The 144,179-nt window shown below is 44.3% G+C and overlaps 1 long non-coding RNA gene across 1 annotated transcript; it reads right to left on the bottom strand.

Annotated features, from left to right (window-relative positions):
• Nucleotides 1-44,375: 44,375 nt before the first annotated feature.
• On the bottom strand, nucleotides 44,376-113,901 carry LOC115093469. The gene is made up of 4 exons (XR_003857323.1): nucleotides 113,785-113,901; nucleotides 46,784-46,898; nucleotides 46,567-46,673; nucleotides 44,376-44,771 (listed from the first exon to the last, which is right to left on the bottom strand). It is a non-coding gene; the product is annotated as an uncharacterized LOC115093469 (long non-coding RNA).
• Between the last annotated feature and the right edge of the window lie 30,278 nt (nucleotides 113,902-144,179).

The following is a 144,179-nucleotide window of genomic DNA, read 5'->3' as shown; positions in this document are numbered from 1 at the left end:
ACTGAAGATCAAGTACAGTGTGATGTATTGAAGTTGGAATGGAAACTGGGCAGGCTAATTTGGCCTTGCAGTCATCATATTCTGTTTTTCTATATTTGTTGATTTTTTTTTTTCCTTTTCAAACTATTTCTTTAGATTCGCAAATAAATCAAAACTTGCCCCAAGTATAGCTTTGGAAATGTCATGCTGGGTCTGACCAAGGTCGTCCGTGCCCAACATCCTGTCTCCGACAGTGGCCAATTCAGGACACAAGTACCCAGCAGATCCATAAAGTAGATGTGTTTCCTATTACTCACCCCCAGGGATGGCAATAGCTTTCTTTAGTGTACCTGGCTAATAATGTTGTGTAGAGTTTTCCTTCAGGAACCTGTCCAAACTTCATTTAAACCCCGCTACGCTGTCCTAGTCACCTTCATCACATCCTCTGGCAACAGATTCCATAGTTTGATTGAGAGTGAAAAGGCACTTTCTAATGATTTGTTTTAAACCTGCTGGTTGTTAGTTTCATGGAGTGTTCCCTTGTTTTAGTATTTGAAAGGGTAAAAATAATCCTTTATTTACCTGTTCTACTTTACTTATGATTTTATAAACTTCTATCATATCGCCTCTCAGCTGTCTCTTTTCTAAGATGAAGAACCTTGACCTGGATGCTTTCTCTCTCTAGGGCAGTTATTGCAGTGACAGTCCTTTGGAACCCTTGTGTATCATTAAGGTGGATTTTCTCCTAAAAAAATATTCTGTTTTTGTCAGAGTAGCACTGAAGTATGCTTAGAAGCTCTTGCAGAATTTTAAAAAAGTTTGCAAACTTTTAGATTTGGTACTGGTAAAGGGCTGTTTCTGCTCATTTTTGTCCTGCAGTGGTCACACACACTCACTGTGCCAGAAAGTGAGGCAGTGCACGCTGCTGATTTTTATTTTTCTCTTCACTGGGAGAGAGACAGGGTGGCGATATCAATTGCAGCAGTTCTAGTGATTTTATCTCTCTCTGCCAGTACACCAGTGAGATCAGTGGTGCACACTCAGAGACTGAAGAGTCAGAAGAGTCTTACCAGGCTAGTTTAAAAGCTGCTCTATCTCCTTTTTGAAAGTTAGTGCCAGCAGCTTGGTTCCACTCTGGTTAAGGTGGAGCCCATCCTTTCGGAAAAGTCTCCCCTTTCCCCAAAAGTTTCCCCAGTTCCTTACAAAGCTGAATCCCTCTTACCTGCACCATCGTCTCATCCACGCATTGAAACTCCGGAGCTCTGCCTGCCTCTGGGGACCTGCACGTGGAACAGGAAGCATTTCAGATAATGCCACCCTGGAGGTTCTGGATTTTAGCTTCCTACCTAAAATCCTAAATTTGGCTTCCAGAACCTCTCTCCCACATTTTCATATGTCGTTGGTGCCCACATGTATCACGACAGCCGGCTCCTCCCCAGCACTGTCTATAATCCTATCTAGGTGACGCGTGAGGTCTGCCACCTTCGCACCAGACAGGCAAGTTACCAGGCGGTCCTCACGTCCACCAGCCACCCTGCTATCTACATTTCTAATAATCCAATCACCAACTATGATGGCCGGCCTAACCCCTCTCTCTTTCCTTTTCTATTTTTGTAATTTTTTCTTTATTGAATTTTCAATTATACAACACAAAGAGAATAAAGAAGCAACAAAATATGGAGTACAAAGGAAAATAATCACAATAATAAACTTTAGCAAAGTCTGACTACATACTTAGACCCAATAATATGGGGGAGAGATTGAAATATGAAGGGAAAGAAGTCAAATTCAAAACTAAAAGTCCTAATTTCTTTATGTTACTAAAGAAGAGCTCTCTTGATAGTTTTATCAAGTAAAAATGTCTCAACAGACTACAAGGATTGCCCATTTTCAACTGTGAAAATTGTGAATACTGGGACTACCCTACCACTGAATAACATAATTTTGTGGGATAATATTTTTGGTCAGAATAACAATGTCCAGAGAGTGAAAATTACCATATGTTACTGAGCAGTATATCAGCATATACTGAGCAGTATATCAGGATAATTTCTTAATTCATATAGTTCATGTCTAATGCATTACTCACTTATTTTGATATTCTGTACTTTTTCCCCAAACTAATAATACTCTTGAAAATGGGATACATTATCCTGTTCTAACTGATTATATTCTGTTTTAATGCAATATTATCTTTCATGACTACTTACCTATACAGAAAAATTGGAATAATTATACTGTGAAGACACACTTTATTTGACTAGTGATATGGCTGCCTTGGACCTCATACTACAGGGTTTTAGCTAACTCCGTGGTACAATTCGTGCCTCCTTTTGGTACTGTATATAATGTGTGATTAAGATTTCTTCTCTTACTGCATTGTGTGTGCTTCTTTAGTGTGTGTGTGTGATGTTATTTGAGCAGTTTAGATGGTATTTTACTAAAAATCTCTCTTATAATTGAGCTGTGACCGATGTGCCACAAATGCGCAGTAGAGAGCAGCTCTGACCGACGTGCCACGCATGCGCAGACCACAGAGCTCTGACCGACGTGCCACGAAACAAAACTCTTGCCCATTTCACGCTGGTGTGGCAACACAATGTGAGGATGGACCAGGCCCCTCCGGTGTCCTGGCTGGGTTTTCACCCTCTATTTGCAGAGCAAAAACTTGCAGGAAAAACAGGGAGTGGAGGAGGGCTGAGGGAGAGGGAAGGGGTTGTGGATGAGATGAGAGGGGAAGGAAAAGGGGGATGGAAGGAAAAGGGAAGTGAATATGAGTGAGTAAGTGGGAAGTGTAAGACGTTGTGGAGAAGAGAGCGACTCTGACCATCTTGCCCATTTGAACGGGCCTAGTGGCTTGTAAATAAATAAATGGAAACTATACACTATTTAATTCATCTAGATGTAGGTTTTAGAATGAGTATTTTGAAAATGCAATATCTGTGATTTTTATATAGGAAAATAAGGAATGCTTATTAATGTTTTTAGTGACAAGCATGACAAATATAATCAATAAATGTATCAAGTTAATTGAAAATAATTAAAGGAGATTATATATCTATTTTATAATATAGTGTTTTGTACTGCCAATTTCTTATTAAGGAGCTCCTGCAAGAAAATCATCATAAATCATAATGAAATAAGCACCGTCTGTTTTCCTGAAACGTTAATGCTATTCAACATACATACCTATACTATACACTCACACATACAAGAGCACAAGGAACCTCATAACACTGCATAGTTATCAGAAAACCAGTTTTTCCTTTGATCATAAGTAAACAGGAAGTATTTGTATATACAAGAGAGTACAGATATCACTGTGTAGATGTAGGTAGGTGCCACAAAAAAGAAAAGTGGAAGAAAACTGGAAGAAATTCTCCAAATTGATGTCACCTACCTGCAGAGAAACTCAGCTGCATCCACTCTTTCTGACACTGTCAGGTATGCCAGAAATTGCTGATTCCCTGCTTCCTCTGTCTCCTCAGTTTTTGCCTCTTTCTTCTGCTCTGCTTCATCACTACCATCTCCCATCCCAAGCTTCTCTCCCTCCTTCAGGTCTGCTTGTATCCTCTGGGCAGGGCCGCCATCAGGGCAGTATTCTTGGGCCTGCAGTATGGGGCCCCAGGATCTACTGCCACATATGGGGGCCCGCCGCAGCCGCCAGGCGGCAGGTGCGCTTGGGGGATGTATTAGTTCATGGCAAAGAGGCCCACTGAGGCTCTCTCCGACAGTCTGTCGCCCAGGGGCCTACTGAAACCTGGAGCCGGCCCTGGGTGCGGGCCCCAGAGAAGGGAGAGAATCAATGCTATGCGTGTCTTTTAGACACACATAGCATTGATTTACAGAGCACCGCAGACAGAGACTCGTCCGCGCGCTCTGTCCTGCCAGCGTTCACTGTCTGACGCGGCTGTGACGTCACCGCCGCGTCAGACAGTATGCGCCAGCAAAGCGCGCGGGCCGTCGCTGTCTGCTTGCTGTATGGGGCCTCAAAATTCCTGATGGCGGCCCTGCCTCTGGGTCCCAGTCTTTCCTCCAGGCATTATTGAAACACAGAATATGACAGGAGATAGGGACGTTAAGAACAATTGAGTCTGCTCAATTTCATTCTGTTACAGTGCCATAGACTCCAGTTGATTTTTTTGCTTTCCTCTCACTTCTTTAAAACCAAGAACGTCTTGAATTTTGTCTCTATTTCTGCCTCCACCACCTTCCCTAGAAAGCTACTCTATCCATCTGCCACTCTTTCCTCTAAGAAATGTTTACTAATGTTGCTCCAGAATCTACCCCACTAGAGCCTTATTTATGATCTTTTCTTCTCGAGCACTGGTATTGACTCTCAGCCCTTGAAGGCTGCAAAAAAGGTCAGGTTTTTCAGGAAATCCATAATGAACATGCATGAAATAGATGTGCTTAAAATGGAGGTAGTGTGCTTGCAAATCTATCTCTTGTATATTCATTAGGAGTATTACGAAAACCTGAGCTGTTTGCAGCTCTGGGAATTAATACTATTGTTCTAGATCATTCTTTCCTCTATTAAAGATTTGTTTCTCGTGCATTACTGTTATCCATGAAGTATTTGAATGTCTACTGTTACATTTGCTGGCTTGCAGGCTGCCCCCAAGAGCTGGCTCACTTACCCAGTGCTGCCAGCGGCTCTCTCTTTTCAGCCAGGCACCACCCTAATTGACCTCAAGGGCCTCTCTCTAGTGCTCCAACCTAAGAAGACCCCGCAATGGGAGCTGCACTTGCTGGAGCCCTCAGATGACATCACACAGCCAGGTATTTAAACCCCAGTCATGCAACACAGTGGTGCCTCGGCAACAGTTTGACTATCTTCTGAGTAGGGAGAGTTACTGCCTCGTCCAGCCCTGCCTACATCTCTTCAGCCTTGCCCAACCTTGTCTTCACCTTTCTAACCTTGCCTTCATCTGTCTAGCCTCATCGTCTTCCACATTCCTACCCTTGGATGGATTACTTGTAATTGACCTTAGCCTAGACTTTTGATATTCCTGCCTGCCGCCTGTCACCTACCATAGCCTGGACTCTCAATAGACTTGCCTGCCAGCCTGACCCCAGATCTACTCTTCTGCCTGCTTCCCATAGAGTTCCACCTAAGACCTGCCAGCCCCTGGAACCCAAAAGCTCAACACGAGGGGAAAGGGCTTGGTATAAGCAAAAGTTCAGTTCAGTGGCTGCATCATCTGTCCGCCAGTTGGTGGTAAGGCCTTCAGAACCTTCCCTGTAGGTTATGTCAACCTCACCCAACACAGGGGTCCACAATCCTAACATCTTTATCATATCCAAATCCCCAATTTCCCACTGTCCTCTCAAGAGTATGCATAAGAATATAAGATAGGCCATGCTTGGTTAGACCAAGATACATTGAGTCCAGCATCCTGTCTCTGATAGTGGCTACTGCAGGTCACAAGTACCTTGCACATCCCAAAAAAAGAGATACATTTCTTGCTATTCAATCCCCAGGATAGGAATAGCTATCCCTGGCTAAAAATGGTCTATAGACTTTTAATTCAGGAACTTGTCCAAACCTCTCTTAAACCACGTTATGCTAATCATCTTGACTATGTCTTCTAGAATAGATTCCATAACTTGATTGTGTGTTGAGTGAAAAATTACTTTCTACAATTCATTTTAATCTGCTGGTTGTAAATTTCACGGACTATCCCCAAGTTTTAATATTATTTAAAGGGTAACATAACCATCCATTATGTAACTGTCCTACCCTATTCAAGATTTTATAAACTTCTATCATGTCCACTTTCAGACATCTCTTTCAAGCTGAAGAGCCCTAAACTGTGTAGCCTCCCATCACAGGGGAACCATACCCTCCATTGCCTCAGGTACAAACTTAGATTGTAAGCCCTCTGGGGATAGGGAAATACCTACAGTACCTGAATGTAATCCTGCTCCGGGCAGGCGTTAATTTCTGATAGCAAAAATGTGCGTCCTGGACGCACATTTTTTTCTTGCATCAGGAGTGAATAGCTAATAGGCTCATTCACATGTATTTGCATGTGATGACCGCTATTAGTTTGTTTCACTCCGCGTTGGACACACCTTGTAGAGGCGCTAATCCCCTTATTGCTTAAGGGGATTAGTTAACACCTCTACAACCTGAGTCCAGCTCCAGGTTAACAATGCGCTTGGCTGAGCGCACTGTATTACATCGGCCCTCATATATGATTACCCTTCCCTGATTGCCCACTTGTGGAACCTGTCTGAGACAGGGGCTGGCAGAAGCTTTATGTGGACAGAGAATCAGAGTGAAGATGAAGAAATGTTTCCACTGCTTGTATCCCTTTGCCCCTGTAGGATGCCTTAGGTTATTCATGCTACTTTTGGTGCCAGTTTGCCACAGTCTAGGTGCCCTGTAGTTTTTTCTCTCTTCTGATGATGTCTTTCCACAAATTTCATTAAAATTGATGAGGACCCCAATTTCAGAGCCCAAAATAGGCTGCAGTGCTTCCCCCATTGACTTTAATGGTAAACAAATAAATGAATACACAAATAAAGAGATTTTTTTTTTCATTTGAAATGAACCAGACAAATGTAGGCAGCCTACAAAATAAATACACCAAAATGAAAATGTTGTCTCTGAGCATCTCTTACTTCTAATATGGAACACAGCCTGCCTACTGGCCGGATAATCTGTTGAGGTCATAATTACCATGACAAACACTGCTAGCAAGGGGCAGATTTTGTGGTCCCCTTACACCCACCCCTCTCAAAACAAAACAATTTTAGGGTTACAATGTGTGCACAAAAAATTTTTTAAGTGCAGTGGATGAACAACTGTACATTACAATGGCCAGTAAATAACAATATACATTTCTGTAGGAAAGCAATGCCCATTTCTGTCAAGGTTGGCACTAAAACCAACATATGTCCTGTATCTGATACATGCTCTCCATTGTACCAGCTTACATCTCTATCCTGTAAAGAGGAAATGGTTAAGCATACTGTAACAAAACATATGTTGTACCATCTTTCAGAAAAAAAAAAAATATATATATATATGAAGAACCTTTATAAGCCATTCAACATTTATTAGGGCTACAGCAGTCTGCCAAGCATGGATCAATAACATATATTACTGTATTAATCTTGCAGGGAGAGGATATTACATCCTATAGGATACCTCCATTTCACTGTGAAACCAAACCCTTATGGTACCACCATACCACTTTTCCTGGGTGCAGTTCCTGAAGTTGAACACAAAGAACTTGAATGTAAAATGACATAAGTAGAAACCGAGAAAAGTACTCTCACGGCTGGTTACTGTTGTCTCTCTCACACAGCCCAGGTGCTACGGATCCTCTCATTATCCTTCTTCCTGTAAGAACCCAGGTGTTAAAAACTGAGGTAAATGCATATATAAACACATACTACTATTTTGTGTACCACAACATTACATTAGGAAATCACCATTCTAACTGTTATAAACACGTATCATCCCTCCAGTCTCTTCTTTCACTTCTCCTGCAAGGGAAAAAGCATTCTTCTCTATTTAAATTGGAACATGGACATAGACAAGGATAGCCAGCTATATTCAATAGTGCAGATACACTATTGAATATACCTCCAAAGTTAGCCAGATAAATTTATCCGGCTAACTTTGTTATCCGGACTGACTCTGAATATGGACTTTGTTGTTTTTTCACTTTGACTTAAACACCCTCCTCTCTCCCACCAGAAAACTTTCATTTTAATCCAGCTAAAAGTGCAAATGTTGTAAAATCCCATGCATACCTTTAGCGCTGAGGATGACATTTTTCAACTAGAGCAAACTAACTGTATGTATATATATATTTAGTTATCTGGTTAAGACCCTTTGAAAATTGTCCTCATAAAGCATAAGAGGCAACATTTGTAGAGTGCATATAAACTGGGTTCATGTCTTCTTACATCTTCTAACCATGGAGAATTTGATCCATCTTTCACTAACAGCACGTGCTGCAAACTCAGACCTATCTTAAACACAATAAACTGTACTGTGGTTGACTTACAATGAAGTCCTCATTTAATCTCCCAAAATATGTTACATATGTATTCCATTTAAGTTTCAAAGACATTTATTCATCCATGCCTGAAGCTCAAAAAGAATGCATTGCAACACTTAAAACTCTCCCTTAAAGTATTGCAATACATTCTTTTTGAGCTTCAAGCATGGTTGAATAAATGTCTTTGAAACTTAAATGGAATACATATGTAACATATGTTGGGAGATTAAATGAGGACTGCATTGTAAACCAATATGCCACGGTATAGTTTATTGTGTTTAAGGTACTGTAGGTCTAATTTTGCAACATGTGCTGACTTTTTTTGGTTAATACAATAGTTACTCCTCCCCTCCCCACCTACATCCATGTCCTTCTCTAGGAATTGCTGAGTCCTGACACACTCACTGCACACTAGCTGCAACCCTAGGCTCATTCCAAATAGATGAAAAGCAAGACTTCAGGGTCCTCGACCACTGCAATATCACCAATGGTGTAGCCAGAACTGATATTTAGGCAGAGTCCAAGGTTAACATGGCTGGACTCTAGGCATGTGAGCATGCTAATTATACTGTTATTGACAAACTGTTCTCTCCCCACAGCAATCTTTCTGTCTCAGCACCCCCCTTGCCCTATGAAATGAAAGAAAGAGCGAGAGACTGGACTGTTGGGGATGAGGAAATGAGAGAGACACTCTGGGGACATGTTGGGCAATAAGATGACTCTCATCCCAAAACACCTCACCTTGTCCCCAGCAATCTCTCTCTCTCTCTCTCTCTCTCTCAAGTCTTCTCCATGCCCCAGTAATCTCTCCCCAACCTCCTCTCCCTCAAGGATCCACCCCAGCCCCAGCAGTTTCTCGTGCAAACCCCCTTCCAATCTCACTTCTCTCTTAAATGATCACACTACTCCCAGAGGAATAACTTGCAATTTAGCAGACTCAGGGCTTGGATCAAAAGGTCCCCCACTGAAATTTTGTTGCAGTGGAACCAATTGTGATCCCCCTTTCTTCCCTTTGAGCATCATCCTTAAAAACACATAATTGGACATCATGAACCTGATATTCAAAGTGCATTCAACGCTCGATAATCAGATAAGTAGGACTTAGGAGGCTATCTTAGCTGTCCGCTGAATATCCAGTTATATTCAGCAGCGGATATCTTTTACCAGGAGAAAAAGTGGGCAGGCAATGAGTGGATCGGGGCAGCACTACTGAGCCGGATAAGTTATTCGGCTAAGTAGCCATCTTCAGCCTTAGACAGATAACCTATCTGGCTAAGTTATACCATCTCAATAGCAGGCATAAACTTAGAAGGGTAAGACGTATCTGCCTAAGTTGCGATCTATAAGGGTATATTCAGCAGCATTGTCATGCTGCTTAGTATCCCATCTAAGTTGTCCGGATATGTCTATCCAGCTAACTTAGATACCCATCTAACTTCTCAATATCTACCCCATACTTTTAAATATAAAATTTTAAATGAATATTCAAATTCTGGTGTCACTTCAGTAACAGCAATACAAACTCTCTCCACTGTCAGGAACATTGTGAAGAAATAAAAAACCATCACTCAGAATCTATAGATCAAATCTACTATACCATAACAGCACTAACTCTCAGAACTCATACAACAAGGACCCAAGGCCAGTGCTACCTCTTTTGCTTGCCCTGTGCAAGCTATTACTAGGTTTTCTCCCATCCAACTCTCTGCTTAGTCTTCTGAATTAGAACATAAGAACATGCCTATACTGAGTCAGACCAAGGGTCCATCAAGCCCAGCATCCTGTTTCCAACAGTGGCCAATCGAGGACATAAGTACCTGGCAAGTACCCAAAAACTAAGTCTAAGTCTAAGTCGCCCCTTCTACCCAGTCCTCCTCATCTATCCTATTTGTTCCCCCTGTAAAAGTCACTGTAAGTAGTTAAATCTGTTTCATTTTATTTTTATGTTTATTTATCTTCAAATCACTTGTTAAATGTTATCATCTTGAAGTTATTCCCAGGCCAATACAGCACAGTGCGCTCCAACGGAGCGCACTGTTAACCTGCCCTTGGACGCACATTTTCCCTTACCCCTTATTCAGTAAGGGGAGGAAAATGAGCGTCCAACCCGCGGCACCTAATAGCACCCTCAACATGCAAATGCATGTTGATGGCCCTATTAGGTATGCCCGCGCGATACAGTAAGTAAAATGTGCAGCCAAGCCGCACATTTTACTTTAAGAAATTAGCGCCTACCCAAAGGTAGGCACTAGTTTCTGCCAGCACCGGGAAAGTGCACAGAAAAGCAGTAAAAACTGCTTTTCTGTGCACCCTCCGACTTAATATCATGGCGATATTAAGTCGGAAGTCCCGAAGTGTAAAAAAAGTTTAAAAAAAAAAGAAAAAACAAATTTAAAATGGGTCGGTGGCTGTCGGGCCGAAAACCGGATGCTCAATTTTGCCGGCGTCCGGTTTCCGAGCCCGTGGCTGTCAGCAAACTCGAGAACCGATGCCGGCAAAATTGAGCGTCTGCTCCGGGTTAAAAGGAGGCGCTATGGAAGCGCTAGTGTCCCTAGCGCCTCCTTTTGCCTGTTTCTACTGCACCACCTTATTTAAATACTGAATCGCGTGCACCGGCCACTCGCCGGTGCGCGTGCCAGGAGAGCAGGCGTTCGTCCACTCTCCCGCGGACTTTACTGAATCGGCCTGTATATAAGTTAACCTTCCTAAATTCTTACATGAGTTACAATGTAAAATAAGCAACCAATGTCTTATTTATGTTCAGTTACATGTGAACCGATGTGATATCTCAATCGAATGTCGGTATACAAAAACAAACAAACAAATAAGTAAATAAAATATTCCATGATACTGTTGCTAGTAATAGCAGTGGCTATTTTCTAAGTCAACTTAATTAATAGCAGGTAATGAATTTCTCCTCCAAGAACTTATCCAATCCTTTTTTAAACATAGCTACACTAAGTGCACTAACCACATCCTCTGGCAACAAATTCCAGAGTTTAATTGTGCATTGAGTGAAAAAGAACTTTCTCCGGTTAGTTTTAAATGTGCAACATGCTAACTTCATGGAGTGTATCCTGGTCCTTCTATTATCCGAAAGAGTAAATAACTGATTCACATTAACCCGTTCTAGACCTCTCATGATTTGAAATACCTCTATCATATCCCCCCTCAGCCGTCTCTTCTCATTTCTGGATGTTGCTTGCTGGAGGCCGGTGCAGTGGGGTTAGAGTAAGGCCATTAGATTTCTGATGAACGAATCTGGAATAATTGTTTCGTGTAGTATCAGCAGTGAGCAAGTAGTTCAATTGGGATTCTAGGAGGGCGCATGGAGGAGAGGGTTGTCCAATGGACTTTCCCCAAGGAAAATTGCAGTAAGCTACCATTTAAATATACCTAAAAGCACATTCTTTACATTTTGATGCCACTAAATATTTTGAACCCAATAAAAAAAGCATTAGGGTTTCAGGGTATGTCCTGCATACAAGAGAAATAATGATGCACCAGTCATAGTTAAATCAGCCCAAAATATCTTGTTGTTCCCAGCATGTAAATTTTGTATGGAAGAGACATTCAGGTCAGAGACTTCAAACTGGATCTCAGGATATTTTACATTGATGACTTAATATTTTACGGCCATGTTCCAGGCTACTCTTACTTCACCAGCAGGCTCACTTGTGTACCACCACACCATGTAAAGGAATGGTGCAGGCTGTCCAAAGACCAAACCCACCCCCCACCCCCCTCCGAAAAAGGCAGCACAGTAAATATTGCTATGGACCTTATGACAAGAGCACACCTTCTATTGATCTATTGGGAAACAATGGGCTTAGAACATCAATACACCTCTGTGAAGGACAACTTAAAGGACTAGCCATAGCTATCTGGTCCAGTTTTCTTTAACACCCAAGTCAAAATGGGATTCTGGGCCCAGGGAAGATTCTTGCAGCCTAGCATAAGAAGGCAGGGCCCAGAAGGGTTGAAACGGCCCCAGGGAAAAGGCAGGAAGGTAGTCTATGCCCAAACTGCTTATATTTAAGTGTTTGACTGCTAAAGTAAGCGGTAGGGATGTGCATTCGTTTTCAATGAATGTGCAGTCCACAACGAATAGGTCCCTGTTCGTTTGATTCGTGGGTTTGCGAAACCCATGGCAATGCCCCATGAATGAAACATATCATATTAGTTTAATTCGTTTGCTTTGCAGTGCTTTCTTAGCAGCCATTTGAAATAGGAAAAGGCCATGTGGGAGTATCCATAGCAACAACCAGCCCTTTCCTGTGAATCATAAGTGACCTCACAGCCCTGTCATAGAGCAGGTATGGGGAAAGGCACTAGGTACCTGGAACTCGCAGAGGGAAGGGTGCTCTGCTGGATGGTTCCGCGTCCTGTGCGGTGGGGTGGGGAGGAAGGTGGCGCCTGCCTGCTAATTTCCCTGCCCCGGGGACTTCGATCCATCCTGGGCGCCGGGTGACCCACCTGCCCTCTTTCTCTCTTTTGGGGAAGCCGGCGTTCCCTCTGCTCCCGGCTCCCAGGCAGGATGAGAAAAGGAGGAGGTGGGCCCGCCGGTCGAACCCGCCACGCTCTGGAGGTGCACGGTAGTCACCAGCGCGGGTTCGTCCCAGCGCCGCGGAAACACGAGGACAGCGGACTCCCTCTGTCGCGCCCCACACTCACGGTGGGTGGCGTTGAGGCAAGGTCTTGTGGTGTTCTTGCTACTATCATGGTTCCTCAGTGTTTTGGTGCTAGTCTTTCTGCTGCTTAGTCCCTTGTGGTTTTTTCTTTCTGCTTGCTATGTTTCTCCCTTCATTGTGCTGTAGGATGTTGATGCCACATGTCTTGCCACTTTGCCTATCGTGCTGCCTTCGAGGGTTCATGCAACTGTTATCGGTGCTCTCTTTTGAAGCTGTGGTGTGTTTTTGACACTCTTGCTGCTGCTTTGCATCTCTGTTAAAGCACTCTTGCCACTCCTGGTACCCCTTTGCCCCTTTACAGTGCCTTAGGCTATTCATGCCACTTTGGTGCCACTTTGCCACAGTCTAAGTACCTTGGAGCTCTTTTCTCATTCTGATGATTGCTCCCCAGAAGTTTCATCAGAATTGATAAGAAAACCCAAATTCTGCAGCCAAAAATAGGCTGCAAATACTTCCCCCATTGACTTTAATGGCAAGCGAAAAGCGAATGAAACTAATGAACACATAGTTTTTTTCCCTATGAAACCAATGAAATGAATTTGGGTCCCGGCAAAACGAAAAACGAAACAAAACAAATGTTTTCCTTCTGCACATCCCTAGTAAGCGGCTTTTTGGCTGTATTTTTATTTTGCCTGTAAATAAACTGTGTGGAATCAGCCAGAGTTTGACCTCCTTTTTTTTTATATTCCTGGCTGTTTCCCAACCCGTGGCCACTCCCAAGTGACCATATATGATGGAAATGTAGGATTTCCTGGTCTAAGTGGGTAGCACAGACCTGAGACCACTGCACAGAAAAAAAATTGCAGAATGTTTTTTTCCTCCTGAAGTCTGGCTGCAAGGACTAGGGATGTGAATCATTTTTGAACGATTAAAATTATCGTCAGATAATTTTAAAATCGTCTAAAATCGTTAGAGTGCATGATACAATACAAATGCCCCCGATTTATCGTATTTGTATTGTATCGTTAAATAGGGGGCGGGAAAACCGGCACACCAAAAAAACCCTAAAACCCACCCGAACCTTTAAAACAAATCCCCCACCCTCCCGAACCCCCCCAAAATGTTTTAAATTACCTGGGGTCCAGTGGGGGGGTCCCGGCGCGATCTCCCACTCTCGGGCCACGGCTGCGTTAAAAGAAATGGCGCCGGTGGCCCTTTGCCCTTACCATATGACAGGGCAAAGGTAGCGTCGGCGCCATTTTGGTCCCTGTCACCTGACGTCACGAGTGCAGGAGATCGCTCCTGGACCCCCGCTGGACCCCCAGGGACTTTTGGCCAGCTTGGGGGGGGGCCTCCTGACCCCCACAAGACTTGCCAAAAGTCCAGTGGGAGTCCGGGAGCGACCTCCTGCACGCGGGCCGTATTGCCAATCTTCAAAATGGCGCCGGCACTACCTTTGCCCTCACTATGTCATACGGGCGATGGTCACCACCTGCTACCACATGGCGATTCTGCCATCTTCGTGACAGGACTGCCGCTGCTGCCACTGCCATCAGCATGAAGCCGCTGCCACCACTGTCCTCCTTTGCGGCCAGGAGCCGCCACCACCGGTTCTCATCTTTGCAGCCTGGATTGCCTCCGCCAATGTATTTCCCAAGCGGCGCCTTCCCTAGTCACACACTTGTGTCGCTGCTCTCCATTTAAAGGGCCAGTTGTGGGAAAAGCCCCGCGTACCTTTCTGATGACATCCTGCCTCATCATTTCTGCAGCCCTATAAAAGGGTTCTTTGCCAGTTCCTCGGGGCCTTTGTAAGGGATCGTCATGGTCATCCATGGTCTCTTCATCCTGCAAGGTCTTCCATGATCATTTTCCAGTTTTGATGGTTTTCATGTTCCTTGTTGGATATTCCTGCTTTCCTTGTTCTTCGTTGGAGCTTCTTCATGTTGCCTGTTCCATATTCCTGGTCTCTTGTCAGTTCCTCATCCAAGTCTTTTGAGGCTTTGTCTTGTCCTAGTCTTTTGAAACTTCAATCAAATTCCTAATGTTCCTGTCTTCATTCCAAGGTCTGCCTTCTAGAACCTCTCTCATCCCTCCTCCAGGAGTGCCAGTGATGTGGTCTGCAACCAGCCCATGGGGGGCTGTGTAGGGCACTTCCTGGCATAAGGCCTGTCTCCAAGTCCACCTTCACTGGATCAAGTCCTTGGAGTCCACCCTTGTTTTTAGTTCCAAGTTCCAAATCAAGTTTTGAGTTTCTAGTCATGTTCCTAGTTCCAGGGTTTGTGGAGCTTGTCCAGCCAAAGGATCTCCATGTTCCTTGTTCCAAGCCATGTTCCTCATCCAAGGGATATCTTGGCTCCCATCCTCATTTGAGTCTCAATCCAGAGCCTGTCTTGCTCCCAGCGTAGTCCGTGACCAACCTGTGGCAGGTTGTGTAGGGCACGCAGCGTGACAGTATGGTCCACGACCAGCCCATGGAAGCTGTGTAGGGCTAGTTGAGGTGCAGTACCATGGAAATTGAACTCTTACCTGAACCAGAGCTTTTGACCATGTTCCTCACCTCCAGAGCCTTCATCCATGTTCTTCATCTGCTGTGCCTTCGTCCAAGTTTTCGTCCAAGTTCCAAACCTTCAGTGTCTTCCTCCATACTCCTCGTCATGCTATGTTTTGTCCTCAGCTTTCTTCTGTCCTGAAGCACTTGCCATTCCAAGTGGCAGGTCCGAAAGAGCTATGGCTGGAGGGCTACTCTAGAGACCAGCATTGCGTTGTTGGATCTCACTCTGTGTGTACAGTTTTAGCGGAGTTCTGTTCCAAGTCCAAGGTATTTTTCAAGTCCAGCTCATGCCTGGATACGTTCGCCTCCCACGGTGCCTACCTTGAGGTTGTGCCATGATCTAAGGGCTCACTCTCTCTCAAGCAAGCGACCACACCTCGCACTTGCAGCAGTTACAGGTGTACAATTTTTCATTCATCAAGATAAGAGATGGATTATTCACCCACAGGTTAATCATAATTCACTCTAAAAATAAATGCACTTTTCTCCACTCTGGGCTATAAGATTTGGGTTGGTTAGCCTTAATATGAAAGCTTCTTTGCTATTATTAGTAGGGATTTGTACAATTTTTTTTCGGTTCGTTTTCATTTTCAGGTTCGGGGTGGACCATTTCGGTCCACTCCCTGAACCCAGAAACTTTTTTCATTTTGTTTTTGGAAACGACCCAAAATAAAAACCCAACCCCAACCCTTCAAATTTACTTAATTACAAACCCCCACCATCCCGATCCCCCCCCCCCCCCCAAAGACTTACTAAAAGCCCTGGTGGTCCAGCGGGGTCCCAGGAGCAATCTCTCCCTCTCGGGCCGTCGGCTGCCACTAATCAAAATGGCGCCGGTGGCGCTTTGCCCTTACCATGTGACAGGGGCAACCAGTGCCACTGGTTGGCCCCTGTCACATGGAAGGAGCAATGGATGGCCAATGCCATTTTCTAAGATGGCGCCAGCCGTCCATTGCTCCTACATGTGACAGAGGCAGACCAATGGCATCGGTAGTCCCTGTCACATGGTAATGGCAAAGGGCCACCGGCGCCATTTTGATTCCTGGCAGGCCCAATGGCCCAAGAGTGGAAGATCGCTCCCGCGACACCCGCTGGACCACCAGGGCTTTCAGTAAGTTTTGGGGGGGATTGGAATTAAGTAAATTTGAAGGGTTGGATTGGGTTTTGGTTTTTTTTTCTAATAAATGGGCCCCCCCCCCCCGCGCTAACCTGAAAAACAAATTTTTCACAAATTTCGGGAAAAATCTGTTTCAGGATTCAGGTCTTTCGAACCAGGACGAATTTGGCAATTTCAACTAAATTGCCTAATTCATTCTAAACAAATGCACATCCCTAATTATTAGCTTTGCTCCTAATAGATTCTCACTTCAGACATATGCAGTAGAATTCTTTAAGTAGGTAGTTATTCTCTACTGCACCAGGTCTCCATTCATGAAATCGCCCATCTCATTCCATCTTCATGCCTTCTCTAGATAATTCTTCAGTCAATGCACAAAAGATTGCCCTTTTTGATGGGCAGAAACTTCTTCTCTGACAATTATGCAACCCTTGGTTGAAATAGATACTTTAATTGGCACCCAGGATTACATAGCTCGAAAATAGATGGACCCTTTTTGTATAACTACTTCATTGTCTCTATGAAACTCCTTTCCTCCCACCAGATAGTTTTACTTTACATCCAAGGGTTCCATGGTGAGGGTCGAACAGTAGCTCTTATTCCTTGCTTCTTTGCAACCAAGCCCTGTCTCAGTCCTTTAGTTCACCGTACTGCCAATTTATACTGTCTTTACATCCAATAAACACATAGAAAAATAGTGTTTATCAGCTTCTTTACTAACAGTTTGATTAGATGACTGAATAATATTTGCATTTCTCTTATTCAATTGATTAGCTGCAATAAATAATATTATAACAGAATAAACTTGTGACTTCACATCTTCTAGCAAAGTCTCTTAATGACTTTGAAAGCACTCCTTTTAACACTGAAATGTCTTCTTTTCCCACTTACTCAATTTCCTCAGATTATGAAGATTGAAGTTGGTTGAGTCCTCCTTTATCTCCTAATTTAATTCTTAAATTTTCCCACTGAAAGTGGTTAGAAAATATACAATCCCAATATTTAATCAGAATTTAGTCCCAGATCCTTTAGTTCCTCAGATAACACCAGAAGGGTACCTCACTCTATCTCTCTCAGGAAAAATACAGTTATGCCACTAATTCTGGGGCTATTGGGGAGGAGGGGTCAGATGAAGGAGAGCTACCTATCCAGAATAACTAGGGATGTGAATCGGGTGATCGATCGTCTTAACGATCGATTTTGGCTTGGGGGGGAGGGAAATCTGATCGTCATGGTTTTTGTTTTTTTTAAATCGTAAAAAATCGTAAATCGGGGGAGGGCAGGAAAACCGGCACCCTAAAACCCACCCCGACCCTTTAAAATAAATCCCCCACCCTCCCGAAGCCCCCCAAAATATTTTAAATTACCTGGGGTCCAGTGGGGGGGTCCCGGCGCGATCTCCCACTCTCGGGCCACGGCTGCGTTAAAAGAAATGGCGCCGGTGGCCCTTTGCCCTTACCATATGACAGGGCAAAGGTAGCGTCGGCGCCATTTTGGTCCCTGTCACCTGACGTCACGAGTGCAGGAGATCGCTCCTGGACCCCCGCTGGACCCCCAGGGACTTTTGGCCAGCTTGGGGGGGGGCCTCCTGACCCCCACAAGACTTGCCAAAAGTCCAGTGGGAGTCCGGGAGCGACCTCCTGCACGCGGGCCGTATTGCCAATCTTCAAAATGGCGCCGGCACTACCTTTGCCCTCACTATGTCATACGGGCGATGGTCACCACCTGCTACCACATGGCGATTCTGCCATCTTCGTGACAGGACTGCCGCTGCTGCCACTGCCATCAGCATGAAGCCGCTGCCACCACTGTCCTCCTTTGCGGCCAGGAGCCGCCACCACCGGTTCTCATCTTTGCAGCCTGGATTGCCTCCGCCAATGTATTTCCCAAGCGGCGCCTTCCCTAGTCACACACTTGTGTCGCTGCTCTCCATTTAAAGGGCCAGTTGTGGGAAAAGCCCCGCGTACCTTTCTGATGACATCCTGCCTCATCATTTCTGCAGCCCTATAAAAGGGTTCTTTGCCAGTTCCTCGGGGCCTTTGTAAGGGATCGTCATGGTCATCCATGGTCTCTTCATCCTGCAAGGTCTTCCATGATCATTTTCCAGTTTTGATGGTTTTCATGTTCCTTGTTGGATATTCCTGCTTTCCTTGTTCTTCGTTGGAGCTTCTTCATGTTGCCTGTTCCATATTCCTGGTCTCTTGTCAGTTCCTCATCCAAGTCTTTTGAGGCTTTGTCTTGTCCTAGTCTTTTGAAACTTCAATCAAATTCCTAATGTTCCTGTCTTCATTCCAAGGTCTGCCTTCTAGAACCTCTCTCATCCCTCCTCCAGGAGTGCCAGTGATGTGGTCTGCAACCAGCCCATGGGGGGCTGTGTAGGGCACTTCCTGGCATAAGGCCTGTCTCCAAGTCCACCTTCACTGGATCAAGTCCTTGGAGTCCACCCTTGTTTTTAGTTCCAAGTTCCAAATCAAGTTTTGAGTTTCTAGTCATGTTCCTAGTTCCAGGGTTTGTGGAGCTTGTCCAGCCAAAGGATCTCCATGTTCCTTGTTCCAAGCCATGTTCCTCATCCAAGGGATATCTTGGCTCCCATCCTCATTTGAGTCTCAATCCAGAGCCTGTCTTGCTCCCAGCGTAGTCCGTGACCAACCTGTGGCAGGTTGTGTAGGGCACGCAGCGTGACAGTATGGTCCACGACCAGCCCATGGAAGCTGTGTAGGGCTAGTTGAGGTGCAGTACCATGGAAATTGAACTCTTACCTGAACCAGAGCTTTTGACCATGTTCCTCACCTCCAGAGCCTTCATCCATGTTCTTCATCTGCTGTGCCTTCGTCCAAGTTTTCGTCCAAGTTCCAAACCTTCAGTGTCTTCCTCCATACTCCTCGTCATGCTATGTTTTGTCCTCAGCTTTCTTCTGTCCTGAAGCACTTGCCATTCCAAGTGGCAGGTCCGAAAGAGCTATGGCTGGAGGGCTACTCTAGAGACCAGCATTGCGTTGTTGGATCTCACTCTGTGTGTACAGTTTTAGCGGAGTTCTGTTCCAAGTCCAAGGTATTTTTCAAGTCCAGCTCATGCCTGGATACGTTCGCCTCCCACGGTGCCTACCTTGAGGTTGTGCCATGATCTAAGGGCTCACTCTCTCTCAAGCAAGCGACCACACCTCGCACTTGCAGCAGTTACAGGTGTACAATTTTTCATTCATCAAGATAAGAGATGGATTATTCACCCACAGGTTAATCATAATTCACTCTAAAAATAAATGCACTTTTCTCCACTCTGGGCTATAAGATTTGGGTTGGTTAGCCTTAATATGAAAGCTTCTTTGCTATTATTAGTAGGGATTTGTACAATTTTTTTTCGGTTCGTTTTCATTTTCAGGTTCGGGGTGGACCATTTCGGTCCACTCCCTGAACCCAGAAACTTTTTTCATTTTGTTTTTGGAAACGACCCAAAATAAAAACCCAACCCCAACCCTTCAAATTTACTTAATTACAAACCCCCACCATCCCGATCCCCCCCCCCCCCCAAAGACTTACTAAAAGCCCTGGTGGTCCAGCGGGGTCCCAGGAGCAATCTCTCCCTCTCGGGCCGTCGGCTGCCACTAATCAAAATGGCGCCGGTGGCGCTTTGCCCTTACCATGTGACAGGGGCAACCAGTGCCACTGGTTGGCCCCTGTCACATGGAAGGAGCAATGGATGGCCAATGCCATTTTCTAAGATGGCGCCAGCCGTCCATTGCTCCTACATGTGACAGAGGCAGACCAATGGCATCGGTAGTCCCTGTCACATGGTAATGGCAAAGGGCCACCGGCGCCATTTTGATTCCTGGCAGGCCCAATGGCCCAAGAGTGGAAGATCGCTCCCGCGACACCCGCTGGACCACCAGGGCTTTCAGTAAGTTTTGGGGGGGATTGGAATTAAGTAAATTTGAAGGGTTGGATTGGGTTTTGGTTTTTTTTTTCTAATAAATGGGCCCCCCCCCCCCCGCGCTAACCTGAAAAACAAATTTTTCACAAATTTCGGGAAAAATCTGTTTCAGGATTCAGGTCTTTCGAACCAGGACGAATTTGGCAATTTCAACTAAATTGCCTAATTCATTCTAAACAAATGCACATCCCTAATTATTAGCTTTGCTCCTAATAGATTCTCACTTCAGACATATGCAGTAGAATTCTTTAAGTAGGTAGTTATTCTCTACTGCACCAGGTCTCCATTCATGAAATCGCCCATCTCATTCCATCTTCATGCCTTCTCTAGATAATTCTTCAGTCAATGCACAAAAGATTGCCCTTTTTGATGGGCAGAAACTTCTTCTCTGACAATTATGCAACCCTTGGTTGAAATAGATACTTTAATTGGCACCCAGGATTACATAGCTCGAAAATAGATGGACCCTTTTTGTATAACTACTTCATTGTCTCTATGAAACTCCTTTCCTCCCACCAGATAGTTTTACTTTACATCCAAGGGTTCCATGGTGAGGGTCGAACAGTAGCTCTTATTCCTTGCTTCTTTGCAACCAAGCCCTGTCTCAGTCCTTTAGTTCACCGTACTGCCAATTTATACTGTCTTTACATCCAATAAACACATAGAAAAATAGTGTTTATCAGCTTCTTTACTAACAGTTTGATTAGATGACTGAATAATATTTGCATTTCTCTTATTCAATTGATTAGCTGCAATAAATAATATTATAACAGAATAAACTTGTGACTTCACATCTTCTAGCAAAGTCTCTTAATGACTTTGAAAGCACTCCTTTTAACACTGAAATGTCTTCTTTTCCCACTTACTCAATTTCCTCAGATTATGAAGATTGAAGTTGGTTGAGTCCTCCTTTATCTCCTAATTTAATTCTTAAATTTTCCCACTGAAAGTGGTTAGAAAATATACAATCCCAATATTTAATCAGAATTTAGTCCCAGATCCTTTAGTTCCTCAGATAACACCAGAAGGGTACCTCACTCTATCTCTCTCAGGAAAAATACAGTTATGCCACTAATTCTGGGGCTATTGGGGAGGAGGGGTCAGATGAAGGAGAGCTACCTATCCAGAATAGCACACCTAACTAGGGATGTGAATCGGGTGATCGATCGTCTTAACGATCGATTTTGGCTTGGGGGGGAGGGAAATCTGATCGTCATGGTTTTTGTTTTTTTTAAATCGTAAAAAATCGTAAATCGGGGGAGGGCAGGAAAACCGGCACCCTAAAACCCACCCCGACCCTTTAAAATAAATCCCCCACCCTCCCGAAGCCCCCCAAAATATTTTAAATTACCTGGGGTCCAGTGGGGGGGTCCCGGCGCGATCTCCCACTCTCGGGCCACGGCTGCGTTAAAAGAAATGGCGCCGGTGGCCCTTTGCCCTTACCATATGACAGGGCAAAGGTAGCGTCGGCGCCATTTTGGTCCCTGTCACCTGACGTCACGAGTGCAGGAGATCGCTCCTGGACCCCCGCTGGACCCCCAGGGACTTTTGGCCAGCTTGGGGGGGGGCCTCCTGACCCCCACAAGACTTGCCAAAAGTCCAGTGGGAGTCCGGGAGCGACCTCCTGCACGCGGGCCGTATTGCCAATATTCAAAATGGTGCCGGCGCTACTTTTGCCCTCACTATGTCGACATAGTGAGGGAAAAAGTCAAAATGGCGCCGGCGCTACTTTTGCCCTCCAGTGCTCCTACCATGTGACAGGAGCCGGCCAATGGCACAGATACCCTGTCATATGGTAAGGGCAAAGGGCCATTGGCGCCATCTTTATGAGTGGCAGCCGATGGCCTGAGAACGGGAGATCGCTCCCGGGACCACCACTAGACCAAGGTATGTTTTGGGGGGCTCGGGAGGGTGGGGAAGCTAAGGGGTTGTTTTTAAAGGGTCGGGTGGGGGTTTTTTTTATTGGGCCATCGGCGCCATTTTTGAGTGGCAGCCAAAATAGCGCCGATGGCCCGAGAGCGGGAGATTGATCCCCGTGCCCCCACTGGACCACCGGGTAATTGTAAAAAGTTTTGGGGGGGTTCGGGAGGGTGGGGGAAGGTAAGGGGTTAATTTTAAAGGGTTGGGCCTCACTACAAAAAAAAAAATAACGATGTGAATTGGAACCAATTCCGATTCACATCACCCACGATCAGATTTTTTCCCTCCTCTAGCCGAACCCGATCGTTAAGACGATCGGGCCCACGATTCACATCTCTACAAATAAGTACCATAATAAAAGTCCCTAAACCCAGTTAAATTAGTTCTCCATTTTACCAAGTTTGCAAAGAGTAAAGCAGAGAAGGAGGTATTACATCCAAAGCTCTCCAAATCTTCTTGGGTTGCCAGATCAAAGCCGATAATGGCATATGACCTACAGCTGCCTGCTCCAAAATCACCCACTGTTTCTGCTCACCTAATTTGTGCCAATCTACAATTGCCCTAAAGTGTAAAACAGCATAGTAGCATACCATATTGGGAACACTCCATGTCACTCTAGGGGGGTTTCTCTGTCATATAAAATGCCTAATCCATCTCTGCCATTGTTCCAGCATGGCATCAGGCATCCCTATAGGCAGAGTTTGGAATGAATAACTGAGTCTGGGAAGGATATTCATTTTTATCGCAACTATTCTGCCCAGCCACGATATATGATATCTATCCCATTCTTCCAGGTCTTAATATATGCGAGCAAGTAAAGGGGGATAGTTTAGCTGAAACAAATCTTCTACTCTGTGACCTAGAAAGACACCTAAATATTTTATTTTGTTGCTAGCCCATTTAAAGGGATATTTAGTCTTTAACAGTCTCTCTTACACCTAGGGAACGGTCACATTTAATAACTTAAACCCAGGAACTAGACTGAATTTTTCTATTTCTGCCTCTGTCTCTATTTAGGATTCATATGGATTCGCTAAAGTAAAAAGTACATTATCTGTGAACAAGGATAATTTAAAGGAGTATTCCCCTACATTAATTCCTGTAATTTTTGAATTAGCTTAAATTTTAGTTGCAAATGGTTCCAGAAATATGGCAAAAAGTAGAGGGGATAAAGGGCAAACCTCATGCCCCGACCAACAGGAAAGATATCTGAATAACCCCCATTAACTTTGATATAGGCTTTGGGCATGTCATACAGTTGCAAATCCATTAAATAAAGAAAATCTCAAACTGCATCTTCTCTGGCATTTTAAATAGAAATGTCCAATGTACCATATCAAACTCTTTTTCAGCATCTACCGTAAGGAACAAGGTCAAGATCTCCTTCTTTCTCACCCACCACATAATATCCACAATTTTACGAACATTATAAGAAGCCAAATGGCCCGGAATGAATCCTCACTGATCTGAATATATTACAGAGAATAAAAAGCTATTCAACCTGTTCACCAGGATCTTTGCCAGAATTTTCAAATCTAAATTAATAAGTGAAATAGGATGCAATCCTGCTGTGGGGTTGCATCCCAGCTTAGCCAAAATAGTTATGCCTGCTAAGTTAGAATTTCCTCCCTGAGAAAATTAAACATCTTTGCCAATGGGGCAGTTTAAGATTTTGAATATTTCTGATAGAATCGGGCCACATAAACCCGTAAATACCTAAGGATTTGAGGGTTTCAATTTCTTAATAATCACCAACACTTCCAATTGTGATATCTCTTTGTCAAGACTGCTCCGCTGATCAGTCAATATGATTGGCAAAGAGATATCACTTAGATGCTTGTCTATCTCCCTTTTATCTATAGCTCCATCTGAGCTATATAGTTCTGAGAAGACCTGAAGAAACTGTAGCCTAATATCCTTATTCGCTATCAGCAAATTCCCCGACTTGTCTTTAATTTTAACCACATTATTTTGGACAGATCTTTTTAATTTATTAGCTAACAGCCTCCCAGCTTTATTTCCGCCCTCGAAGAATGCTTGTTGCACAAGTTCTAAAGTATGTGCTATAGTGGCAGAATCCATCTCTAATAACCTAGCCCTACATTCTTTCAGCTAATGCAGAACTGACTGAGATAATATGAGAATACTCTAAACACAGGATCTGGCATAAAAGTGCCTTCCTATTGCTTTCTTTCTCTTTCTTTTTGTAGGAAGCTCTGGAAATCAACTTCCCTCGAATCACTGCCTTCAAACAATCCCAGACCACTACCAGAGACATATCTGTGTTTTCATTTAGATCTAAGTACTCTTGAATTTCAGCATGTAATTGTGTGACAAATTCCTCATCCTCCAATAAAGTATCATTCAGCCTCCAGCCCTTTATCATAATTCTGGAATGATAAGGTTAACCATATGGGGGCATGATCTGATCATGTTATCAGTTCAATGTCTACAGTTGTCACTCTGTTAACAATCCCCCTATCAGCTAGTAATAAATCAATTCTCGAGTATGATTTATGAGGGCGGGGGAAAAAAAGTGAAATTCCTGGATCTGGGATTACAAGACCTCCATATATCAATAACATTGCCCTTATTCATAAAGGCCCTTAGCCTTAGGTTTGCTGTGATTCTGAACTGTGACCAGAGGAGTTATCTATAGCAAGATTTTGAGTAAAATTAAAATCTCCCCCTGTAATTAAATGATCTAATGCTTTCTCTATTAAGATCTCCCCCAAAGCAACAAAAAGCTCTCCTTGATTTGTATTTGGAGCATAAACATTAAATAATGTATATGTTTCTCCCCCCACAAATATCACTAAGCTAAGATATCTACCACCAGGATTCTTATAACAAGATTTATATTCAAAGATAAAATCTTTCCCGAGTAGAATGCTCACACCAGCATATTTTGCAGCTTTAGAACTTGCAGCCCAATACCTAGAGGGATCTCATTAGATACTCATATCTACTTTTCAAATGTGTTTCTTGCAGCATCACTATTGCTGCCTGCATTCTATCCAGATCTTTATATAATAATTGTTTTTTCCGATAGGCCCTTTACATTCAAAAACAAAAGCTTAAATAGCACTATTATGAAAAAACAATATCAAATAGCATAATATATATCACTTCTGAACTTGCTCCCAAGTTCCAATATACATACAAACAGCCCATCTCACCCCCACCACTATACCGCTTCTTTCTTCTGTACCCATAACCAGGCCTCCACCTATTTCTTTTTGGTTAATATCCCCCCCCCCCCCCCCCCCCCCAACACCCACCACCACCTAGGATTTCCTCCTGCCTCCCAATCCAAAGCAACCAATAGCAAATTTGGATTCTTCTCCCCTCCACCCCCATCCTAAACCCCACAATGATCTGCAATCTCTCCCTAACACATTCACCATAACTTCCGGAGGAAGCAGTGGCCTGTGGTCGGTGGCATGTTATGGTAACCCATCCAAGCCCCTTTACTTAGGCTTATGGGAAAACAGTTGATAACATTTCTTTTTTTTTTTTTTCATTCTTTATTTATCAATTTTAAATTTTTACAAACCTTGATTTGCAAATATGAAAAACAAGGAGATCTAAACATCAATTTCCTGAGCGATGCATAAAAATCATTGATCAGACCAAAAGAAAAAGAAATACAGGAATTAACATATGGACTCCAATATCCATAAATCAATATAGTAACCAAATATTTGAAGATCCGATATAAAGGGAGTGACCCAATGCAAATAAATAATAGAAATAACTGCACTACTAAGCTTCCAAATATCTCTAAGTTATGGGAGATGAAGTAGTGGGGGATTTAGTTTGAAGAAATTCTTTCACTTGTTCAACAGTAAAGAAAACATTCATTTCTGCCCCCCTCTTCAACACACACTTACATGGAAACTTTAACATGAAATTGTAACCAAGGGTAACTATCTCAGGGTGTAGAGCTAGAAATTTCCTACGCCGCTCTTGTGTTATTGGTGAGAGGTCAGGAAAAATCTTTATATTTGCATTCATAAAAGTAATTGGAAATTTCCTAAAATACACTCTCATGATACTTTGCATATCTGCTGAAGTTAACAAAGAGACTAGAAGGGTGGCTCTATCTAACTCTAAATCTGAACTCTCTAAGATTTCTGTTAGATTTTCTTGCAAGTTTAACCTATTAGGATTTACAGATGTTTTAGGTAAAAAATAACATTTGTTAACTTCAGGTAAACTACCTTCCTCAAATCCTAGGACTTCTTGCAAAAACCTTTTAAAGGAAACATATGGGATTTCTCCCAATATACGTGGAAAATTTAAGACCCTTATATTTAAATGTCTATTAGAGTTTTCAAGTGCTTCCACTCTTCTAGTGAGATATTGTCTGTCTTTCGCAACTGCAGCCTTAAAAGCAAAATTTTCATGCTCTTTCTGTTGTAATTCCGAAACTTGTTTAGTTAGTACATCAACTTTCTGTTGAATTTCATTTGAATTATGACTGTTTTGAGAAGCGAGATATTCAACCTTAGAATTTAAATTGTTCAAAGTTGTCACTACCCCCACCATCAAGTCCCATAGAGCCACCATTGTAACAACCTCCAGGCGTTCAGGAATCCTTAGGGGCTTAACTTCGGGGTTTGTCTCTGTCAGTAATTGCAGGCTATTACCAGTCGGACTTACTCCTACTGCCCCTACTGCTGCTGTGGCATTTGATGTCTCCGCATCATTCAGCACTCCCGATGCAAACTCTTGCTCAGCGGCAACCCGAGGAGCTGGAGATTCAGATGGCTTCACTGCCAGCAAACCGGGAGGGAGTTCCTCTTTTTTCGCGCCGTGTAGAAACATCAGCCCGGAGCATTGTTGAGGGACTGACCTGAGTTCTGGGCTCAGCGTTGTCTCCTCTGGAGCCGGAGCTTCTCCCTCAGTTCCATGCTCCAAGGGTTCCTCGACCGCTGGTTCTGTTGAAGCTTGCGAGGTAAGGAACCAAATTATTTCCTGCTGCATAACCGAAGATGGTGGGGGTGTTGAGGGATAAACCCTTGTCTTCCCCTTCCTTTTTGGGGGCATGAGAAATTGATTGAAGGAAAAATAAATTCTCGAAAAAGCAGGACCTGTCTCGGCTCCTACACTCTCTGTGCAGCCATCTTGGATCTCCTCTCCCGTGGAATACCGAAGACCATAACATTTCTTAATCAGTATTGGGGTATTAAGGTTCTCCACTGGCTCCCATGACCTCTCCTTGGGGGTATAATCTTTCCAATTGATCTGGTAATAAAGTCAGTTTCTCACCACTTTGGAGTTGATTATTTCTTTAATCTCAAATTCTGGGTCTGGGACTAACAAAACTGGAGTGGGAGCCAGCGTTTTCCTGGAATATCTGTTGAGAATCAGCGGCTTAAGTAGAGGTATGTGGAATGAGTTAGGGATATGGAGATTCCTGAACTTGTAGATCACGGGGTTCATTTGCCTTATAATTTGGTAGGGTCTGATAAATCTTGATGCAAATTTAATGGAGGATGAATCGAATATTTTTTGTGCTGAGTCAAACCATCTCCTGAGGTGAATTGAGATGTGGGTTCACATCTTCAGTCCTCACATTTTTTGTACAGGTCAATTGCTTTCCTAAGGAGAATCTGAGTTATCTGCCAAATCTCTTGCTAATTGGAGAGCAGCTCTGCTGCTGGAATTCAGGTAGTAATTTGGAGGGGTATTGGCATCTTAGGATGTCTGCCATATCCAGAGCAAAATGGAAAGGACCCACATGATTTGTTGACTTGGTTTTTATAACAAAACTTGCCCCATGGTAGAAGCTGCATCCAGACATCCTGTTTGGCCAATATGTAGGCTCTTAGGAAGTTCTCTAGGATCTGATTGGCCCTCTCCATTTTCCCATTACAATGGGGATGATAGGCTAATGAGAAATCTATGGTCACATCCAACTTGTTATAGAAGGCATGCCAAAATATTAACTTGAACCGTGCTCATGGTAACTGATGATGTCTTCAGAAGCCCATGTAAGCAAAATATGTGCCAGAAGAAGTGGGTAAGAGGCTTATGAAAGTATGTAGGGTAGCCAGAGGAACAAAGTGGGCCATCTTGGAAAATCAATCTACAATGACCTAGAAACAGTGTGCTCCCAGGAGAGTAATGAAATCCATGGATATGTGAGTCCAGAGTTTCTGGGATATCAGAGGGTTGAATAAGCCTAGCGGTTGCAGGTAAGAGATATTTTGTACACAATTAGTGCAGGCTGATACATACTAACACACATCCTTGGCTAAGTTAGGCCACTAGTAGTTGTGGGAGATAAGGTCTAAGATCTTGTGGATACCTTAGTGACCAGCCAATTTAAAATTGTGCACCCATTTCAGGGTTTTCTGTTAATGAATCATGGGCACAAACATCTTTCCTGGAGGGATTTCATCTGGTGCCACATGGGTGGCTGTGATGATTTCAGCCAGGTAGACGAGATACTGGGAGTCCTTGGAGATTTCCAGGGTCAAAAGATCTAGATAGAGCATCCAGTTTAATGTTTTTGTCAGCTGGTCAGTAGATTAGGCAGAAGTTAAACCTAGAAAAAAACAAGGACCATCTTGCTTGTTGTGGGTTGAGTCTTGAAGCTGATTGGAAGTATAAGAAGTTCTTATGATCAGTAAAAATGGTGAAGAGATGAAAGGCACCCTCCAAAAGGTGAAACCACCCTTTTTAATTAAACAGCACAGCATAACAACTTGCCAGTATGGTCGGACTGCGAAGGATGGTGCCTGCCCCTACAGAGGAAACATCACCCTCCAGAAAGAACAGTCATGTAGTGTCTGGCCTTTGCAACAGGTGCAGAGAGGAAGGCATATTTCAAGAAGGCAAAGGCTTGGGTGGCTTTGGGTGACCAATCCTTTGAATTAATTCCCATTTTTATAAGGGCAGTAATAGAAGCAATAATAGTAGAGTAATGGTGGATGAACTGTCTGTAATAGTTGGTGAATCTTAGAAAGTGTTGGATCACCTTGAAGCCCACCGGCTAATGCCAATTCATAATGGTCAACAACTTGGAGGGATCCATCCAAAGACTTTGTGCCGATATGGTTCAACATGTACTTCTACAACTTGGCATATAAGGAGTGGCTTCTTAGCCACTGGAGTACCATCTTGACATGAGAATGGTGTGACTGGAGGTTGTATGAGAAGAACGTGAGAGAGATTGAATGGCCAGTTCATAAACTGGAAGGGGGTGTTGAGGTTGCTTTGAAAGGTTCTTCTCTTTTAAGGCAAGACTAGTTAAGTAGAAAATCATTACTGCACTGTGAAATTGCACAGATCAGATTTGAAAACTATTCAAGGTTGCTGACATGCCAGAATATGCTGAAATGTAGATTGTGTATCAAAGTTCAGCCTTAAGCTTTGTTTCTGCCTTCTGGGCTCAAGTTACATGACTTATAAGAATCCCAGTCTCATTGACATATATGAGATAACATTATAATGTCAACCAATTGTGAAAATGTTATGCAATCAAACAAACTAGCTTATTGGTGTGAACATTGGAAGTGGTAACCTATTTAATCTATTGTGTCAACAATGCTATCTGAGACTGCTTCTGAATTGCTTTGCTGGTGATCTTTCACTCTCCTGGAATATTACATATTTTATCTATTTTGATTGCATTCAACAGGGGAACGTAGCGGAATGTACCAAGATTCGATACTAGGCCCAGTAGTATTCAGTTTGTTTATATATGATCTAGAGGATGGAGTACTGTGTGAGTTTCTGAAATTTGCAAACTGTACCAAACTATATATGTTCATAAATGCACACATGTTATACAATATCCTAGGCACGCATATATGTATGCCTAATTTTAAGATTGTGCATGCCCAGCAGCATGCACAATCTTACAGATAGATGTGCAACTTACAGATTACAGATAGATGTGCAACTGCCTGTATTTTAAAATAGATGTGCTCCTAGCTGAGGACAGGGATGGATTTAAGATTTTTCCATACCTAGGCATTGTGCTATACTCCCCCTCCTCTCTCAGGGAAAAGGTCTAAAGCACAGATCCAGAGCTTTTTGCAGCAGCTCAGGAGTAGATTCTGTAGCAAAAATGTGAAAATTCTGAGATACACTGATAGGCATTTCCATCTTTTACATTGCATTATAAACCTTGCTTATGTTGATATAATTTATTTTCCTTTTAGGATCTCAAGTATCTATACAGGGAAAACGATCTCAGGGATGAGGAGAGGAGAAGAAGGTGAGAGGTCCATGGATGGGGAAAGGAAGGGAGGAAGACCAGAGATGGGGGAAAAGTGAAGTGAGATGGTGAGATTCGGAATCTGGAATGGAAGAAAAACAGGGAAAGGGACAGAAGTTCTGGGATTGAGGAAGAAGAGGGGCTGTATAAGGAAGCTGAGAGCTGATCTTTGCTAAATGAGGTTCAGCACAGCTAGAAGGCAGGAAATCTTCAGCCATACTGTTTTGCTCCCCCCCCCCTCAATTTTTGCCACCCTAGGCACAAGACTAATGTGCCTATTGACAAATCCAGACATGGCTGAGGACCAATATCACCTATTCATCTGTCAGTTTGCACAGTGTTCTTCTATGTCCTCCCAAACCCTCTGATTATGCAGTCTATACTCCCTCCACTTACCCCAAATCCTTCAAACCCATCACAGATGCCTGAATTTTAACTTACCCTTCTTCCATAGCAGAAGTAAAGTTATGCAGCACTAGATCTGAGTGCATGCCCAGGTGTACATGTGCACACATATACATGGACCCGCCCCGAACGCCCACACCTTGCCCTTTTTTCTTCCAATGTGAGATGTGCGTGCATTGGCACTTGTGCGTGCATCTGCCCACTTTATAAAATAGAGTGAATGCACTCTAGTGCTAGATGTGCGCCCGTCTCCTGATTTCTGCGCATGTTCAGCTTTTAAAATCCACCTCTAATTGTTTAAAACTGCACAAGGATCTAGAAAGATTGGGAACTTGGGCTTCCAAGTGGCAAATTGAATATATTATAGACAAGTGCAATGTGAGGAACATGGGAGAAAAATGCCAAACTTTCAGTGAACATAGCTATCAAGAGATTCGAATTACTGTGGACAATAACCTGAAACCATCAGATTAAGTCCAGCAGTGACCAAAGAAGACAACTGTATGTTAGGAAAAATTTGGAAAGGTGTCAATGACAAATCTGAAGATATTATCATGCCTCTGTATAAAGCTCTGGTATGACTATACCTGGAATACTAGGTACAGTTCTGGTCACCCCTTCTCCAAAAGGATGCATCAAAGCTTGAGAAGGAACAGAGAGGGGCAATGAGAATGGTGAGAGGACTGGAGCATCTCTCATATAAAAATAAAGTTGGGGCTTTTGAGCTTGGAAAAGAGAAGACTGATGACTGGAAAATAAACTACAAACAAGCTACTGTTTAGCCTGTCCAAAAATACCAGGACTGGCTGGAAGCCAATGAACTTGTATGTTAGCACTTTTAAGATGAATGCAAGGAAAGATTTCTTTAATCAGTGGGTAGTTAAATTGGGTAATCTGCTGCTAAGGATACAGTCACAGAAAGCAGCATAACAGGGTTCAAGAAAGGTCTGGATGCAAGACCATAAATATATCTTAGAACTTGGTTGGAGCCCAGGTTGCTATACAATTCTACATCTACAATGAACACTTAGATAAACTCTGGTTTAGATCTGTTGGGTATTACTAATAATGTTGGGGCCATTGTCAGAGACAGAATACTGGGCTAGATGGACCAGTAGCCTGATCCTGCTTGGCCATTCTTATGTTCATTTCTTTTATCTTTATCAAAATCTGTTAATCACTTAAAACCACGGACAGTAACTGTTAAACAGGTGTGCAGATGCATATGTGCATGCGTAGGTCAGGCATGCAGCCAGACATGCAGCCATTTTATAACATACATGCATATATGCACACGTTATAAAAGAGCCTAACTGTGTGCACATGTACGTGCAATTTTAAGTGGACACGTGCCTTTGCGCACAAATACCACTTCTACTGTATAAGTGGAGTGGGATTTTAGAAGACATGCACTCTGATGCCATTCCCAGTTTATCCAGTTTGCTCCCAGTTTACCCAGGTAAGGAATAGGACTTCCAAACCCCCTAGTTTAATAGCCTCCCTTCTCCCCTGTTAGCTCTGACCCTTAAAACCCTGCCAATCTATCTACTTGTCTTTATTTTATTACTTACACATCATCCATAGCAGAAGTAAAGTTCCACCTGTACATGTAAGTATTTATGCACACATTTCAATGTGAAATCCAGGAATGCCCATGCCCTGCCTATGCCCTGCCCAGACCATGCCCCTTTTTTGGAACTTTTCATTTGTGCACATAGCAGCAAGTACGCACATACACAGGCAGCTTTTAAAATCTGCTCAACACGTGCTAGCCCAGCTCATGCAAATATTTCCCATTTTTGGTGCGTGCCAGGTTTTTAAAATTCACCTTCAAGCGATTTCCATATGGTAATATACTCAATTCAAAATACAAATACGCGACACAACTCATAAAACATCATATAAAATACCATTACTTAAAATATAATTTAGTAAAAGAAAAATAAGCAACTAGAAAGGGTAAAAGTAACAAATCTTATTGACTCCCTAATTATACATAAGCCTGTTTGTATAAAAATGTTTTTAGCAGCGATTTAAAGGAATTAATGTTTTCTCATAAGCGAATCTCCTCAGTGAGCATAGCACATTCCACAAAGATGGGCAGCCACCGAAAAGGCCCACTTTCTCGTCACTGCAAAACGTCCATGTTTAACAGAAGGCATATCTAATAGACTACGATGAGAAGATCACAGTGAATGAGTCAGTTGATAAATTCTCAAAAGGGCAACAGCATTAATCAGTTTAAAAACCATAGTAGCAATTATATATTCAATACATTGTGGCATAGATAACTAGTGAAGCTCCATGAGTATAGGTGTAACGTGATCATTATCACATGTACCTGATATTAAATGAACTGCAAAATTTAACAACAACTGCAATGCCATTAATAAGTAGGCAGGTAAGCATGTTCTTATATTCTATCCCAAGAGAAGTAGAATAGAGAATGAAGCTTCCTACATGGCAAATGTCTGATATATTGTTTGTGAAGGAAATGCTTTTCTTGATGCCCTATGCTGCTCATAAAGCAGTCAAAACACAGCAAAATATTTAATAAGATATTTTATTAGACTTTTTTTCCTTTACATGTGTGTGTTGTAACTTTTGTAGAGCATTCTCTGCACACTCAGCATAAATATAAAAGTCTTTATTCTGACATAAACTGGAAAATTCTATTTTTTTTCTATTTCCTTTCATTCTCATGTATTCCTGTGCCACTGGGGTATAATCGTGTTGTTGTTGTTATTTATTGAAGAAATTCACAATGAGGCTGTGCTATAGGCAAGTGATTTTTGCTTTGTGACCTCATATTGCACTGAACTCACAGTTGGAGCATGATGAATGGGTTCCTGTGCTCAGTTCAGGGGTTTATGGTATCATGAAGCTAATCCAATCCTGCAGATCCCAAAAGGGATAATTGTCTTGTGTATTGAAGTGAAGTTGATAATTTTATTTTATTTAGAAACATTTATAACTTCCATAGTTCGAGGCAAGATGCAGCAGTATGCTCATTTTATAATATTAATTCATTATGTGATGCAGAGCAAGGACCAGAATAAACAGCTGAATACTGTAGGTTTAATTTTTTTTTTCTGAGATATGCATGGCCTTTTAACTTTGGTGGTGGTGGTGGGGGAGAGAATTTTGTAACATAATGCTTTTATTTTTCCTTGCTACACTCACTGAAGAACTTTCAATTGCAAATGCCTTCTTCATTCAAAGTTTGGGGCCAATCAATACCTGAATGAAATCCATAGAGGTGTGTGGGGGGGGGGGGGGGGGGGGGAAGCAGACATAGAAGGCAGGATAAAAAAAAAACAACTATTTTCAAAGTAATGATTAAGAGTAGTCCAGAGTACAGTAAGGACAGAAGCATTTTTTTTTCCCTTTAAGCTCAGGTTCCTTTTCCAAACTCACAGTAAGGAGGGGATTATCTTGACAAGCTGTAGCATGGCATTTCTGCTGTTTATATGGTGTGGCAGCTGCTATCGATCTTAAACAAGAGTACACTCTGCATGCCCAGCAATTTGGTTTCTCTACAGCAAGTGCTTTGACTCTAGAGTACTAGGATGAGTTCAAGTGCAATCAGTCAAAAGAGTGAACTGGAGAAGTACAAGGAATAGTGAAATACCCTCAGCACCATGGGTACAATGAAAGCAGGGGGATCGAAGGGGGGCTCAAACTATTATTTTTGTAACAAAATTTCTCTCTGTTGAACAGGCTGTGATAGTGAAGTTTGTAAGTGTCTCTTCTCTAGTTATATTTTACTCTGAGGCTGGGGATTAATTAAGAAATAAAAACCTTAGGAGTGAATTTTCAAAGAGTTATGTACAAAAAAAAAATTAGCACACTCACCTGTAAGTAAGTTGCCTTGCATAAGACATTTTATAAAAGTCAAAATACTTGCATAGTTTGTTTCGTACGCACATATATATGCAGAAAAATGGGGCAATCTAGGGGTGTTCTGGGACAGGGCCCAAAACACGCAAGTTTCTATTTTAAAAGACACCCACTTACATTTGGCAATTTACTCGCATAATTTTATGCCTGCTAATTATCTGGTCTAAATGATATCAGACTCGTTTATTGTGTTTTACTGGCGGAGTAGGAGGTTTGGCTGAACTGGGGGGGAGTTCAGGCTGAAGAACCAGGAGGGTCTCGATGGCTTGGAGGACTGGGCGAACTGGTGGAGTAATTGGTAAACTGATCATTTCAATTCCATGCGTATGTTTTAAAATATACCGACGTGCATGCATAAATCAGGTTTCACACAAGTCCTACTTTATTTTTGTGTGTAAAATAAATGCATGTATATTTTTTAAATAGGTAGGAAAAGCACCCATGTTCAATGCATTGCATGTATTCACATGTAAACATACATACACGCCATTTGGTGATATGCACAGGTTATAAAATACCATCATAGACATACGAGTGGTGATATTAGCACCTATATGCCACTGTACAAAGTTCTTTGTACTCTCTTGTTTTAAGCATGGCAGTATCGTTAATTTATTGCCTGGTTCACTGTAAGTGGAGCACATTAATTCCAGTGACAGCAATACCTGGAGCTCAGGTAGTTTCGAAGCTGGGACTATACTACTGTGCAGAACACTAAATTCACTGAATATGAAGCACAGCAGTCTTGAGTTTTTCCATGAAGATAATAAACAAGCACAATCAAACTGTTATTCTCAGAGCCACGTCTCCTTTCACCATACCAGTATGAAGACAGGCTGGTTCTTTCTTCCAGAGAAAATGAAAATATTAATTTAGTCTAGCTACTGAAGAACCAGTGACTGAGCAGACATACATGAAACACTTACAGTACTACAAAGGTAATAAATTTGTTATAGCATGTAAATTGTCTCCCTAATGTTTAGCTGTGAATGGTAAGAATCACACTGAGCTTTATATTCCAATCCCTCTATTTATTTGTCATTAGTCATTTGAGTTATTTTGTAAGATCCCACATAAGAGAGCTGGCAAATACATGCTCAGGTTACACCTGTTTTCAAAGCAAATTTATACATGTATGGTATGTTCGATTTGACAAGAATCCCACCGAAAGTACCCCCACTATTAGACCTACTAGCTTGTGCTCAGGAGATTTTCAGGAAAATGTATGTGCATACTTTAGAAAATCCAAAAAGTACATACTTAAGCCCAAACCCCTCTCCAATTCCATCCCCAGGAATAGTCTGGGTAAACTTGCAAGGCCCTTACCTTTTTGCTGTCCGTGCCATCATCGCAGAGTCGGCCCCGGTGACGCCACGACTCCTCCTCTTCCGGGGCCAACTCTGCACCGATGTAGATAGCTAGTGAATGTAGCACATGCCTGCGCTATCGCAGGCTTGCGCTGTTAGCGCAAGCCTGTGATAGCCTTGGAAAATAAGGTCCTATGTCTCTCGACTTAGGGGAAGCTGACAATATTATTTTTCCAGAAAGTTCTGATCATAGTGTTTGCTGCTCATAATCATCTGTCAGACACTCTGAAATGCTGTGATATTGTGCAATCAATGTAGATGGGGCTGAGTTTCTCCTTTATGGCCAGACATGCTATGGGTTTTCTTCTACTTTGTGTTTATGGGGAAAATACTTGGTACATCTGGCCATTCATGTGTGTCCAAGCTGATGATCAGATGGCATTCTCCAAAAGAGTTTGTCACAGCAAGTTGAAGTTGGTTCCAGCTGTAGCCTTGATTAACATCATATGCCAGTTCCTTAGCAACAGGACAAGAGCTCATAAATTATGGGACTCAAATGTACATTTTTGGCAATACTGACAAAGACAAGAAGGAAATCCAAAAGTCACTTTAATTAAATATAAGACACAGAAAGAACCAATAGCATACTAGATAGAAAGACTTATTCTCCTGAGAGCTGGACAACAGGCCTCAAAAGGCAAAAATCAGCAATGAGAAACTGGAAGGGAAGATTATGCTAAATGGCTGGTTTCAAAAGCTTTACCTTATTTGTTTGAAACGTGCTGGTTTTGTTTGCTTGTTAAACAGTTCTGATCCTAAATCTAGAAAATGCTCATAGTAAAAAAATAAAATAAAATAAAAACGTATTGCTGGATAAATATAAAAAAAAAAATGAAGGGATCAAATGTTTACCTAGATACTTTGAAAAAAAAAAGACATACAGTATTTTCAACCATGACATTTGTTATTTATAAGGCAGGAGTTTATTTCATCCAACAATGCTGAACTATAACTACTGAATGAAAATGAAAACAGAGATAATTTTAAAAAAGCTTTATTTTCCTGATTGTAAGGGATGCTAACTGTTCCTGTTTGTTGCTTCTTTTTATTTCATTAAATTTGTGACATATCATATTGTGCTTTAGCACAGGTCAGCAACTTGCAACTCAGAGACAATGGTTTTGGCTCTAATTTTTGTTGAAGTTGCTGACCGTGGTGCTTCTTTGTACAATCCACTTTAAAAAGACTTCATAGAAGTGATGCACTGTACCATTTTAGAAGGTTATGCTTTTTTTTTTTTTGGGGGGGGGAGGGGGGACCCAAACATTTATAAACTGAGAATTTTAATTCAGAAATAAGCCATGAACCTTTGGCAAAGGATGGGACACATCTAGGAAGACTGAGTATTTTCCCAAAGCAAGGAGAGATGCAATGAGGCTATAGTATAAACAAATGACCCTTCTTCAAAGCCAAATCTGTAAGGTGAGATTCAGATTGACTTTACCTTTTAAAATGAGCATTTCCTGGAGGGGGTATTTTTCCAAATTGTCTGCATTAGAACAAAGACTGATTGTACTTTTTACACCAATTCTACAGGCAAGAGTGTTGCACATCCTGTCACTTAGCAAATAACCATGGGGTAGAAAATACAGGCGGTTGCTTGCAGCTACTCTTTGTGCAGGTAGAAATGTTGCTTGAAAAGTCCGGGTGAATATTGGAAAATGCTATCTATATAGGGACTTTCCTTTCCTTGACCTAAATACACCCCTGGAAATGCCTCCTCTCAATGTGGCTAGAAGCAAGTGGACTTTTTGCCATGTTGAGGCTGGGCAGCTTTCAGATAGGTGATTTATTCAAGGAAGACGCTTTTATAAAATTACTTTGAAAAATGGTTTCCCCCATGTACTTTCTTTCCTGAGGAAAGAAATCATGAATCAGTGCCTGCCCATTTTCTCAAAAGAGCTCCCGCTTCAGAACATTTAAGCTAGTCGCATGCAAACTGTTTGCCATGCAAGGTGAAACAGGCGCATTTTACAGGGAATTCAAGCCCATCTGCATTTTTTACATTTCAAAGGGTTCAGAGGAGATTTTCATGCAATTTTAGAGGCAAATTTTCTAGCAGAAATTGGCTAAAATTTCAATAAGCAGCTTTCCAATGGAGGTGGTGCAAAGACAGTATCTGAATTCAAGAAAGCAATATTTGACAAGCACAGGAGATTGTAGAGCTGAGCAATTGTGTGGAAGGGTAGACTAGTTAGGCCATACATTCCTTTTCTACCATCATATCTCTCTGTTTCTATTTATTTATTGACACACTTTTATACCTTGCAATTCCAAAGATAATTGAATTGTGTGGTATCCAATATCACAGCCATACAATTCATCAGATCAAAAACAAAATATAACACATACAATAAAGAACAGAATATAAACTATCTAAACAAAATAGGGACAGAGGCATCACTATCAAACTCAAATGAGAGCTGGTGGCAATGGAAAGGTGTAGCAAGTAATCGTAGAACTCTGGACACAAAGAGTCTTTAGTGTAGACGTCCATAGCAATGGTCAGGGCACAGAGAGAAGGCAATCATAGTCAGGCATAGCAATGGTCAAGGCATGGAGAAGGCAGGTGTGGTCAGGCGTAGCAATGGTCAAGGCATGGAGAAGGCAGGCGTAGTCGGACGTAGCAGAGGTCAGGCTTGGAGAAGGCAGGTGAGGTTGGACGTAGCAGAGGTCAGGCTTGGAGAAGGCAGGCGGGGTCGGATGTAGCAGAGGTCAGCACCAGGAGATCAGTCGAAATACAGATGAGACAGATGAAGACATAGGAACTGGAAGCAACTCAGGAACACGGAACAAGGAAGCACGGAGGCAACGAGTACTCAGAACCAAACAGGGAACTGAGGAGACCTGTTGCAAAGGCAAAGCTTCAGTGCAGGACTTGAGCTTAAATATGCTGAAGGATCTGACGTCAGCATCCGGGTCTGCGGCCATGTTCCAGCTGCGGGCCCTTTAAAGGTTTTACTGATGCGTGCGTGCATGCCTAGGGAGGGGCGCGGCACTGCTGACGGCATCTCTCCGTAAACCCCGCGGAGAGGCCAAACGGATGGAGGCATCCTGGCTGGTAGTCCCGGTAAGTGGAGCAGGGCCGGAGGCGCTGGCAGGAGCCCGAGGTCAGAGCTGGTGGCCCACTCCCCCTAGCGAAGGGGAGCAGGAGCCTGGAAGTTGCTTGGAAAGGTGAGAGGGCTGCACCGCGGGGCTGCTGTGGGCGGCGAGCATAACAGTGGTTGCACCTGAGATGGTTGAGATTAAAAACGATTACTGATACTGTGAATCCCTGAGGGACTCCAGTTATGAGTAACTTGTAGGCTGATCATTTATATGTGGGTACCTTAACCTGTTGCATCCTATTAGTTAAAGCCCTCAGCTGAGAAATAAATAGTTCATGTGATATTGTATCAAATGCTTAGGATATAACGAGTTGAATTAACAAAACTGGTACACTGCTAAGAAGTGCAGATATATATATATTATATATACACAGGCTAATTTTAAAATGAACACGTGTGCCCGTGCATCAAGAGCAGCAGTAAAGTTACGCGGCTAACAAGCCATCATGTGCTTCAGTCTCAGGTTTTAAAACACAGTATTATGTGCATAACAATTGGCCCCACTCCAGAATGCCATGTCCTTTTCCACCCCACCCCACCCCCCTTCTTTTCTGCTCATGCACCCGCATATATGCACATACATCATGGCTTTTGAAAATCCACTTTGCTTGGGCATATTTGGGCATTTTAGCATGAGTACCGCTTTTAGAATCGACCCCACAGGGTGCAATAATCCAAAGGAGCTGTTCGCGATAGACAGATATGAACGGACTGGGAGTTAGACCTCAGGGTGACAGTGTCTGATGACTGAAGGTAGCAAAGCAATGTGACAAGGTGATGGCTAAGGCCAGAGGGATGCTGGGCTACACATTTGCACGCATTCGATTTAAAATACGCCTACCATGAATAAGTATGCTTCTAATTTTAAGAGATTACTCAAGCAAACCTACTTTATGTACCTTCCATAGGACTTTGCCAGCTTTAACATGCATGTGTAAGCGGATTTTAAAACATGCTCACACGAGGGACAGTCCCAGTTTCTCAAATTAGTCTACCAGTTTGCCCAGTCAATCTCAAGGTCATCCAGACCCCTCTGGTTCTTCATACTGCATGCCCACCAGTTAACTTGGACCCCTCACCCTGTCGTGTAAGACCAAAAATGGGAGATCTGCAGACCTGCTGCTCATGAGGAGCAGCAGTAAAATTACTCGGCTAACAAGCCACCATGCACTGTGGCCTCCAGTTTTAGAATATGGAGTTGCACACATAAGATTTGGCCCCACCCCAGCCCTAGAACATACATGCCCCACTTCCAACTCCACCCCTTTTCTGCCCTTTTTCTGCTACTCATGCACATGTATATATGTGCGTAACTTAACCGATTTTAAAATATGAATTGCTCTTGTGCGGCCCATATACTCACATATATGGGCTTTTTAGAACAAGCAATACTTTTCAAATTTAGTCCGTATATTTTATATGCAAAAATATATAATATGTACACATATTATGCACAGAGACAGGTAGATTTTAAAATATACGCGCATTCTTGAAATTACAAGTTTACCGATACCTCCACCAGTTCACCCAGTCCAGTTCACCAAGACTCTCTTTGTACTTCATTCCGAAATCCCTTAGTCAACCCAGAACTCCCACCCAAAAATAATAGACAATAGTTGAGTCTGATATCAAGTGTGCTAGTTAATTAGCAGATGTATAACTGTGCAAATAAGTTGCCTAATATATTTAAGTAAATCTCTTATAAAATAGCAATTTCTGCACATACCTCTTGGTCTTGCCACAGAGCACCCCTAAACTGCCCCTTTTTGCACAGGTAAATGTGTGTGCAAAACCAAAAATATGCAAATATGTTTATGTTTATAAATAGGATATATGCAAATATAAGTGACTTACGATTATATATGCTAATTGCCCATGTGTAACCCTTTGAAAATTTACTCAGTATTGATTGGGATCCAAAATTTTTTCCTCTTCAATATAGTCCTCTAGTTGATGAGCCATTAATTTATTCAATGAGGACGTTAGAAATCAATCTAAAATCTGTAAATTATACAATAAATAAATCAGGATTCTTTTTAACAGGATAAACTGCTGCTCTTTTCAACAAATCTGGCATTTGTCCCTTCTTAAGAGAGATACTAATAATATTTAACAAACCATTAGAAACATGTCTATAATCCTCACATAATCCAAAATGGACAAGGATCAAGGGTTCCATTATTTGTGTTTACTTATGCCATTAATTTTAGTAATTCTAGTTCATGCAGCATTGAAAAATGTGCCCAGCCTGCTACCCAATCTATCACACCTACTTCATCTGTGTCAACTACACAAGCTGGGAGGGTGGTCCAGCTTGTCCATTTGGTCTATTCCAATTCATCACAGCAGCTGAGTTTGGTCACCAGCTTCTACTTTACCTGACAATCTCTTCACTGTCATGAATACTCTCTTGGCTGGCTTAAGGAATTCTTAATTTGGGTTCATAAATAGTTTATTTTAACTTCATGTACCAATGCTTGATAATTTTTCGTAGCAATCAGATATGCCACTTTATCCTCATACAATTTCATTATTCACTAGATACACACCTTCTTAACATTTAATTTATGAGTAAACTATGAAGCATGGGATCAAATAGTCCTACTTTGCTTCATCTTCATAGGAGGAACTTGGTCATGTACTTTGAATATTACTGCATACAGTAATATTTAGGTACCCCTGGTCAAATTGTATGTTTCAATGAACCTCTCAGTGAACAGAAGATGACCAACCACTTCATGCACTGAATGTTAAGTTGTTAATCTATACATGGAATGACGATCTATAAAATGTATAAATAAATAAATAAATAAATAAATAATCATTTCATGTGATTATTTTTCAACATTAAGTGTTGCCCTTCTTGACACAGACTTAGAAACACAAGTTCCAAGTCCATGGACTGCAGCATTTGTGATAATATTTTGAGCATATACCATCAATAAACTTTCATTTATTTGATTCATTTGTTGGATAGCCCTTTTTCTTTTTTACTACACCTCTTATTTTCTGACAATCACAAAATCTTTCTTCAATTTTAATACAAAATTACTATTTATTTGCTGATTTTAACAGTGAATATAAAATGCAAAAGTTGGACACCATTCCAGCTGATTCATTACTACTTTTGTAAAAAAAAATACAATTGATTTATTAGGCCTTAAGTTAGTCAGACAAAGACAGTTCCATGGTTGCACAAATACTTTGACCATTCTAACCTTCCAGGTTGTGATTGCTGTTTTGCCTACTTTCAATATCCATGGGCTCCTCTTAGCAACAGCTGTCTGAGCATTTGAAAATGAAGATAATTCACTCTTTCAAAGCAGGGGAAGGCTATGAAACATATTAAAATGCTTCCTGCTAGCAATTTCAACTGTCAGAAACATTGTTAACAAATGGATGTTACATGCAACTGTTGAAGTCAAGGCAAGATCTGGAAGATCAAGAAAAATCTCCAATAGAATTGGCCAAAACCTGGATGGATTTGCAAAACAGAACCCACAGAGCTTTGCAAACTACCTGCTATAAAGTTTAGCTGACACTGGAGTAATTGTCCACAAATCCACAGTACAATGATCTACATGGGAGAGTTGTCAGAAGGAAACCTTTCTATCTCTAAAACCATCATCTAAAGAATCAGTGCCTTCCCCTTCTTTGTATGAATGAATTATCTTCATTTTCACATGCTCTGACAACTGCTGCTTATTTATTTATTTATTTATTTTTATATACTGGTGTTCAATTTTACATATCACATTGGTTTACATTCCAACAAAAAATGCAGGAAATCAAGCTTTTCCTTTGTCAATAATTGAACAATAATAAACATGGAAACTGTTAACAAGGAAGATAAAATCAAGGGAATGGTTAACACTAAAGGTTGCATGAAGGGGTGCACAAAGGGGAGTGCCCCTTTGTCGCGCCCTTTCGGCGCGCGATGCGCAGCACCTGCTGGCTTGGCGCCTTTCAACGGTCTGGCTCCGATTGCTATGACGTCGGGGGAGGGGGCGGTTCTCACAATCATGGCTTTCCCCACAGTATTCTCTTCTCAGTTTCAAAGGCAGTTTTTTCAATTTTCTTTTTCTTTTCTACCTTGGATGTTAGATGCTTATGAGCCCATGATTGGTTAGACAAGAGGTTAGAAGGGTCAGAATATTTGCCCAGTGATGGAATTGTCTTCAACTAACTAATAAATCAATCAACATTTTAAGCCTTATTAACAACTTTTTAAAGAAAGTAGTAATGAATCAACTGGAAGGGTGACCAGACTTTTGCACATGATATATTTACAGTTTATTACTTTCAATCTGTTAAAATCAGCAAATAAATAGTAATTTAACATTATAAATTGTAGAAATATGTTGTGTTTAACTTTGTACTATGTAGAGGTTGTGTCAGCTTCTGTTCATTTAAAGATTCATTGAAACATACCATTTGATCACGAGTGCCAAAACCTTTGTACACAACTATACCAATTTTCAAACAACTCAACTGAATTATCAGCTTCTAATTGGTCAGCTACTTGTGCCAATGCTTTTTTAAATTGCTCTGAATCCACTTTTTGTCTATAAACTTTATCTCCCTTTCTTTGAGTGGGGCTACCTACAATATTTGATAACATAAACAATAGTAAGCAGTGATCAGCCCAAGGGATCTCTAAATTCTGCAATTATTAAATGTTACCTGATCTAATCAATGTTTCTGGACAAAATATGAGATTTAATATGTATCCAGGTTCAAGAAAAAATACTTGAATTATTTGCTTCATTCCAACCACAGTCATGGCCCCCATAAACTCCTGTGCACTACTTGCAGTATTTATGTCCACTTGAAGATTAAAAATCTCTGACTATATAATAATATTACTGATACTGAAATGCAAATGCCACATAGCAAATATTTCAGTCAACTGCATAATATCCTTGGTTGGTAGTCCAGAAGGCCAATATATCAAACAGATTACCCAATCTTAAACCTTAAATAACAATTCTTCTACACCAGCTGTTAAAGATAACAGCAATTTATGTTTCTGTGTTTAAATCCATGCTGACTCTTCTCCATTAAACCATGTTTATCTCTGTGCCCTATAATTCTGTTCTCAGCAATCATTTCCACCATTTTGCCCGGCACTGACATTAGGCTCGCTAGTCTGTAGTTTCCAGGATCATTCCATGAACCCTTTATTTATTTATATTTTTTTTACAAAAAATTGGCATTCTATTGGCCACCCTCCAATCCTCAGGTATAATGAGAAAATTGTAGTGATAGGTTACACATTGCCAGTAGCAAGTCTGCAGTATAATACAGGAGTTCCTTTAGAACTCAGGGGTGAATAATATCTGATATTCTGTGCCATATAATTAAAGGCTAAACTTGCTGTGTATTCAGCACACAGATTTGGAAAATGAAGGTTCACTGGGAATCCTATTATTATTGTATATGATTTTGAGTCATTCATTCCACCACCACCCCCATCCCATGAATAACTAGTTTTCTTTCTTTCTTTCTTTCTTTTTTTTTTTCCATTACTTTTCCTTTGCAATCAACTTCTTTTGCACCGTGTCCTTTATACCAAACCACAGCTCCATTACTTTCCTTTCAATCACCTTCAGCCTGGGAGGAAAAATAAAGGAATCAGATTTTAGTTAAGGAAACAAAGACATTTTCCTGCAAAACTCATTTTTAAGCATGCCTAAATCTTACTTTTTGTGTTAACCTGCCATTTTCTTAAAATAACCTCATGATAGTTTAACAAGTTTCTTCTGACAAAATGTGTATTTCTCAGGCATTTTTTCTCACTACAGCTTGCCATTGCATTAATTAAACCTTTTCTCATGCCAGTAGATGTCATCTTGATCTGCTTCTGAGTGCCTCCCAAAGGAAGTACTTCAAACAGTGCTGAAGGAATCCAAGGGCATGAATATAGTTCTGCCACATTACCGGGTCCTGTTGCATAGAGATCTGGTCTAACTCAACAGCTTGAAAAACACTTCCTACAAAAATATTTATTGAAAAGCCCAGAAAATGAAACGGATAGCAATAACAATCTTGATTTGTTGTGTGTGTGTGTGTATGTGCTTTTTTCTCATCATTTTATTAGAGTATGATGTGCATTTTCCTGGCATTCTAATCAATGACAGCATTTCACTGGCACACATATCTTTTCTGGAGCCCTGAATTTCTAGTATGGCTATACATATGGTACACTATTCATTTTGTCTGTATTTTAGCAACTAAATTCAATTGTGTGTTACAAACTATTGACTAAAATGTAGAAAAACCATAGTCTTGAAAGAGAATTGACCATATCAGAGAAATTTAACAGCATTTCCCTACCAATCTCCATGCAGTGACTATTTTTTCTCTTCTTAGGTTTCCCACTCTCTTTATGGAGTCAAAGCAAATGTTTCAACATCTCTTTATTAAACAGCAGATCTCAGCTACTGAGGGGCTAAGCTACTTTCTCAAACCAGCTTTGGAAGCTTATCCCTTCTGATCCACTCCATCTGCCATCTTTTCTCTTTATATCCCCCATCAACCACCAGCTGCCATGGCTCCTTGGCCTTCTCCACCCTCACCCCTTACCACCGATCCTCTGGGTCTCAATTTCCCAATCAGGTGTAACCAAGAGTCACTCTATGGTTACCAGTATGCCCAGGGAAGCAATAGGTAGAATAGGTTTGTGGATGGGATGAGGACCCATTCAAATTCAGTCCGTCCTTTTGAGGGGCCTGAGAATGGCATTCCCCCTAGGATGCTTTATAACAGCTCTCTCCTGAGAGTCTAGAAGCAGTCGCGTATACTTTTTGGAGAGTTAGGAGTTGGTAAGCGCTTACATTTTGTTGCATTTTCAGGCTCAGTCTGAGGGAATAGGCTATCCCAGTCTGAGATTCCTAATCAGGGTCAGGCGGGGAGGTTCTTGCCAGTCTACACCCTGGCAGGTTTGGATACCTCTCTGGGTTATTTTCGGGATTTAGAGCTTTTCGTAGTAGAAGCCTCAGGGACACCTGTGCCTTTCTTGGATTCAGGGCATGGGGAACCCTGTGTTTGGCACACCCAGGGATAGGGAAGACCTGCCCTCAGAGTTGGTGATCTTTTGTGAGGAGTTACTCTGGCGTTAGATTCGGTTAAGGCAAAAGGACATTAAGGTAAGACATCAAGGAGGAAGATTTTTGACTGCCCCTTCCTACCTGCAGTGGAGAAGGGTAAGAGAACCTGTTTCCAGAGATCCCTACCATAAGGGATCCAGAGGAGAATCAGAGACTGAGATAAATACCAAGAGAGGAAGAGCTTGCAAACCTTGAATACAAGAACTACAAATAGGTTAGAGGACACCAATCCAGAGTCTTCAGCTCCCTGGGGAGAGACAAGAGATTACTCTCTGTGCAAGGACAGGAATTTTGCCCACCTGTGGAAGGGGTTTTCCTGTCCAGCTTAAAGGTTGCCCTGCCCATTGAGACCTCCATGTCAGCTAACCCAGGAGGGTGGTAGGATCCCTTGCCCTGTGAAAGACTCCTGCACAGATAGATGAGAGAGTTATAATCGAGAAAAGACTGTGGTGCTGAAAGCATATTTATTGTGCTACCTACAACTACCTTATTAAGTAAATAAGTTTGGACACTAACCCAATGCATCCAGCAACTTTTTTTGGGCACACAGCACTCACAGCGAAGGATGTCAGCCACCCTTATACTGCGACTCGAAAGAAGCCTTTTCCTTCCAAGCCAAAGGATCCACACCCTAGAGAAAGGAGAACAGAAAAGAGCTAGTCAGGGTTCCTGCCCCCAAGAACTTACAAATGAGTTTCTGGCCCCACCCGTGCAGGATACTCACACCAGGGTAGGGTTACACAGTAACACACACACACATGCACACACTTCCTGCTCTGCCTTCCTTTGGTCTCAGTCACTTACAAGCTTTGGTACTCAGATAGCCCAAGTTTGAATTGTGAATTTTTGGAAGTCAGCGTGAGAGGGGTATGTTACAATATTCCCTACCTCCCCCTCAAAAAAATAGCAAAAAGTCAAATTACCATTTATTCAGTATTAAAAGATATATAGCTAACAAGAGTGAAGCGCTGCTATAGGTCAACTGCCAATGTCAATTGTAGTTTAAGGAGGCTGTGAGATCTTTGAAAGTACCAACCAAAAAAAACTTTTGTAGTTTGTGAATTTTCAAGACCACAAAGGGCTGGTAATTCACAAAGGGCTAGTAACTCATGTGCTTTTTGTTAGCACTGTATCCTCTATCATATTCATAACCCCAGTTCTCATTATGATCAACATACTGTTGCGCACCCCGTCCGTGCCCGGCCCGCGTACGGGCCAGCTCACCTCGCTAGCTCCTCTGCAGGTCATGGGTTGGCCTCCCCAGCGGCAGCCGGAAGCTCCTCTAGGCCTCGGCGTCCCGCAGCGACGGTCGCGGGGCCTTCCACTGTGCACCAGTCCTCACGCCGGACTTCGGGGTCTCCAGTGGCGTTGGCCACACCCCTGCACGCGCGCGGACCGCCCAGCCTCATGTAGGACCAAGGGCGGATCCTAGCTCCGTGGCACGCCCTGATTGATGGAATGATATAAGGAAGTCCCTGCCTGCACTTCCTTGCCTTGGCAATCAGGTCGGCATTGTAAGTATACTAGTTTGCCTCAGCGTTCACAGTCTTGTTCCAGTCTTGTTCCTGCCTTTTTCCAGCGTCCTATTGTTCCTGCGTCTGTCTGTCCATCCTCCCAGGTAGTACCCTCAGACTGTCTCTCTGGTACTGACCTCGGCCTGATCCTTGACCTTCCTGTCCGCTGTCTGCATCTTGACCTCTGCCTGCCTTGTGACCTCGTCTGACCTCCAGAACCTGACCTCTGCCTCATTGACTACTGCTCGGACAGATCCTCGATTCTGACCTCGGCTGCCATTGACCACGTCTTCTGATTCTGGCTCTGTCCCTTGCCTTATCATCGCCTATGCCTCTCCAGGCCAACAGCGTGAAATCTGACCGCGCTCCCTTGCTGATCGTGGGCACGCATGTCTACTACCTCTCTGGGAGACCCTGCGAGGCCCACCTAAGTCCAAGCGGCCCGGGTCCCTACGGGCTTCACCCAGGGGGACCTTGGGCTTCCAGTGGTGAAGCTCATCCTAGCCTCTGTCTCCTCCTGTGCTCCGCCCCCTGGCGGCAGGTGCTTCCTGGTCCCTATCAGGGAGCCGTTCTCCACTGCTCCAGGAGAAGGGTCCACCTCCAAGCGCAACAGGTTGCCAAGGCCATGGACTTGGCAAAGTCTCCCACCACCAGGGCCCTACTGGGTTTGGCCACCACAATCCAGGAACATCGCAAGGCTTTGAAATTGCAAGCCTCTTCAGTGGAAGAGCTTCATTCCCAGCTGCGAGATACAGCTCGGGCCAATCCCATGGGCCTATTGGCCTCTATGCTACCCAAAGCATCGTTGGCACTCCCTGAACCTCCCCGATACAACAGGGACCCACGCTCCTGTCACGGCTTCCTCAATCAGTGCTTCATGCAATTTGTACTGCAACCATCCTTGTTCATGAAGGAATCAACCAAAGTGACCTTCAGTCTTTCCCGCCTGGAAGGGAACACTCTGGCATGGGCCTCTCCCTTATGGGAACAATCTGATCCTATGCTTTCCAAGCTACCTGAGTTTATTGCTCTCTTCAAGCAGACCTTCGGAGACCCAGGCCACCAAGCTGTAGCCAGCCACAGTCTACTCCATCTCCGTCAAGGGTCTCGGACCCTCTCTGAGTATACGGTAGAGTTTAGGACCCTGGCTACTGAACTCAGGTGGCAAGAAGATTGTCTGCAAGCCATCTTCCTAGATGGACTCTCCAGCGCTCTCAAAGATGAACTCTCCATCCGTGAGACTCCGTCTCCAGAGTGCCTGATTTCCCTCACCGGGAAGATTGACCATCATCTCCGGCAAAGGCGCCTAGAAGTAAAGGCTTCCCACTCTCCTACACCACGTCCCACGCGTGTCCAGAATCTTCCAGCCAAGATTCCAGCACCACCACTTTCTCCCATGGAGGAACCCTTGGAGGTGAACCATGGGTGATTGACTCTGACTAAATGTTTCTGTCGGAGGAAGGAGGGTCTTTGCCTTTACTGTGGCACTTCCGGACATCTTCGGCACTTTTGTCTGGCCAGTCCAGAAAATTGCAACGCCTGAGCCTGCGGGGGTCCCAAGCTTAGGCACTACTGTCACTGGCCCCCAACTCCTGCTTCCAGTCTCTCTGGGCATACAGGCCCACTCCTTTGCCACCACTGCTCTGGTCAATACAGGAGCAAGTGGCAGCTTCATCATGGATGACATCGTCAAGCTTCTGAATATTCCTCTTCAGCCATTAGATGTGAGCCTCTGCATCGCCTCCATTCAAGGAGAACATCTTCCAGGGCTCATCACCCATCGAGCAGTGGCTGTCCGTCTTACCGTGGGCACTCTCCATGAGGAGGAAGTGTCCTATGTGTTTAAACATTCCACACATCCAGTCATCCTGGGGCTGCCTTGACTCCAGATCCATGAACCCCAGTTCGATTGGCATTCCCTGCAGTTGGTGCAGTGGGGTTCCAAATGCCAGAATACATGCCTACGTCAAGTATCCCCAGCAGTCTCTGTCATGAAGTCTACCACTCTATCTGGTTTGCCTACTCAATATGTTGAGTTCGAAGACGTCTTCTCAAAGCAGAAGGTGGATACCTTGCCTCCGTTACGCAAATTCAATTTCTCCTTAGAGCTTCTGCTGGACACGACGCCTCCCAAGGGCAGAACTTACCCATTGTCTCACCCAGAAACCCTAGCCATGTCTGAGTATATCAAAGATAACCTAGAAAAAGGGTTCATTCGTCCCTCTGATTCTCCTGTTGGAGCGGGCTTTTTCTTCGTTAAGAAGAAGGACAGCGGTCTACACCCTTGTATAGATTACAGAGGGCTCAATGCCATAACCTGCAAAGACCATTACACTCTGTCCCTTATCAGTTAGCTGTTTGACCGCCTTTATGGGGCACGGATCCTCACCAAGTTGGATCTGAGGGGTGGGTACAATCTGGTACATATCCAACCCGAAGATATCTGGAAACCCACATTCAATATGAGGGATGGTCACTATGAATATACAGTGATGCCCTTTGGGCTATGAAATGCCCCAGTGGTCTTTCAACTCCTTATAAACAAAATCCTCCGAGACCTCTTGTACTCATTCGTAGTCGTATATCTTGACAACATCTTGATCTTTTCCAAGGACCTCGAATCCCATCGTCTAAGAGAAAATCATCTATATGCCAAGTTAGAAAAATGCCTCTTCAAGCGAAATCGCTTACCCTTCCTAGGGTACATCATATCCGATCAAGGTTTTTCCATGGATCCAGAGAAAGTCCAAGGGATCTAAGATTGGCTCCAGCCAGTAGGCCTACGGGCCTTACAACATTTCCTTGGTTTCACCAATTATTACCGGAGCTTCATTACCAACTATTCTACCCTAGCTGCTCCGCTCACCGCCATGACCAAGAAAAGGGCTTACACTCATGTGTGGACACCCAAAGCATAAGCCGCCTTTCAAGACATTAAAAGAGGTCTGTTCTGGTCCTTGTCTTCAGCATTCAGACCCAAGATGTCCATTCGTCATGGAAGTCGACACCTCCGCAATTGGAGCAGGAGCCGTCTTAAGTCAGTTTTCTCCAAAGGGTAAATTAATACCTTGTTCATTCTACTCCCACAAGTTCTCTCCCACAGAGCAGCACTACACCGTGGGTTATCGAGAACTTCTCGCCATCCAGTTGACACTCCAAGAGTGGCGCCTCTGGTTGGAAAGGGTGCAACATAAATTTACCATTTTCACGGACCATAAGAATCTTGAGCACCTGAAAGAAGCTCAGCTCTTGAATCCTAGACAAGCCCAATGGGCGCTTTTCTTTGACCGATTCAATTTTGTCCTACGCTATCGCCCAGGTCCCAAGAACCTCTGTGCTGATGCACTGCTGAGATCCTTTGAACCAGAGGATGTTCCTGATGTTCCCAGACACATCATAGATCCTGCCTACAAATCCCTTTCCATGACCACCACAGCTCCAGTGGGGAAAACTGTCGTTCCACGAAGATTACGTGAATGAGTTCTGAAATGGGCCCAACATGGTGCAAGACTCTCGTATCTATGTGGATTCATGTCCCATCTGCACCCAACAGAAGCCACCTACCGGAAGGCCTTGGGGCCTACTCCAGCCACTTCCAGCACCTACCAAGCCATGGTCCAGCATCTCAACGGACTTCATCACAGACCTGCCTCTGTCTCAGAACAATACTGTAATTTGGGTCATCATCGACCGTTTTTCTCAAATGGGTCACTTTATTCCCTTGCCGGGCCTCCCATCAGCCCCAGAACTAGCCAAGTTGTTCCTAAAACACATTTTTCATCTCCATGGACTCCCAAAAGAGATAATATCTGACCGAGGACCACAGTTTGCTGCCAGATACTGGCGCTCCTTATGCAAGAAATGTAATATTACCTTGAATTTTACATCGGCCTATCATCCACAGGCCAATCGTCAAGCTGAAAGGACCAATCAGACCTTGAAAACATTCCTCCGTTCCTACATGAATGACCAGCAGGACAACTGGTCTGATTTGCTACCCTGGGCTGAGTTGTCGCATAATACCCACGTTGCTGCCGCCACCAATGTATCCCCGTTCTCTGTGGTATTTGGATGACAATCTCAGATGCCACTTCCAGTTCCTCTGACTGTTCCTTCCCCAGCAGCACAGTTCATGGCCCACACCATTCGACAGGTGTGGAATCAAGTCAAAGAGCGCTTACCCATGCCACTGAATGCTCCAAGCGTACTTACATAGAAACATAGAAATGACGGCAGAAGGGGAGCTGACTGAGGAGAGACGCGCTTTGAGATACCGAGCGCGTGGAGACTTACCCGGCTGAGAGGGACGCTGTGCCGGAGAGAGGGAGACCAGCCCCGCCTAGCCAGTGACGTCATCTAAAGCGCCGCTGTCCCCTATTTAAACCTGAGGACAGCGGAGAAAGGTGGGAGCTGACTGAGGAGAGACGCGCTTTGAGATACCGAGCGCGTGGAGACTTACCCGGCTGAGAGGGACGCTGTGCCGGAGAGAGGGAGACCAGCCCCGCCTAGCCAGTGACGTCATCTAAAGCGCCGCTGTCCCCTATTTAAACCTGAGGACAGCGGCGCACAGCCGCCGGCGCGCCGAAGCCGCGCGCCAAAGGGGCGCGCCCCTGGGAGAGCTTCTTGGCTGTTAATTCCCTGAAGTGAGACTTGTCTCTTTATGTGAAGATCTGAATGGGAAAGAAAAGGAAGGCCAAGATGGCGGCTTCAACGCCTACGAGGGCAGAGGTAACAGGTCCGATGGATCAGCACCTCGTTAGAAGGGTAAGCCAAACTGTAAGAGACGTCATCCCTGACATCTCTTTCTCCTCGGGTTCCTCCGGTAGCCCTGCCGAAAAACAGTTACCCGTAGTAACCTTAGGGGAGGAAGGAGCCATTGGAGATTCAGGCTCCCAAATACTGGCAATAGCATCGCCAGACCCAAGGGTTCAATTGTCAGGGACACAAGATGGGCTATTACCTATTAATGAACTACCTAATCAATTTGAAATACCTGATGACTTAGTCCCACCAGATAACATCTCTCTGACTGATGTGTGGAAGGTGGTCACCAAAATGGAAAGGATGTTATCCTTTACCATAGCCCAATCCACCACCTTGACTGTTGAAACCAGGAAAACTTTGGAGGATCACAGTAAAAAGTTTGTTCACTTGGAAACTCAGATTGAGTCATAATTCGGTCAGATAGCAACGTTACAAGCGACTAGTGTTGTATCCATAAAGGACTCTTTAATTATGCATAAAAAAATGGAGAGTTTTGAAAATGCTTTAAGAAAAAAAAATCTAAGACTTTTAAATTTTCCATGTTTTAGATTGTTATCAGCCGTAGAACTATTTAACAAATATGTTAGAGAAATCCTGGGCATAGTGAAGGAATTAACTATATCTAAGATGTATTATTTGCCTGTTAAAAAAAGAGATACATCAACCCCTGAAGGTGGGATTGATGTCTTAGTCTCAGAAAGTCCTAATTTAACTGTGTTTTTAGAGTCTTCTATGGATGACATTCAAACGAGAGCCACCTTGTTAGTGGTATTCAGTCTGGAGAATGAAAAAGATTTGGTTCTTCAAAATTACTTCAGAAATAAAGATAGTATATTCTGTGGTCAAAAAATCCAAATCTTTCCGGACGTTTCAAGAGAAACGCAGATGAGACGGAAGCATTTTTTAAATTTGAGGCAGAGAGTGTTGTCCCTAGGGGCAACTTTTTACCTCAAATTTCCGTGTAAGTGCATAGTCACATTTCAGAGAAATAAATTTATATTTTTGGATCCGCCACATCTAGAATCTTTTCTTGTAGATAAGGGTGGATAGGCTAGATGACCACCCTCCTTTACGGGATATAACTGGATAAATAATAGTTTTCTCCTAGCGTTTCATAAGTGTTATGAAAAATTTTCCTTTTATAATTTCCTGTTAATAGCTCCCCTTTAAGTGGACTGGATATTAAGTTTACATGATGAATGAGGGGAAATGATTTTTCTGATTATATTATTGATGATGTGAATTAATATTTTCTTGCTTTCATTTACATTTGTATGAATGTTGAAAAACATAATAAATTATAAATTAAAAAAAAAAAAAAAAAAAAAGAAATGACGGCAGAAGAAGACCAAACGGCCCATCCAGTCTGCCCAGCAAGCTTCACACATTTTTTCTCTCATACTTATCTGTTTCTCTTAGCTCTTGGTTCTATTTCCCTTCCTCCCCCACCATTAATGTAGAGAGCAGTGATGGAGCTGCATCCAAGTGAAATATCTAGCTTGATTAGTTAGGGGTAGTAATCGCCGCAATAAGCAAGCTACACCCATGCTCATTTGTTTTTTCCCAGACTATGTTATACAGCCCTTATTGGTTGTTTTTCTTCTCCCCTGCCGTTGAAGCAGAGAGCTATGCTGGATATGCATCGAAAGTGAAGTATCAGGCATATTTGGTTTGGGGTAGTAACCGCCGTAACAAGCCAGCTACTCCCCGCTTTGTGAGTGCGAACCCTTTTTTTTCTTCTCCCCTGCCGTTGAAGCGGAGAGCTCTGCTGGATGTGTGAAGTATCAGTTTTTCTTCTCCCCTGCTGTTGAAGCAGAGAACTATGCTGGATATGCATTGAAAGTGAAGTATCAGGCTTATTTGGTTTGGGGTAGTAACCGCCGTAACAAGCCAGCTACTCCCGTCTTTGTGAGTGCAAATCCTTTTTTCCACATTTCCTCTTGCTGTTGAAGCTTAGAGCGATGTTGGAGTCACAGTAACCATGTGTATGTTTATTGAATAAAGGTATTGTCTCCAGGCAGTAGCCATCATTCTGGCGAGTCACCCACTCTTCATTGGCGGCCTCTTGACTTTATGGATCCACAGTGTTTATCCCACGCCCCTTTGAAGTCCTTCACAGTTCTGGTCTTCACCACTTCCTCCGGAAGGGCATTCCAGGCATCCACCACCCTCTCCGTGAAGAAATACTTCCTGACATTGGTTCTGAATCTTCCTCCCTGGAGCTTCAAATTGTGACCCCTGGTTCTGCTGATTTTTTTCTTATGGTAAAGGTTTGTCGTTGCCTTTGGATCATTAAAACCTTTCAAGTATCTGAAAGTCTGTATCATATCACCTCTGCTCCTCCTTTCCTCCAGGGTGTACATATTTAGATTCTTCAATCTCTCCTCGTACGTCCCACAGACATTCCGCTCCATTCTTCTGTCCTGGTCAGAAGGTATGGTTAAGTACTTGACACATAAGCTTGAGACTTCCTTCTCATCGCCTGGCTCCCAAGTACATTGGTTCGTTTCCGGTGCTTCAAAGAGTGGGAGCAGTATTGTATCAGCAACAGCTACCATGTGCCATGGGCATCCATAACACGTTCCATGTCTTGCAGTTGAAGCCTCTGATCCTTTCCTGAGCCTCTCATAGAGATCCTTCACCTCCATGGATCTCCACTGAACCAGAATCATCTCTTCAGGTAAGGGAGGTCCTCAACGTCCATCGGCGTTGAGGTAGATGGGAATACCTCCTAGCCTGGGAGGGTTATGGGGCCTAGAATTCATGGGAACCTTCCCATAACATTCTCGACTAAGAACTCCTTAAAGCCTTCCATAGAACCCATCCTGACAAGCCACAGCCATGTAAAGGGAGGCCTAGAAGGGGGGGAACTGTTGTGCGCCCCGTCTGTGCCTGGCCCACGCATGGGCCTGCTCACCTCGCTAGCTCCTCTGCAGGTCACGGGTTGGCCTCCCCAGCGGCAGCCGCAAGCTCCTCTAGGCCTCAGCGCCCCACAGTGGCAGTTGCTGGGCCTTCCACTGCGCATCAGGCCTCATGCCGGAGTTCGGCGTCTCCAGTGGCATTGGTGATGCCCCTACACGTGCGGACTGCCCGGCCTCTTGTAGGGCCAGGGGCGGGTCCTAGCTCTGCGGTGCGCTCTGATTGATGGAATGATATAAGGAAGTCCCTGCCTGCACTTCCTTGCCTTGGCAATCGGGTCAGCACTGTAAATGTACTAGTTTGCTCAGCATTCCCAGTCTTGTTCCAGTCTTGTTCCAGTCTTGTTCCAGCGTCCTTCTGTTCCAGCGTCCTTTGGTTCCAGCGCCTGTCTGTCCATCCTCCCAGGTAGTACCCTCGGACTGTCTCTCTGGTACTGACTGCGGCCTGTTCCTTGACCTTCCTGTCCGCTGCCTGCATCTTGACCTCTGCCTGCCTTGTGACTTCGTCTGAACCCAGAACCTGACCTCTGCCTCGTTGACTACTCCTCGGACTGATTCTCGGATTCTGACCTTGGCTGCCATTGACCACGTCTTCTGATTCTGGCTCTGTCCCTTGCCTTATCATCGCCCACACTGTTTGGGCCTTCCTTGCCTCTCCAGGCCAACAGCGTGAAGTCCAACCACGCTCCCTTGCTGATCGTGGGCATGCCTCTCTACTACCTCTCCGGGAGACCCTGTGAGTCCCACCTAAGTCCAAGCGGCCCGGGTCCCTACGGGCTCCACCCAGGGGGACCTCAGGCTTCCAGTGGTGAAGCTCATCTTAGCCTCTGTCTCCTCCTGTGCTCCACCCCCTGGAGGCAGGTGCTTCCTGGTCCTTACCGGGGAGCTGCTCCAGGACAAGGGTCCACCTCCAAGCGCAACACATACCTGTGAGACGTACATTACCCTTAAAAATTCTTGAAAATTTTCCAAAGCTGTAAACTCAGATATATAAGTTAAAAATAAATGCATTTACCTTTTGTATTTTTATATATCATTCTATTATTTCTCCTCTTCATGGGTCCTTTCTTTCCATTTTTCTTTTCCATCTATTCATCTCCTTTCTCCTCCCATCCCTTCATCTGTATGACATTCCTCTTTCATGTCACTTCTCTCCACTGCTGTTCCTTCAAATCTCTGCCAATTCTGAATCTCATTAATCTATTACTTTTCTCTCATCTATTCTCCATCTTGTTCCCTTGCCTCTCTGTCTCAGCATCATTGTCTTTTCTAGCCTTCATCTGCCCATCTTTTCCTTGCCTACCCTTCCATACAAGTCTTTCAACCATTCCAGCCCTGTCTCTGCAGTTTAGCTCACCAATTCCCATTCTCTTGTCCCACCCAACAGTCAGGTCCCTCTGGTGTTGATAGGGGCAAGACAGGCAGGCACAGTGGAGGTAGACAGGACCCTCTGGTGCTGATAGGTTCTTTTGTGCAACATTTTATAAACTGAGTTCACATATGTGTGTTTAGTTCCCAGGTGGCATCTTCTCCCATAGTCCACCTTGTAACCTTGGGAACACAAAAGTTACAGTGGAAAGAGAGCCAATGGGATGGAGCAGCAAACTACTTTTATTGATCTGGTTTTAAGATGACTGACTGTAACATTTTAGAGTGCACTATTTCCATTAAGTGTGCACTATTTGCAATATTGTACACAAAAATAAATAGTGTGTACGATGAAAAAAATCTAAAATAAATTGGTGGTGGTTTTTCTTTCGTTTCATTTTAGAAACGATATGTAACGATATAGCCAATGTTGTCTCTGCCGATAAAAATGATAGCACATCCTTACTGTCCACCCCTCTGTCCCTCTGTCCTTTTGTCCCTTTCTATCCCTCTGTTACCACTTGTGCCAAACCCCAGTCTCCATTCCATGCCCCTTCCTAGCTCTCTGTCCCTCACCCTTTTCAAGCCTTCTGTGCCTTTCACTCACTATCTCAGCTCTCAGTCCCGACATTTCTTACTACCTTGCCATCTCCCAGTCCTCTATCACCCTGTGAGAGCAATTTTCAGAGATTCTCCCTGGGGAAATGAGTGTTTACCAGTGGAAAAGACTCCTTTGAGAACTGCCATGGGAAAAGGGGAAGTGCCAGACTTGGATTGTTATGAACTCCCTGCCCGCGGGCTTCCCCGCGAGCAGGCTCACTCACCATGCTGCTCCTGTTTCACCCGACGTGGCCGGACGCCATCATCAGGCCTTCCCACATGGCTGGAGCTGCAGTCTCGCCTGGCTTATATGGCCTGGAGGCCGTCCCGGATGCCCTCTTCCCTGTGGCCGGTGCCGCGGACTTCTCCACCGTCCAACGCAGCTTGGGATGCTGCCAAAGTTACCGGCATCTTCGCGGCACTAGGCCGCAAGCCCCGCTTCTATCCGGCGGCTGGAGCTGCCCCCGGGGCTCCCCGCTGCGGCTGGAGCCGCTGCCAACGTCAGGGCCTGCTCCTCAGACCCAGCCTGCGTCTGTACGTACAGACGCTGTGCAGGCTGCTGTCCACAGTCCTGCACAACCCTGCTTCCTGCTCCTTAGGCACCGGCGCGCGCCTCTCTTCATGATTTAAAGGGCCAGGCACAGGAAGTGTGCTGGCCCCACCTAGAGAGTGGACTTCCTGCTTTAGCCCTATAAAGGGCTGCTCTGTCAGTCTGTTCGTTGCCTTGCATTGGAGTGTTATCCCCTCTGGAGGCTCCTGCCTGCCAGAGCCTTGTAAGGTCTTCTTTTCTTCGTGGAGCTTCTCGTCTCGTCTGCCTTCGTACCATGTCTTCCTGTCTTGGTGTCTTGCCTGAGGTCCCGGTCCATATCCTGATGTCTCATCATGATCTTCCACATCCTGATGTGCCTGCCTGTCCGGATGTTCTTCCCTGCGTTTTCGTCTGGTGCTCCTGAGTCTTCTGTTCCTGTAAAGCTGTGGTTCTCAGACGATGTGTGCCCGAGAATGGAGTGGCCTGCAGGTGGGATTGTCCCTGTGCTCCTGAGCCTCTGTTCCCGCCAGCCATAGATGGAGCTTCGGGTGACATCGATTCCATCATTGGAGTTCCTCCTTGCCTGGGTCTTCCCTGCGCTTGTCCCGCTCTCCTCGTGGTCCATGACCAACCTCTTGGGGCTGTGTAGGGCGCGCAGTGGGACAGGGTGGTCCGTGACTCAGTCCCGTGGGTGGGCTGAGTAGGGCGCCCTGAGAGACAGTGCCAATGTCCTCCTGCCTTACGTCTTGTCTTGTTTGGATCAAGCTCCTCGTCATGCTTGTGATGCCGTCGCATCAACCCAGTCTTGTCAGAGATGCCGTCGCATCAATCATAGTCCTGTCTACGTGTCAAGGCCTCCGTCTGCCCTCATCCTCAGGCCGGCCTGCTGCTCCTTGCCGATTCAAGTGGCAGGTCCGAATGGGCTCGGAACAGTCGGAGGACCGTTCCCCTACCAACATCTTCTGTTGTTGGCTCTGGGAGCTTGCAGGCCCGGCAGAGGGTCAGCCCGTCAGCCATGCTGAACCACGTCAACCCTCAGTTCGGCCCTGGACACGTCTGGGGCCGGGCTGAGGCCCAAGGGCACACTAAACCACCCTCTTCGCAACATGGATTTACGGCTGATCAGCAGAAGTAGTCACAGAGTTTTTCATTTCGAAATCACCATTGATTGTTTAACCTGCATAATTTGTGCCTCTAAAGTATGTGGAGGTAAAAGCAAGATTCATGTGCTACCAGCCATCACAGGATTTTCAAAGAAAAATTCAGCTTGCAGGCCCCATGGGTACAAAGTACCCAAAAACCCACCAGCATATTGAGGGTTGGAGAAGGAGCTAAAAACTGGGCTTCCCATCTCTCACTCCTTCCCTTTCTCTATCACAAGTGAAATGAATTGCAAGGCAGAAATTGAGATCAGGAGGATATATCCCTTATGTTGTGGAGGTAGACCCCTTGGCCCGAGGTGGTGTTGTCACTACCCGTGGAGAACCCCCCCCCCGGGTCCCCACTGTCAGAAGGCGGGGCCGAACGGGAAGCAGAGGCCGACTGGAGCTTCGCCAATACCAGCCCTCGTTCCCCACAGGTTTGAGTCCTTGGGTACCGGGGCCGGCTGTTCTTAGGCGGGCCTCCTCATGGTTGATCCTGGAGAGAGTGTCCAAGGGAGGATGCCAGGAAGCAGCGGAGATGCAGGGTCCGAAGTAGCAAAGTCGAAGGCAAGACCAGGTTCCAGAAGCCCAGACATACTGAAGCAGGCAAGCAATTAGGAACAAAGTGAGTAGGGAGGAGCCTAAAAGAAGGCCAGTTCCTAAGACGATCAGCAGGAGACGAGATTAGGTTCAAGCTGGAGTCAGGGCAAGCGGCTGAAGACAAGGTCAGGTTCAAGCTGAAGTCAGGGCAGGCGGCTGAAGACAAGGTCAGGTTCAAGCTGAAGTCAGGGCAGGTGGCTGAAGACAAGGTGAGGTATAAGCGAGGGTCAAAACCAAGGAATCCGTCCAGAGGGTAGCGGGAACAGGAAGCTGGAACTGGAACACGAACACTGGAACAGGAACAGGTACTGGAACAGGAACACGAATGAGCAGCAACTAAGCACACGACAGGAAGCATGGAGACCTGTTGCCAAGGCGAAGACTGAATGCCGGAGCCTGCCTTATATAGTAAGGCTGAGAGACGTCATCATCCAGGACCCTGGGAGGGTTTCCCGCCGCAGCCCCTTTAAAGTCAGCGAAGGTGCGCATGCGCGCGCTTAAGGTGGACAGGTCAGAAATAGGAGATGGCAGCGTCTCCCCTCGACACATGTGGGGAGACATGACCGGGAACGGAGGAGGCTGCGGAGCTGCTGGAGAGGCCTGGGAGCGTGGCAGGAGTGCAAGCACGTAGACGACTGCCTATAGCTGCCAAGGAGGAAGTGTCAGGTCCAGGTCCTGGGCGTCGGGGGTGAGTAGAGCCGGCTGCGGGCCTGCCGCAGCCGGGAAATGCAACACCTTATTCCTCCTCCCCCCGTCCTCCTCAGTCTGCAGCAGAAAAAAAGGAAGTAGTATGCATCTCTCCCTGCGGTAACCCCCCCTCTTGGAGACAGGTTATGTAGGCCTAGAAGTAGGCAGGGACAACATTCCCTCTAGAACAGCATATTTCTAAGATGCCAAATACCCAGGCTGAAGGGAAGCCTGCTTCTGCTTGCTTTAGGGACGTATACCAGTGCCATTTTAGGGAAGCACTGCAGTGGAACACTGCTCCCCCCCCCCCCCCCCCCCCCCCACACACACACACATGCTCATATACACTCTCCAGTCATGCCTGTAGCTGCCAAATGGGCCCTTGGGGCAAGGATAAGCATAGGAGAGCTGCAAAAGTACACGAGCAGTCAGATTACGGCTTTGTTTTCTGCTGGGCATTTCCTGTGTCCCTGCTGTTCATCTTATCTACCCCTTCGCCTCCAAGTTTCATGTTGCAGGAAGCGCCATGGAAGGGAAATGTAAAGAGGGACACTCTTATTGGGAGAGGAGAGATGGACAGCAAGGGGCACAGAGCAGCTCTCTAAACATTCTGCCTCCAACCACAGTAGCAGGGATTAGATTTAAAATGCTGCATCAGCATACTGGAAAATTTCCCAGTTTCCACTGCAGTAGTCCAACACTGGCAGTATCATCACCAAATATTTATTTAAAAGAAAAATAACAAGGCTGCTTACAGAGTTTATATTTTTATTAGTACAAGTGCTTTAAGAAGCAAACCTATGGGTTCACTAAAGTCCTTTCTTCAAGGCCCGAGGAAGGAATTTGATCACCTAGTAAAGGTATCTTCTGTACCCAACTACTTGGTTTTCTTTTAATAAAATGTTTTTGTTAGCCTTAGAAATTAATAAAGCACATGTTATGCCATCTTGTTTCCAAATTGAAAATACTAGTATATTTTCATTGATAAACTGGGTTGTCTTTCTGCCCCATTGAAAAGAAAAATGGGACAAAACTTTTCAGTTCATTTGGCGTAATGATTATTTTTGGAGCCTGTTGATTCAACTTCAGCCTAATTAACTAATTTTAACAACTGTCTGTTGACCTCTATGCTTGTCTTGATTAGACTGGAAGCTCAATTGAGCAGGGAATATCTTGTGTTGTTGTTTATACAGTGCTGTGTAGGTCAAGTAGCACTATAGATATGTTAAGTAGTAGTGGTAGAAGGAGTCAAATACATTGTCTTATCATGTCATTTCTATCCATTAAAGTCAATGAGCAACACAATGCATATTAATTTGAACTCACAAACTGAGGCTTTCTATTCAAGTTTAAATAAAATTTAAGGGAGACATCAATAGCAGAAGGAAGAGCACTCCAAGATACCAAGAGAGGGGCAAAAGCATTAGGGATTTTTATTCTTGCAATAAATATAGTATACTCTTTTTCTATTCACATCAGTACTATGTCATGTGGAGAGTGGAACACCTACAGACACACAGCCAGCACAACAGATGGCAAACACAGTCTGTTAAAATCCATGCCATAAACTATCTGCTTGCTGACTATGTAGACTTCCACTCAGAAATGACACAGCTTCTGGGAAAAAAAAATCACACTGATTATAGTTACTGTATAATAGTGGTGTGCATACATTTTTTTTTTCATTGCTGTTTCATTTTTGGGTCTGGGGTGGGCCATTTCAGTCCACTCCCCAGATTGGAAAACTTTTTTCATCCCAATTTCATGTAAAAAAAAAAACAAAACAAAAAAAACCCACCCCAACCCTTCAAATTTAATTAAATACAACCTCTCCCAAGACTTGTCAAAAGTCCCTGATGGCCAGCGAGGGTACCAGGAACAAGCTCCTGCTCTCAGGCAGTTGAGTGCCAGTAATCAAAACAGTGCTGGTGGCCCTTTGCCCTTACCATGTGACGGGGCTGCTGGTGCCATTGGTCAGCCCCAGTCACATGGTAGGAGCAATGGACAGCCGGCACCATCTTAAAACATGGACAGCTGGTGCCATTTTGATTACTGGCAGCTTATGGCCTGAGAATGGGAGATCACTGCTGGGACCCCCACTGGACCACTGGGGACTATTGGCAAGTCTTGGGGAGGTCGGGAGGGTGGGAGGCCATATTTAATGAAACTTGAAGGATTAGGGTAGGTTTGGGGGTTTGTTTGTTTTTTAGTATATGTGCCCTTCCTCCTCCCAAAAAAATGATAGGAAAACTAAATGAAATTTCATGGATTTTCCTTTCATTTTTTTTGCTTCCTGAAATGCAATGAAATAGGAAATATCGTCTTTATTTCCTATTTCATTGCAAATGATTGCACACCACTAGTGTATAAAAAAAAAAAAAAAGAAAGACTGGTGTTCTATTTGGTCAGTGCTGTGGTCACTGGTCATAGACACTACAGCTATTAAAACAAAAACAGATCTCTTTGAAGTCTGCACAGCATACAGAAGCCGATGTTTAACCCAGAGTTGATGTGGGTTGTGTAAGCACTACCTAATCCCCTTATGCAATAATGGATTAGCACCTCCACAACACACAACTGATAGTGCTCATCACATGCAAATGCATGTTGATGAGGTTATTAGTTAATCACCTGAAATGCAAAAAAAAAAAAAAAAAAAAGTGCATCTAAAACACACAGTTTTGTGCTCAGAAATTAACGCCTGCCTAGAGCAGGCGTTAATTTCTGAGCACTCCCAAAAGTTGTAATTCTGCTTTTCTGTACGTCCTCCTACTTAATATCGTTGCGATATCAAGAAGAAGGAAGGCAAACTTTTAAAAAGTTTAAAAAATAGTGCCGGCAGACAGGTTCAGGAAATGGACACTCAGTTAACAAGCATCCATTCCCCTAACCCGTGGCTGTGCGCCAATTAGGAAAACAGACACCGATAAATTCAGCATCTGTTTTCCTAACCAGCGGACGACCGCTGACAGCCGCCCACTTGCGGGCTCCCACTATCAAGGAGGTGCCAGGGGCACACGATCGACCTTAGCACCTCCTTGACAATGCGACCCCTAATTTAAATATTGCACGGCACCCCCAGGAGAAGTGCCTGGAGGCACACTAGGAAAGCGGGCGCTGAATACCCCACAGAGGGGCCGATGCAATAAGATGTGCTGAAGCTGCCGCGGGTTTGTGCGCACATGTGTGCGCGCTTATACATCCGTTTTCCCGTGCAAAGCCCTATATGAGTATGTAATAAGGGTTTGGTATGCGGGGAAAAAAGCATGTACAAACGTGTTTACTGACCCGCGGTTTTTTCCTGCACGAATGCATGCAAGTGGCATACCATGCAGCAGAGGCAATTACCTAATCATAGGCACTGCAGAGTGCCACGCTAATGTTAGTGCAGGTTTTTTACCCCCATGGTCAGGGCATGAGTTAAGTGACAGCGCCGACTCAGGGGCCATTTTATTCCATTGCTTGCATTGGTGTGGTGTGGTGTGGTGTGGTTTTGTGTGCCGTACAGCTCTCGTGTGATTTTGATGATGGAGATTTCTGATTGTGTCCATCTATTCCTGATGCTGTGGTGTATATCCTGTGGGCTTGCCAAAGGATGACAGCGGCAGAAGAAGGTTTGGCAGGTGTCAGAGGTCATGGCAGAAGAGAGAGGATCCGGAGGAAGCAGGTGGAGAGAAGGGATCATGAGGAGCAGGCCTTTCCAGCTGGAACAGGCCACAGAAGGGTACACCTCAGGATCACACTCATTGGGGGTGCTGGAGTTGAATGTTGTGAGGACCCTACAGACCGAGCATTTCACACAGGCGATCATGGGCCTGTGTGAAATGCTCAGAGAGGGCATTGATCCCCTCACAGAATGAGGACATGCCATCTCAGGCCTGGTGAAGCTGCTCAGAGCCCTTCATTTTCTGAACACTGGCTCTTTGCAAAACACAGTGGCTGTGGTGGCTGGCATGGAGCAATCCACCTTCCCCCCATCACTTCACCCAGGTACTGAGGGCCTCGCTGACCCACAGCAGCTTTGGGAGTGGCAACAAATGAAGAGTGTTTTTCGACATACCCGTTATGCCAAATGTGATGGGAGCTATCGACAGTATCCATGTGGCTCTCACCCTTCCTCATGGAAGAGAGATGGCATACCGGAATCAAAAATATTACCACTTCCTCAATGTGCCAGTGGTGTGTAATACTGACTAGAGGATTCTCAGCCGATGCAAAAAAAGTGTGCTGAAAGCTGAGTGTTCAGTAGGGATGTGCTTCGTTTTTTTCTGCCAGGTCGGGCTACGGGTTGAGCAATCCATGCAAAACTTCGTTTTCCAACGAGTCGTGTTTTTTTTCTCAACAATTTTTGCTGAAAAAAAAACCCCACCCCCAACCCTTCAAATTTAGTTAATTACAACCCCTCCTGACCCCCCCCCCCCTCCCATTGGACGGGGCTACCGGTGCCATGGTTGGCCCCTGTCACATGGAAGGAGCAATTGATGGCCCGCGCCATTTTCTAAGATGGCTCCATTCTACCATGTGACATGGTAAGGGCAAAGGGCCACTGGCGCCATTTTGTTTACTGGCAGCCGATGGCCCGAGAGCGGGAGATCACTCCTGGGACCCCCACTGGAACACCAGGGACTTTAGGCAAGTTTTGAAGGGTCGGGAGGGTGAGGGAGTTGTAATTAACTAAATTTGAAGGATTGGGTGGGGGGTTTTTGTTTGTTTTTTTTTTAATAAATGTGCCCCACCCCCCCCCCCCCCCCCCCGCACTAACCCGAACAATGAATTTTCCCCGAAGTTCAGGGAAAATCCTTCTCGGGATTCAGGTCCTCCAACCCAGGTCAAATTGGACTATTTCTTTGAAATTTTCCAATTCAGCAAAAACGATTGCACATCCCTATTGTTCAGCACTTGCTTTCCTAACACGCCCCCAGGCACCTCTCCTGGGGGCACGATGCAATATTTAAATTAGGGCTCGCATTGTCAAGGAGGCGCTATGATATTTTCAATCATATTTTCAATCGTATGATATTTTCAATCGTCTGAAGCCCGATTCACATCCCTATAGAGCATGCTACCACACTATCTGCTACTTTTCAGGTGAGTATTGGAGAGCCCCTCCTGAGCGGTCCAGGCGCCATCTTTAAAAATGGCACGGGCCATCCAGTGCTCCTACCATGTGACAGAGGCAGGCCAATGGCACGGATACCCTGTCACGTGGTAAGGGCAAAGGCCATCGGTGCAATTTTTATTAGTGGCAGCCGACGGCCCGAGAGCGGGAGATGGCTCCCGGGACCCCCACTGGATCACCAGGTACTTGTAAAACGTTTTTTGGGGGGGTCAGTAGGGTGGGGGAAGGAGGGGGGAGTCAGGAGGGGGGGTCAGGAGGGTGGGGGAAGCTAAGGGATTAGTTTTAAAGGGTCGGTGGGTTTTTTGTTTATCGGCTCAGGCGCAGCCAATAAACAAAACCGCGATCGGGCCTGACGAAAAAAAAAACACGATGTGAATCGGAACCAGAACCGATTCCGGTTCCGATTCACATCTCTAATGCTGTATGCTCCACAATATAGCCCTTCAGCATGGCATCGAGCAGGAACTGAAACCAGACCTTGAAACAGAGCCAGAGATGTGCACTCCATCCCCAGAAAGCAACAACACAGCGAGGAGGAATGAAATAAGACAATAGATGTTAACAGACTATTTTGGCTGAGCAGCACCATTCCTTCTTGTTCTGTGCCAGAAAGTTCTGGAAATGTGTTTAAAACTCTGATATCTGTTCTTGTAAATTATTTTTATTGTATTGATAATAAATCTTTATTTCTTTAAGAATTATATTTTTTAAATATTCTCCACTGCATTGGATCCTGTCCTTGGTATGGAGTGGTCTTTGGGTTTGCCAGCCTAGTGTTCAGGGTCTACTGTCTTACAGAACTGGGCAGGCAACACACATAGCACACATCTGCCAAGCTCAGCAACCATGTTGCAGTTAATTTCCCTTCACACTGAGGTGGTAGTCTCTGGGCTCATGGACACCAGTATTCTAATGATACTAGTGTGCTGGGAACTGGAGATTTCCACATTGTTTTGGGAGGGGGAGGGGTGATGGGAAAGAGGGATGTAAATAAGAAGAGGGGGTAGGGAAGGGTTAGTGGAGGTAGAAGTGGGAAGGGTGGTTGGTACTGGGAGAATGGGAGAGACAGGTTAAACCCATGCTTGGGGGAGGGAGAGAGAGAGAGTAGTGAGGTTGGTGCACTTTTTTGGAAGGCATAGGAGGATGGGAAAGGATGGTTGGAGAGGGGTGGGTGGAAGTAATACTTGGAAGGGGGTTAGTAGTCAGGGAGCGGGAGGATAAGGTGCCAGAATCCTGCTTAGCTAGGCGCCTTTCTGGGCGCCTGAGTACCCTGAATTTCACACAGCTAAGCACCTTTCTTGGTGCCCAAGTGGCCAGATTTCTGCTTAACTATGCGACTTTCTGGGCACCCAAGCATCCTGAAATGTGCCCAGCTGAGAACCAATATTGGCACCCAAGCGACCAGATTCCTGCTTAGCTAGGCGCCTTTCTGGGCACCCAAGTGCCCTGAATAGTGCCCAGCTGAGTGTGTACGAATGCGCACACGCGTGCTAATACTAACTTCTGCGAGGAAAGAGCTTCCTGTTTTTTTGGAATGTGGCACCACAATGCCTCCACCCAGGGATATTACCCTTTTGGAGTCCCTGGTGGTGGCTAATGAAGCCAATTTATATAGGTGCGCTGGTGAGAGGCACAACATCAGAACAATGGCCCGAGCATGGGAGGAACTTCAGCAGGAGTTCAATAGAGGAGCCACACAGCCACATGGTGTAAGTAGTGCCTGGCTTAGGGGTTACTGGGGCTTGGACTGGGTACTTAATGCCTGGGGTGATATCTCTAGCTGTTGGAAATTGGAATGTTGTGTATGGGGGTGGGTACTTACTGCCTCTAGGGGCCGGTATTTGTATTATACTCCATGGGGTGTGAGTTGGAATGTTGTGATTTGGGTGGGTTATTAGTATCAGTTGTGAACTTTATGCAAAAAGCCAGTTTTATTTATATGAAATTATTCATGCATAAATTGTACAGCGGTATTACATTTAGCTTTGTGCATTTTTATTTTATAGATTTGAGGACCTCAAGAAGAAGGCAAGATGCTTGCATCTAAAGAAGAGAAGATGGCTTGAGCAGATGCAGGCTCAGCAGGCCGGGACTGTTGATACGTTTTATCGCTAACCGGGTAGGCTACAATTTGTCTTATTGATCCTGTTTCTAACGGAATTCCCACATTGGCCCACTGCTGACAAAATTTCTCCTTCACATAATCTCTGTCCTATTTTATAAAACCTCTATTATGTTTCTTCAAATTGTAGTTTTTACATGCCATATACAACATTTATATATCCACTCTCTTTTACCTATATGCCTCGCTATGTAGACCACCAACCCACTCTTCAAACTCTATCAACGAGTGCAAAACATCACAGAATGCACATGCAAAGCAACATCAAACTACTGCCCTTTTATTTTGTTCATCTGAAACTCAAAGGTATTGTCTATGGGTTATGTTCCTTGGACCTATTAGCTTTTCCTTTCCCTACATCTCAACTGGTAAACTGGTAAACAGATTGGGTGCAAATGACATGACACAATATTTTTTGCTCCCTTCACAGATGATAACATCACTGGAGGAGGAGAAGGAAGAAGAAGAAATGGAGGTCGGCAATGCACCAATCCCTGGTCCCCTCCCAGGCAGCTACATCCAGTCCTAGGGAGGAGCAAGATGTCCCTCCCCCACAGGCACAGCACCCTCTCCCCTACCTTGAAGGGCCTCCTCCCCATTCTGACTGGGGCAGTAGGGAGGCAGGGACTCAGACTGGGCAACCTTTGCTGCCCGAGGGAGGCCCATCTCACTATGTATCTCTTCCTTCAACATCTGGCGGCTTGGCTGGAGAACCCGGCTCATCGCCTGCAGCAACTGCTGCAGGCGATGAGCCAGTTACTCAGCAGCAATTTGCTCGAGTCTTTCAGATGTGGGACAGATGCCACACTCCTCCTATCCATCCATTCCCCACTCGTCCTGTTATCATGCACATCCTCACCCTCAGACAGCCCCCCTCTCTCACACTCCATTCTCAAAAACTCCCACTCCACTTTTTCTTGCCTAGAGGAAAAGAACACAGACAGCAAGACAATAACAAAACAAAGCTCTGCCAAACTGCAATCACAGACAATGGGAAAGAGTAAGAACAATAAATAAACAATTAGCTCAAAAAAACACAGCAATCAGCAATCTCAAAAATAACTTCGAAACCTGGCGCTAGCCTCTGGATTCCTTCTGCTCCCACTAACTCCAAACTATATCCATGCCAGGCTAATGTATGGATTAGCTTTTTAGCAGGAAAGAGTAGTGTCCTGTGATTAATATTAGCATGTATGTTCACCAATCACAATTCTTTGAAGTTCATGCCACTGAACAGAGCCAATAAAACATGTGCTACAATTTCCTGCTCTCCCCTATACAGGCACTGCTTTCCCCACTCTTAAAAGTCCCGCCATTATAGCTTCCATGTGGTGTGAATTATCACCCGTGAAAATATTAGCCATGTTTTCTGCAGCACACAGTTATTCAAAATAATAAAAATACATTCTGGGGTCATACTTTTACTGAACAGGGAGACGTGTTCGTAGCCAGATTCATGATTAACTAGGCACTTTTCTTGGTACCCAAGCATGCAGATTGGTGATTACCTTTCTGGGCGCCCAATTGTCCAGTTTCGCGCCCAGCTGAGTGCCTAACTCGGCATCAAAGGGCCAGATATGCAGACGTCAAAGCGCATATCTCAGTGCCCCCGAGCAGGCAGATCGGTGATTACCTAGGCACCTTTCTGGGCTCCTGATCGTCCAGATTTGGGGCCAGCTAAGCACCAATCTCAGCGCTGGAGCATCCAGATTCGTGCCTAGCTGAACACATAGCTTTCTGTCCTGCCAGTGTGAATTATCACCCATGAAAATATTTGCCCTGTTTTCTGCAGAGCACAATTATTTGAAATATTAAAAATACATTCCAGGGGTCATACTTTCACTTTATAGGGAGACCCGTTCACTCGCTCGCGTTTATGCACGGATTATCGGCACGACTTTTCACCGCGGATGCGGCTTTATTACATAGGGCCTTACCGCACTTAGGTATGCACATTTCTTCATGACTGCGTGAATTTCTGCTTGCAAATCATTTGCATCATTCAGCTCGTGGAGGCACCAGCTCTAGCCGCACGCAGTGATCAAAACCCAAGCTCAAAGGTAGCGCCTGTTTTGCCGCGAGTCTTATTACATCAGCCCAGAGAGAGGCTCAATGTCTCTTACTTCTGCCTGTTTAATTATATAGTAACTTGCTAACACTTAATAGACAGAAAATTGCAGTTTCTCCTTTTACAAAGTGACACTGTGTGACAAAAGGAAACAGCAAAGCCCATCTTACTTTAAATTTCTCCTTCCTTTCCTTTCTAAACCTTTTTTTTCAATTTTTTTCTTTCACTTTAGGAAAGGGTTTCAGAAGCATAACCTTTCTGTCTGAAATCCAGCAGATAAATGATTCAAAATAAACACTGCAGTATTGCTTGCCCCATAGACTTGAATGGGGTCCAAAAATGAATAAAAACAATAATTTCTGTTATTTTCAGGGGTAACCACTATTTTTTTCATTTTCTTTAAAATTAAACAAAAATCCCTGTTTCATTTCAAATTACCCATTCGTTTCAATCAAATATTAATCCCAGAAACAAAGATCAACTGTATAATACCTGTGTGAATGCTTTAGAAAGCAAACCCCTTTTGCACACAAAAAAAAAAAAAAAGATTGGAACAAAACATTTTATTATTTTTGTTTTGTTTTGTCAGATTTAGAGGCATGAAAGAGAAAGACGACTGATGCAGACAGCACTGATCATAAAAGAAAAGGCTGTGGACCTATTAGTCTTATGTCTGAGATGCCTCCTGGGTGTCCTATTGCAACCTTGAAAAATGTGAGGTTTCTGTGAGATGGAATGTGGTATTTAGCAGGGCACATATGCTTCCTCCAGTGAGTTATGAGCGTATATGAATATCCCTAAAATACAAGTAATGAGTCATTAGTGTTTTATTTCCAGTCTAAATAAATACTGTCAAAAGTAGTGCAGCTTCTTCATTTAAGGAAGTAGGTAGTAATCAAAGGCAAAAATAAAAGGCAAAAATACTCTGTTGTGTTATTTCATTTTACTGTTACAAAGTTATGCATTATGTGCTATAAAATACAGTTTGTGATAAACACAGAGGTGTCAATATGCATGTTCCCTTACTTACCAGGTAGAAACTACAAATCTTTTTCCATCCCCTGTGGAATGTCTTCTGCCATTCTACTTTCTGTAGTAATCTTATACCAGAGAAATTAGGTATTCAGGGGTTAATGTCCTCCATCATTTGGCTTTGGCATGCTACTGTATTCCCTGGCTAAATTATGGAACACCTGCGACCTCTGATCTCTGCACTTGTGCTGTAAATCCCTCTGCCTTCCTCTGTGCTACTTCAACACTAATGACAGCATTTTGGATGGGATTGCAGATCTGCTGTTTCCTAGCATTTTTCTGTGAATCTAGCTCCCCATGTGGGAAATGTGAGCTCACATCATGCAGCAAAATTTCCATTTCCTTGGGATGGAAATTAGTCTTCATCAGTTATCCTTTTCTTTGCATCTGGAACATCACTTGCCTGTGCTAAAGGAGCCTCTGAGGATGGAGAGTCTTGAGAGGATCATGTATAGATTGTTATTGTTTGTGGTCCCAGTAAACCTGTCCTTCCTCTGGCAAAGTGGAACTTTAGGTATCTTCTCTAATCTCCATGACTGCTGCCACTGCACGGCAAGTGAATGTGGTGAGGGTGTATAATTTTTTTTTACAAGCAAGAAACAAGATAAATAAACATGCATGGGATTTAAAATCATATTAATTATGAACTGGGATGTCTATGGTTTTGAATCTATTTCCTTTTTATGTTTTTTTTTTTCATATCCTGTAGTCATGAAAGCATCAAGATTCCACATACAATAAATTATGCAATTGATCTTTTATGTCATTACAACTTTTTATCATCTCTGCTTATTTGTTTTCCCCTTTTACATTTATAAAATAAAGGATTTTCCTTTGATTTATATTATTTTCTGGATTTGTGTGTGCTCAGTGAACATCATTGCATTTCTCACTGACTTTTATGGAATTTAATGTATACACTTAGAAAAGATTTTACAATTTTCCAAAATGAGATTTGGAGTGTGTTTTAGGTTGTCATGTGGGCATTTATCCTTAATTTCATACCTGACCTCCATGCTGCCATTAAAGTGTGAGCATATGAGAGTGGTCCCTCTATATTCCAAATGTATATGGTATCATCTGGTAGAATATGTTTATCATAAAAGATTTAATGAGATCTGTACATATTGCACAATTCAGATCAGAGGCATTCCTAAAAGTCAGCATAAATAGGGTTACATGGCACTTCTGAGATACATACCTCTTCTGACTAGCATTTTTTTTAAACACAGAGTTGAATTAGTTTTATTTTCTGAACTTGGGAAATATTTTTTGGCTGAAATTTTTCTAAGTCCCACATTACCATAAGAATAGCCATGTTGGGTCCGACCAAGGTCCATCTAGCCAAACATCCTATCTCTGACAGTGGCCAATCCAAGTTGCAAGTACCTGGAAGATTCCATAAAGCAGATCTAATGCCTGTTACTCCCGAGGATAGCAATAGCTCTCTTTCATCTAACTGGCTAATAATGTACTATGGACTTTTCCTCTAGGAATGTTCAAACCTCTTTTAAACCCCCTATGCTGGTTGCCTTGATCACATGCTCTGCCAACAGATTCCACAGCTTGATAGTATGCTGAGTAAAAAAGTACTTTCTACAATTTGATTTGAATTTGCTAGTGGTTAGTTTCATGGTGTGTCCCCTTCTTTTAGTATTATTTGAGAGAGTAAATACCCATCTTTTATTTTCCCATTCCGCCCTACTCATGATTTGATAAACTTCTATCATGTCCCCTCTCAGCCATCTCTTTTCCACGTTGAAGAGCCCTAGCCTGCCTAGCCTCTCAATGTAAGAGAACAGTTCTCTCCCATTTATCATTTTTGTTGCATTCCTCCATACCTTTTCTATTTCCGTTAAGTAGGGAGACCAAAAGTGCACACAATACCCAATGCTCAGTGTGCAGCAGCAGCAGCCAAGAAAGCAAACAGAATGCTAGAGATTATTAGGAAAGGAATGAGAAGAGGAGATGTGATACAGGTCTATAAAACAAGTGGAATGGCATGAGTAAATGTTAATTAGTTGCTTTCTCTTTCAAAAAGTGCAAAGACTAGGGGATACACTATGAAGTTACTAGGTAATACATTTAAATCTAATAGGAGAAAATATTTTTTCACTCAATGCATAATTAAGCTCTGGAATTCATTGCTAGAGGATGTAGTGAAAGCTATTAGTGTAGCTGCATTTAAAAATGATTTGAGCACGTTCTTGCAGGAAAAGTCCATAAACCATTATTAAGGTGGAGTTGCAGATATCCACTGCTTAATCTTGGAATAAGCAACTTGGAATCTATCTACAACTTGGGATCCTGCCAGGTTCTTATGACCTAGATTGGAAACAGGATACTAGGCTTGAAGAACCCTTGGTCTAACCCAGTATGGCATGTCATATGTTCTTATGTGTGGACTAGTCACACAATGGCTCACAGAGGCAATATGATATTTCCATGTTATTCTCAATTCCTTTTGCATTATTCCTAACATTCTATTTGCTTTTTTGACTTCTACTGCTCTGAACTGAGGATTTCAATGTATTGCCCTCAAGGACTCCAAGGTCCCTGTCCTGGGTGGTGACTCCCAATATAGAACCCAGCATCATGTATCTGGAGTTGGGATTACTTTCCTTTATGTTCATCACTTTGCATTTTTCTGTTTTGGGTAGTAAAATCTTTTTGTGATCTTAAGAATGCCATTTAAGGCCACTGTATTCAAACTGAGATAGATGCACCTCAGAGAAGGGGGGACTGCATCTATTTGAATTATATTGGATCACATTTTGTGCTCTACACTGTTTCTTCAGAGAATAAAGCTCTTGAATATGATATGAAAAGAAATTGCAATGATTTGCATCAAATGACTGAATGTTTTTATAGTTTAGTACATGAAAGTGGACATGATTGTTTTTTAAGGATTTCAAGTCTGTCTGCACAGTATCATTTTACACCTCAGTCTGTATAAACATAGAATATTCTGGGAAAATTATGCCTATCAAAATAATGGTGCTGTAAAGGAATCCAAACTGTATTTTTCCCAAGCCTGCTGGGATACTGAGTATGGAATACATATTTTTCACTGCTTAAAGACTCTGCATCTCTAACTGACAGTGAGAAAACAGCAATGAAATAATATGTTTAAGTAAAAGGATCCATGCTAATTGCACACTTATGCTGCCTATAATCGAATTAAGAGTCCTTTTTTTTTCAAACGTCAGTTGCAGATAGAAGTGTAATTTAAATGTGAATGAGTCTCAAATTATCCAATTATATTGACTTCACCAACATCAATCTACTAGGGAAGGGAACCTTTCAAGTAAATCCAAATTGCCTTTTCTTTGACAATTTTTATGTTCATGACTTGAAAATAATTATTTGGATGGGATAGATTGTTAGAAATTAGATCCAAGAATCACAAGTGTGGACTGGGCCCTTTCCATGTTCCACTTTGTTTTTAGATATTGCAGAAATTACCATTCCTGGTTAATCTCACAATATTTCGGCCTTCTAGAAATTCTGAACATCTGCGCTGTAATCCCCACGCCCCGTTTAAGTGCATTTTTCAAAAGATAAGATTGAACGCAGCCACATTGTGCATGCTACAAGGGAAGAGCAAAGAAAGAGTCAAAGAAAAAGAAAGGAATATAGGGAAAATGAAACTCTGGGAAATTTAAAAAGTATAACTAAAATAGTCATGAAAAAAAGGCAGAGAAGGAGGGAGAAGAAAGGTGCTTCGAGTAGCTGTGGGAAGCTAGCATAATATCCATCTCTCCCTAACCCTCTACCCACCCACCCCAGGGCTTACTCATCTAATATAGTCTTACTAAAGTACATAATTACAGTAATAGGTAAGAAGGTACTTCACAAATCATGTTATATTCAAGGTGCTCCATACCAAAACAAATGACTATTATTCAATGCAATAACTGTGGTGCCTTTGTCTTAAGTCAAACCGTCTGGAGGCATGGAACTTGCCCCATTTGTTGGCAGCTCTCTTCAATGAAAAAGGAGTTGACTCATCTGCAGCATTATCTACAATTAAAAAGGCTAAACAGAATTAGCAACCATCAAAGAAGCCTCCTTCACTTCACAAAATTCAGAAAACCTGCCTCCACTCCCACAAAAGACTGAGAAATCCAGGAACAAATGGTTTACAGTGGGCTCTGGTAGGATAAGATCTGTGACCCAGAGATACTCACTCTGTCCAACTATGCAGCCCAGATGTCTACCCTCTACTTCCACAGAGCATCCAGAAACCCAGAAATAAATGGATTACAGAGGGCTCTGGTAGGCAAGATCTGTGACACAGAAATACCCACTCTCTCAAATGACACCATTGCTCTAGCAATCGAAACTGAAGTGGTATGTGAAAGGAAATCCCATAATGCAATCAAAAGTCATAACTGAAAGCTCCATGTGTTAGGAGATTCAGTTATCAGAGGCACTAATTTGAGAATTAATTTTGAGGGGAATATAATAGTTAAATGCCTTCCAGGATCCTCAATGCAATTAAAGAAAAAAGTAAGGAATCTAAAATCCAAACAGTACAAAGAGATTTCCAGACTGGGGAAGCAGATTGGGCACATGGTGAACACTATTGCCTTTTCAGAAGTGTAACCTATTCATGGAAAGGAGAAGGAAAAGTTAATCTATGTAGACAATACATGGCTCAAAACAAGGTGGAAGGAAGAAGGTTTTGGATATTTTTGGTTATGGGGCCATGTATGGAACAGTAAAAGCATATGGTAATTTATATGGTAAATGTGGCCTACATCTGTCCATGACAGGCAAAAAAGGATCCTAAGACGCTGATTTTCAAAACGTTGCTGTGCAAAAATGCCCACATAAGCACATATGTGGGCCGCGCATGATCAATGCGGATTTTAAAAAGCCGCAAATATGTGCAGTACCCGTGGACATGTGAGAAATAAGGGATGGAAAATGGAAAGACTGTGGGTGGAGCATGGATGATCCGGGGTGAGGCCAGCACTTAATTGTGTAACTTCAAATTTTAAAAACAAAAACTGCAGCGCATGCACACTAGATATTCAGGTAACTTTACTGCTACTCCTGATGAGGAGCAAATCTGTAGATCTTGAGTTACATGACTTACAGCAGTGGTTTTCAAACGTTTTTCAGTCAGGACACACCTGACATGCGTGACACACTGAACATGTGACCATCATGGGCCTAAATGTAAACATTCATTTTGAATCCGCAGGAACCCTCCTGACCCCCCAAACAATGGTGCAGAGCACAACTAGGACATTCCCCATACAATTCACCATACAAAGAAAGATATTCTGGTTCTGGTGTCATCTCAGTAACAACAAAACAAACTCCCTCTACTACTAGGCACAATAGCCCTCCTTATGAAAAGAAAAGCCACTCTGCAGGTAGTGTGCAAAATTGGAGAAATGGATACAGAAATATAGCACCTAACATAGTTTCAGGATTTGCAATAATGTACACAAACAGCACAAAGTTACACCTGCATTACAGAACACCCTCAAACAATAACAATGCTACCTATTAAAAGGCAACACTACAAATATTAAACCAGTCTCTAAATAACAATACACCTCCTATTAAGAAAACAGAACAAGTCAAGCCGCTATAGATTCCCAAACAGAAATAATTGTAAAGCTATACTAATAAATAGCATAAATATTTCAAAACAGCTGATGAACAGAATAACATCTAAGAATTAAAAACTCATAAACATTTTTTTAAATTGTCCAAGAATCAATAAAACATTTCAAAACAGCAGACATCACATAATACCCAATAATTAAAATGGCTGTCAATCAAGAAAGATAAACTTAAAAAGTCACCATTACTTATCCTTTCCAGCAACTCTCCTTTTCCTTGCAGGCCAATAGCACATACCAGAAGTAGCAATGGAGGGTGAAGCTCTGTCCTCACTAGAGATGTGAATCAGAACCGGTTCCGATTCCGGTTCCGATTCACATCATGATTTTTTTTTGTCCAGCTCGATCGGGTTTTTTTTTTATCGGCTGTGCCCGAGCCGATAAACAAAAAACCCACCCCGACCCTTTAAAACTAATCCCTTAGCTTCCCCCACCCTCCCGACCCCCCCAAAAACTTTTTATAGGTACCTGGTGGTCCAGTGGGGGTCCCGGGAGCGATCTCCCGCTCTCGGGCCGTCGGCTGCCACTAATAAAAATGGCGCCGATGGCCTTTGCCCTTACCATGTGACAGGGTATCCGTGCCATTGGCCGGCCCCTGTCACATGGTAGGAGCACTGGATGGCCCTCGCCATTTTTAAAGATGAGTTATTTAACTAATAATAATTATTCCAAAATTAAATAGTATGGTACTACTAAATTACAGAGAACAGACATGTACGGATGTACGTCGTATTATAATCCAACACATTTCAGTGTTTTTGTACTAGTATGGCACTCAGTCAGTCAAAGCTCTTTCAGTCTTCTAGCCATCAATTGGGCGACAAGAGAGAGAAAACAGATAGAGGCAAAGGTAACGGAGGGAGCGGTTGCTTCCCGTACACGATTTGAAATGGGGAGGCCCCCGTTGCCATACAAGGGTGTGGAATTATGTGAGAATTCGGCCCATGGGAGCATATAATATATAAAAAAGAACAAAAAAACATTTTCAACAACAAATATATAGTTTATTTTTACCAATTTAACTAAAATAAAAAAAAATTGCAGTTTTTTCCTAGGGATTGGCAGACTGTTCTTTTCGGTAGCACTAGTACTAGCGCCACGTTTTTTTCCAGAGGGTACTGGTAGTGGCATAATGATCCTGTGGTCAAAGAAGGATATAATAAATCTAGTAGATTAAACAAGTTAATAAATTAGTTTGGTATTTATTTTTTAAACTTTATTGAGCTAATAGCTATAGGCTAGACCCAGACCAGAGGACAAAGAAGGATTTAGTGATTATTTATTAATAGTCAGTGAGTGACACTGACAATTGATAATTTGATATAGTATATATATTATATTGCAATTGCAGTGTTATACATTTATTTATTTATTTATTTATTTACTTAAAGTCTTTTCTATATAGTTGCTAAGTTATCTACCATCGCAACGGTTTACATGTGGGCACATAAATTAATGTAGGTGAGGGCGTACAATAGTACATTCTAGGGATGTGAATCGTGTCCTCGATCGTCTTAACGATCGATTTCGGCTGGGAGGGGGAGGGAATCGTATTGTTGCCGTTTGGGGGGGTAAAATATCGTGAAAAATCGTGAAAAACCTAAAAATCGAAAAATCGCAAAACCGGCACATTAAAACCCCCTAAAACCCACCCCCGACCCTTTAAATTAAATCCCCCACCCTCCCGAACTCCCCCCCAAATGACTTAAATAACCTGCGGGTCCAGCGGCGGTCCGGAACGGCAGCGGTCCGGAACGGGCTCCTGCTCCTCAATCTTGTTGTCTTCAGCCGGCGCCATTTTCCAAAATGGCGGCGAAAAATGGCGGCGGCCATAGACGAACACGATTGGACGGCAGGAGGTCCTTCCGGACCCCCGCTGGACTTTTGGCAAGTCTCGTGGGGGTCAGGAGGCCCCCCACAAGCTGGCCAAAAGTTCCTGGAGGTCCAGCGGGGGTCAGGGAGCGATTTCCCGCCGCGAATCGTTTTCGTACGGAAAATGGCGCCGGCAGGAGATCGACTGCAGGAGGTCATTCAGCGAGGCGCCGGAACCCTCGCTGAACGACCTCCTGCAGTCGATCTCCTGCCGGCGCCATTTTCCGTACGAAAACGATTCGCGGCGGGAAATCGCTCCCTGACCCCCGCTGGACCTCCAGGAACTTTTGGCCAGCTTGTGGGGGGCCTCCTGACCCCCACGAGACTTGCCAAAAGTCCAGCGGGGGTCCGGAAGGACCTCCTGCCGTCCAATCGTGTTCGTCTATGGCCGCCGCCATTTTTCGCCGCCATCTTGGAAAATGGCGCCGGCTGAAGACAACAAGATTGAGGAGCAGGAGCCCGTTCCGGACCGCTGCCGTTCCGGACCGCCGCTGGACCCGCAGGTTATTTAACTCATTTGGGGGGGGTTCGGGAGGGTGGGGGATTTAATTTAAAGGGTCGGGGGTGGGTTTTAGGGGGTTTTAGTGTGCCGGCTCACGATTCTAACGATTTATAACGATAAATCGTTAGAATCTCTATTGTATTGTGTTCCATAACGGTTTAAGACGATATTAAAATTATCGGACGATAATTTTAATCGTCCTAAAACGATTCACATCCCTAGTACATTCTAACAAGTGCCGTTCAAGGTTCAGTTACAATATATCATTAATGACAATCAATTGTTTAGTGAAGTAGGTCATGACCAAATGTACCAGTAGGGTACTGTTCACAGGTAAAATTCACTATTCATAGCTTTACAATTATGTTTATAGTGATGTAGAGTTTGTAGACCACTCTACTGTGGATTCCTAAGTGCTGTGCGCCGGCGTTCTTCTGCCTATTCCTGTATATTTTCTATTCTCCAGGCTCTTTATAAAATGCTTGTTTAAAAAGCCATGTTTTCTAACTTTTCTTAAATGTTTTGATATCTCTTTGTAATCTGATCTCTAGAGGCATTGTGTTCCATTGTGAAAAGGCATTATCCAGAGCATCAAATTGCAGCAGACTGAAACTAGGCTGCAGTAACTCACTCATTACATTAGCCTCCTGGCAGTGGCTAGGCTACTGGCTGCTAATTTGAACACATTGAGTGCACTGCCCCTCTCTGCACCCACCGCACTGATCCGACCATGTGGAGGCCCAAGGTCGTGCCGCCCCTGCCACGAGGCAGCTAAGTCTCAGCGGCCCGGCTTCCCCGGCTTCAGCCCTGCGGACCCTGTGATCCCTTTTCCATTCATTGATCCCTTCTCCGTTCATCGAGACGCCGCTCCTGTGGGGTCCTGCAGCCAACCAGCGCCCACCTGGCCGGCCTTCCTAGCCTGGCTTGACCCGAACTCAGGGCCGCAATCCTTCGGGCTCGGCTGAGCCAGTCACCCAGTCCCGCTGCACGTCCCTTCTCCATCCAGCTTGCACTGAGTCTCCGCCCCGGAGTGTCATCTGAGCGACGTCGCGGGACAGTGATGTCAAGGGATCGGACTCTTAAATTTGAACACAGTGAGCCTTTGGCGCCACGCGCCTGTGTCGCATGCCAAAAGAGCGAATCTAAGGGACCTGCCCCTTATCACGCCCCTTTGTGCTTCCCTGTCTGCCCCCCTCTCTCCTCCCCTCTGCCTTATCTTACTCCCACCACAAATAAAGATACCCTTGCTCAGTGACATCTCCCCATACTATACCAGTTCATTGTCTCTGCTAAAGGAACTCTCTCCACCTGCCCCTTCTCTCCTCCTCTTCTCTCCCCTATAGTCCCCTCTTCTATCCCATAGTCTATAACCACCCGTTACAACCTCACCCCAGCACTGCAATCTTTTGCAATGGCAATCTACCCCATCCCTCACATCCGCCACCTCTCTTCTAGACTGTCCTTCCCCCGCATCCACAATCCTTCACCCCTGCACAAATCCCTAATCCCTATTCTTATTTCCCCGCTGACACAACTCTTAGGCCTCACCACCCTCTCCATAATACTATTCAATGCACAATCACTCTCGAAAAAAACTCCCATCCTCAATGACCTTCTGATCGATTGTAAGCCAGACATTTGTGCAGTCACTGAAACTTGGCTTAAAGAATCCGATATCGTACTCCTTAACCAACTCCCCACCTCCTCCTATGAGATTTTCTCCATCCCCAGACCCAAAAAAGGAGGGGATGGGCTTCTCCTAGCTGCCAAGAAATTCCTAAATCTCAAACCTGTCCATTTAGTTTCCCCATCTAAACTTGAAATTGGTCTCTTCAAATCTTTAGAACTACAAGTCTGTCTAGTCTACTCCCCACCAGCCTTTCTGGAATCCAACCCTTCACCCTTCATCGAGCTCATTGCTGATAACATCAATTTTGATATCCCCACCATCATCCTTGGTGACTTTAATCTCCATGTTGACTCCCTACCTCTATCATCCTCATGTGACACCCTCCTCAACTCCCTCCAGGCAATAGGATTTCAACAAATCATTGCATCCCCCACCCACAAAGCTGGGCATACATTAGACCTGATATTCATTATCGCTGGCCTTCACACCATAACCACCCCCTCTTGCTCCCCAGTCCCGTGGTCTGACCACTTTCTTATCGAAACCCTCCTCTCCATCAACTCCTCACCCACTAGCAATACCGCCCATAACTCCACTATAATCTCCTGAAAGACTTGCTCCAGTGATGAACTTGTCTCAGCACTAGCAACCTCCTTGCCCAAACTAGACTGTACCAACCCTGAATCGGCCTTGTCTTCATGGAACAACCTCACGTTGGAAATCGCCAACAAACTCTGCCCAATTTCCAAACGTGTCCTAAACACTGAGTCTAAACACACAAACCCATGGTACACCCCGGAGTTAAAAAAATGAAAAATAAACTTAGACAGAAAGAGAGAATATGGCGCAAGGACCCAACCCCGCAGCACACCTCCAGCTACAAATCAGCCCTTCACTGTTATAGAATCTCTATACTTAAACACAAACGGGATTTCTACGCCCAAAAGATCCATGAATATCTCTACAACCCCAAAGCGCTCTTTTCTTATGACTCAGGCCTCACCAAATCTATCCCACACACTATACCCAACCCTGAAGCCCCCGCTAAATGCGAAGAACTGGCACAATACTTCAATATCAAAATAGCGAACCTCCTCTCCAGATTCACCAATTCCCTGCACTCCCCAATGACAGGGATTGGCCCTTCCACTGCATCCTTAAGCTCCCTGGACCTTACTTCCTTCAAAGAAATTGAATCTATCCTCAAAAACTTAAACCAACCTCCCACCCCATTGATACCATCCCCACTAAAGCTCTCCTATCTGTCCCTAACTCCATTGCTAGAGCAATATCTGACATAATCTCCACAGGCATAGTCCCAGACACACTCAAGCAAGCAGTGGTTAAACCCCTCCTTAAGAAACCTTCACTTGATCTGAAAGACCCTGCCAATTTCTGCCCCATCTCAAACCTCCCGTTTATAGCCAAAATAATGGAAAGAGTTGTCAACGCACAACTCATGGACTTCCTTGAAGACACAAGATCCTTCACACCTCACAATTTGGCTTCTGTAAACATTTTAATATGGAATCACTCCTACTCACCCTCTCCGACCACCTCCTCAGAGGCATGGACCAAGGGCATAGTTACCTTCTCGCCCTCCTCGATATCTCTGTGGCATTTGACACCATATACCATAACCACCTCCTCACCCGTCTAAAAGACATTGGCATCTCAGGCCTAGCCCTCCTATGGTTCACATCCTACCTCTCTAACAGAAATTTTTCTGTTAAAATAGGTAATGCCATATCCGCCCCCTACCCCCTCTTGCAAGGAGTCCCACAGGGTTCATCACTGTCTTCCACACTTTTCAACATTTACCTCACCCCCCTCTGCCAACTCCTCTCGGATCTCAAACTAAAATTCTAGCTATATGCTGATGATGTTCAAATCATCATGCCTATCCACATCTCCATCTCTGATGCCTTAAAGCACTGGGAAACCTGCCTTACATCAATCAACTCTCTCCTCACCAATCTCCACCTTGCCCTAAACACTAACAAAACAGAGCTTCTATTTATTTCCCATGACACTGCTCCTAAACCATCCTTCGCTATTGACCCAGCCTTCAAGTCCATCTCTGCGCAACCAGCTGTAAGAGACCTTGGAGTCCTCATCGACCAACAACTAAACCTGAAGAAATATGTCAGCTCCATCCTTAAAGAAGGTTTCTTTAAACTCAATGTGCTAAAAAAACCTCAAGCCCTTACTTCACTCCCATGATTTCCATACAGTGATCCAAATCACCCTCTTATCCAAACTAGACTATTGCAATTCACTCTTCTTAGGACTCCCTTATTCCACCATAAAACCTCTCCAAATGCTCCAAAATGCTATGGCAAGAATCATACAAATGTCTGTAAAATAGACCATATTACCCCCATTCTCAAAGACCTACACTGGCTTCCCATCCCCTCCCGCATCCTCTATAAAACCCTCACTATCATCCACAAAGCTATTTACTCCCATCACTCCAACTGGCTCGATCTCCCCGTCACATCTGCACACCCGAATCGGCCCATCAGGACAATCAACAAAGGAACTCTTCATCTGCCTTCTCTCAAAACAGGACACCTCTCATTCACAAGGGAGCGTGCCCTCACAATCGCAGGCCCCTCAAGGTGGAACTCCCTGCCCTCAAATCTCCGTCTTGAACCTTGTTACTTCAATTTTAGAAAGAAACTAAAAACATGGTTGTTTAAACAGGCCTTTCCCGATTAACAGTTTCCCCACCTTCCTGTAACCAGCAATTGATTCCTTTGCCATGTACTCTGTTGTGATTATGCTTTCTTTTATATAAACCTAGCAATTATGATATTTCCCATCTCGATATGTACTTATAGTTTCTCATGTTAAGAATTTCTCTTTGGTTGCACTGTCTCTCTATCCTGACTTCTGCGTGCTCCCCGCCCCCGTTTTTTATTCCCTGTTACATGTATTTTCAAACATTTTTGTTATAATGTAAACCAGTATGATGTCCACATGAATGCCGGTATAAAAAAGGTTTAAAATAAAATAAATAAATAAATAAACGGATACATAAATAAATAAAGCTACATGCAAGCATTGAGGTTAGTAGTTGTGGCACTGCAATCTTATTCCTATCCTTTTCAGACCTATTCTGTTCTTTGGACTAAAATAACTTCTTCCTCCCATTTCAAGTCTTACCGGTAAGGGTTTCCCTATCTAACACTTCTCCTTACCTCCCAACCCCCAAATCTCACACACAGGGGCAGAAGCCAAGCACAGGCCATGTATGGTTGGTATCCAGGGAAAGTCTGCAACTGCCAGCCTCATATTTCTGGAAGAACTTACATTAAATGAATCCCTGAAAAAAGCAAGAGTCCCTGCAGACTTCTACAATAGTTGGAAAAAATACTGAACTGGGACATGCCACTCCCAGGAATGGAAACCGGATGATACACCTGAGAGCAGAGCAGAGACGAGCTGGAATCAGACTCACAGGACAGGAAGGATACTAACATATATTAAAAAAAAAAAGAGCCCGCTCCTAGAACATGTTAAGATGAAAGTATTTTTAGATATATAGCCCAATACCACAGAGCAGATACATAATATAGGATATTGGATGTATAGGATATAGGTGTGACACTACACCTATTGGCCAATTATAGGTTTAGTACTAGAATCTGATTGATATATTATACTAGTAGTGGCTCACTGGCTTTAATAGCTAGCCACTAGCCAGTGACACTAGGCTAATAGCCTAGGTAGCGATAATAAATATAGTAGATTAAACAACTTAATACATCTATATAATATTAATAAATATAATATATATAATATGATATAATATAAATCTACTAAAACTCTACTGCTGCAATGCACAGAAAGCACCTACCTTGTCCTTTACAAGCACTGCTGCTGGTGCCTAGGCTAGGATAATGCTGCTAAGTACTCACTCAATTAGAAACAGAAAGTAGCAGTATTAGCTAGCAAGCTCACTGGTAGTGGCTACTACTGGCTAGCTATATAGGCTACTGTGGCTACTGGCTGGCCAGTAGCAGCTAGCTAAACTAGCTAAGCCAGCTACCCCTTAACAATAAAGACTGTATTAACTATCAATCAACAGCTGCAGCTAATGACTGATAGAATAAAGAGCTGATGTTTTCTCCTCAAACCCACAAAACAAAAGCAACACACAAGCAGAGCACCCCTTATTATATAGCTATTATAGCTAGTGACTAAAAGTAGGAGGGAAAATAAACCTATAATTGGCCAATTCAAAAATGATGCATATGAATAATGCATATATAATGCAACAATGACCCCCTTTCTAAAATGCAGCACAGGGATTGGCAAATTCAAAACATTTCATCTGCCAGTGCCTGGTAACAGAAGAATAAACAAACAAATTCTAGTCACATGACTGATGACATAATCACAATAATCACAGACACACTACAGTAGGATTAGAACTTTTGTCAAGCTAACCCCCATTCCCATTCCCCATCCCCCCATATAAAACAATCTGTAAAAAACAGCACCTCAGCTGTTGGTAACATGAATAAATAACAAGAAGACAACCAACAGGAATACATATTCATCCCTAAATTGACAAAAAAGTCATTATAGTATCATTTTATCTTACTGCGCACTAACATATATCAATGCGTACTGACATACATATAGTGTGCACTGACACAGAGTCACTGCGCAGTATAGCGTGTCAGCATTTACTGCGCACTATCAGATATTCAATTCGCACTAACTTCCGTTAGTGCGCAATAATTCAAAAACCGACTTTAACCCGAAAATTTGTTGAAATTTGATTCTTTTTTTGCAATTGCTGAACAATGACGAATTAGACATTTTCTAATTTGTGAAAAATGAATGCTCATCACTAGTGTCTACTAAGGGAGGGCACCTACTTAAGAGTTGGTGGAGTCATAGTTGGAAGAGGCATCCTAAGAGGTGATGGAGCCATAATTGGAAAGTTGGAACGAAAATGGCGACATAAAAAAACAACCGAAGCAAAAAACACATATCGATGTACCCTTCGGCACTATTACAAAGAAATAAATCAAGCCAAAAAACTCTATTATGGAAAGTTAATCTCTAAAGCCAATGGAAATCCAAATACTTTATTCAATATAGTTAAAACATTAATTACTCCACACAACGAAAACTTCACAGAACACGATACAACATTCTGCAATAAAATTGCCAACCATTTTAAAACAAAAGTAACCACCATCTCCACAGAATTCTCACAACTACCTTACCCCACCTGTGTCAAGAAAGAACCTAATTATCAATGGTCCGAATTTAATCCAGTTTCAGACAATTCAATTCAAATTATAATCAGCAAACAAAAACCCTCAAACTCACCATACAATCCTTGTTCAGGAGCTTTCTTTAAAGCTATTGGTCATCATGCATACTCTTTTCTTAGTAGTCTAGTTAACCAATCTTTAGAAACAGGACAATTCCCATCCAATTTGAAAAAAACATCCATTCTACCTATTCTAAAATCAAAAACAAAAGGTACAGCTGATCTCAATAATTACAGACCTATCGCCTCTCTCACATCATTAGCTAAACTAATAGAATCTGCAGTCTTACGTCAACTTTCCGATTTTCTATCCGAAAATAACATTCTCCACATTAACCAGCATGGCATCAGAAAGGGACACTCTACAGAAACACTTCTTCTATCTACCTTTGACACATTATTCCGGGCCTTTGATTCATACACAGACTATATTATAGTATTTTTAGACATCTCAGCAGCATTTGATACGGTTGATCACCAAATTCTCATCTCAGGACTACAAGCAATAGGTATCACTGGAACAGTATTAAGTTGGTTTTCATCCTTTCTTACAGATCGCCCTCAACAAGTTAATATCAATCATCAATTTTCCACTCCCTACACAATTCCCTCTGGCGTTCCCCAAGGATCTTCATTGTCTCCCATACTATTCAATATATATCTTCTTCCACTTTGCCACATCTTATCTTCACTCAATTTACAATTCAAAATTTATGCAGATGACATTCAATTTCTGGTACCCTATAAAACTTCCTGGTCTGACACCCTTTCATTAGTTTCACTCTACCTATCTACCATTAATTCTTGGCTATCTCATAATCGTTTAAAATTAAATCCATCAAAAACTGAATTGGTTCATTTAACATCCATTACAGATTCCTCTATAGGTCCGCCATCCCATTTCACATTCAATGGTTCAACCATCCCAATTAATTGTCACGCCATGAATCTAGGAGTAACCATAAATACAGATTTATCCATGAAACAACAAATTTCCTCCCTAACAAAGAAATCATTCTATAAATTACAGCTTCTGAAACGTCTTCGTCCTCTTCTTTTCTATAGTGATTTCAGGACTGTCCTTCAATCTCTCATTTTCTCTGGTCTAGACTATTGTAATGCTCTCTATCTAGGTCTATCTGATTCATCAATTCATCCGCTACAACTAGTTCAAAATAGTGCTGCTCGCTTATTATCCGGTACCTCCATTCGCAATCATATTACACCCATCCTACATTCTCTTCATTGGCTACCCATAAAGTACAGGATAAAATATAAAGTAATCTCAATCATTCACAGTCTAATTAATAATTCCTCATCCACCTGGCTTTGCACCTTACTCCGTATTTACAAACCCACCCGACACTTAAGATCACTTACTCAAAATCTCTTAGACATTCCATCACCACGACAAGCCAGATTAGACATCACCAGGAAAAGAGCTTTTTCAGTAGCAGGACCATCACTCTGGAACTCACTACCCAACCCTCTTCGCTTAATATCAAATCCTCATCATTTTAAAAAAGCTCTAAAAACATTCCTCTTTCAACAAGCATTTAATACTTCCACTAAGCAACCCCCTGATCATAAATGAAACTTCATCTCCCAAATTTCTCTCATCAGTTACATGTCACTTTAACTTCTCCCTTCCCCTATCTTCCCATCAGTGTTCTTTAAGGATATTACGATTCGTTCCCCCTTTTTACCCTCCCTGCCCTCCTTGCTCAAGGCACGCTACCTTTATTTTATTTTAATTTAATTAATAATTTGTTTTTAGCTAGTTATCTAGCTATTTAGTCAAATTTATGTATTTAAGTTTATTTTAGTTATATTTTATTTTTATTTTTATTTTTAACATGTTGTAAACCGTTTTGATAAAATTTTATTTTAAAAAACGGTATATAAATACCTTTAAATAAATAAATAAATAAATAAATAAATAAATAAATAGGTATCATTATTACCTAGTAACCTCATTGCATATCCCCTAGCCTTTGTATTTTTGTAAGAGTAAACAACTAATTTGCATTTATCTATTCCATTCCACCCATTATTTTATACACATTTATCATATCTTCCCTCCACTGTCTCTTCTCCAAGTTGAAGAACCCTAACCTCTTTAGCTTTTCCTCATGGGGAATTGTTTCATCTCCTTTATTATTTTAGTCACCCTCCTCTGTACCTTTTCTAATTCTACTATAAATATTTTTTAATTGTGGTGACCAGAATTGTACACAATCCTCAAGTTACAGTCGCACCATGAAGTGATACAGAGACGTTATGATATTCTCTGTTGGAGGAGAAGTCCATTACCTGCTATTAATTAAGTTGACTTAGAAAATAGCCACTGCTATTACTAGCAACAGTAACATGGAATAGACTTAGTTTTTGGGTACTTGCCAGGTTCTTATGGCCTGGATTGGCCACTGTTGGAAACAGGATGCTGGGCTTGATGGACCCTTGGTCTGACCCAGTATGGCATGTTCTTATGTTCTTATTCTCTACTCCTTTAAATAATTACAAGGATTATATTTGCTTTCTTGGCCACTGATAAACAGAGGATTTCAACATATTATCCATGATTATACCTAGATCCTTTTCCTGGATGGTGACTCTAATATGGAAACTTGAATTCAATTTTCTCCATATCAGCTCCTTTCTATAAGAACCTACTTTCTTAGACTTCTTCTCACACAGAATGCTCTCAGTCTTCATCACCTCCCTGACAAGAAGGTCCATCTCCAGTGCCTGGAAGTTAGAATTACTGTTATAACTTGTAATAGTGTGAACCCTGGGCTGAGCTGAGAAGTGTCTCCGCTCACAGGGAAGAGCTCTGTGAGCCTCACCATCGGTAGGCACGGTCTCAGTGGCGCCAGACACAGCTGTGGAATAGAGTCTTTAATAAGAAAGAAGAAATGCACAGCCCGTGGAGCGGGATGTGCAGTAAATACAGAACAGAGGGGAATACCCCAGAGATGATACCTCCGATGTGAAGATCCGGTAGTGGCCCGTGGAGCGGGGTATGCCGGGTAGTTCCCAGTAGTGAAGCTGTAGCTCAGACCTGTAGATCCAGTAGTGGCCCACAGAGCGGGGTACGTTGAAGAAGTGTCTCAGTAATGGTAAAGAGGTGATAGTCTGAGGTGCAGGAACCTCGAAGAAGATCCTGTAGCGATTGTGCGGTACTGACCTGCAGTGCAGGGTATACCGGAGTGGCTCCTACTGGGGATGATGCGGCAGTGGCCTGAGGCATGGGGTAAACCGAAGAGGATCCCACAAAGAGGCTTGGTGTAGTTGAAGTTCCTAGCAGTAAAGTACTCACAGTAGATGGTTCCAAGAGAGATCCCGGGGAGCAGGATAGAAAAAAGGCCCTCCAAAGAGTGAATAGCCAGGGACAAGGAAGGGCTCCCGAGGAGTGGGTACCTGGAGCGTCTCACGCCAAGTGTAGAGTCTGGAATCGGAAGTCCAAGAATGGAGCGGAATTCAGCAAAGAGGGAACTCCTTACTAACTCAAAGTATAGGGCCAGCCAGCTTAAGTACAGCAGGTTGATGACGTCACCCGGAGGGGATGCGCCCGAGGTTCCCTGCATGACATATACAAAAGTGGCCCATGTGCGCGCACGCGTGCACCTAGGTAATTCCTGAATCAAGATGGCAGTCAGCAGCACCCACGCCGTCCTGGGAATGCCAGGCAGGTCAGCGGTGGTTGCCAGAGTCAACCACCGCCAAGAAATGAGAAGGCAGCAAAGAAAGAGATGAGCATTAGTGGTCGCAGCCATCTGCAACCGACGAGTGTCACAGTACCGCCCTTCTTAGGGCCCCTCCCCAGGGGTTTTGGTTTCCTAGGGTGATATATGTGAATTTGCCTGATTAACTCCTTCTCGAGGATGTTGCTTGCAGGTTACCAACTATTCTCCTCGGGACCAAATCCTTCCCATGAGATGAGATACTCCCAGTGCCTTCCATGTTTTCTTACATCCAGTATGTCCTCGACCTGATAATAGATGTTCTCTTCTGCTGTAAGAGGTTGAGGTGTATTTTTTGAGAATTCCAAGAGGATGAGTGGCTTCAAAAGAGAGATGTGGAAGGCGTTGTGGATTCTAAGTGAAGAAGGTAGCTGAAGGCTGTAAGTGACTGCAGGAGGTCGTTCAGCGGGGGTTCCGGACCCCACTGAACGACCTCCTGCAGTCGATCTCCTGCCGGCGCCATTTTCCGTACAGAAAACGATTCGCGGCAGGAAATCGCTCCCGGACCCCCGCTGGACCCCCAGGGACTTTTGGCCAGCTTGGGGGGGCCTCCTGACCCCCACAAGACTTGCTAAAAGTCCAGCGGGGGTCCGGAACGACCTCCTGCAGTCGAATCGTGTTGGTCTATGGCCGCCGCCATTTTGCACCGCCATTTTGCAAAATGGCGGCACAGAATGGCGCCGACTGAAGTCAACACGATTCAATTGCAGGAGACCGTTCCGGACCGCCGCTGGACCTCCAGGTAATTTAAGGCATTTGGGAGGCGGGGTTCGGGAGGGTGAGGGATTTAATTTAAAGGGTCGGGGGTGGGTTTTAGGGTGTTTTAGTGTGCCGGTTTTCCTGCCCTCCCCCTTCCCCCGATTTAGCTACGGACCGCCGCTGGACCCCCAGGTAATTTAAGGCATTGGGGGGGGTTTTGGGAGGGTGGGGGATTTAATTTAAAGGGTCGGTGGTGGGTTTTAGGGGGTTTTAGTGTGCCGGTTCACGATTTTAACGATTTTCACGATACTCTAAACACCCAAACAGCGACGATACGATTCCCTCCCCCTCCCAGCCGAAATCGATCGTTAAGACGATCGAGGACACGATTCACATCTCTAGTGTATGGCGCTTCATGGCACAAGGCCTGTCTTCATGTCTGCAGCGCAAGTCTCTGGAAGGCTCTTGTTTTTAATGCAGAGGTCTGTTCCTGAAATCCAAGTTCTGAGTCTTGAATTCTGAATCTTGAAACCTGTCCCGGTCTTCGGAGTACCCTGTGCCTGCTTCCGTCCATGCCCATGACTGCCAAAACCTGCTCTGCTTCAGTAGGTCCACAACCAGTCACAGGCGGCTGTGTAGGGCATGCCTCGGTGCAGGCCTCTCCTGAATCTTCGACATGTTTCCAGTTCCAAGTTCCACTGCTTTGCCTCTGGTGTGGTCCGCAACCAACCATGGGTGGCTGTGTAGGGTGAACTGTGATGCAGTACACACCCAGTACTAATACCTGAATTCTGCATCCTTGCTAGAGACTTCCACATTCCTGAACCTTCATCCAAGTCTTCCAAGTATCCTGAGTCTTCCAAGTATCCTGAGTCTTCGTCCGAGTCTTCCAAGTATCTCGTCTCCTTCCAAGTCCTCGTCTGAGTCTTCCAAGTATCCTGAGTCTTCGTCCACGTTTTCCAAGCTTCATGTAACCTCGTCTGAGTCTTCCTAGTATCCTGAGTCTTCATCCGAGTATTCTAAGTTCCAAGTTACATGTCTTGTTTTGTTCCTGCCCTCAGCCTCCGTCTGGCCTCACACACTTGTCATTCCCAAGCAGCGGGTCCAGAAGGGTTACTGGGTGGCCGGAGGGCTACTCCTGAGACCAGCATTGCATTGCTGGGTCTCAATGGTGCGTGAAGTTCCAGTGGAGGGCTGAGCCTGCCTTGTTCCAGTTCCTGACATTCCTTGCTTTGTTTCCAGTCCAGCTAGCTCCTGTTCCGCCCATGCCTGAATACACTCACCTCCCACACTTGGGGCACCTCCCTGAGCCACACCATGGTCCAAGGGCTCACAATCTCCCTGGAGCAGGCGATCGCGCCTCCGCGTCCGCAACAGGATTCGAAAGCCCCGCAGTCATAACATATTTACAGGATTGGTGCATTTACTTGTGAAAAAAAAACTATTCTAAAATTTTTGATATCTGAGGAAGAATCATCATTTGACTGTTGGGAAAAATGTAATTATTCAGATGGACATAACGGAAGAGAATACAAATATATTTGTGTTGTTATTAAATGTACAGGCTTTAAGAATTGGATCAGTTCCTAGAGTATATGGCATATGTATATCAATGCATGGGAATGAAGGTGAGTGGAAGAGTGTTTACAGAATATAAATTAAAACCTGAGGAAACAACAGATAGTTTATAACTGTTGTGTCACATTACAAGTTTTATATATTATAATTTTAAAGTTATTTTATTTATTATCTTGCCCAATTGGAGATTAATTTTAAACACGCTGCTTGCGCTAAAAGGCCCATATACATGAGTATCTGGGCCACATGTGAGCAATGCATAATTTAAAAGTCACTACTTATGTGCAAATATGCACCGTGCATGCAAAAAAAAAAAAAAAAGGAGGGTGGGAAAAGGGCAGGGCATGGGCGATCCAAGGCAGGGTCAGCAGTTACACACATAAATCCATATTTTAAAACTGGTGGCTGCAGCACATGGCAGCTTGTTAGCCACTGTAAGTCCACAGAAATTGCTTTTTAGGGTGAGGGGTCTGGATCAACTGGGGGGGATGCAGGCAGGGGTCTTGATGACCTTGAGATGGACTGCGAAAGTTGGTGGACTACTTAGTAAAACTGGGAATTTCCTTCTTGCGAGCATGTTTTAAAATCCACTTACCTGTCCACGTTAAAGCCAAAAAAGTCCCAAGAAAGACATGCAAAGTGCAATGTTACGAGTTACGTTTCAAAATTAGGAGCATGCATATGTGCAGTGAGCGTATTTTAAATCATACGCATGCAGCTGTGTGCATGATTTAAAATTCCAGCGAATGTTTTGTTTTAAAGTTACCGTCCCTGTGTATAGATAATGATGTCAACAGAGTTCCTTTCAATAAATACAGTTTAAAAAAAAAAAAGAAAGGAATGAACCGCTCAAAGACAACTTTGCATATTTCAGCAGTATCCAATGGAGGCAAAATCACTTAAGTAAAAATCTTTGGCAACAGTGCTTAGATTTCAATTTTGGCAGAAGTAATACCGGGGGACTGAAATATACTTCAAACCAAATGATCTTTATACTGCTGCTTCTAATATCACTGCATATCCTACTCCCAAGTTACTTCTTTCTGTTCCCACTGCCTAGGAGAAATCCCAACTGCCAACCATATAGCAGGACTGCCTAATAGGATATCACTCTTTTTTTTTAAGATGGTTTTTTTGTCATCTTTTTCCTTTGTTCATCACCCTTCTAGATAATGAGCATGCGAGATTCCTTATTTTAGATCACACCCAGCACCTCTCCCATGTCTAATCACAAAGCTCCACAATAATCTCAACAGCCACTAGAGCTGGTACCCAAACATTCAGTCTCCCAGGTCCTTGTGATCTTTCTGGATGGCTCCCTGCCACCGTCAATCTGCTGTACTGACACAGTTGACACAAGGAGTTCATAGCTTGCCACACAAGACTCAGCTGAGTAGGATCTTTGACTTAAAATTATTTTCTTTTGGTAGGCATTTTAATTGAATATAAATAAAGACGTTTTGCTGAATTGAAGTGCTTAGCAGAAGGATAACACAACTACAGCCATTGTTCAAGTGCTAAATTATCCAAGCAGGCAGTATGTCATTTATCATTCCCAGAGGGACTAATAGTAATTATTTCTGTTTTCAGCTTGCATCATGGTGGAATAGTGCTTCTGTGATAAGGCTGCTATTATCACTCATGCTCATGGCACTCCTGATGCTGAGGCTGTCCACAGAATAATCTGAAGAATAACTAGCACATTCCATATACTCAAGACATTCCTCCTGTCCTACTATAATTTACCTTTCTCATAATGCTAATACTTTCACCTCTTCTTCAAGTAGATCTTTTTTTGTATCCTTCTTAGTCAAAGATTTTATCACAGACAGAGGATGGGGGAAAAAAAAAGCCTGTACTATAAATGGGTAAGTGATCCATGCATTTAAAAACTGGTGTGCCGCAGCAAGATCACCACTGTGCCGCAGTGGTCCTTCCCCCTTCTAGCTACTATACTAGTGTTGCACTGTAGCAGGGGCATCATTAGCATTGGACACATGAGGCCCATGCCCTGAGTCTCAAGCTCAGTGCCCCCACTATTTTTTTTTTCGGACCTGGCTGGGCCTAGGCCGAAGAAAGAAGGCTACTGAGTAGACCTGGGCCCCGTAGATATATAAGCCAAGAGAAGGCTGCCACATAAGTCCCGAATCACACGGCTGAAAAGAGAAGGTTACAGAATAGGCCTGGGCCACGAGGCCAAAGAAAGAAGTTTCCTGGTCATGTACAGGCCATGCAGTCAACGACAAAATGCCGCACTGGGCCCGGGCTGCACAGCCAAAGAGAGGATGTTGCTGCATTGGGCCCGGGCTGCATGGTCAAAGAGAGAAGGTAGCAAGGTTGATCCATGCAGTGAAAGAGAGGTGGATGCAACACCGGTGGCAGAACCAAGGAGAAGAGACTGCTGCTGCTGACAAAATGCACATTCAGGGGAGAGAAAAAGAGAGAGAGTGTGAGAGCTTATGTGATTGAGTGTGAGTAGAAGTATATGCGAGAGATTGTGTGTATGTGCAGTAGCATGTGCAAGAATTGTGTTTGTGGTGAGTGTGAGAAATAACATGTGAAACTTTATATGTGTGTAAGCAATAGCATGTGTGAACGCGTTTGCGTGTGTGCAGGTGAGTGGTGCTGCATGGGTCCAAGGCAGAAAATGCTGCTACCTGCTCAACCCAGGAGGAGAGAGAGAGAGCGTGCAAGAACATAAAAATGAAAGAGCATGAGAGAGAGCTTGTGTGTGAGCATACCTTTGTACATTTATGAGAGTGAGAGCTTGTATGTGAGCAATTCTGTATGCAAGTGTGTGTGAGGGGGAGTGAGAGAGCTTGAGTGTGAGTATGACAGACAGAGATATAGAGTCTGCTTCTGTGTGTGAGTGTGAGACAGAATGGGAACTTATATGTGTGTGTGCCTGTGAGAGACAGAGAGAGGGACTGGGAGCCTGCATGTCTGTATATCTATATGAGAGAGAGAAAGAGAGAGATTGCAAGCCTGCTTGTGTGTGTACCTGTGAGAGAAAGAGAGAGAGATCGGGAGCTTGCTTGTGTGTGTGTGTGTGCCTGTTTGAGTGTGAGAGATTGAAGACTACTTGTGTGTGTACCTAAGAGAGAAGGAGAGATTGGTATCCTGCTTGTGTGTGCGTACCTGTGAGACAGAGATCGGGAGCCTGCTTGAGTGTGTGCCTCTGAGAAAGAGAGCGAGAGAGAGAGAAAAACTGAAATACTGGTTACGTTTGTGCCTGTGAGAAAGAGAGGGATTGGGAACATAAGAAATTGCCATGCTGGGTCAGACCAAGGGTCCATCAAGTCCAGCATCCTGTTTCCAACAGAGGCCAAACCAGGCCACAAGAACCTGGCAATTACCCAAACACTAAGAAGAACCCATGCTACTGATGCAATTAATAGCAGTGGCTATTTCCTAAGTAAACTTGATTAATAGTCATTAATGGACTTCTCTAGGGATGTGAATCGGGCTTTGGACGATTGAAAATATCGTCAATATTTTCAAAATTGTCAGAAATCGGGGGCTCTCCTAAAACGATAGGAAAACCCCACGATATTGATCGTGGGGCTTCCCTTATCGTTTTGGGGGAGGGCGGGAAAAACGGCCCTTTAAAAGTCACCCCTTAGCTTCCCCCACCCTCCCGACCCCCCCAAAACCTTTTTACAGGTACCTGGTGGTCCAGTGGGGGTCCCGGGAGCGATCTCCCGTGATCTCCCACTCCGGGCCATCCTCCAGCTACTGGGCCGTCCTTTGCCCTTACCTTGTGACAGGGTATCTGTGCCATTGGCCGGATTCTGTCACATGTTAGAACACTGGATGGCCGGCACCATCTTGTGCTCCTACCATGTGACAGGGGCGCCCAATGGCACCGGTAGCCCCTGTGACATAGTAAGGGCAAAGGCTATCAGGGCCATTTTGGTTCCTGGCACCCGACGGCACGAGTGCAGGAGATCGCTCCCGGACCCCCGGTGGACCCCCAGGGACTTTTGGCCAGCTTGGGGGGGGCCTCGTGACCCCCACAAGACTTGCCAAAAGTCCAGCGGGCGTCCGGGAGTGACCTCCTACACTCGGGCCATATTGCCAGTATTTTATTAGGTGGCTAAATTTAGCCAGTCAATTTCTTGGTGGGCCCAGGAGCAGACAGGATAAAGGGGAAAAGTTTGGTATCTAATGCTGACTTTAAGCATAGCCACCTCATTTGGCTAACCATATCTAGACACTGTAACGACAGGCATATGGTTGGCTAGTCAATTCTCCCAGAGTTACCATAAAAAAACAACAGTGCTGTCCTCGAGCCACCCTCCCTCCTGATGGGCATTTGAGTAAAAAAATGTGATCCCAGCCCCATGCCCTGATCTTCCTCCCTTCCTCTCAAATGGTATCCCTCGCAGTCATTTTTCTTTTCAACTGCCTCCTATCATCTGATCCTGCACCCTTCTGGACAATAGCCTATTTAAAAATTTATTATATTCTGGTTCTTAATCTGCCATCCTCCCTCCCAACTGATGATTAAAAAAAGAAAATAAAAGTGGGAGGGCAGATTCCTCTTCCTGATTCCCCTTTGTTCAATATATTTATAAATGATCTGGAAAGAAATACGACAAGTGAGGTAATTAAATTTGCAGATGATACAAAATTGTTCAGAGTAGTTAAATCACATGCAGATTGTGATAAATTGAAGGAAGACTATCTGAAACTGGGAAATTGGGCATCCAAATGGCAGAAAATGCATTTAATGTGGATAAGTGCAAGGTGATGCATATAGGGAAAAATAACCCATGCTGTAATTACACAGTGTTAGGTTCCATATTAGGTGCTACCACCCAAGAAAGAGATCTAGATGTCATAGTGGATAACACATTGAAATCATCGGTTCAGTGTGCTGCGGCAGTCAAAAAAGCAAACAGAATGTTGGGAATTATTAGAAAGGGAATGGTAAATAAAACGGAAAATGTCATAATGCCTCTGTTTCGCTCCATGGTGAGACCGCACCTTGAATACGGTGTACAATTCTGGTCGCCGCATCTCAAAAAAGATATAGTTGCGATGGAGAAGGTACATAGAAAGGCGACCAAAATGATAAAGGGGATGGAACAGCTCCCCTATGAGGAAAGACTAAAGAGGTTAGGACTTTTCAGATGGAAGAAGAGACGGCTGAGGGGCAATATGATAGAGGTGTTTAAAATCATGAGAGGTCTAGAACGGGTTAATGTGAATCAGTTATTTACTGTTTCGGATAATAAAAAGACTAGGGGGCACTCCATGAAGTTAGCATGTGGCACATTTAAAACTAATCGGAGAAAGTTCTTTTTCACTCAACGCACAATTAAACTCTGGAATTTGTTGCCAGAGGATGTGGTTAGTGCAGTTAGTGAAGCTGGGTTTAAAAAAGGATTGCATAAGTTCTTGGAGAAGTCCATTACCTGCTATTAATTGAGTTGACTTACAGAATAGCCACTGATATTACTAGTAACAGTAGCATGGGATAGTTTTCGGGTACTTGCCAGGTTCTTATGGCCTGGATTGGCCACTGTTGGAAACAGGATGCTGGGCTTGATGGACCTTTGGTCTGACCCAGCATAGCATGTTCTTATGTTCTTCTTATGTTCTTAGCATGCTCAGTGCAAGCTCTTGCAAAGAGACTTGGAGGAGAAGCCCTCTAACAGAGACCAGCTTTTGAGGAGTAGTTTAAAACTAGAATTGGAGTTCCTGGTAGGCCTCTTGGAAAGAAGATGCTGGGCTTGATGGACCCTTGGTCTGATCCAGTATGGCATGTTCTTATGTTCTTCCCTCTCCCATCTCGAAAAATTCATGACCCCTCCCCCTCAAACCCCAAAACATTACCTTAACTGGAGTCAGCAGGAGGATTCACTCTTCCTTCTTGCCAGTGCAGCCTCCCTGGTTGCTCTGATCATAATGCACCACAGAGCCACACACTGAGCACCCACAAGTAAAGAAGAGCATAGAGTCTTGAGCCAGATCCCTGCCATTGTATCACCAGAATAGCAACACAAACATGGATATCTCCCCTTAATGATCTTGTTCTCTCACAAGCAAAGCACCGTCCAAACAAATTGTTTTTATTTTATTGCTTTTCATGTTTTTATTTGTTCAGTGAAAGTAGTACATCGACCGCTGTAACTAATGAGGCCATTACAGAGAAGCAGTGGTTCCTTTCCATAATAGTTTCTTGCATGCCAGGCATATATCACCAATCATGATTTTGCATGGAAACAAGTCATAGCAAAGTACTGCAGGTACGAAGGGAAAATAGCAATGGTCTAATGTGATTCGATATTCATGCCCTGCATTCCTTATTAGCCACTTGAAGATGTGATGATTTATTGCCTTTCAGGTTTTTGCAGTGATAGGCAGAGTGTTACCTTTCACAAACAGCCTTCCACACACATTTCTGAATTTTCTGATACTTAATTGCAGTGAGAGAAAAAGCAAGCACAATAAAGAATAATCACCCAATTATTTTATTACTGCATGGTATATTGCGTTCAGTGCTTTAAAGCTGTGAAGTCAAACAGGTTTTTATTCTTGACAACTGATTAAGCATATCACTGGTATCTAAATTGCATAAGAAAAAGTCTACTAATTAGAATCTAAATGCTTCAGATTGCTGTCACTCACCTATCTGCCAAACATCTAGTAAATAGTAAATTTTGCCTGATAATTTATGCAGCATGTATGTAAAACAAAAAATACTTGCATATATTACTGTCACATAGAAACTGAAAACCAGATGCAACATCTTGTAAGAAATCTCATGAGATGTCACATCAAGTTGCAATGAATTCAAGCTAATTTCCAGGCTGGTACAAGCAAGTGTAAGGTGTAGTCCTGCAGCACACCTGTGTCCATCCTTAGTGTTTCTCACCAGGTCCTGCAATCAGGATTGTAGCTGATGGTATGACATTTGCCACTCAGATAGCATTTTTCTTTTTTTTCTAGTTTCATATTTGTAGCTTTTACTATTTTAAAATCACCAAGAAATTTGCAAAACATGCGACAAAAAGCATAAAAAAACAGAAATTTGAAATTAAGCAATTTAAACAAAGATGGCAAATAGCTGATACATAGCAAATGACAATAGAAAAAAAGACCAACTGACCCATCCAGTCTGCCCAGTTATTTCTATCCATGCTACTAGTGCTAAGCATATATCCCAGCTGAGAGCCACAGAACATGACCACCTTATAAGTTTATGTCACTTTTTTCTTTTGTACTCCACCATCGTTGGTAAAAGTGCATATAAGAATCCTACTTAAGTCTTCCCAAACCCAGCACCCACCCCTCCCATGTCCAACCAAAAAGGTCGATAAGAACCTAAAGAATCAGCAATACTAGCAGGGCCATTGCTCAAATATCTGGCCTCCTAGGTCACCTGCCAGATTCAGCTATGTGAGAGCCTGCATTTCTGCCAGCGCTTCTGGTTACTGCTTCCAATTTTCACAGTACATGCAGCTTGCCAGACAGCCCCAGCTGCTGGACGGATTCTGTCATCATAGCCTGATGTAAATAGTCACCACTATTAATGGACACCCTAGGTCCCTTACATAGCTTGCCAGGCAGACCTTGCCACGTAAAGCACCTGCATTTCTACCAGGACATCAAATTATTACCAAATCCACAGCCTGCCAGACAGACCCAACTGAATTTGACTCTTCTATTGTAGTCTGCCAGACAGCTCTGGTGTCATAGCTTCCCATGTTACCGCTAAGGCTTCTAACATTTCATATCGACCACATTACCATTCATTCTGGCAGTCCCAACACTCAATGAATCCGATGATTACAGTACTATATAAGCACTTAAACACTGCCACTAGGTCATGCTTTCTTTTCTCTTCATTTTTAGCAACTAATAATTGTCTGTGCTTATGTCGTGCCCTCCTAAGCTCTGTACTGTTTTAACCTCCACCATCCAGGAAGGCATTCCACACCTCTATCACCTTTTCCATGAAAAAAAAGGTATTTTCTGATATTGTTCCTCAGTCTAGCCCTAGAGGCCTTATACCTTGACCCCTTTTTCTGGCACTGTCTTTCCCCTGAAACAAGTTTGTTTCTTAATAATACTCAAAAAAGAGGGTATCTGAATATGTCTATCATATCTGTCCTCTCCTCTATATGTAAACATCCCTTCCAGTATTTTGTCTGCACAGAAATAAAGGTCAAATTATATTTATATATATATACCGCTCCTCGTGTACTGTCTGCTTTTAAGCAGACTGACTGACCAATCCAGACATCCTCAGAGCAGGAACCTAAAAGGCATGGTCTGTCAACTCCTTCCTCCTATCTAATTCCTAACAGGGCATAAGCTAGGGACAACATGGATAGGGACCAATAGTCCCTTCATCTATCTATCAAACTATCGATATCTATATCTATATGAGGTAATAACTATTTGTTAGACTAATTTGATACATCTCTTGATTAACACTCCCTTCCTCAGGTAAGAATAGAATCTGCAAAAAATGACATTACCCAAAAATATAGGTGAATCATAAAAGGCACTCAAATGAGAGCGTGAATAGCAAAGGGAGGATGAGGGGATGAAGGGAGTTTGACAGATGGTTAGAAAGTGACAGGTAGTATTTTATGGTTGCTAATGAGATAAGAAACCTAGTTCTAGGAGTCCTTTCTTGTGAGTTGTGAAGTGTCTGATAATTTTAATTAAAAAAGTCTTACATTCCTGGATTGTTTTAAATGTTCCTTACATTATCCTGATTGTAAGGTCATTGACGCAGCAGTCTTGTTCTGAAATGTTCTCCCCACTACCCTTTTACACTATCATTGGAATTACTTTTATGATTCACTTATACTTTCTGGTAGTGAAGATATGTACTGTTATTTCAATTAAAAAATATCATCTTATATATTTGGGTTTTGTTTTTTTTACTTTCATTTGTTAATCTTTATTTCTGTGCATTCAAGTGATCTAACATGGCAGCCACACTACTATCTTTTCTGAGATGAAGGGCACAGGTTGTGTTGGTTTTTTTTTTCCTGAGCAGGTTTTCAATACCTGGGACACACAAAAATTCATCACATGTGGAACATGTGCTCCTATAAAGTCTTTACAGTAACAAGAAATCTTCCATGGTGATAATGTGACATATGGTGCATTAAGGTGGTGAAGCATCTGTGCGCTCCATTCACACTTCCAATACTCTAAATCAGTAAGGATCTCCTTAATCCCTTTATGGCAGGTTTTCATACTGAATCTGTTAAAGGACCCTCTTAGGATACCCTTGTACCTGGAAGCCTCTGTTAACCAGACTCCTCTCATTCCATTTAGCACCTTTTTGGCCCAGCTCCTTTCCTCTCTATGTATAGCACCATACTGGTACCGGATTATGCCGACTAGATTACTCATTTAACTCTTCCTCACTCTTAGAATTACAGCAGAATGTTTTCTGTGTTCCAGATCTTTTCTGCACACCTTTACAGGAACTCTTACTGCTTCTAAAAACACGACCCTTTCTTCTCCATGGGTGCTTCATGGGAAGAACATTCTCCCACCCTTCAAAAGTTCTTTGGGAAGGAGGGCTTCAACTCTCATCTCTTACCTGAGTGTTGCGAAGATGGTGGACCCTTGGCCTGAGGTGGGATTGACACTACCCATAGGGCAAGCCCTACAGGTCCCCACTGTTGGGAGGCAGAGCAGACTAGGAGATGAAAGCCAACTGGAGCTTTGCCAATACCAGCCCATGTCCCCTGCAGGTTGAGCCCTTGGGTGCCGGGGCCGGTTGGTCTTAGACGAGACTCCGTCAGATAACTCCCAGTGGATGTTGTAGCAGGTAGCCAGGGACCAGCAGAGGTATCGGAGGGACCGAAGCAGGTCTGGATGAGGCAGGGATCCAGAGGCCTGGGCACCAAGGATGAGCCAAAAACAAGAACAAGTGACACTCGGACAGCAGAAGGCCAGAGCCTGACAAGGCCAAGTTCAAGAAGATACCGAAGGCGAGGTTAGGAACAAGCTAGAGTCGGGGCAGAAGGCAGAGCTAGATGAAGTACAGTGGAGCGAGAGCCAAGGACAGGAATCAGTCCTGAGCGGTCCAATGAAGCAAGGGTCAAAGACAGTAGTCAGTCCTGAGCGTAGTTCCAAAGAAGCAAGGGTCAAAGACAGTAGTCAGTCCTGAGCGTGGTCCAAATGTAGCAGAGGTCAAAGTCAATAGTCAGTCCTGAGCGTGGTCCAAACGTAGCAGTCTAAGCAAGGCTAGGGAGAAACCAGGAACAGAGTCAGGAACTGTGACCAGGAACGGAGTCAGGAACTGTGACCAGGAACGGAGTCAGGAACTAGGACAATGAACGAGTACATGACAAGCGTGGAGACCTGTTGCCAAGGCAAGGAATGAGTGGCGGGCTCTGCCTTAAGTAGCAGGGTCTGATGATGTCATCATCCGGGGCCACGGGTAGGATTCCTGCCGCGGCTCCTTTAAAGGTGGAAGAAGCATGTGCGTGACTAGAAGGAAGCAGGCCACCAGATGGCGGCATCGCCCCACGGCTCACATGGGGAGACCCACTGGGAACGAGGAGTCCATGGAAGAATATGGAGAGCCAGAGCAGCCCACAGAGGACCAGAGAGAGGCTGAGGAGGCAGCGGGGGTGCAGGAACACAAGCGGCTAGCCACTGCTGCTAGAGTGGATGGGCCGGGTCCAGGAGCCAGGCGCTGGAGGTGAGTAGGCCCGGTCACGGGCCTGCCTCGACAGGGACATGCAACACTGAGTACTTTCTTGTACTTTTTGATTAGAATCCTTTTCTCTTCATAGGAGAGGCCCTGCTCCTTCCTCTTCCTTCGAGGAAGATGTCTGGAAACTTCCAGTTCCCTCACTGAACTCTTTTACTCTCAATCCCCTGGCAGGAGCATTCCATTATGACACATCCAGAAACAGAACATAGTTACACAATAACACAGTATAGACCAAAATGGCCCATTTAGTCTGCGCAGTAGCAATTTTATGCGCATTTTACTCAAAGCAGATAAAATCCCCACATGGAACCAAACCCTCAAGCCCACTGTGTTCCCTTTAGAATTGCAATTGCTGCCTCGTGCAGGTATTCCCATGCTGTCCAGGAAGCACAAGGCAGCCATATCACTTGCTGCCATGGGCTGCAACTGTTGTTCAGTGAAGGTTGCCCAGTGCCCTCATTCTAATGCCATCTTCTTTTTTAATCCCATGCTTCTTTAAGTCTGCCACTGTCCATGTTATAACCACTTCTGCCAGGAGGGCATTCCAGGCAGCAATGTAGATCCTTGTACTAAGACAGTTATATTAGTTGGAATTCTAAGGTGTCCCTACAACATGTTTAGATTTTCATACTCACTTTCTGATGCAGACTGCACAACATTTTAGTAATCCTTTCCTGGCCCACCTCAATTCTATCTAAATTCTTATAGACATAAGGCCTATATACACAATATTCAAGATGAGATCTCACTAATGACCTGTTCAATGGTATAACTCCTTCATATTAACAAAAATATGAAAAAATCCATAATACTCTAAATCAAAAAAATCCATGCTGGGTAATGCTGTCACTGGTTTTGCTTCTTCTAGGAAGTAGAAGGAAAGCTCACAGGTCTCCATCCCCTGCTCTCTGGATTGGGGCTTATCCCTCTCCAAAGGGTACTGGGTATTCCCCAGAACAAGAAAACTAATCAAAAACCTGATCAAAATCTATCTCTTTTTAAAAAAAACCTAAAGCAGACCCTCTCAGACAGGGAGTGTATTGATGAGGAATCTCCTCTAAATTGAAGAAAAAGCCTAATTGGGTTAGTGGTCCCAGCTCAGAAGGAGACAGGGAAAAAATAGCCCCTTACTCTTCTAGAGCCAACTCAAAATGATTACACTATCTATACCACTAACTCCCCAAATGCCCTTAGGGATAACCAATCATAGTCAACCTCATAGGAGAGACTGAAATGGAATGACTCCTCCTCACAAATTGGAGTTAAGAGACTGAGAATTTGGTTCAAGACTGGAAGCATTCGAGAAGTGATGCAGATTTGAAAGGAAGTGTGGGACGAAACATCACGATCTGGAGACTCCCAAAAGGGACCAGGACATAGGCTGTGGGAAAAAGACAGAGCATTGGACTCAGGTAGGATTTTTTTGAGCTTTTGTGGTTCCCCAATAGGATTCCCCTATACCTGGAGCTATTTACATTGATGAGGAAGAAGTGGCAAGCTCCACTCCCCCCCCCCCCCCCCACCAACAGGAATTAGAGTGAAGGACAAGATACAGGCAAAATGAGGACATGTAAATAATTCCACTGTACAATTTCAGTTGTGGAAAGTATATTGGACTATGATTGAGGTTTTGGCATTAACAAGCACATTTTATTTGGATACCCAGTCTGTGTCCAGCTTGTCTGTACCTGAGGAAAATACAATACCAAAGAGATACACACACTTAGGGGCGGATTTTAAGAGCCCTGCTCGCCTAAATCCGCCCAAATCCGGGCGGATTTAGGCGAGCAGGGCCCTGCGCGCCGGTGAGCCTATTTTACATAGGCCTACCGGCGCGCGCAGAGCCCCGGGACTCGCGTAAGTCCCGGGGTTTTCTGAGGGGGGCGTGTCGGGGGCGGGCCCGAACCGCGCGGTGTTTTCAGGGCGTGTCGGGAGCATTCCGGGGCGGGCCCGGGGGCGTGGCTATGGCCCGGGGCAGTCCGGGGGCGTAGCTGCGCCCTCCGGACCCGCCCCCAGGTCGCGTCCCGGCGCGCTAGCGGCCCGCTGGCGCGCGGGGATTTACGTCTCCCTCCGGGAGGCGTAAATCCCCTGACAAAGGTAAGGGGGGGTTTAAACAGGGCCGGGCGGGTGGGTTAGGTAGGGGAAGGGAGGGGAAGGTGAGGGGAGGGCAAAAGAAAGTTCCCTCCGAGGCCGCTCCGATTTCGGAGCGGCCTCGGAGGGAACAGGGTAGGCTGCGCGGCTCGGCGCGCGCCGGCTATACAGAATTGATAGCCTTGCGCGCGCCGATCCAGGATTTTAGCGGCTACGCGCGTATCTACTAAAATCCTGCGTACTTTTGCTGGCGCCTGATGCGCCAGCAAAAGTACGCCAAATCGCACGGTTTGAAAATCTACCCCTCAAGGAGAAACTCACCATTCACCTGGGCCAACAAGGATTTCCTCCCCCTCCCCACCCCCAGGATCCGCAGTTAAAGGAGATACGATGAAGAAGGTAGCCCCCACTAAAAAAATACTTTTATGGCCCTGGAGGAAACAGCAAACCCCCTGAACAAAGGGTTACAAACAGATTAGCAATAACCCATGTAATAGATACCTGCAATCTTTCGATCAGTACTTCTTGTCAAACATCATGTCAAGGAGAGGTATTTTAGGCTTAAACAATTCAAACTCTTTCTTTAATGTACACAATACCTTGGACCACTATTAAATACTGATGTTCTTTTTTCTTATAGAACATTATAACCACGTCCTTAAACTCTGAGTATTGTCCCTGAATACCTCCTAGCTTTATTCTAAGCATGTGTGCTTTTAAACTGGTATGTTAAGAAAATGATCCTTTGGATTCTTTTTATTTTCTTGCAGGCTCTTTACATACAGAGTTCCTTGAGGTACTATAAGAATCTTTGTGATTATTTTTCCTTTTGTGCAGCTTTACTACTGAGCTCAATAAGTGGTACTAGTCTGCCCAGACTTAATGTGTATGCTGGCTGTCGGTATGCATATTTATATCTGGTTCTGTAGTTATATAGACATGGGTGTGGTGGTCTCTGTAGCAGTGGAAGCTCTGGATAAAGAGTCAGATGGGAGCAGGTGCCAGTCCTTCTTCCTTCTAGGATGACCTACTCGCTAATTAAAACAAACAAACAAATAAATAAATAAATAAAATAAGAAAGGCTAACTCCCTGGCAATGTTCCTTATATGGATTGGGTTGCAGTGTGCAAAAGGTTTTGCTCCCAAACAAAAATGGTTGGTTTCATTGCCCTATGAGCACTACTTTCTCTGATGTAACAAGTCTATCAATTTTATGCTCACGGCAACCCAGTCTTTAGAGGGAACATTGGAGCAGCATGCACACAAACTTTCTCACATACACATACACTAACACACTTGCATAATTCACTAGGGATGTGAATCGGGCTTCGGACGATTGAAAATATTGGACGATATTTTCAAAATCGTCAGAAATTGGGGTCTCCCCCAAAACGATAGGAAAACCCCACGATATTGATCGTGGGCGTTCTCATCATTTTGGGGGAGGGCAGGAAAAATGGCACACAAAAATAACCCCTAAACCCACCCCGACCCTTTAAAACTAATCCCTTAGCTTCCCCCACCCTCCCGACCCCCCAAAAAACTTTTTACAGGTACCTGGTGGTCCAGTGGGGGTCCCTGGAGCGATCTTCCGCTCCCGGGCCGTCGGCTGCCACTAATCAAAATGGTGCCGATGGCCCTTTGCCCTTACCATGTGACAGAGTATCCGTGCCATTGGCCGGACCCTGTCACATGGTAGGAGCACTGGATGGCCGGCGCCATCTTGTGCTCCTACCATGTGACAGGGGCTGACCAATGGCAACGGTAGCCCCTGTGACATAGTAAGGGCAAAGGGTATCAGCGCCATTTTGAATACTGGCAGCCGACGGTCCGAGTGCAGGAAGTTGCTCCCGGACCCCCGCTGGACTTTTGGCAAGTCTTGTGGGGTCAGGAGGGTCCCCCAAGACTTGCCAAAAGCCCCTGGTGGTCCAGCGGGGGTCTGGGAGCGATCTCCTGCACTCGGGCCATCGGCTGCCAGTAATCAAAATGGCGCCGATAGCCTTTGCCCTTACTATGTCACAGGGGCTACCGGTGCCATTGGTCAGCCCTGTCACATGGTAGGAGCACAAGATGGTGCCGGGCATCCAGTGCTCCTACCATGTGACAAGGTCCGGCCAATGGCACGGATACCCTGTCACATGGTAAGGGCAAAGGGCCATCGGTGCCATTTTGATTAGTGGCAGCCGACGGCCCGGGAGCGGGAGATCGCTCCAGGGACCCCCACTGGACGACCAGGTACCTGTAAAAAGTTTTTGGGGGGGTCGGGAGGGTGGGGGAAGCTAAGGGATTCATTTTTAAGGGTCGGGGTAGGTTTTTTGTTTATCAGCTTGGGCGCAGCAGATAAACAAAACCGCGATCGGGCCCGATGAAAAAAACCCCACATGTGAATCGGAACCGGAATCCGAACCGATTCCGGTTCCGATTCACATCTCTATAATTCACTCTCATACTCTTTCACATGCATATATGCTCATTCTCACAAACGCATGCACACACTCATTCTCATTCCTCTCATTCACTCTCCAGACTCTCACGCACATGCATACACACACTCAGTTCTCCTCTCCACACACACACACACACATACACACACACTCATCTCAGTAACTGGAAACCCTTCACTGCCAAACACTCTGAGAAGTAACAAACCACAACAGTAGTGTTAGGATTAGTTAGTGTGGTACCGCCCACAGGGAGCCTCACCGTCGGGAGGTGGAGTCTCAGCTGAAGTCAGACACAGTATCAGTCTAGAGCCTTTATTAAAGAGATAGAGTGGCACTACCCACAAAACGGGGGGTGCCAGAAATGAGGTCTCACAGACCCAGAAATACAGGGTTAGTGGAAAGGGGGATACCCAGAGGGGATACCTCCATAGCATTAGTGATGGTCTGCAGAGCGGGATACCCCAATGAGGTCTTCAGTAGAAGTGGTAGTGGTCAGTGGAGCGGAGTACACCAAAGAGATCTTCGGTAGAGATGGTAGTGGCCCGCGTGGCAGGGTACACCTCAGGAGGTCCTCAGTAAAGACAGTAGTGGTTCGCAGAATGGGATACACCGATGAGGTCCTAGTAGATATGGTAATGGTCTACAGAGTGGGTCCTCAGTAGAGATGATAGCAGTCCGCAGAGTGGGGTACACTGGTGAGGTCTTAGTAGAAATGGTAATGGCCCGCAGAGCAGGGTACACTGGTGAGGGTCCTCTGTAGAGATGATAGTGGTCTGCAGAGCAGGGAACGCCAATAGAGTCCTCAGTAGAGTTGATAAAGGCCTGCAGAGCGAGATAGGCCTTTATCCTCAGTAGAGATGGTAATGTTCCACAGAGTGGGGTACACCAGAGAGGTCCTTGGTAGAACTGAAAGTGGTCCACAGAGCGGGGTACTCACAAGAAGGGTAGTGATGGTTCCAAGGAAGCCCTGAGGGATAGGGCAGGCAGAAATCCCAAGCGTTAGGCCCTCCGAGAAGCAGATAGCCAAGACGAGGAGAGGGCCTCTGAGGACTGGGTACCCAAGACGTCTTACGCCAGGAAGCAGGAACTGAAATGCAGGGTCCTCTGGGAGTGAGATGGATTTAGCAAGGATGGAACTCTTTGCCGAGTCATCAGTAGGCAGGGCCAGCGGCTTTAAATATCCTGAAGGGATGACATCATCCGGAGGGGACACCCCCAAGGTTCCCGCCATGATGTGCTTAAGACTGGTCCATGCGCACGTGCGCCTAAGGGATTCCGACGGCAAGATGGCAGTCTGTGGTGGCCGTGCTGCCCCAGGAGGCCTGGGAGTGGTAAGCAGGCCGTTGGCAGCTGGCGGAAGCTGTCAGTCTACTCCATGGAGTCAAGGAAGAGAAGAAAGAGGTGAGCAGCAGCGGTCGCAGCCATCTGTGACTGATGGGCATAACAAGTAGCAGCCTTATCTATGACAAGGCAGCAATACAAATATTATACCATGCCCTAGAACACTGATACACCACCTACTAGGGTTAACAGAACAAAACCCTACAGAAAAACTACACGCCAGCAGAAATACTGCATCTCAGTAACACATACAGAATACTGACAGAATAAGGGACAGGAAAGGCAGGTTTGTAACAGTACCCCCCTCTCAAGGGCCCTTCCAAGTTCAATCCTTGAAGGGACCAAGGAATTAAAGCTGGAATGTCTAGGTGCAGGTGCCTCCTGCAGGTCATTAGTACCCAAAAAAAAAAATTCAGGAAAAGACAAAAATTCTTGGTATAGAAGAGTCTAAACCACACACAGGAACACCCACCAGGCACATGGCCTTCGCAATCGGTTGTGGAAATGCGGGTAGCGGTTCCATCACTGATGTTTTCGTGTGCCCCTGGGCCCCTATACAGCCGCAGAGGAGCTCCGGCAAGCACCAAGGCAGGTGAGAGGTGCCCCAGCATGGGCTGAAGATGAAAAAGATGACCTTAACCACAGCCACACCTGTATGCAGCAGAAAGAGACCCAAGCAACGCAATGTTGGTCTCATGAGTGGTCCTCCAACTACTCCAAGCCCTTTCGGACCTGCCGCATGGAGCAGCAACTGCGACAGGGCAGACAGTGGTCAGAGGATGAGGACATCAAAGACGAAGACTTGAAGTGAGACATGACCCAGGATACGTGAAGTGGAACATCACTCTGGATACGAAGTAAGATGAGACTTCGACACATGAAGAATGCAATCTGAATACGTGAAGTGAAAAGGAACTCTGGTCACATATATTTATTTATTTTTACTATACCAGCTTTCATGACATGGATCACATCAAACCGGTTTACATTTAACAAAGTGTGCAAGATAAGAGATAACTCAAACAATTGTAACAAGAGCATTGTAAGAAGAGTGACAGTTACAATAAAACAGGGAAATAGATAACTGGGAGTTGGAGGTGACAAGAAGGGGATTTAACTTACAGCAACTTATTTACAAGGTTACAAGATTGAGTCCGATTAAATGTGATTTGTATAGTAAATGTATATGAAGAAACTCTGGAAGTTGAAGAAAAGTTGAAGAAAAGTATATGAAGAAACTCTGGAAGGCCATGAGCTGCTTGAAGAAGACTTGGTAGGTACCGGTCAACACGTGCCCTACACAACCTAGCCGGACTGGTCTCGGACCACGCAGGCGGCGCGCCCTACACAGCCGGGGTAGGCTGGTTGTGGACCACGCTAGTGGTTCCCCATACAAGTTGACAGAGCTGAGTCAGTACTGCACATCACACATCCATATATTCAGCCAATGAAGACAGGTCACGGACCATGCTGGTGGTTCCCCACACAGAAAAGATAGATGAAGTGAAGACTCCGACAAAACCTGTTCCAAACCACTGCTAATGACTACCAACTTTCGTTCAGTACTACAAGCATTGATTTTTGCAAGCACCAACTACTGTAATGCCTTACTACTAGGTCTACCATACACATCACTCAGACCACTACAAATTTTACAAAACACCGCTGCAAGAATTTTGACAGGAAAAAGTAAAAAAGACCACATCACCGAAACCCTAGCCAAGTTACACTGGTTACCGGTTGAGCAAAGAATACAATACAAAACACTTTGCACCATACATAAATTAATACATAATGAAAAAGCAGATTGGCTGAACACAGCCCTCCGCGTTCACGTACCAAACAGAAGCCTAAGATCAGCTAACAAAGCACTCCTTACAATTCCATCAATAAAAACAGCAAGACTCACTCAAGTAAGAGAGAGAGCTCTATCCCTGGCAGGACCCATACTGTGGAACACCATGCCATTGGAGTTAAGGTTACAAAGACAGCAAAACCTTTAGAAAAAGCTTAAAAACCTGGCTATTTAAGCAAGCTTATCAAAGAGAGTAGGTGGAATAGTGAAGCTGGCGAAGTGCAAGATAGGAACAAATGAAAATGAAAATCAACACACACCATCACAATCAATATGTGTGTAGCTGTATTTTATTTTTATATTACTTTTGTCTTATCGTCCAACACTATAAGATAAAGTAACACTTATAAAGTTAGCATTGCTTTCAATTCCGAAAGAAAAACTCCGGACAGTATTGTATCACAAACAAATTATATTGTTTTAAAAAAACTATGTACTGGACCGTTATGGCACCTGTGTAAATTAATGTTTCAGCATCCTTATTTAATGTGCCCTATTGTAAACCGTTGTGACGGAATCTACTTAACGACGGTATAGAAAAGACTTAAATAAATAAATAAAATAAATAAATGCACCCTGCACAGCTGATAAAGGCCAGGCAGGGCCACGCCGGAACGGATCATATAGAGTTAATTTCTGAAGTGGAGGCAGGGTGCATACTCCGAAGATCCAGGCAAGGTTTGGGGTTCGAGGGGATGCCTCTACGATAAAGGTTAAAATAAGAAGCTGGTACTTCTTGGAGACTTGCGCTGCCAGGATGGAGATGTACCGGATAAAGAAGACATCAAGACGAGTCATCTGGAGACCTTGAGACGATGAAGATGAAGACGTAGGGTGAGGACATCATGAAGACACAGGATCCTACATAAAACAAAATGCCAGGAGAAGTAGATGACGATGTTGCGTCCGTCGGTCTCAGACAGCTTTGACCCTTGTGCCTCACCTTTTTCTCTGCTCTCCCCACTAGCCTTGGGAAGATGGCTACCGCCACTTCTGCAAGCCGCATTCTCCAGCGTCCCCGGAATGGCTATGGCAAAGCCATGTTTCTTCTAAGGGCCTCCTAGGGTGTGCGTGCACACGCCACCCACGTCTTTATCCACGTCATGGCAAGAACCTCGGGGGTGTCTCCCTCGAGTGAAGTCATGCCATCCGAGAATTTAGCCTATGCTTGTTTGCTAGCTCATTGAGTTAGCAAGGATTGGACTTGTCTGGTCTAAGCAACTCTGCCGCTTCCATGCTGTCGATGGAAGTTCTCTCTGCCCTTCGGGGTATTCTCTAACCTGGGTAACCGCTCCTCAGGGGCCCTTTGCTTTCTTTCAGGTGCCCTACTGGGATCCTCGAGGGCCTGCTCTCCCTGCCTCGGTGCCTGTTACCATCTACTTCTGCCTGGTGGAATCATCAACCTTACAGCTACCATCTAGTGAGTAATCTAGTTCTCAGTCTGTCTCATCTACAGCTCTGCCGTGCTGAGAAACCTACACATGGAGATCCCTATACCATCTTGGTGAGATGGGTTCCCTCTGCCGAGGGTCCCTGGACTGCTTTCTCTGGATCACCTCACTACTGCCACCTCTGGTGGTATACATCATCTGTACAATAAAAAACAAAACTCTGTGTTTGTGCGTCCTGAGTCTAGCCCAGTACTGTGGCTCCCCACGGGGCTCCTCACTGTGGGCGTGGTCATCTTCCACAGTACCCAAGAATCCACTCAAACACCTCGAAACCATAACAGACAAGAAGTCTTAAGGAGGACTAGCTCCTTGCGAAGGCAAGGAAAGAATGAAGACTGAAGCTTTTTATCCTGAAGAAGAGGCGACTCCTTGATGACATCAGAAGTGGACCTCCTCCCTCGCTGTCCCTTTAAGAATGGAGAAGAGGCGCGGCTTTGCCCCTTAGGAGAAGGGGCAGGGCCACGGACAATAGGAGTGGCCCTGCTATGCTGAGGAGAAGAAGGGCCTGGCACTGAAACTAGGCCTCAGAGCAGGCCTCGAGATGATAGGTGGCTTCCCTGCTGCTGAAGATGGATCGCTGGCGGCTCCAGCTATCAGGAGAGGCCGGGGCTGTGGCCCTCTCCCCTCAGAGGACCCGCAGATAAGGCTAGCGACTTCTGGGCCACATAGGCATGTTGTTGGCGGCCTCCTGCCACATAGAGGTGCACCTGGATGGCATCCTGCCGCCGGGGAGGGCAGCAGCGATGTCAGTGGTCAACGGGCCGCAGGACCAGATGACGCGCGGCTCCTGCCGTGGAGGAAAGAGTCGGCAGGCTCCGGGCTGCTAGTTGTGCAGAAGCGCGGCTCCTGCCACATGGGAAGGACATCAGCAGCCTCCGGGCTGCTAGAGAGGCAGTAACAGCACGGCTCCAGCCACGACAAAGAGTAGCGCGATTCCGACCGCGATGGACGTTAAGACTGCTCCGAGCCGTGGAATGAGAAGGGAAAATAAAAAGGTGAAGAACCTGCAGAAAAGGCAGGTTCATAACACTCTTCCATCCACCCACACACACACACACAAGCAGTCACCCAACCCATAGGCAGTCACATCACCTGCACCTTCTACATCACCTAGGCTCTCACCCAGCCATACACACACACACACAAACATACACACAAGGCCTGGGCCTCACCTTCAGCCACCAGCGGGATGGGGTCTAATGGCAGCCATTGCATCCTCCTCCTTTTTCATCCGGCAGTAGGATGGGGTCCATTTTTGGCCTCCGTTTCCTCTTCCTGTTTTTGGCCACCAGCGGAATGGGATCCACTGGCAGCCATCACACTCTCATACTCTTTTTGGTTGCCAGTGTGATGGGATCCATTGGCAGCCACTGCATCCTCTCTCTTCAGACTCCATGGAGCCAAGCTGAGAGGTAAACAGCAGCAGGAGTCACATTTATCAGACCATCATCTGATCCCATGATAAGAGCTGCGACACTGGCTCTATGGCAGCAGAAGATGATGCTTGGAAAAACGTGACTCTTGCTGCCTTGAAGGAGGTGTGATGCCACTGATTGGATTGGGCAGGATTTTGGTTTATCCTTGCGCGATGCAATCCCTGCGCAGGGTGGTAAAAGCTGTGCACGAGTGCGACAAAAGTTATGCATGGTCGGGCACATGCACCAAAAATCTTCTGAAAGCTCATCAAACTGGTTTGCTAGCTAACAAAATAAAAGATAAGAAAACATTCTTTATCAGATATTATTTAAAGGGGTACAGCATACATCCACTTTCACAAATCTCCACTCTTCTCTCTCTCTTGTTCCTGCCCAAGATTTTACCGTTAACTATCCTGTTCCCTTAAATTGGTAAAAGGAACCAGGAATCAACTTCAGTCAGAAACCTCTTCTGCCTCTTTAAATTTGCTCATGGGCACTCTAGGGATATGCTTTCCTTTTTAACATAGGCAATGTTAATGGTATTGCCTGTTTCATTCTATGTTATTTCTAAAATGAAACAATAAAAAAAAATCACAATTTTTTTTTTACATTTTTCATTTACTGCACCCTAGTTTAATTATAACTCAGTGAGCACTAATTGAAAAATGTAAACAAACAAAAGAAACCCTAATGAAACAAAAACGAAGGGGAAAACAAAACAAAACAAACAACGTTTTTTCAAAGCACACCCTTAGAACACATTGGTACTGCTATATAATACTTCTCTTACCTGTTCTCCTTTAAATTGGTGGCTAAATACTCCAATTACTCCTTAGTTTTGCTCTTGGAGTACAGCAGAGCCAGTATAAATCACTTCTGCCCTAGTCCAGTCACACCCGTCTTCTCCCTCTAATCCTTTTTTTTTTTTTTTTTTCAAAAGCTTTTTATCCTCAAAGAGTTGAATTGCTCTGATGATGTCACAAAAATAATGCCACTTTAAAAAAATGTTTTACAGACCTTATTCCTGCAGTAAAAGCTCTCCCCATTCAATGGCACAGGGGCCAGCCAATTCTAGTTGATTTTTAACATTTTTTAAAGTGAATGTGATGTCTCCAAACACCTCAGGGGACTGGTCATTTTACACCCCTGGTGCTCCTATTCTGGGCAATTCACCTCCATGGCCACAAGGTTTGCACTTGGGCTACTAGGTTGCTAAGGAAACCTTCCCCCTCCATTCTGAGTGCTGAGGGGTGGGGGAGAGAGAACAATGAGCTGCAGATAAAACCCAGGACTCGATTCCTGTGTGGACTGGAGCTATGGCAGGGGGCATTCCTTGCCCATAAATATATACCCCAAACATTTCTGTACATATGGTGGGGGCAGGTACCGGGTACCCTACCACTCACGTTGCCACAAATCTGTGTCTTAAAGGTTTTCCCTGGGGGCTGCTTTTTGGATTTTCCTTGAAACCCTTGCCTAATGCAAGCAGCCAGGGCTCTTCCAAGCACATAGTGAAGCCGGGCTTTCCCATAGCCCTCTTTTGCTTTCCCATAGCCCTCTTTTGCTTTATGTGTCCCCATAGCCTGCCCCAGTGCATGCTGGGGAGGGTTGTTGCCATGACGCAGCTTGTAAAGGGTTCCGTGCCTCTTTGGTGCTCCCCGGTCCTTTATTTATTTTATTTTTCTTGCATTTCTCCATTTTTTTCCTGCATCCTCCCCCCTTGCCAGCACTACAACCTGGCCCTTTAAGGGACACAGCGGTGATACCATTAGCAAGGCACCAGGCCTGGATCCACATGTTTTCACAAGGGGGGGAACTTGCATAAGTCTCCCTTGCTGCTTTCGGGCGCCCACCTCTCACTTGCTACACCGTTGGTTAGCGGCCGCCGGCTCTCTCTCTCCCTGCCATGGCTGAAGGAAAAAGCCACGAGCGATGCTCTCTCTGCCCTTCCATTATAAGAGTGCCACGAGATGCAGAGGACATGCTCCTGTGGCTGAGGGAGCTACTCCTCCTTTTTTTTAGCCACGGCCCATTTTAAACTAAGGCCATGGCTATAGAGAAAAAAAAGAAAACAGCTCTTTTTTTTTTCTCTTTCCAAGCCCTGCTCTTGAATGAGATGCTCAAGGGTTTGGACGGGCCCCTTCTCCAGCCAGCCCTAAACCATGACAGCAAACGTGTGCCAAACAGCCTGAGCCCATGCCAGCAGGCATTTCCAGGGGGCATGGGGGGGGGCCCACCTCTTTAGAAGGTAAAATCTTTATTCTATTTTTGTCCTTTTGTCCACAACTATGCATCAGAGCATCCCTCCAGCTCTGGCAATGTTTTTCTACCTTCAAATCATCATATATAATCACCCTGTTTCCTGCTTCGTGGACATCAGTGTGTCACTTTTTTATTGTTTACCATTCCTCTGGATTTCTTTGCCCAAAATGTATTTCTGCATTTATTTTTTTTTGCATTGAAACTTAACTGCTAAGCAGTTAACCACTGTTCTAGCTTCCTTAAATTACTTCTCATTCCATCTACTCCCTCAGGTGTGCCTAGCAGGCTTCAAACCTTAGCATCATCTGCAAAAAGACAAACTTTTCCCCTCTTAATTCTTCCGCAATATAAGACACCAAGATATTGAGCAGGCAACTCCACTGCACAGAATCTGAATTCAAGAAGGCAGGGGATAAGCACAGAGGATCTCTGAGGCAACAGTAGGAATTTAAAAAGCTGAATAGTAGGGGCAGATAGGCAGACTAGCTAGGATGTAGGGTCTTTTTCTGCCACCACGTTTCTGCTTTTATCCTTTCCTCAGAGTGAGTTCCATTGACCACTCCCCTCCATTGTGTATTTCTCAATCTGTTTCTGATCCATTTCGTCATCACAGCCTCCCCCCACCTGCTATGCGAGACAGTAGTAAAAGCTTTACTGAAATCCAAGGAAACTAATCTAGTGCTTGTTGTTGGTCTAATTCTCTAGTCACACAATCAAAGAAATACATTTGATTCATTTGATACAATCAGGCTCTGGTAAAAAAAAAAAAAAAGTAAAAATAAAACTAAAACATGCTGGCTGGAATCCTGGAACCAAGACTGGGGGGTTTATGGGGGAGACCGAGTAGGGATTATTGGGGGGTCCTCAGCAATTTGATGGGCAGTGAGATTGGCTGGGGATAGGAGGTGCTGATGGGTTGTGGGGGTGGAATGGGGGTCAATCTGGAAAAAATAAAAGGGTGCATATCCACAAAAGCTTGCCCAGAGCTGGGGTAGCAGTCTGGCGATTGGAGCAGGGGGTTGCGAACCAAGAAAGCCAAGACTCATACCCCACTGATGTTCGTCGTGAGCTCGGGTGCGTCACTTCACCCGCCATTGCCTCAAGTAGGAACTTAAATTACATATGGTGGGTGCATGAAACTTGCCTTGAGTTATCACTGAAAAAGTGTGGGCTAAACCCACATAAATACAATTATCATATTCTTCTGGATCAAGTGGCTTAATCGTTTAACTGAGAAGGTCCATGAGGCAAAGAATTGTACTACTGCATTTAGGGGGAGATTTTCAAATTGTCCATACTGGGACCAAGTCTGAGGGGTACTTTCTACCCACGGATTTTGCACTAATTTTCAAAGAAAAAGAATCTTTCGCTTCAAAACTTGCTGTGATTACAAAGCACTCTGTGCGGTGGATTTTGTGTTGATTAGAAAATGCAATCTACCCTTGTCCTTTTCCTCCCCCTTCCTAAGCTCACCCCCGGGAACACCACCTCTAAATGCAGTTCAAAGTACACGTGAGCAATGCATGCACTTTTCCTGGCACTGAGAAAGAGTCACTTTTCAGACAGCATAAATAGCTATTTTACTCCTATAAATGGATTTTAAAAATGAACTTAATCTGTATTAATCTTTACATTATTTTTGGTGAAAAAGACTGGAAAGATACAAAATGCTGAAACCTCTGTCCCAAACGCACTTAAGCTTTATTTTATATTTGAATCCAGTACATTATGCACTCTAGACCTGATTTGTCAAGGGTTTTGTCTTATTCTGTGTTAAAGGGAAACCCTTGAAAAAATGAGGCCCTAGCTGTCCTGAGGTCAGGGCCAGCGCGTCCTACTAGGTGAACTAGGTGGTCACCTCAGGCGCCGACCATTAGGGGGCGCCGAAGAACAGCCATGTGGGGCCACGAGCAGAGTCTATCCTGCTCATGGCAAAGAGGAGTAGAGATTCAGCGGGCCGCAAGCAGTTCCCATCCTGCTCATGGCACAGAGAAGCACACACTCGGCGAGCACGAATGTGGTAGGAGTCAGGGCCGAGACTGAGGGGGGGGGGGGGGGGGTGGCATGTTCACCTAGAATGTCCATACTGGGTCAGACCAAGGGTCTATGAAGCCTAGCATCCTATTTCCAACAGTGGCCAATCCACGTCACAAGCACCCGGCAAGTACCCAAACATTAATTAAATCTCAAGCAACTATTGCTTAATAATTAATTACAGTAAATGGGTTTTTCCTCTAGGAACTTATCCAAACCTTCTTAAAACCCAGCTGCACTAACTGCCATAACCACATCCTCTGGCAATGAATTCTAGAGCTTAACTATTCGCTGACGAGTACATTTTTAAAGAAGTGCGCACGTCCAGGTGCATGCGCTATCCGGTGTACACACATGGGCACGCCGATTTTATAGCATGCGTGCGCGGCGCATGCATGCTATAAAACCGTTGGGCTGCGTACATATGCGCACCAGATTTTGTAATCCGCGTGCACATGTGAGGGCAGAGTGCGCAAAGGGGGGAGGATTTACACAATTCCCGCGAGGCAACAAATCCCAGCCTTCCCCAGTTCCCTCCCAATCTGCTCCAATTAAGGAGCAGACTGGGAGGGAAATTCCCTACCCACCTATCTAACCTTCCTTTCCCTTCTCCTCTCCTCCCCACCCCCTAGCCCTATCCTATCTAATCCCTGGTTTGTTTGTTTTTTACCTTTTGCTCCTCAACAGGAGCTGTAGCAAGTTGCACGTGCTCCCCGGCACAGTGGCAAGTGGCTGCTGTACTGTCCGCCTCCAGCCTGGCCCCTCCCCGTCCCCCAGACTGCCCCTTTATCTGGGCCCGGCACTTTGGTGCGTAATGGGGGTTACGCACTTGGCCAGGCCCCTAGGGCACCTAATAACCTTGCAGCAGCCCTGCCTGAGGTAGAATATGAGACAAGCCCCATTTCACATCTGGTCCTACAATATCTACAGTACATGTTCTGCAATGAGTGGAAGGTAGCTCCCCCCATGTACATCTGGATAGTCCTATGTCAGAACCTTTTGTTAGGCACAGCACAGCCCTACAGAAAGGACAAGTCCTGTACTGTGGCAGTCAGCTCCTAGCTTACTTACATCTCTTATCCCCCTCCCTGTTTACGCTTTCTAATTCTCCTTTTACAAAAGGCCACGCTGCCATCATAGAATGTGGCCTCTGACCCTGGATCTTCCTCAGAGAAAACATTTCTGTAGATTTATGGAATACTGTATGGCACCCACAAATGAGAATAACAGCGTCACACATTTGCGTACTGCACTCTCCAGACTTCTTCTTTTAAAAATTAAAAACTAAATACAACCAAATGATTCACTATATGGATCTAATGTTGGAATGAAAACATACACTTTTAATTCAAGTCTTAATGTAATTTGTTGGAGAGCACACCGAGGAGCGTGCAAGCAGAAACCTTAGGATGCAGAGTCATCAAAAAGTTCCAAACTGCAATTAGTGTAGAGCCCACATAATCACGGACGATAAACTTTAAAATCTGGCACAAATCTTAGTATTGTAATTGAAAGCTGCCTAGTTTATTTTCCAGTGTATCCATTATCAGTGGCCATCTGATTAGGTGCCATCTTTTTATTTAGTTATTTATTAGAAGGTGTGCCTAGACTGGCAGCTCATCTCTGTGTCCTACTATATATTTTTTATGCAGATGCATCATCTAAAATAACTTTGTGCTTCTTTCTCTTCAGCCTAATATATAATGTTTTAATTGAGGGACTGAGAAGCACAAACCTTCACCAGCCGTATTGATAATTGCTCCTGATTAACGTGTGGGGACATAAGCACCAATGAAAGGAAGATTGAACACTTTTTATTAGTGAATGTAATCAAGTGAAGGAAAACAGTCTTCATGAGAGAAAGCTTGTGTAAAAATAATTGACTCGTTAATCTTAACCATATGAGCATATTCACATTAACAAGGTCAGCTGCTTAAAAGGATACAAACCCAAGCAGCAGATCACTGTCCTTTGAAGTTTGGAAGTCCGCAAAAGTTTGCCTCTGCAGAAATGATAACTTCCTTTTCAGAAGTCTGAAACCTGTAACAAGGACAAGTAAACTCAGGCACATAGTAGACAGTGCACTTAAGGGGTGAGCAATGCATTCTGGGATTCTCCGATTTCCCAAGCCTACATAAAGTATATGGACCAGTACCCAGGAGCATTGCTAACTACTTCAAAGATCTGGGGTTCGGGCCCATAGATGGGGTGGCCAACTTTTCCATTGACAGCAAACAGATAGTCCACTAAACATGAGGACCGAGTGTTACATCTGTTATTTTTCTTCTTTTCCGTTTACAAAAGCATTGCTAGGTACTTAAGACCCCCTACCCTGATAGTCTGGTAATTAAGCCTCCCTTCCCCAAAAGAATCAGGTAAAAAAACAAACACCGTCAAAATAGGGTGTAACTCCTGGCCTTGTAATGATTGTGCTCCAACCATACTGCAAGAGGCAAGGGATACACCATTCTGGTTGACTCTGACTCCGTCAGTAATGTGCTGCCAATTTCAGATCAAGGGGCTCTCTGTTCCCCAGCTCTGTTCCACTTGGTGGCGTGCGCCTTGTCTTTTTCACAAATTATTTCACTCTCCATCACCTCTCTCCAGATAACAAAATAAATTGTACACATGTGACGGCAGGACCCCTGACTTAATGGAAGCTATCGCTATCCCCCAGATATAAAATATAAAAAGGAGCCAAGCTGAGAAAAGGGAGGCCAAAGCAGGGGAAACAGGAGGGAAAAATCAACCATATGGTTGTCTCTCCCCAGGGAACAAGGCACCCACATGGAAGATTCAATAGGGAACTAAGACCAATGACAGGGGACGAGCTGAAGGGGAAGACTCTGAACTAAATGAAAAGGAGAGTGAACAGGAAAAGGAGAGGCTGGTGTTACTGCCTTCCTCCCCAGAGAAAGAGACTTCAGGAGAACAGGAGATGGGAGAAGTCCGTTCCTCCATAGGAGAAGACGAGGAGTTAACAGCCTAAGACACAGAAGTCCTCCTAGAAGGATGGAGGTAGGAAGTTGACCGTGGGTGGTGGTAACTGAGGTTTCATAAGAAAAGCTTTCCTCAGTTATCTAGAGGGAGGTGGCCAACTAGCAGCCTGCCATTCAGAGACAGAAGTACAATTGGTTTTCTTTTGTAAATGTAAACTAGCCTTTGTGTGTGTCCCCCACCTTACCCTTATGCTTGGGGTCGGGAGTACCGCATGAGGAATTAATTTACTACTATGATTTATCTTCAGATTCACACCTGAGTGGGGGATGAGACAGGGTCCTGGTCACCCTGATACCACAGTTCTGTACCCTTCCTAAACAACCTCTCACATGTGGCACCACAGATCAGATAAAATCATCACACCAGAATAAGACAGTAATTAATTGACCCTTTTACTAGTAATGTGTAAGTAGACAGTAAACCCAACCAGAACATTAAATGGGAAAAGTACAGTGGTGAAGTATAATAAAGTATAATATAAACTTGCAACCAACATACTCATAAGGATAGTAAAAAAGAATAAGGAATGCTAATAGACAGCTGACAAATTGAACAAAATAATGTAAAAAGTCATATATTTTTTGAAATTTTCCAAAACCCAATAAAATATTTCAAAACAGCAGACACATCAAATATCACCCCAAAATTAAAACTAATAAGAAATCCATCTCCATACCTGGGAACTTTGGATGCCCTCAGGATTCTCTTTCTTTGGACCATGGGACCATTGTTGATCTGCCTTTCTGATCTTCCTCCTTCTGGCACACAGGACAATGCCAGTGTTGCTGTCTCTGGCTCCTTCCAGCTTCGGAGGGCCAAGGCTGCTGCTTTCTACTCTCAGTGTACAGGCCAACCCTGATACTTCTGGCTAAGCAAAGCCCTGCAGGCCGACCTTGCTGCTTCATATACTTTCAGGCCCCCTTGAGCCATCACTACTGCCTCCTGATCTGGACGCAAGGGTCAACCGTGCTGCCTCCTTCTCCTTCTAGCGTGGGAGCGATGATACCTCCTTCCTGCCAGCGCAGGAGGAGAGGAGGAGATGTCATTGTTGCCCCATGGACCTTAGCACTTTAGGTTCCCACCTAGTTCTTCCACTGGCCATCCCCAGCAGTTGCCCTTCCACTCAATCCATCTTCTTCCTCAGAATTCTCTCCCCTCCCTCTATCCTCATCCCACACACATTCTATCCAACCCATCTCCCTCTCCCCGCACCCCATCCCACCATCCCCATCCCTAGCAGTATCCTATCCCCCACTCCATCCTTAGCAGTCTCATTTCACCACCCTCTCCCTGTCCCTCCATCCCCCCTCACCAGCACCATCCGACCCCTATGTCCCGCCCCACCAGTATCATTCTCCCCCAATCCTCCCCAGCAGTCGCAGTTTCATGCTCCACTTACCCCCTCCCAATCATTTTACCTCTAATAGTCTCAATCTAATTTTCACCCTACTCACCCCCCAACCACGGCAGTTTAATGCACCCTTCTTCCTCCTTAAGCCAGCAGTCTCAGCTCTGCAAACTCTAGCTTTTGCTGTCAGCCCTCCTCCTCTCCTCTAATCTTCCCGCTGGAACTGTCACCTCAGCTAGCCGAGCCTTTATCATCATCTTGCAGCTGACGCAGCCCTAATATTCACCGCCTGCCATACCGTGGCCCTCATCTTCTCGCTCCTGTGCTCCCAATATGGCCCTCATTTTCCAGCAGCACTTATCCCCTCCTCTGCAGAGGCCACAAGAAGCCTCTAGCAAGTGATGCTGTAAGCCACATAACCGGCTTGACCGGCCCACCGAGGCATACCTGAAGCCACGATAGGCCATTCCACCCTGGACCCTGTCCAACTTGAAAAAAAAAAGAAAACAAAGAGTAAAAATTAATTAAAGGAAATTGGTCAGGGCTGTGGATTCAGTGAACCCCCTGAAGGCCCTGACTGCACACCACTGGCTGTGGGACAATCTGAGGCAGCAATAGGGAAATGCAGTGCTGCCTGCAGCCAGCAAGAAAACATTGGGGATAGAAAAAAAATTAGTGAGAGCCAAGGATGAGATTTGGGGCACAGACCCTATGTGCCCAGTGCTAAAGACACCTCTGCTAGTACCCACAGAGAACATTATGAATTCTAGCCTAAACCACTTGCTAAACCTATACACAACAGGGCTAAATATTCAGCTGCTGAGCGGCTAGTTACGTTAGCCAGATACGCATATCTGGTTAACTTAACTGGGATATTCAGCTGTGCCGCTGAATATACCCGAATAAGTTAGAGTTAGCCAGATATGTGGTATCCAGCTAACGTTAGACCTGCCCTATGGCGCGTCTAGTTAACCAGTTAGCAGGCTAACTCTGCTCCTCCCCAGAATGCCCCCACCTTACCCGGTTAAATTTTAGTTTGAGAATTCATTATCTGGCTAGAATTTAGCTGGATAAGCCTTTAAATATATATCAAAGTCATTTAGACAGATAACTTTCCCGTTATCCTTCTAAATGACTTTTGAATATGTACCCCAATGGTGTTTCCATTGATGCACATTTGTAGGGATGTTAAGAAACAGCAAACACCTCTTCCGATCCTGTGGATCAGAAAAGTCTCCAACTGTTCTGTTTAGAAGATCAGACCATCTGGTCTTGATAACTTCTTTTGAAAAGCAGATCTATTTTATATTACCTCTGAAGAAATGAAGGTCAACAAACGCATTGAAGGGTGCAGACCTTTATCGCTTTGAAAAGTACCGGCTGCCACATCGCAGGGGAGCAGACAAGTCAGGGCCCTGCAATAAGAGATGCTGTCAGGTTTGTCCCTACCAGTGCATTCTGGTCCACTATTAGAGCAAGAAAAGCTCCTCGCCCGTCCCTATTAGGGATGTGCTTTCATTTGACAGAACAAAAAGAGAAATTTCAACAAATTTCAGTTTTTTTCTTTTGCAAATGAAACAAAAGCAAAGTTTTGTTTGTTTTTCAATTTGTTTCATTTTCAAATGAAAGAATAAATAAATAAAATTAACTCCCCCCCCCCCAACACACACAGCACCCCAACCATTTACTGATGCCATTTTGTTTTACAGAGGTTTATCTGCACCTCCCTACAGAGGCCCCAGCATACATCAAAATGATGCCACTCGGGTCCGTTTTAAAATGGATTGTTCCTGTCCTTTAGACCCATAGATGGAGGGTTAGTGCTTTGGGATCAGCTAGAGGAGCCTAGGAGGAGGTGATATGGGGGGGCTAGGGCCGCAGCAGTGGCAGAGGGAACGGGCAAGGCAAATCCATCTTTTATTTTTCAGTTTTGTTTTGGGGGGTTTTTTTGTTTGTTTCTCTTTTACATTTGTTTCATTTTAAATAAATGAAATGAAGAAAAAAAAAATCCACCCTAGAATGAAATGAAAAACATTCAGTGCACACCCTTTGCCTCTATGGATCTAAGCACTCTCAGCTCTGCCACAAGGAAACGGATCTAACCCTGGTCCCGACTCCACAACAGTAAATGTTTCTAGCCCCTTTACCCATGGCAAACTCCTGTCCCCAGCTGCACTGTAATACAGAGCACTGCAATAAAGAGCTGACTGCAGAATACACAGGAGGTAACTTAATGAGAAACCTGAGACTGAGCAGTAAGGGGCGCTCTTGGATAGAAGTGCTGCTGAGCACAGAGTGTAGTGCGGTTCTTTGGAGCATCTCCTGCAGCTCTTTCTTCCAAATGTGTTCATGAGGTTGAGGAGTCCTGGTTACTGGGTGAGACTTGTGCATATGAGGATGGGGAGAACAGGTATGCTGCTAGGGGTAGAGATGTATTCTGGCTTCTGAGAGAAAGTCTTTCTGCTAGGGGCAGCTGGTATCTGTGTCCTGCAGAGAGAGAGAACACGGCTTCTTTGGATTCGGGGGAACGGGATGCAGGAGCATCTGATTACTAGCAGAAGAGGGTTCCTCTGGAGGCAGAGCTGACTGAAGCCTGGGGAGAAAGGTTCGCTATGGAGTGAATTTTAAAAGCGTTGCTCGCGCTGAAAGACCCGTATATGCGAGGATCTGGGCCGCATATGAGCAAAGCGTATTTTAAAAGCCGCATATTAAGTGCATATATTGCACGTGCCGGAGCAAAAAAAATAAATAAACGTGTTGGGTTTGGAATGGAGCATGAGGCATGGGTGTTCTGGGGCGGGGTCAAAAGTTACATGCGTAAATCCGTATTTAAATCCGGCGGCCACAGTGTGCGGCGGGCTGTTAGCCGTGCATGTTCATTTCTGCTCCTGATGAGGTATAAGTTTGCATAAATCTCTGTTTAGGCCTAACATGGTAGGGTGATGAAAGGTCTGTGTCAACTGGAGGGAGTGCAGACTGATGAACCAGATGGGTCTGGATGGCCTATAAACTGAGTAAACTGGTGGACTAAGTGGTCAAACTGGGAATGTCCTTCACACTAGTATGCTTTATAATCCGCTTACCTGCCCACATTAAAGCTGACAAAGTCCTAAGGAAGTTACACAAAATATATTTGCTCAAGTAACACCTTAAAATTAGGAGCACACATATGTGTGGTAAGTTTATTATAAATCATATGCATGTAATTACGCATACAATTTAAAATTGCAGCGTATGGGCGCTTACACGCTCATTTTAAAATTACTGTCCCTGTGTTTTACTGTGGTTTGGAGTTAGCTAGTATCTGAATTTAGTGTATATACAATTCTGAGATGTGCAATCCAAAAATGTTTAGTTTGGTTCATTTTATCACTTGGGGATTCTGTTGTTGTTGTTGTTGTTGTTGTTTACTGTTTTTCCAGTTTGTTTTGTTTCCTGAACTGAAAAAAAAAATTAAATCCTAAAAAGAAAACCCAAAATAAAAGAGCCTCCTGCTACCCTTCAACCAAATCCTCCCCCCCCCCTAAAATTCTAAAATTAAACCCAGGGTCCAGACCTACCTAACTGGACATCCCTGGGCCCAACTGTAACCTCCTCAAACCCCCCACTACCAATTAAACACAAATTGAGCTCAGGACCCAGACCTAACCCCCTGGGCCTCCTTTCCCTCTATAAATTTATACCATGGCCAGGGACCTTCCTCTCTGGTTCTCCCTTACCCCTTTCCCACAGGTGCCCACCCAGTCCGGCCCTGGCACCTGCATGTTCAAAAATGGTTCCAGCTACCCGGAGGAAGGCGTCAAAGTGATGCCACTTCAGCACTTGCCTCCAGTACAGCTGGTACCTTTATGTTGTATGGCCACATTATGATGCCAACTGCACTGGAGACAGTCATCAAAATGACATCACTTTGTTCTGTCCTCCAGGTGATCAGTACCATTTTTAAGCTTCAAGTGCTAGGGGAACAGTGAAAGGGTACACTCCAACCCTTACCAATCTTTTAGCAGCACCCATAGGAAGGTAGTAAGTGAGGACCAAGGATGGGGATCTCTAGCCCTGGCACATGTTTTCTGTGGGCAGAAGGGGCCCAGGAGGCCTCAGCTGGTCCCAAGGAAGGTCAGCCTTGTAGGTCTGGCCCCAGGATCTATTTTATTTTAGAGACAGGAGTGGGGGTTGGAGGGGACTGGGGGGGGGGCCTAACCTAATGCCTGGGCCCCGAGGCCTCGGACTGAATTTTACAGAGTGTAAGAGTGCTGGGTTATTTTTGTTTCTTTTTAAATGTGGCAATGAATGCCAAAATAACTAAACATTTTCAGGTATTTTTGTAGAATGCCATTTTTGGTCTATTCCATTGGAAAGAACCAAAAATGGCCTCATTCATTGCATTTTTAGCATTTGCTTATAAAATATGCACATCCTTAATACCGTTAGGATCTCTGATGCATTCTGGATGGGACAGAGGGAGGATAACTTTCAAACTCCATGCGTCCATCTTATGTATTTATATTTAGCCGCACAAAGATCTACCACAGTATTTTATAACCTGGGCATATCAGATACTTGCAGATTAGAAAATATGCATATGTCTATCCTGCAACAAACATGGATATGTTTAGTTACAAATGAATACCTGCAATGTATTGAAAGTATTATGTTTCCTACATATTTTATAAACATACATGTGTATATTTTACACACACAAAAAAAATAACTTGCTCACAAAAAAGCCTTTTCTATATGTAAAAGCTGGTACATGTTCAAACATGTACGCAGAATTGAAATCAACAGTTTGCCGATATCTCCACCAGTTAAACCAGTCTGTTTCCAGTTCATTGAGATCCTCCTAGTTCTTCACGCTGAATTCCCACCAATTCACCCAGACCTGTCACCCAACCAATAGCAGACAACCAATGAATTTGGTATCATTTGCGCTAGATAATTTGCAGGTGTAAAATTCCATGAATAAGTTTCCTAATGTATTCATGTAAATCTCTTATAAAATAGCAAATTACATGTGTACTTCTTAGAATGTCCCTAGACCACCCCTTTTTTGCATAGGTACATTTGTGCATGAAACTTAAAATATGCGCATATTTTTGATGTTTATAAAATACATGACTACAAGCTACCTAAGCACACATATGCTAATTGTTTATACACACGCCTCCAATGAAAATTCACTCCAATATGCATATATACCACAAGTCAGAATTAAAAGTGTACATGAGCTGCTTAGTCCTCAGTAGAAATATGAAGAAATATGAAATGAAATGTAAACATCGATCTGATTCCTCTCTTATGCAATTTCTCCCAGGCTAGGAACAACTATAAGCAGCTGTTTGATGCTGCGTGCAAAAAATACTTTAATTCCCAACTTCAAAAATCCCTAAATCATCCTCTTGAATTGCTTAGTTTAATTAAAAGGATCACTGGTGGTCCAAAGAATTTTGATTGTTTAAATCCGTTTTCTGGTGAAGAATATGCTTCCTATCGACAAAGCTCAGTCACTGAGCTTAAATTTTCATTCTATTAGTTCATTGAGTGGGGCAAATGATTGTGTCAATATTGTTCAAGAGAATTTTCATTCTAATACTGTATGGGGGAAGATTTTTAGATGTACGCGCGGGCCAAGCCAACGCAAAGCCGCACTGCCTTCCCCCGTTCCCTCCCAGGCCGCTCAGAAATCGGAAATCCCTCCCAGGCCATTTCGAAATGGGAGCGGCCTCAGAAGGAACTTCCCTACCGCCCCCCCCCCCACCCCACCTTCCCTTCCCTTACCTCCCCCCTACTGTTTTCATTTTCTTTTTCTTGTTTTAAAACTTACTTCAGCCCTGTGGCTGAAAAAAGTTGCGCATACCGGCCAACTGCCGTCGCACGATCCCCGGTACAGCGTCCATGTGGAGGCCCCTGGCCACGCCCATGCCCATGCCCCGCCCACGGACCGCCCCTTTTTGTGAGCCCCGAGACTTACACACGTCCCGGGGCTTTATGCGCATTGCTGGGCCTTTTGAAAATAGGCCCCGTGCATGTAAGGCAATTTACGCGCGTAGAGCTTTTAAAATCTGGCCCTATATGTTCCTTTATGTGATACCTTCAAAGTAGTTGGCAAGTTGGAGTTAATGAATCTTATTTCTCAAGTGAAATACTCCTATTGACTCTTAGACCTTTGCCGTATTTTGGTTCTGTATTCTCTTAGAGACACTTTCATTGTCACTCTGCTTTTATTATCTAATCATTCATTGACTAAGGGTTGTGTTCCACCAACTTTAAAAAGGGCCACATTGCAACTGATTCTAAAATGTGGAAAACCAGATATAGATTCTCCCTCTAGCTATCAACCTGTTTCTAATTTGTGCACACTGGGTAAAATTCTAGAGAAAATTCTTCATATTCAATTTACTGCTTTCCTGAAACACCGTAATATTCTTCACCCACACCAATGTGGATTTAGGATTAAACACAGAACTAAAACCCTATTAGTTTCTGTTATGAATTTTTCATTAAATGAATTTGATCAAGGAAAGGCAGTAGTAGGTGTGAGTAGTTTATGGGTACACTGTCACTCAAAACTGACGACAGCCAATCAGTGTGTTTGTAAATGTGTCTTCAGATTTTTTTTACAGTCTCCCATTGTATTCTTTTTAATTGTTTGAAGCAACTAGGAGTGAAAGGAACAGTTTATAAATGGTTTGAATCGTACTTATGTTCTCATACCCAAAAGGTCAACATTAATGGAATTTCCTCAGATTGGTTTACTATTCCAACTGGAATGCCACAAGGATCCATATTGTCCTCAGCTCTATTTGTTGTTTTTCTTTCTAGATCAGCATTCTATAATGTTTTGTATGTATGCAAATGACATTCCATTGTGTTTTCCGGTTTCAGTCTCTTTATTTTCAACTTTGAGTCTGATTACTGATATCCTTCATGTTGTAGATGCCTGGATGACCAAACATCATTTAACATTCAATGTCAATAAGACCAAACTCAAGATCAAACTCATTTGTTTTTCAAAAGATTCTCAATTTCTACAAAAATAAAAAAATCACTACATTTACCATCATGAATAAAGATCTCACTATTCAAACCCTGGGTTTTTTTCTTGATTCTCAACTAACGCTTCGTCCCCAACTACATCATGTGTTTACGGATGTTATTTTACAAACTGTGGCTGTTGAGACATTTACGGTTTGTTTTGGATAAAAATGATTTTCGGACAATCATTCAAGATTACATAATCACCATTCTTGACTATTGTAATGCACTTTATATTAGGCTCCCTCTACTACTATCCAGCCTTTGCAAATGTTGCAAAATTCAGCAGCTCATTTAATTAATGGCAGTCACAGATGGGACCATGTGTCTCCATTATTGTTTGATCTTCATTAGTTGCCCATAAGACAACATATTGATTTTAAACTGATAATGTTTGTATTTAAAGCTTTGAAGTCAGACAGTCCCTCCTACCTGTTAGAATTTTTAAAGAGCTATGTACTAACTCATGAATTACATTCTCAGGACAAACTTCTATTACAGGTTTCCATCGTTAGGCAGGTACATTTAGTTGAAACAAGGAAAAGGGCTTTTAATGTAATTGGTCAGTTGTTGTGGAACAAACTTCCAGATTGGCTAAGAAATATAGGGGATGTCATATCCTTTCATAAGCAAGTTAAAGCCTTTCTGTTTGTTCAAAATTAACATTTATTTAGAGAAATACAAATTTAAATTATAAATTGTTAGAAATAAATTATGTTATTTTAATTTGGATAATTGTCTTTTTGTTTTGTTTTATTTTATAATATATATTGTATTATTGCTTTAAATTTTGTTGTGATCCACTTAGCATGGGGGTCCAATATATGCGGAATATACATTGTCCTAATAAATAAATTAATAAACTCTTATATGGAGTTATATGTGTGTGTGCTCAGAGGAGGTACACCTATTGATATGTATTTTGAAGAGTTAGGTTATAGCAGTGTGAATATGTTGATCTGTGAGTGAGGTAAGGGGTTTGAGTGAAGGAATAGCTTAGTCAGTGGTTAGAGGAGCAGCAGGCTGGAAACCAGGGTTCAAATATTGCTGCTGTTTGAGACTCTAGGCAAGCCACTTCACCATCCCATTGCCTTTGGTACAAACTTAGGGCCTGATTTACTATGCTTTTTTTTTTTTTGCCATAGACAAAGAGCCTTAAGGGTGAATTTTAAAAGCCCTACACACGGCCAATCCGGGAAATACTCGCATGATTGGGATACAAGCGGAGCCACACGGATATTAAGATGCCCACAGCCACATGCATATTTACCAGCACGCACATTGAGCAGGATTTCTAAAAAGGAGGCGGGCTGGGGGCATGGGTGGAGCATGGGCCAAAATAATAAGCAATAGTAGCATGTGATCAATATAATGTCTGGGTACTTGCCAGGAACTTGTGATTTGGATTGGCTACTGTTGGAAACAGGATACTGGACTTGATGAACCCTTTGTCTGACCCAGTACAGCATATTTTATGTTCTTATGGGGGGGCCAGGACAGCGTCATCAGCGCAGAAGCGCATGCTGGGATCCAAGGACCCCATAACCTGCTGCTGCTACAAACGGTGGGTAAGTATGAAAACAGAAAATCTAGGGTAGTCAGGGGGGTTTTAGGGGTCAGGACTGGCAGAGGAAAAGGGAGGCAGGTTAGGTAGAGGGTTTAGGAAGTTCACTCTTTTACAGGGTCGAATTGGGAGGGAACTGGAAAATGCGCCTAGCGCATCGCCGCGCATACCTACTAATATTCGCCCCCCTTATAGAATTGTGCATGTATTTGTGTGCAAATAGACAATTTTATAACACATGCACATAAACGCTTGAATGTTATAAAACCAGTGCATCGAGGTCCGCGCACTGGCAAACACATGCGCATGTGTGCCTGCGCATAGGTTTGAAAGTTACCGTCCCTGTAAATAAGGCCCTTAGACTGTAAGCCCTCTAGGGACAAGGAAATTATTTCAGTACCTGAATATAATCAGATTTGAATTGGCTGACCAATCACAAAAGGTGGAATATAAATAAAAAAATATATATAATAGATGTGTGTGTGTGAAAAGAAAATTACTTCTTACCTGCTAATTTTCGTTCCTGTAGTACCATGGATCAGTCCAGACGGTGGGTTATGTCCCCCTTCCAGCAGATGGAGTCAGAACAAAACTTCTGAGGGTGCTGCTCTATAAGCCAGTGCACCCTCAGCATGCTCTCAGTATACAGAATATCAAAGGTAAAGCCAGATAAATGTGGAAAATGATGAATCAAGCTAAATAAACCCACTGTGTATGGGCAAGACACAAACTGTGATCAAAAATCTGAGAACTAACTTGTAAACAGAACTGTGGGGCAAGGCCCCTGAACATAGATGAGAAACAGCTGAATTGAATAAACAGAGACAGGAGCTAGTTTGAGCAGTAAACCCCCAATTTTCCGAGGGAGGGCGTCTGGACTGATCCATGGTACTACAGGAATGAAAATTAGCAGGTAAGAAGTAATTTTCTTTTCCCTGTACGTACCAGGATCAGTCCAGAAGGTGGGATGTACCCAAGCATCCCTAAAGAGGGTGAGCCCCTAAGAGCCCTGCTCGAACTATCCTGTCCCCAAAGTAGCCGGAGGACGGCGACTGGAGCTGTAGTCGGTAGTGTTGCGCGAAAGTATGCAGAGACTTCCAAGTCGCTGCTCGACAGATCTCCTGAACAGAAACAGATTGACTTTCCGCCCAGGAAGCAGCCTGCGAACGGAGGGAGTTGGCTTTAACCCCCAGTGGGGGCTCCCTACCCACTCCAACGTAAGACGTTACAATGGCCTGCTTGAGCCAGCGAGTGATGGTTGTCTTTGTGGCCTTATGACCTTTCCGTGGCCCTGACCAAAGGACAAAGAGATGGTCTGAAAGACGAAATTCATTGGTGACCTCCAGGTAGCGAATCAGTGTGCGCTTGACATCAAGTCTTCGGAGATCCCGTGAGTCCTCCGTAGAGAAGGAGGGCAACTCTACCGTCTGATTCAAGTGGAAGGCCGAGACCACCTTAGGAAGAAATGAAGGCACTGTGCGTAAGGACACACCAGAGTCAGTGAAAAGGAGGTAGGGTTCTCTGCATGATAACGCTTGTAGTTCTGAAACTCGACGCGCAGAGCAGATGGCCACGAGGAATACCGTCTTGAGAGTGAGGTCATTAAGGGTAGAGGAACGCAGGGGTTCAAAGGGAGATCCTGCTAGGGAGTGAAGGACCAAATTGAGGCTCCAGGAGGGTCAAGGAGTCTGGACCAGAGGCCGCAAATGACTAACTCCCCAAAGGAAACGAACTATATCAGGATGGGAGGCCAAGGACCTGTGGTCCTGTAAGGCACCCAGGGCCGCGGCTTGAACCTGAATGGAGTTGTAGGCTAGGCCTTTATCCACGCTGTCCTGAAGAAACTGAAGGATCTGAGGCACAGAAGCCGCCCTTGGGCGTGTAGAGTGGGAAGTGCACCAGGACTCAAAGACATAAGTGATGGAGGGGGATGTTTTTCTAGCTTTGAGGAGGGTCGCGACTACCGATCCGGGTACCCCCGGCGTTGGAGGTGCCACCTTTCAAAAGCCACGCTGCAAGACAGAAGCGTTCTGCCTGGTCAAAAAATACTGGTCATTAGTGCAGGAGTCGCGGCAGATGTCCCAGGCGGAGCAGTCCATCCACCGCTAGGTTTATCAGGTCCGCGAACCACGGCTGACGTGGCCACTCCGGGGCTTCGAGGATGACCGATCCCTGGTGCCTCTCTATTCTTCAAAGGACCTTGCCCACTAGTGGCCAGGATGGAAATACATAGAGCAGAAGATGAGGGGGCCAAGGAAGGACCAGCGCATCCACTCCTTCTGTGCCGTGGTCCCGTCTGCGACTGAAGAATCTGGACACCTTGGCGTTTTGAGCGGTGGCCATGAGATCTAGGTGGGGGATCCCCCAACGCTGAATGAGAAGCCGCATTGCCTCCTCGGAGAGCTCCCACTCTCCTGGGTCCAAATGTCGACTCAGGAAGTCTGCCTGGATATTGTCCACCCCCCCAATGTGTGTGGCTGCCAGATGGGAGAGATGTCTCTCCGCACAAGACATCAGAATGTCTGTTTCCGGGGAGAATTGTTGGCTTCTTGTGCCCCCTTGACGGTTGATGTACACCACAGTGGCCTTGTTGTTGGACAGTATCCGTACTGCTCGATGCTGGACGAGCGGGACAAATTGCTCCAGTGCCAGGTGCACTGCCCTTGTTTCCAGCCGATTGATGGTCCAAGTGGCCTGTTCCCATGTCCATAGCCCTTGGGCCGATGTTGACTGGCAGACTGCCCCCCAGCCGGTCAGACTGGCGTCCGTGGTAACCACCACCCAGTCCGGAACCTCCAGAGGCATTCCCTGAGCCAGATGGAGAGGGTCCAGCCACCACCGGAAGCTGTCCCTGGTGCACTGGGGGAGCGGGAGGACAAGCGGATAGTCCCGAGACACCGGTTTCCAGTGAGAGAGTAGCGCCCTCTGTAAGGGGCGTAGATGTTTGAAAGCCCAGGGTACGAGGTCTATGGTGGATGCAATGGATCCGAGGAGTTGCAGATAACCCCAGGCCGTGGGGGCTGGCAGGGCAGAGAAGCGATGTACTTGTTATTGAATTGAGTGCGCCCAATCCAGACGCAGGTAAACCTTGCCCTTGGCCATGTCGAAGCGCACCCCCAGGAAATCCAAGCTCTGCGACGGGAGAAGGGAGCTCTTGGAGAAGTTGATGACCCAACCCAGAGATTGGAGAAGTTGCACTACTTGAGAGACCACTGCATGTCCCTGCGCGAGAGTCTTGGCCCGAATGAGCCAATTGTCTAGATATGGGTGAACCAGAATGCCTTCTCATCTGAGGGCTGCCGCTACCACCATCATTACCTTGGAAAAAGTTCGGGGAGCGGTTGCAAGGCCGAACGGGAGCACTTGAAGTTGAAAGTGCTGCCCCAGGATCTTGAATCGAAGGAACCGCTGATGCTCCTAGCGAATGGGTATGTGTAGGTAAGCTTCTGTCAGGTCTAGCGACGCAAGGAATTCCTCTCTGCGGACCGCTGCTATTACAGAACGTAAAGTTTCCATCCGGAAGTGGAGAATTCTGAGTGACTTGTTGACCATTTTGAGATCCAGAATCGGGCGAAAGGAGCCATCCTTTTTGGGGACCACAAAATAGATTGAATAGTGGCCGGAACCCACCTCCTGTGGGGGTACTGGAATAATGGCCCCAAGAGCTAGAAGTCTGTTGAGGGTCTGGCAGACCGCGAGCTGTTTGTGCGGGGATCTGCAGGGGGAGAAAAGGAACTTGTCTCTTGGGGGCCTTATAAATTCCAATGCGTAGCCTCGTCTTAAAATGTCCAAGATCCACTGATCCGAGGTGATGTGAACCCACTCCTCGTAGAAGAGCGAGATGCACCCCCCCGATCCTGGGAGTTGAGGAGTGGGCAACTCTGGCATCATTGAGCAGACTTGTTGGAAGCCCAGTGGGCCACCCCATCCCTGGCTGGTCTATGGCCTCGAAAGGACCGAGTCCACGACTGAGACCTAGCAGAGGGAGTCCGAGGTGTCGTCTGCCTGGTGGCGCGGGATCTACACTGCGTCTGGAAACGGTTTCAGGAGGGATTAAAGGACCTGGAACCGGAAGACCTGGGTCTGTCATCAGGTAGGCGGTGTACCGCATTTTTCCCCAGAAGCTTGATGATCTGGTCTAGATCCTCCCCGAATAGGAACTTATCCTTAAATGGCAGAGATCCTAACCACGCCTTAGATGATGAGTCCGCTGACCAGTTTCGGAGCCACAGGAGACGTGCCGAGACCATTGATCTAGCCAGTACTCTCACCAGGTCGTAAAGGGCATCAGCTCCGTAAGTGACAACTGCTTCTAAGCGGTCTGCCTGAGAGGCTTCCTCAGGAGGTAGGGCCTGCGACGTCAACAGCTGCTGCACCCTGCGAAGACCCACCCGCTGTGCAAGGGAGGTGCAGAGGGCTGCTTGAATCCCGAGGGTGGAGACCTCAAAAACCCTCTTGAGGTAGACCTCCAGCTTCCGGTCCTGCAGCGCCGTGCCCCCAGTTACTGGAATGGTGGTACGCTTCATGACCGCCGAGACTGCCGAGTCCACCGTCGGGACCTTAAGGAGATCCAGTAAAACCTCAGGGAGGGAGTAGAGCTTTTCCATCGCCCTGCTGACTTTCAATGAGGATTCAGGTGCATCCCATTCCCTGGCTATCAGTTGCATAAAGGTGGGATGGGTAGGAAATGCTTTAGCTAAGGGGCGGAGGCCCACCAGGACCGGATTCCCCTTCTTCCCCGAAGCGGAGGGTCCTGGCACTTCTTGTGGCGTGTCAAGGTCCAGCTCCTGAAGGATATGGGGAATGAGGTCATCCAGCTCTTCCTTTTGAAAAATGTGCAGCACTCTGGGATCGTCACCTTCCAGCTGGGCTGCCAGTAGAGGATCATCCTGACCCTGCAATGGATCCACGAGAGATGGATCGGGTGCTGAAGAAACTCCTGCTACCGGGGGGAGTGCCAGTCCTACCCGGGAAGCCCCTGCTGATGAACCTGACGTCTCGGTCCCTGGGGTATCCCCCACCCTAGGGACCTTCAGCGGTGGAGGTGCTGACGCTGGGTCTAGAGGATGGCCCATGCTTGCAATGTACGCGTTGTGCACAAACCACAAACTCTGTAGTAAAATGATAGGGCCCCGAGGATGGCAGTACAGGTGTGTCCCCAGGCTGCCACCTGGGGACCAGGGGCTGCACCGGGGTAAGAATTGGCGGCGGATTGTCCGGGAGGTCCTCCATCTCCTCTCCCTCCAGCGCTGCACACGCTGCCCCCGAAGTCAAAATGGCCCACCATAGACGGGATAGGGGCCGACCCAGCAAAATGCAGGCGTGCCGCGTCACGCAAAGAAGGCCGTCTCGGCAGCGAGGTGCTCTCCCCACCAGGGAGGCACCGCGAACACACCCCCTCGCGGGAGACCCAGGACCCCGGCTCTCCGCAGGTAGCACAACGCTGAGGTTGTGGCATAGTGGCCGCGACTGAAAATCAAAAAGAAGGGGGGCCGCGAGGAAACTGGTGCCGCGGGCAGCAGGAAGACGCGTCTGCTGTGCCCCGGCCCTACTGCAGAGCAGCTTGCTCTCTTTAGTCAGCGGTCCCGAGGAATGCGAGTCTCGGGGCCGCTGGCCGAATCGCAGCAAGGGGGGGAGGGGCTGACCCCGTCAGCGATCACCCCCGAGAGAAGCAGGTCCAAACCTAAAAGAAATAAAGAATTCCCAAGAACTTACCCCAGAAGTCACTCACAGAAAGAAAGAAGTGGAGGAAACCAGGCAAACCCCAAGAGCAGAGCTGATTGCAAGTTCTGAAGGGGCAGTGCTTGAGAAATGAACTAACTTGCTTCTTCTTTTTTTTTATTTTTTAAACAACTTGATTCACGAACACAGAGTAAAAGAAAGTAGAAGCAGGGAAAGAAGAACCAAATTCTAAAATCCCAGGGGAGCTAAGGCTCCCCAGCTCCTATCTGCTGGAGTCAGAAGAATACTGAGAGCATGCTGAGGGTGCACTGGCTTATAGAGCAGCACCCTCAGAAGTTCTGTTCTGACTCCATCTGCTGGACGGGGGACATAACCCACCGTCTGGACTGATCCTGGTACGTACAGGGAACAATGTTTCTATATAATTTGTACAATATATCTGTATAAGTGTGTTCTACTGACTGGAAGTGAGTTTTTCTGTTTGCATTTTCATTAGGAATAATTGTCAGTTTTTAAGATGTATAGACATCAAAAGTTAGTTATCTTACACAGTGAAGGTCAACAAGACGTATGAGGCAATGAGATTTTGCAGCATTTACCATCTTTCATAGCAAAGTTTGGTTACTTTTGCCAGCTCATATATAAACGAAGTTATATTCAGTTGATAAACATGATTTATTAAGAATTTTCATGCAATTGTTTTATAATGGCAGTGTTTTTCAGAATAAAGGAAGGTGTCAGCTTTTTTTTCATAAAGTTACTTGATTCTGTATTTCTTTATTTTATCTTCATTTCACCAACTAGTGTTGTGATAAGACTGTAAATTCTGTATACTAACACAGTCTGAGATCATTTTTAAAAGCAAATGGCCTTTCAAAGCATATTATATATATAATAGTACTAAAACCTGTCCAAGGACAGAGCAGTCTGGGATATCTCACCCTCCCCTTTCTTTTCCTCCCTGCCTTCTGTCACCTCCACTTCCTTACAGTTTCTTGTCACATTCCTCATTTTCCCCTTTCCATACCTGGCTGTTCTCTCTTCAGCAGCTGTGGATCTCTGTTCCTTACTCCAGTAGGGGAATGGGGGCCTCACCACCAATCCAGTCTCGTCTCCGCCAGTTGGAGGATAAGGGAACTGTCATCATGACAGCCCTTACAACACTGCCACAGGCATCTCTCCATCTTCTGCCAGCAAAGGGTGGGGGCCTCCACTGTCAGGCCAGTCTCTCCAGTGCCACGGGTTTCTCTTTCTCTAATGCTGCACCAGCACCCTGGCCTCTCCAACGCCACAGTGGGTGTATGTCCTCTGCCAGCAGAGGGTGGGGTCCCTGCTGACACTCCTGCTTCTCCAGCACCATCGCTAGTGTCTATCTATCCTCTGCCAGTGTGTGTGTGTGGGGGGGGGGGGCTAGTGTCCCCATCCCCATTCTGGCCTCTCCTCACCATCGCAGGTCTTTGTCCCTCCTCCTCTGGTGAAGGGTGGGGGCCTGCCAGTACTGTGGCCTCTCCTCAACTGCTGCTCCTAGGCCTACTCTCCTCCATCCTGCTGTTGATCGTGGCAATGCAGGTGTGGGGTACTTTATCAGGGGGAAGGGGGGTGGAGCTCATAGGAAATCATTTGCTAATGATGGTGACACAGCAGTAGAGACATTTCCAGGGGGTAGTAAGCACTCATTTGCATACCGGTGATACGGATGATGGTAACTTTCCTCCTAGTTTCATGTAGCTATGTTTGCATACCAAATTATCTGTGGATTTCAATTTACAGCAACAATTTACCACAAATAATTTAAATTATAGAGGCAACTGGATGTTTGTCCCCACCTCATCCCTATCCCTATACAGGGAAAAGAGGCAGTTGGGAGCAGGATTAAGATAGCCAAGTGACCATAACAGATTTTACTTAAACTTAAAATTAGAAGGAAAGAGATTCCAATTCTCTTGAGGACCCTTTACCCACAATATATTTCAAATTTCTGTTATGGTCCCTAGATATGATTTAGATGGCACCAACAGATATTTATTTTCCTGAATATAATCTTGGAATTCTCCCCCAATTATGTTTTATGTACACCAATTAAGTAAGTGTGGTTGGTAATGTAATTCTTTTGTTGTTGCCTTAATTATTTGGAGTACATATTGGTAAATGTGTTTTCATGATGTAATAAATGAAAATTAATAAAGATTAAATTGAAAAAAAAAAACATAGCCAAGTGAATGCCCATGGCATTAGCTTCCAACTGAATTCTCAAAGGGAAACTCCCTAGCCTCAAAGATTTTATCCATAGATTCAGTACGCTTAACTATCATCAGGGGCAGACTTTTCCGAAAGGATGGGCTCCACCTTAACCAGAGTGGAACCAGGCTGCTGGCACTAACTTTTAAAAAGGAGATAGAGCAGTTTTTAAACTAGAACAAGGGGGAAAGCCAACAGTCACTCAGCAGTGCATGGTTCAGAGGAATGTATCCAAAAGAGTTAGGGCATCCCAACAGAGAGGTTCCAATAAAAGCAAATGTAGTCCAGGTGCCTATATGTAAAAAACAACCTGAACTAAAGATTTCTAAATTTCCCCAACTGAAAAACAGGTTGTTAATATAAACTAAAAACACACTTTGAAATGTCCATATGCCAATGCTAGAAGTCTAAGAAGTAAGATGGGAGAGTTTGAGAGTATAGCAGTAAAAGATGAGATTGACATAATTGGCATCACAGAGACCTGTGGAAGGAGGATAACCAATGGGATACCAGGGATAGTGCTATATCAGGGTACAAATTATATCGCAATGATAGAGAGGATCAACTTGGGAGGGGGTGTGGCACTTTATGTCTGGGATAGTATAGGGTCCAACAGGATAAAGATCATACCAGAGACTAAATGCTCAGTAGAATCTATATGGGTAGAAATTCCATGTGTGTTGGGTATGAGTATAGTGAGAGGAGTATACTACCATCCACCTGGACAAAATGGTCAGACAGATGATGAAATGCTAAGAGAAATCAGGGAAGCTAACCAATTTGGCAGTGTAGTAATAATGGGAGATCTCAATTACCACAATACACTGGTGCAGGATAATGAATCTTTAATCACCACAATTTCAATAATAGTCATAATCAGTTCCAATGGATAAAGGATCTCAATATTAATGATGGCGACTCCAAACCGTTCAAGATGACAGCGTTTAAATTGATCCCCCGACACGGTCCCGTGTTTCGCCAGGCTGCGTCGGGGGGGACCAAGGGTATATTTAAATCTTTACAGAGATACCCAGAGCGCTCCGGGTATCTCTGTAAAGATTTAAATATACCCTTGGTCCCCCCCGACGCAGCCTGGCGAAACACGGGACCGTGTCGGGGGATCAATTTAAACGCTGTCATCTTGAACGGTTTGGAGTCGCCATCATTAATATTGAGATCCTTTATCCATTGGAACTGATTATGACTATTATTGAAATTGTGGTGATTAAAGATTCATTATCCTGCACCAGTGTATTGTGATACTTGCTTACGTGCAAGGTTTTCTGCTCCTTCTCAGTTTGGATTACGTGAGATCTCAATTACCCCAATATTGACTGGGTAAATGTAACACCAGGACTTGCTAGAGACACAAAGTTCCTGGATGTAATAAATGACTGCTTCATGGAGCAATTGGTTCAGGAACCAACAAGAGAGGGAACTATTTTAGATTTAATTCTTAGTGGAACACACGATTTGGTGAGAGAGGTAACAGTGGTGGGGCTCCTTGGCAAAAGTGATCATAACATGATCAGATTTAAACTACTAACTGGAAGGGGGACAATAAGTAAATCTGCAGCTCTAACACTAACGGCCGGATTTTAAAAGGGTTACGCGCATAAGTTATACGTGTAACCCTTTTAAAAAAAACCTGCGCGCGCCCGGGACACTCACGTAGATTTAGAAAATCTACCCCTCAATTTTCAGAAGGGAAACTTTGATAAAATAAGGAAAATAGTTAGAAAAAAACTGAAAGGTGCAGCTGCAAAGTTTAAAAGTGTTCAACAGACATGGACATTGTTTAAAAATTCAATCCTAGATGTGCAGTCCAGATGTATTCCACACATTAAGAAAGGTGGAAGGAAGGCAAAATGTTTACCGGCATGGTTAAAAGGTAAGGTGAAAGTGGCTATTTTAGCCAAAAAAACATCCGTCAAAAATTGGAAGAAGGATCCATCTGAAGAAAATCGGAAAAAGCATAAGCATTGTCAAGTTAAGTCTAAAACATCAATAAGACAGGTGAAGAGAGAATTTGAAATGAAGTTGGCCGTAGAGGAAAAAACTCATAATAAAAACATTTTAAAATATATCCGAAGCAAGAAACCTGTGAGGGAGTCGGTTGGACCGTTAGATGACCAAGGGGTTCTTAGGGAAGATAAGGCCATAGCAGAAAGACTAAATTAATTCTTTGCTTCCGTGTTTACTAATGAGGATGTTGGGGAGATACCAGTTCCAGAGATGGTGATGAGTCAGACAAACTGAAATAAATCACTGTGAACCTGGAAGATGTAGTAGGCCAGATTGACAAACTAAAGAGTAGCAAATCACCTGGACTGGATGGTATGCATTCTAGGGTACTGAAGGAACTAAAAAATGAAATTTCTGATCTATTAGTTACAATTTGTAACCTATCATTAAAGTCATCCATTGTACCTGAAGGCTGGAGGGTGGCCAGTGTACCCCAATATTTAAAAAGGGCTACAGGGGCGATCCAGGAAACTATAGACCAGTGAGCCTGACTTTAGTGCTGGGAAAAATAGTGGAAACTATTCTAAAGATCAAAATCATAGCGCATATAGAAAGACACGATTTAATGGAATACAGTCAACATGGATTTACCCAAGGGAAGTCTTGTTTAACAAATCTGCTTCATTTTTTTGAAGGAATAAACAAGTGGATAAAGATTGACCAGTAGATGTAGTATATTTGGATTTTCAGAAGGCGTTTGATAAAGTCCCTCATGAGAGGCTTCTAAGAAAACTAAAAAGTCATGGAATAGGAGGTGATGTCCTTTTGTGGATTACAAACTGGTTAAAAGATAGGAAAATGAGAGTAGGATTAAATGGTCAATTTTCTCAGTGGAAAAGGGTAAACAGTGGAGTGTCTTAGGGATCTGTACTTGGACCGGTGGTTTTCAAAATATTTATAAATGATCTGGAAAAGAATACGACAAGTGAGGTTATCAAATTTGCAGATGATACAAAATTATTCAGAGTAGTTAAATCACAAGCGAATTGTGATACATTATAGGAGGACCTTGCGAGACTGGAAGATTGGGCATCCAAATGGCAGATGAAATTAAATGATGACAAGTGTAAGGTGTTGCTTATAGGGAAAAATAACCCTTGCTGTAGTTACATGATATTAGGTTCCATATTGGGAGCTACCACCCAGGAAAAAGATCTAGGCATCATAGTGGATAATACTTTAAAATTGTCGGCTCAGTGTACTGCAGCAGTCAAAAAAAGCAAACAGAATGTTAGGAATTATTAGGAAGGGAATGGTTAAATAAAACAGAAAATGTCATAATGCCTCTATCGCTCCATGGTGAGATCGCACCTTGAATAATGTGTACAAATCTGGTCACTGCATCTCAAAAAATATATACCGGTAGTTGCGATGGAGAAGGTACAGAGAAGGGCAACCAAAACGATAAAGGGGTAGGATCATAGAAATGAAACATAGAAATGACGGCAGAAAAAGACCAATCGTCCCATCCAGTCTGCTCAGCAAGCTCCCACACTTATTTTCCCATACTTATCTGTTTCACCGACCACTCAGTTCAGGGCCCTTGTTGGTAACTGTTTAATTAACATTTTTGCCACCCCCTGCCATTGATGTAGAGAGTAATGTTGGAGTTGCATCAAAGGTGAGCACAAGGCTTAATGGTTAAAGGTAGTAGCTGCCGCATCAAGCAAGTTACCCGATGCTTGTTTACCCAGTCTGCACAGATCAATGCCTTGTTGGATGTTGTCTGAATTAAATCCTCTTTTCCACATTTCTCCCTTCCATTGAAGCAGAGAGCAACGCTGTATATGCATTCAAAGTGAAGTATCAGGCTTAATTGGATTAGGGTAGTAACTGCCGCATTAAGCAAGCTACCCCCATGCTTATTTGTTTACCCAGACTGTGTAGTTTAGTCCTTGTTGGTTGTTGTCTGAATGCAAATCCTCTTTTCCACATTTTGCCTTGCTGTTGAAGCAGAGAGCAATGTTGGAGTTCCTTTAACCGTGTGAAGGCTTATTGAGTAAGGGTAGTAATCACCAGGTAGTAGCCTCCATTCCAGCAAGCCACCCCCATGGCTTTTCTCTTCATTCTCATTTTCTAGCCTTTATGGATCACCTATGAAGGAAGACTGAAGAGGTTAGGGCTGTTCAGCTTGGAGAAGACATGGCTGAGGGGGGATATGATAGAGGTCTTTAAAGTCTTGAGAGGTCTTGAATGAGTAGATGTGAATCAGTTATTTACACTTTCGGATAAATAGAAGGACTAGGGGGCATTCCATGAAATTAGCAAATAGCACATTTAAGACTAATCGGAGAAAATTCTTTTTCACTCAATGCACAATTAAGCTCTGGAATTGGTTGCTAGAGGATGTGGTTAGTGCAGTTAATGTAGCTGGGTTCAAAAAAGGTTTGGATAAGTTCTTGGAGGAGAAGTCCATTAACTGCTATTAATCAAGTTGACTTAGGGAATGGCCTCTGCTATTACTGGCATCAGTAGCATGGGATCTTCTAGGTGTTTGGGTACTTACCAGGTTCCTGTGGCCTGGTTTGGTCTCTTTTGGAAACAGGATGCAGGGCTTGATGGACCCTTGGTCTGACCCAGCATGGCAATTTCTTATGTTCTAATTCCAAATGTGTACACGGAAGCATAGAAAATGACAACAGCTTAAAAGCATGGGACCCATTATGTTTGTCCAAATTACTTCAGGCTGTAATGGTTAACTGATTTCAGGTTTTCTTTCACTTCTTTTCAGCCAGGGACCCTCTGTTATTAACTCAAGTTTCCTTAAATTCTGTTACTGGTTTTTGCCTCCACCACATCCACTGGGAGGCTGTCCTATATATTTATTTATTATTTTTATATACTGACATTTGAATCTCAATTGAGATATCACACCAGTTTACATTCAGGTACTGTAGGCATTTCTCTATTCCCAGAGGGCTTACAATCTAAGTTTTGTACCTGAGGCAATGGAGGGTAAAGTGACTTGCCCAAGGTCACAAGGAGTGACAGCGAGACTTGAACCCTGGTCTCCTGGCTCATAGTCCACTGCTCTAACCACTAGGCTAATCCTCCTCCCTCTATAACCCTTTCTGTGAAATAATATACAGTTGGCATTCTTTCTGAAATAGGCATGCAAGCCTTTAAAAAATCAATGCATCCTAACTAGCGATCATCTCAACACCCCTTGCCTGTTAGTGATGTCATAGTGCAGTAGGAATGGTTAGAGAGGCTTGACACTCCCCAGTGGGAGGCTCCTGTATTAAACAAAACTCCTGCCTGGAATTGTTGGCTTCTTGCCCTAGGTTCACACTGACATGATGGCCCACACATTCTTAATGCGGTTACCCCCATCTTTTTCCATAGGGAACTGACATCATTTCAGTGTCTTTGCATGGCTGAAAAAGGATAATCAAGCTCATGCATAGGGAAATGAGGCAACCAGTGCATCCCAATAGTTCAGAGGCGAGCATGCCCAAAATGTTTCATTATATACTTGTTGCTCAGTTCACTGCTCACATAGCTTCTGCTTTGGCTTTGATTAGAAAAATTAAAAAAAAAATGTTTAAGTATCTTTATTTTATTTACCAGCCTTCTTGAACAGATATGTACCATATCCTAGCTGGTCATAAACTGAGTGAATCAAGCACCGTATACATGTATTGCCACTGCAGGGGTAAGTGGTCTAGCAATCAGTCTGAGCCACTTGATCCACAGATAGAGCAACTATTTGTAACCCTACATCCCTGTGAGCTGCTGGTGTTACCTCCAGGAGCTGTTGAAGACATACACAGGAAGTGAAAGAATGCATGTGCTAAAAACTGGCTCGCACAGAGCACATAAGTGTTTTTTGTTACTCCCTGAAAGAAACTTGCCTTGCTGAAGTGCTTTGCTTTTTATTGCTGTAGTATGAGTGACAGCAAAGTTCTTCTGATTTCACTAAAACCTCCTATGTGGTGTTTGGTTTTTTTTGGTTTTTTTTTCTGGGAAGCCAGACCTAGGCTAGGAGTGAGACCTT

Source organism: Rhinatrema bivittatum, chromosome 1, assembly GCF_901001135.1.
Source record: "Rhinatrema bivittatum chromosome 1, aRhiBiv1.1, whole genome shotgun sequence".
Lineage (NCBI taxonomy): Eukaryota > Metazoa > Chordata > Amphibia > Gymnophiona > Rhinatrematidae > Rhinatrema > Rhinatrema bivittatum.
Note: the sequence above shows the minus strand (reverse complement) of the source record. Positions and strands in the feature narration are given on the sequence as shown.